General features: G+C 40.6%; 4 protein-coding genes and 1 long non-coding RNA gene across 5 annotated transcripts in view; 3 read left to right on the top strand and 2 right to left on the bottom strand.

Moving 5' to 3' along the window:
• celf6 (CUGBP Elav-like family member 6) overlaps window positions 1-32294 on the top strand; it is a 137807-nt gene extending 105513 nt beyond the window's left edge. The window contains exons 6-14 of the mRNA XM_063882009.1: window positions 4702-4845; window positions 5749-5893; window positions 7055-7204; window positions 8490-8552; window positions 9144-9221; window positions 13361-13504; window positions 19450-19599; window positions 22809-22878; window positions 25137-32294. Coding sequence (XP_063738079.1) covers window positions 4702-4845; window positions 5749-5893; window positions 7055-7204; window positions 8490-8552; window positions 9144-9221; window positions 13361-13504; window positions 19450-19577 — 852 coding nt within the window. The 3' untranslated portion in view covers window positions 19578-19599; window positions 22809-22878; window positions 25137-32294. The remainder of the gene's footprint in view (window positions 1-4701; window positions 4846-5748; window positions 5894-7054; window positions 7205-8489; window positions 8553-9143; window positions 9222-13360; window positions 13505-19449; window positions 19600-22808; window positions 22879-25136) is intronic.
• A 6578-nt stretch (window positions 32295-38872) lies between these two features.
• Window positions 38873-82688, bottom strand: LOC134863472 (uncharacterized). Its single transcript, XR_010165664.1, has 3 exons — window positions 82564-82688; window positions 82162-82252; window positions 38873-40622 (listed from the first exon to the last, which is right to left on the bottom strand). It is a non-coding gene; the product is annotated as an uncharacterized LOC134863472 (long non-coding RNA).
• Window positions 73066-75202, top strand: LOC134863508 (ribonuclease P protein subunit p25-like). The gene has a single exon (XM_063882064.1). The coding sequence runs from the start codon at window positions 73850-73852 to the stop codon at window positions 74684-74686; it is 837 nt and encodes a 278-aa protein (XP_063738134.1). The 5' UTR covers window positions 73066-73849; the 3' UTR covers window positions 74687-75202.
• Window positions 82689-83766: 1078 nt separating the features above from the next.
• dpep2 (dipeptidase 2) lies at window positions 83767-90555 on the top strand. Its single transcript, XM_063880912.1, has 11 exons — window positions 83767-83927; window positions 84371-84525; window positions 84626-84752; window positions 84910-85039; window positions 85287-85437; window positions 85776-85845; window positions 86432-86608; window positions 87767-87851; window positions 87940-88015; window positions 88544-88679; window positions 89436-90555. Exons 2-11 carry the CDS (start codon window positions 84374-84376, stop codon window positions 89640-89642), a joined length of 1311 nt encoding a protein of 436 aa, XP_063736982.1. The 5' UTR covers window positions 83767-83927; window positions 84371-84373; the 3' UTR covers window positions 89643-90555.
• slc12a4 (solute carrier family 12 member 4) lies at window positions 89983-110838 on the bottom strand. Its single transcript, XM_063880911.1, has 24 exons — window positions 110600-110838; window positions 101910-102004; window positions 101687-101818; window positions 101185-101331; window positions 100671-100725; window positions 100044-100174; window positions 99677-99918; window positions 99082-99296; window positions 98686-98850; window positions 98353-98451; window positions 98183-98240; window positions 97564-97738; window positions 97166-97284; window positions 96899-96997; window positions 96673-96792; window positions 96417-96521; window positions 94906-95074; window positions 93283-93478; window positions 92716-92885; window positions 92492-92623; window positions 92117-92224; window positions 91774-91961; window positions 91482-91615; window positions 89983-91355 (listed from the first exon to the last, which is right to left on the bottom strand). Exons 1-24 carry the CDS (start codon window positions 110733-110735, stop codon window positions 91264-91266), a joined length of 3282 nt encoding a protein of 1093 aa, XP_063736981.1. The 5' UTR covers window positions 110736-110838; the 3' UTR covers window positions 89983-91263.
• Window positions 110839-112041: the final 1203 nt, after the last annotated feature.

The following is a 112041-nucleotide window of genomic DNA, read 5'->3' as shown; positions in this document are numbered from 1 at the left end:
GCACCAAAACACGCTGGCCCAAATTGAAAGGCTTTAATGAAGCTTAAGGGCAAGGGATGCCACCGAAGGGCACGCGCTGATAGATCAGTTCATCGCTTTAATTGATGTTTATTTCCGATTGCAGGTGCTTCTAAAATTAACTTAAGGGGTGATTGGGCACAGAACAGGCACTCTCCATTGGTTTGTTGGATTACAGTATGGCTGCAGAGGCACAGGTGGCAAAACTTCAAATGGCAGAGCCGGGGGCAGGTAGACAGCACCCAGCAAATTGCAGACATTGTCATGTTCAGTGTCACAGCGTGGCTGACAGGGCCTGTGGAGCTTGCCGGTGTTGGCAGCAACAAGAATGTGCACGTGTGATACTATAGTTCTGGATTAATGAGAGATAAGACTTAGCCAGAGAGCATTGTCATTGTAACACACAATTCATCAAATGCCAAATAACACTACTGTAAAATCTCAGCAGGGTTGTAGCTGACAAACTACACAGAGTTTGTTTTTTCCCCACTCCTTACATTTTGTGGTGGAAACTGTTGCTGCATCGAAACCCAGAGTGACAGTATTGTCCTTCTGTGTCTTTTGGCTTGGATGCAGTTTGCTTGGCGGCAGCAGCTGTATGTGGTGGACAGCAAGTCCAGACTTAGACAGTATCATCCAGTGCTAATGAGAGACAGTCCTCCCATGAGGCTAGCAGAGATGTAGCAAGGTTCAGAGAGTTGAATATGAAGCCTGCAGGGGGTTCATCCAATTACCAAACAAACTTGCTATGCTGTTTTCAATTAATTTCTTACAGATTTTCAATTAGCACTTTTAGAGTCTATGAGTGTAGAAACACAAGTTTGGGAGTTGTCATTTAGTAGCTGTAACATGTGGAAGAAAGACTGTACTTATAACATTCTTTGTTAATCATTAGTATGCTGTGCGAAAAGACAGTTTTCTTTCCAATGAGTGTGGCGTGGTATTATTTCGCTGTAAGCCTCTGTAGAAATTGGAAAATGAGTGTCTGTTTACCTGTTAGTACACACTTAACACCGGTGCCTTTGTATCACAGTAATGCAGAGATAAAGGCAGAATGCCATTTCACTGGTGTTGTCAAGTTCTAATCCCTCAATTACCGTTGTGTATTTCTCCATCTACACATTTTCACAGGCCTATACAGAATCCAATATGGGAGATTTTCGCAAGTCAAGTGTGTTGTTCAAGAAATTAGATTAGTTTTTGAACCTGTGACGAATTCCTTAGTTGTACCTGTCAAAAGTGAAGGCTCCCTGTTGGCCCTTATCAAATTCAGCAAATTCATTTTCTCTCCAGGTAGGGAGTCACGCCGGTTGGAGGTTATTATTCTGTTTGTTTGTCAGCTTGTGATTTTATGCTACCAGCGAGGAGTGGCTGCTTTGCATCCATTGCCTGTTGTCTGCCGCCACCTGTTCCTTCATTATCTGGACACATATTACTCTATCTTTTTGTGGATAGAAACTTCTGATCCGTGGGGGAGTTCACACTGTAATCTGCTTTTTCCAATTAGACCTTGGATATATAGTCAGAGGGAAGTGAGGAGATTCAATTATCCTGTTCAGGGTGGAGGATGAGTGAATTTTCTTTTTTTAGAGGGGGTTATTTTTGCTTTTATGCTAAGAAACTCGAAAATACAAGGCTCTGACATGAGTGGCACTGCACACAACACCTGCAGAGGCTGTTGTAGTGCTTTAATGCTGCTGCCAAGTCTGTTCAGTGTACACATTGCAGACTGGGTCTCTTCCCATGCTGTTGTCTACAGCAGAGCGCTGTGCTGGGAGACGGCACACCAGGCCAGGCTCGCTTCATTTTGAGTCACGGTGCAGTGGGTACAGGCAGCCTCGGGCTTTCACAGTCCCGATGCTCATAATGCATTCTTCATGAGGAATTAAATGAATGTAAGAATACAAACACACAAGGCAGAAAATGAATGTGATCTAAATGCCAGGCCCCCATGCTGTGAGCAGGCTTAAGCAACAACGCTGGAGGAGGATGTTTGCTCAATGCCAGCCTCATTAAATCCAACAGCCCAGTCCCTTCGACTGGCCCGCAAAGTTGAGACAGAACGACACAAAAAGGTCAGGAGGTGGGATGAAATGAAATAAGAAAGGGAGAAATTGTGCCGTTAACACCGCCACGTCGGGGTATTGATTTAGCTAATTGAAATGGCATCGAGGGAGAAACACCAGATGGGTCTCCTCTGGCCTGAGGTGGGGGGCTGGCTGCCTCTGATAGAATCCCATCTGAGACACACTGTCCCTGGGGTCCATGCTGATGCCTCCCTTCATTTTCCAGGCTCTTCCCCACAGTTATCTTTTCCCAACACATTCTCTCGGTTGTGTTAATAGAATGTTTTAAAGTCACTTTCCACATGGCTTAATCGAATAGTTTACATGCAAAGCCTCTGAACAAAAACTTGTTTGTGTCTTGCATTTAGAAAAGGATTTTTATTGTCTTTGTTTATAAGGAAAACTACATAAAACAAAAAAATTAAGTGAGGGAAGGATCAGACTGATGTTAGAGTGGTGCAGGAAATAATGTTGGCAGGACCGATACTGTATATGACTAAATATTATGTAAGTTCTGCTGCGGCAGTCATGACTAACCAAACTATAAAGTGTGTGACAGGATTGGCACTGCCCTCTCAACGACACTATTGCTTAGCAGGTACTGTTTAACATTTCATGAAGGACTTTGAAAATAGGACACACTTACTTGAAGTAAGGCTGTGAGACTGTGTGTATTCAGTGGCTGAATACACACTCTCTTACTGCCATATTCAGCTTCACAGGGGCACAGCCTAAGTGTGTTTGTTTCTGCTCTGCTTTGGTAATGTGGCCCCTGCAAGTAGCAGTTGACCTGTAGCCTCCCCCTAGCTTTGTCAATTTCAATTTGTACAGAGAGTGCAATAACAGGTGTGTGCAGCATCACTCCTTAGCCTCGTCTTCTCACTGGGTCCCCTGCACTCACATTTCAAACTCCTACACCCACAGTAAATATGGAAATCTAAATCAAAGCCTGAATTTGTTCTGACCCTGTCAGGATGAGACATTTTGTGAAAGATGAATCCAAGTTGTGATTATGGAGTCCTTTTCTCCCCGTGCCTTTGCTTTTATGATCTTACTAATCATATCTTGACTGCCCCCTGGCTGCCTGTGTCCTTCTGTCCTGGTGGTGCTCATTGCTCTTTCCCAGCATGCATTGCCTGTAATTAAATAGGAGCCAGGTCCTCTTGACAGTCTCTGTAGCTGCTTTCTCTGCCTAGCAGCCTCCTCATCCTCTTCCTCCCTCTCTCTCTCCGTATCTATCTCTCTGTCTTTAACTCACACACACTCTTCCTCTCTCTCCTTGCCTGGATGTCATATGAGGAACTGACTCTGGTCTCTGTCTTTCAAATGATTTAATTGGATGCAAACTCAGGAGCACGGACATCAATACGGAACTATATCTGCCATAAGGCAGAGCCATTAGTCAATACTTCACCCTCCACATGCCGAAGGCTTTTGTCAGACCTAATTACCCAGTATTGTATTCAGTGGAGCTGCACCACTGGGGGACTGGGACTCCTGTGGGATCTGGTTAGGATCACAGTTCACTCCCTGAGTATACAGTGGAGTTAGAAAGTTCACAAAGCAAATATCACTCACTATTCTCTTCCATTTACCACTGACAGCTAAATGACTGCAGTCATGAGAGCTACACACATTCACTTCCACTGACTTCCTTGGCCCAGAGATAGGAGGTCATAAAGGCTCGACTATTGTGTACAATGGACATCAGATGACAGAAATGAATGACATGCACACCACTGTTTCTTCTTTGAGGCGATGAAAAGAGGCAACACTCACATGTTTTTATAAAATAAGGGTGATGCACGGAAGCACATAAGCTCTACATCTTTTGAAAATGGAGCCCGCATTTTGTTGTAGGTCATTTCCCGAGGGAAACACACGCATTGTATGGAAGCTATTTTCAAACCACAGAATAAAATATGCTAATGTACTGCATTCGGCAACCTTGTTTATACAGTAAATGACCCATATTTGGGTTATCGTCCGACTGATTTGTCTTCAATGTCTTAACATGTATGCACAATTGAAGCTCAAGCATCATATATTGTGGTAAGAATTGTCAGGCATATGGAACAATGTCATTGAGCGACCTTAGAATAGATGAAATTTGTATTTTGTCCTTTAGTTTTAGGTAAATCCACGTAATTTTCCCAAACTACTGGAGCAGAATATGTGTTTTTGCCTGGCTGTCTCCTTTTAGTTTTTCCGAGTGAATAATTATAATAAAAATAATGGAAATCATTTATTCAGTCTAAGAATATTCACAGACAGTTTGCGAACAAAACACAAACTCATTAGCTTGTTGGCCAGCGGAAGTGGCAGGTGCAATCTGTAAAACACTACTGACTTTAAGTAACTGAGGTAGTTGTAAATGTTTGTGTTATTAGTTGTCCTACTTGGTTGAAACTTGTATAACCCATTCGACCTATTTAATCTATATCAAGACTGTTTGTTTGATGTATATTTGCTTGCTTTAATCTCCATTAAGCCATTGAAAAGTGAAATGATAAACTGCCAAACATTTTATATAAGGATGCAAATCAAATAACGTTCCAATTTACAGATTGAAGTTAAGCTGCATTTTTCACAGACCTTTTTATCTGTGCCCCTCTAGGGTGCCTCGTCCAGTCTGGTGGTCAAATTCGCAGACACTGATAAAGAGCGGACCCTGCGCAGGATGCACCAGATGGCAGGCCAGCTCGGCATCTTCAGTCCCATGACCATCCAGTTTGGGGCCTATGGCGCCTACTCTCATGCTGTAAGTCTCAGCCCGGCGGGGGAGGAGACGGTGAGCTTTAAAACAAGAAAAATGTTGTGATTTGAATTCCCTGTTTTTATCCCACTAGGCATGTGACCCTCAAACAACTTTTTAATTATTTACACCAGTAAATGACTGTAAGAGTCCACTATTTCAGAGACTAACAGAAAAAGCTGTACTACTTCCTGTATTGTGTCTTTGTATCCCTTCATTTGTCCAGGGAAGCTGCTTATCATGTATGCTCAGCACTACACCGTTTTACTTTCCGTAGAGAGCATCCGTTTCAAATTCATTACCCATTCCCATATTTCCTGACTAGTTCCCTGAATTTTAACCGCCACTCCAAGCCTGCCTCTTTAACATTTCGTTCACATACACATGTGCCTTAACACTCAAACTGAGGTGCACTTCATTACCAGGCAACCAAAAGCCACTCACCCCTTACCCTTATTCCTGCCACTCCACCCCAGCCCCATTTCATATTCACACATGAAAGCCACAGCTTGGAGTCTGTGAGATCTCACTGTAGCCAACATCTCACCCTGACAGGTGTGGATCGCCCACTCATGTACAATCTCTCCATTAACTCTGCCACTGGGGTGGAGTTAAACATATACCTTACGTACAGATTCGCATAGTCTCCAGCTTGCTAAATTCATCCCACCACATAGCCTTTATCTTGTGTCAGTATAATGAGCACAAGGCCAGAGCGGTGTTACACGAGCTGGGGAGCAACGCTGCAGGGCAACACAGACCACTCAGTACAAGAACAAGGCATGGGCCAAGCAAACAAAGATGTGAGAGTAAACATGCTCTGGTCCTGCGGCTATTTCACCCTCCTTTCCCTTTCTGTCCTTCCCTCCATCCCTCCCTTCCACCCACTGCTCTTTAATCCTACAGCAGATGATGCAACAGCAAGCAGCCCTGATGGCAGCAACACAAGGGTCCTACCTGAACCCCATGGCTGCCATCGCCGCCGCGCAAATGCAGCAAATGGCAGCTTTCAATGTCAACGGCCTGGTGGCTACTCCCATGACACCGTCCTCAGGTATTTGCTCATAAGCACAGACAAGCGCACCAACTGACTCGGTTGCAAGAACACATGCAATAACACACACGTGCAGGGCTTCTCGCGCCATTTTTCACTGCTGACCTGGAACATTTTCATCATTAGCAAGAATTATAGAAGGAGTAGTAATGTATTCATTCAAGGCCTTTCTGGTTTTGCCCTTGTTACATGTTTTAAGATGTGGGCTCTCTTTTCTGGGCTGAGTTGCTAGTGCTGGATTAAAGGAAGAAGAGCCCTTACTGTATATTGAATGGGGCATGATGGGAGAAAATGCACAGCCACATCATGTCTCTTTGTCTGTCTGCCGCTCTCTCTCTCCGTGTCTCTGTGACAGTGTGTGTTTTCTGGGAATACTGCCAATCCGATGACTTTGGATGCAGAGTCCTTGGCTTATACAATATAAGAGCAAAGATTTGTGTGAGATAATCCTGGACCCCAGTCTGAACTATCTTTTTGGCCCTTGTCATGAGGAGCTTTGATGGCTCGACACTAAGTAGGCAGACTGCCTGAAGGCGGGGTCATTGCAAATGTATTAAATAAAGTGGCTTGATGCTGTACCTGGCATTTGTAATCCACAAAGCCTACATACACTAGGTAATACCTATCAAACATAATCCTACATGACTTAAATGCCCTTCACTTGGATTAGAAAAATAATAAAAAACCTTTCAGCATAAAAGGGCACTGACAAGGTGACTATGAGACATTATGCTACCTGTTATTGTGAGTCTAATTTGTACTACTACTTAAATAACTAAAGTATAATTTTGTTGCTCAAGTGACAATAATAAACCTTTAAACAGGGCTATGATGATTGAATAATAAATGTCGGATGAGTAAGAGTCAGGGTTAGCTTTTGTCCCCCACACCTTCACATTTGAACCAGTGTTCTACTCTGTCGGGTTTTAGCAATTGTTCAGGCTTAATTGGTACCAATTTTACCAAACAGTACCATGATGGTGGTTCAAAAGGTGCACATTTTTGCTTATGATGGCCCATGATGTGGGTGTAATTAAACATTACATTAGTGTGAAAATGTACATTTGAGTAGAAAAGTCTCTCACACCTCTATTAACGAGCTTTTAGCATGTGTAGCGAGCTCCCTGCAGTTTCCCGTAATGACTCTGTATCTATTTGCAGGCACCAGCACACCCCCAGGCATCTCTGCCACAGCCGTGCCCAGCCTAGCCACCACGATCGGGGTTAACGGATTCAGTACTCTCCCCCCTCAAAGCAACGGGCAGCCCACCTCCGAGCCCATCTACACCAACGGTATTCACCCTTACCCAGGTGAGCCAATTAAGATCTACGATAAAAGAAACGTCCCATTTTTTAACATCTTAAGTCCTCTGACCCTGACACTCACAATTAGCAGCTTGTAGTGATGGTGAGGACAGTATTATTCTGGTGTTGAACTTGATATAAATAAAAACATCACCTATAAAAGAGGCACAGGAATGAACTCAGGAATTAGACAGCACTTTAACACGGTCTCCCTGTCTTGAAGTCACCTGATTTTGAAGGTTGTTTTGGTTAAAAGCGTTAATGTCTGGGGTTAACACAAGTTTAAAAGATTCTCAAGTTTTGTTCTACCACATAAGAAACATCAGTAAATACCCCTTCTGTAAATGCGTGAAGCTTTTATGTATTACAAAAACAGACGAGTAAATGTCATCACGCCAGAAAAGTAGCCGCCTTTAGCTTAGCGGTGATGATTTACAGTCATGCGACCGTGATGAAGTTGGTTTAAAGACTAACGTTACCTTTTACTTCTCTCCATTGCATTTGTGCTTCAAAAATCATAAACGTGTTGTTAGTAAGTGGAGATTATCCTAAAGTAGGTATCATAAATGTGCAATCCTCCCAAATCCAATTAGTTGAGGGAACCCTATGCAATGCAAACTTCCAGGTCAGGTCAGCACTGTACTCTCCACTATGCAAGTTCAACATTTCAGTGGTGACACATTGATTTATATGTCAGGGCACTGTTAAAAAGTTGACAAGAGTGCTTTTTTACTTCACACTCTCATTACATCTCCTTCTGATTTGAACTGAAGTGTTTAAGGCTTGAGGGTCAATCAACAGTGTCTCTGGCAGATTTCTGAGCAGCCAGCCCTAGCATCATGATGAATCCATCACTTCATCCATCAGTCCATTATGGTTAATTTGATGTGTCTCAGCCCGTCCTCGGCTTCTTAATGTTGTCTGGGACTGATTCCTGAAGAATTGACAGACACGCACTCCCTGTTTCTACATTATGCAGAGGCAGCTGCAATTGTAATGAACTACAAAGTGGTTTGTTTGGCATGTTGTTAATATTTGATGCAAACATCTGGGGCAAACAGGCATTTTGAAGAACTGAGATATGACAACCCAAATGTCTCCCGCTCCCTGTGTGATCTCACCCCCTGACGGTTCTCTGCAGCTAAACCAATTTCTGTCTTGCACTTTAACAATATCTCCTTGTATTTTTTTTTTTGTCTCTGCGTCTGTCTTGACCATTTCCCATCCCCTCTTTGTCGCTTTCCTCTTTGTCACCCCCCTTTCTCTGTCTCTTGTTTCGTCTCTCTTGCAGCACAGAGTCCAACGGTGAACGACCCTCTCCAACAGGCTTATGCTGGCGTCCAACACTACGCAGGTGATCTGTCTCTCCTACCTCCTCTTCTCTCTCACTCCCTCCATCTGTCCTCTCCCCTTTCCCCTCTCCCCACTCTCTTTTTTCTGTTTGCCACATCAGTGGACACTATGACAGATAGAGATAGCTTGACGACCAGCCAATTTTCTCCAGGATTAAACTACTTTACATTAGGATTGCGAAAGGATTTAGAGTTGACTTTATTATACACCCACAAAGAAAAAACTTAATTCTAAAAGTACACAGAGAGCTGAGGTTATGAACCTGACATTGCCTCCTACATGAGAGATGACATAAACCTCTCATAACCACAGCTCTCGGCCTGACATCGGCTCTCATTAATAAGGTGCAAGTCTCCCTTTCTTTCTTTTGTGTCTGCTTAGTTGAACTGCACTCCACTCTCACTTTTTCCACACTCTTTGTGTAGTGATCCACCATCCAAATGAGCCCTGGCTCCCAGTCATAATGCAATTTATTTATGCAATGTCTAGAGAACGCAAATGAACAATGGAATAATGATTTGAGTTTTGTTGTGTCAAATATGAAAATGGAGATGTGAAAAATTCCACTGTGGTTCTCCCTTTGCAACAGCAGCCTACCCTGCCGCCTATGCGCCAATCAGCCAAGCGTTCCCCCAGCAACCAACCATCATTCCCCAGCAACAGAGGGAAGGTAAGAGCGAGCAAGCGCGCCCACCCAAGATAAAAGGTGATAATTGCCATGTTCCATTCTAATGTAGCTGCGCTGCTTTGAATTAGCGAGGGAGGGGAAAAAGCTGGCTGGGGAAAATGTGAGAAAAAGGCTCCCCATTTAAAGAGAAGAACATTAGCAGTGAGATGGAAAGTTACTCTGTCATTATTCAAAAACTGCACTAATTCAAACTTGCAGCGTTGGACTGCTTAATCAGTCCATTACAATGTGTTTAAGTGGTTATAAATATTCATCAGATTAATTAGCTGCATGCATAATCATTTATTACCATTCCTGGTGTAGTGTTCGCTCTTATGCCACAGCATCAGATGTAATAAAGCATAGGATATACTGTGATGGTAAATCACTCTCATTCGTCAGTCTCAATTATTCATCTATATGATTGTATGAGACAGCATAGAGTGGGATGAATATTCAATATAGGAACAAATTGAGACGAGAAAAAGTTAGAAAATGTTTGCACTTTGTTTTGTTGATGTGAGTGCATGCCATGGTCACAGTGCAAGTGTTCAAGGTTCAAGGGGTTTTATTGTCATGTACACAATAGCTGCAGTATAGTTCTGGCAATGAAAATCTTAGGTCCTGAACTTCTCCAACAATGCAACATAATATGGCATAAGACAAAATAAGAAAATTGAAATTAAAATAAAACTAATAACAGTGCAAAATGAAACACAGTAGGATACATCTGAATTAAATAGTGCAGGTTATTTTGCTAAACTAGTCTAATAAGTAGTGCAGATGGAGTATACGCTAGCAGAAAAATGTATGAATGAAGTAAAGACTTATCCTCAACGTCAGCATTCGCTTAACATGCAGGCATAGTTTTCAGTAGGACATCTCACCGCTACCTTGAAACGCTTTCATCATTAGAAAGAATTATTGAAGTCATGGTCCCTGATACACACTCAGACACAGCGACACACACACACTGTCTCTGTTTCTTTTTCTCTTACACACACGTAGAGCTATTCTTGGTGTAGTCGGTGGCCTGTGAGTTCTGGGTTTTGGCTGCACTCCCAGCTTGTCTGAGTCCACTGCCACAGTCTGCAGCCCTGTCATTAAAAGACACCTAAACCTAAATATACAGGCGCTGTCGAGCCTCAGCTTCAACCTCCTTGTGAAAGCTAACAATTGCAACAATACAATCTATCAGTCTGTGTCTGTGTGTCAAGGAAAAATCCCCCTTCCAAATCCCAAAATGTTATCTTACACAGACAATTCTTTCACTGTGCCCTTTGAAAATATTTGTCCTTTTCACTTCAGAAGAGCATCTTAGACAGCACGGCGAGAACAATACCACTGACTCAGCAAATATAAGGAATGCTGTCCTGCCAAAAAACGTGTGGATGAACCTAAAATGCCCACATTTTTTGGCAGGGTTGCTTAAGTTCCTTGCCAACTTCACCAAATGTGTTCAACATTGCAATTGCAAGTTTTTAGTCACTTGACTGGCCCGGAGACCTGGAGGGTAAAACACCATGCTAACTTTAAACTCCAAAGAGCTACAAGCGTGTCAAATCCTCAAATTTTACAAGCCAAGATTGTTAAGATCTCATCCCAAAAAGAAGAAAAACAAAGATGTATGAACATACAGCGAGTCTGAGGCACGTGTGACCCATATACAGCTTCCACGGCGGTATTTCAATCATTAAAAGTACTTCTGCAGAAGCTGTACTTTGGCGATGTTTACAGATATCTAGTGGAGAATCCATCTACACTGCTGTCAAGATTAAAGCGTATAAAAGTACAGACAGTTATCTGTACTTTACATCTAATGGGTCAAAAATGAGGTCCTTTGGGAGGTGAAGGACAAGAAATGCATCATCATTAAATAGTATTTGAGTGCTTTCAAAGGCAATATAGTTCAGACAACACAGCATCTTGTGATATAGATTAAATATACCTTTTTTTCCCCCTCCATTGTCAGGTTAACCACACATTTTTTAATAACCCACAGCCTGGGATGCTGTGGAGAAGGAGGGATTGATGGGATTTGGCCCCTGCATTTGTACTGCAGGTTTAGGAGAAGTGTGCTCCCCTGGGACAGCAGCACATCTAATTGCACAAATCCACAATGTCCTCCTTTCTCTGGTTTCTTTCTGAGAGGGGATTGTGTAGAAACACAGCCCAGACTTGTCTCCTTTTCGGTTTGTTTATCCAATTGTACAACAACTATCTGGCATTTTGGCCAACAGTGTGGTAAAAGTTGAGCTGTCTTTGGCAGGAAGTGGAAAGACGCTGTGTTTCTCCCTCCAGGCGTGAGTTTCCATAGTACAGGGAAAATTGGTACAAACTATTGATAATAAAACCCCCTTTAAGAGCATTGGATTATATCACATTACGGTTAATGACTTAATCAGAACCATTTTAGAGAAAATAATCAATGCATGGAGGGATAGAGATACATGCTGCCTACCTTACCCACAATGCAACTTAAAGTTCAGTCAAATATTTGGCTGTGTTGTGCGTTAATGGAGCCTCTAGCATAGCTTGCCTCAAGCAGGGATTAGGAGCAGGCTACAGAGGTCTTGTAAACTCAAACATTTCTTACTCCATATATTTTAAAAGCTGTATCTTAACTCTCAACTGAAGCTATTTCAAGTGACATCACTTGAGGCAGTTTATCAGACTTTGTGCAACTCCCTCTGGAGCCACAAAAGGCTTTATACAACTTTTTTTCCCGATATGCAGTCACACTTCACAGGACCTGTAAACAGACTTTGATATGTAAAGTTATTGGAGTTGGCCTCTCAAAATAAATATTGATAAATTATGCATGTGAATCGAACCAATTTATTTATCATCCTAAACTGTGCATACAAGTCATATAACAAATGCAGTTCAACATATGAACACGCACTCAAAAGGTAATTATCTCACTGTGGACAAAATAAAAGATACAGCAAAGCTAATATTTCCTCTACATAGCTTAGTTTACAGACTTGCACGCATGGAAAAGGAAGTATTATGTTCTTGCAATCATCAATCATTTTTAAACTTCTCGACCGTCCTCTCACTCTTTTTGGGAAATGCCTTCCCCTCAAACAAACCACTTCTTGTTTAAAGTATGAGTTCTCTAAGTCACCTAAAGCTAAACAGACAGAACCGAGATTCAGACTTTAAATGTTGAAAAAAAAAGAAGAAATTCCACACTCCGTCAACCAGTGTGTGTGTGTCCTCTATCTCGCAGCGGCAGAGCATCAGTACAGCCAGCCACCAGTGCAGCTCTCTTATCAGCCTTCTCACCAGCCCCAGTCTCATCTCGTCATGCTATCACCCTGAGCAATGAGACAGGAGAGAATGCTAGCCAGGCAGCCAGCAGCTGCAAGCCCACTGTCCCCGAGTCCATCACATCTCTCTCCCTCTCTCTATCGCTTTTTCTCGGGCCATGGTTCGCTCTCTTTCCTTCCAGTTCATTCCTCCCTTTATCCAGATTGGCCTGTACAATATGTGGCAGCTGGGTGGAGGAGTGTGGAGGGATGGAGAGAGAGAGAGAGATTGGAAGACAGTCCTACTGTCACACAGTAATTGGGACAAAAACTTGGCTTATGCTCTACCTCCTCCTCCTCTCTTTCTCTGTGACTCAGTGTTTCTATTTCTCAATATAACCATCTTAATATTTCTCTTCCAATCAAACTCTGCGTTTTTTTATTCACCCTGTTTTGTATTTATCTTATGTCTTTCTCTGCGGCTGTGCATTGCAGTTGCCGGCCCATTTCCTGATTCAATAGTCAAACTTAATTGTATAAAATTATCCATTTAAGGGCCTCCTACACTCCATACAGTGGTTCGGGAATAGGAGTACTCGGATTTAAATGAGCTGACCAAACCTGAGTGTGACCTTATAATATTTAGAAAAGGTTTTAAGAGTGTGTGTACTCCACAATAACTAGCTTTCCCACAACTAATGCTTGTGCCACAGCTAACATAATAACAATTTGGTGTTTACATGGCTCCTGCGTTCCTTAGATTACTCTCTTGATTGCTTTATCGAGTCATTCTTCCACCTGTGTTATTATTATTATGGTCAGCCTCTCTCTCTCTCACTCTGTTTATGCCCCCATATAACCTTCTTGTTGTTTTCCTCTCATCACCAGGGCCAGAAGGTTGCAACCTGTTTATTTATCACCTGCCCCAGGAGTTCGGAGACGCGGAGCTCATGCAAATGTTCCTGCCTTTTGGCAACGTCATCTCCGCCAAAGTGTTTGTGGACCGAGCGACCAATCAGAGCAAATGTTTTGGTAAGACAGACACACACACACACACACAATTTGGTTTAGCTTCATAATGAAAAAACAAGAGTGTGTTGGGATGGTGGTGTAGGCTCTAATTGCATAAAATCAGTGATGGAAAAAGTACTTTTACTAAAGTTGTACATTAACCACATAAAAAAATACTCTGATTCAAGCACAAGTCCAAAATCTTACTTGAGTAAAATACAAAGTTAAAAGCATTGAAATATAATTCAAATGTAAATAATAAAAGTCCTTGTAATACAAAAGGGCCCATCATATTTCACATAAACTAAATCATTGCAATAGGATTTTTGATGCATTAATGTTGACTGCTGGTAAGACAGCTCATTCTATGGACTTTCTATACTTCTGCTGGATATTTTAACTTACATTTGTTTGGAAATGTTTATTTATTTGTGGATTATATTTGGTTTTTACCAATGATCTGTATCTGTAAAGTAACTACATGGCTAAAATGTAGTGGAGTAAAAGTATAAAATTGCATAAATTGAAGGTATACTGTACCTACCTCAAAGGTGTACTTAAATTCAGTTGTTGAATAATTGTACTTCACTACATTCAACCTCTGCCTGAAATAACACATGCCACACCCACCATGACTCCTTGATAAAGTCACTGACCCAAACACCTTTCCAGATTTTGGCATTTGCTCGAAACATAAATTCTCAGCGTCTCCATCTCACCATTCCTAACACAATGAGGATCCATCTCCACTTCTCTGCCATTCCCAGACTCTTTACCAAGGAGAAAAAAACAGACCCCCCCTATAGGCCTCCAGCGGGCAACCTAGCCACATCCTGCCATCCCTCCCCTCTTTTTTTCTCACCTCCCACACAGCAAACCAGTTCATCAGGGTGGAGGCGGTGCAGGTGGAATCCATGGGTTTAAAGAGATAATAATAGACTGGTGTGGGCCTTACTGTTGATTCAGTTGGACAGCAGCACCCAGGAGACAGGCAGAGAGAGAGAAAGACTCCCAGCATTGGCTTTCTTTCACTTTCCCTTCAACATGGCATGTCTATGAGGCTTTCTCTTCCTCTCTTTTCCACCCGTCTGTCTCCTTCTGTCCATCTCAGGGCTCTCTCTGCCTAACATTGTGTGCTCTCCTCTAAACATATGCCTCCCGCTATCACTATCCGTCAGTCAACAAGGGGGAAGGACAAAGGGGCGTTGACCTCATCAGTCTCACCGGCTTATTTTCAACGGCTTGTAATTAAGATCTTGGCTGAAAAACAGCAATTTAACCCATGATTCTTTTGTGAGTTTTTTTTTTCACTCATTTCTCCCTCCTTTTTATAGCAGAAACCCCGGGGCTCCTTTCGTAAGACATTAACAAATTAGGCAGCCGAAGATGCTGTGCATTAAGGGGGATAAGTTATTAGGCCAGTAAGAACTTGGAACACTTGATCTTAAAAATGTGTGTTTAGCCTTGAAGATGTGGTTAACGGGCACTATAGACCTACCGTACACGTGCAGATGAACGGAAGCGAAACTATTTATAGATGTAGAAATAAAAGACTGATTAATTGACAATGGTTCACATGTACACGTTGGGCCTTGTGCACATGGGTGAATAAAACATACTCAGTTTTCACAGCAAAAACTGACATTTTATACACACTAATTGAAAGTAAATTACCTTCCTGTTAGTCGAGGAAATCATTTCCAAAGCATTGTTTAAATAGGATGACATGAAAAGATAATTAAGACAAGTTATTTATTTGTCCCTATATTTATTCACATCTATAACATACAAACAATCCGGTCTGTGTGTCAGTATTAAGTCTACCCAATACCTTTCTTTATCGTAATATAAATCTTAAAAAATCCTGACCTCAAATTCAACCCCTTAATGCTGATTACTGTCTGAAAATATGGCAAGTTTGCTAATGTAAAATCCAGAGTTTTCCTGGAAAGATAAAGTATGAGGGCGCTAACGTCACTTCCGGTCAAAATTACGGAGAGATGCTGAGTCATATATTGCACCTCAAACAACAAATAAATCCCGGGGTGTGTTTTTTTTAAAATTTGTATATAGAAGCAAGGAGAGTAAAAGAAAGGATGTAATTCAGAAATCACAGTTTCAGTGTAAGCCTGCTGCCTGCCACTCAACCACGGGCAGACCCACCGGACATCCATTCCCTAATTATTCAGAGTTGCGTAAAAACCAAGCTGTCTATACCGTCTGACACTCTATTCAACACCATTTTCATATTTCTGGAGTAATTATTCTGTGTTTGCAGAAATATTGTTTTTCTTGCATCACATTAAAATATTACAGGGAAAATTGGTTATTTAGTTTTTAGTTACCCAGTTTAGACAAAACCCTGAAATCTAGATTAGAATAAGCAGCATATTTAAAATGAAATAACTTTCAAGTAATCGCTTCCACTGCAGAATGACTCTTGTGAGTTTCAACAGAAAATCTACTGTATGCACACAGCCTGGTTCCTCTGCAGTAATCCACATTGTGGGATTTAGACAGAAGATAAGCAGAAATCACTCTTTTAGATGGAGTGTTTACAGAGAAGCTCTGAAATTTGCATATGATAAAAAGGTCACTGAAGGAGCTCTCGAAACATGTTCTTATAAAAAGGATTTATTTCTGAAGTAGGATTAGGAATTTACTCTTAAGGGATGCATCACTGTCAGTTCAGACAGATGTCTGTTTAGAGCAATATCTTTATTTGCTTTGTGATTAAATGGATAGGTGCAGGTGAGATGAAGAAAAGTCTTGGGAATTATAAGAATATTCCTTTAGGCAATGAAAGAAAAAGAACGACAGAAAAGCACGAGTGGGGCGGGTATTAAGATACTCTGTTTTAAGTTAGTGGTGCTTTATGAGTCACACACACGTATAGACCATCCAGGAGGCAAATGTGTGCACCCCATAGATATTCACTGTAGGAGCTCTGGTGTTTTATCTAACCTGGGTCTCTGTGGATGTAACATTAGTCTTAATCCTCTGCGTTCAGTCACTCAATATTGACTTTTAAAAGTGATCAAAGCATACCTTGTTAGGTGGAATTAGCTGGATTTAACTTGAAAATGAATTTCAAAAGGTCTTCTGAGAATGGAATAACACACTCTCACACACACAGCCTTTACATCATATACACACTGCTTTTTAGAAGAAAAAAGGAGTTGCAATTTACCTAAAGCTATATCTCGTTTAAGTTGTAAAGCTCTTTTGTTTTCTCTTACTTTGAACGTTGAAGTTGCATGTGTGTGTTTCATGTTTCACCAACACTCATCCGTGCATAGATACATGTACTGATCACAGAAAATTGGTTATTTAGTTTTTAGTTACCCAGTTTAGACAAAACCCGGAAATCTAGATTAGAATAAGCAGCATATTTAAAATGAAATAACTTTCAAGTAATCGCTTCCACTGCAGAATGACTCTTGTGAGTTTCAACAGAAAATCTACTGTATGCACACAGCCTGGTTCCTCTGCAGTAATCCACATTGTGGGATTTAGACAGAAGATAACCACAAATCACTCTTTTAGATGAGTGTTTACAGAGAAGCTCTGAAATGTGCATATGATAAAAAGGTCACTGAAGGAGCTCTCGAAACATGTTCTTATAAAAAGGATTTATTTCTGGAGTAGGATTAGGAATTTACTCTTAAGGGATGCATCACTGTCAGTTCAGACAGATGTCTGTTTAGAGCAATATCTTTATTTGCTTTGTGATTAAATGGATAGGTGCAGGTGAGATGAAGAAAAGTCTTAGGAATTATAAGAATATTCCCTTTAGGCAATGAAAGAAAAAAAACGACAGAAAAGCACGAGTGGGGCGGGTATTAAGATACTCTGTTTTAAGTTAGTGGTGCTTTATGAGTCACACACACGTATAGACCATCCAGGAGGCAAATGTGTGCACCCCATAGATATTCACTGTAGGAGCTCTGGTGTTTTATCTAACCTGGGTCTCTGTGGATGTAACATTAGTCTTAATCCTCTGCGTTCAGTCACTCAATATTGACTTTTAAAAGTGATCAAAGCATACCTTGTTAGGTGGAATTAGCTGGATTTAACTTGAAAATGAATTTCAAAAGGTCTTCTGAGAATGGAATAACACACTCTCACACACACAGCCTTTACATCATATACACACTGCTTTTTAGAAGAAAAAAGGAGTTGCAATTTACCTAAAGCTATATCTCGTTTAAGTTGTAAAGCTCTTTTTGCTCTTTTGTCTTTTGATACATGTACTGATCACAGATTTGCATTTCTAACACCTTTAAAAAGTCTTTAAAATAAATGTGAAAGAACAAGCAAATCTCCACTCATACAATAAATGCATGTATGAAAATGTAGTCGATTAAAACTGTAGGAGGTGCAATCTTTTGATCAATAATCAGCAAATTCACCAACGTGTTTACAGGACGTTCAGTGATACGGACGTTTTTACAAGCCTGTGACAGTGTTTGAACCTGTCCCTCACGTGTAGACTATAGCCCCCCCTGCAATGGTAGAATACTGGAGTATCAAACACCATCACTGCACAGAATCTGCACGCATTAACTCTTTTTTCTGTGGGAATGTGAGATGTAAGTACTGCATCATTCTCTTCCTGGTCCTCGACTTGTATTTCCCTATAGTCACCCTTTTTTGCTGCATTCTTATGTGTGTTTTTATTAAAAATGCATCACATTACAACACGTACAGACATTCTGCTAATATGGATGGCTGCCGTGAGAGCTGTACATCAAACAGTAGTACCATTCGGGGCTTTGAGCTGCACAAAACCACACACGCTCAGTGTTGCATCAAAGATATGAAACATCAGCCAGTCTCGAGAAAAAGCAGCCAAACCTCTGAACATGTTCAAATATTTTATTCTAATTTTAGATTATTTGAATGTGCGTGGATTTCAAACACATCCTCGTTCTCTCCGTCCGTACTTTGACCCCCAGCATCCTATCGCATTGTTTGGCATGTGGATGTAAATGTGAGGTATTGAGATCCGTTAAAGCCAGGGATAGTGTGTGTGTGTGTGTGTGTGTGTGTGTGTGTGTGTGTGTGTGTGTGTGTGTGTGTGTGTGTGTGTGTGTGTGTGTGTGTGTGTGTGTGTGTTTGCGGGATTGGGATGGGGATCACTGCCAACTGACAGGCCCTTCCCTGCTCAGTTTGTTTAAAGGGTTTGTAAAAGCAGCAGCCTTATCTCACCCGCACTGACAAAAGCCTGCCCTCTCCCCCCAAATTAAATTGGACCCATAGCGGTGTGATCAAATCAGCTGGCAGGCGGAAAATTCGGGCCGTCAATCACAGAGGTGTCTGATAAGAGCAGGCAAGGAGTCCCGATGTGGAAAGCTGTGGGCTCATTCCGCCTCGACACCCAGGTGATAACTCAGAGCAGCAGGCGCCTCCGTCCTACACACCTTGCTCCTAGCATCTCGTCACGACCCCCGTGCCCTTTACTCTTTACTCAGATACATGTTCAGTCACACACACATACAGGAGAACACACACACACACACACACACACACACACACACACACCTCAGGTAACATTCACACACTTTGTTCTAAAAAAACATCCACACGACTCTTTATTCCGAGTCTAATCTCTTAACACCTTTTCATGTTTTTTTTGTTCTCTGTTCAAGTTTCTAATAGCTCTTCTTCGTTTGATTTTTAATATCTGTGTTATTAGCCTTTGTGGTATTTTATGTAATCTTTTTAATTCGAAGATTTTCAATTAATCCGCTGAAAAGAGAAAACAAAGAGCTATTGTTGTGTCATTGTTGAGAGTTAAAAAGGGTCTTTTTTTCTCCCCTCTTTCTCTTTCATCTCGCCTATCTCTTTCCCGGCTCCCTTTCTCCTGTTCCTGTCTCATCTCTCACCCATTCTTCTCCCCCTCATGTGTTGTTTCCTTTTTTTCCCCAATTTTTCCCTCTGACCACTCTTTCGCGCTCTCTCAGGCTTTGTGAGTTTTGATAACCCGTCCAGTGCTCAAGCCGCTATCCAGGCCATGAACGGCTTTCAGATAGGCATGAAGAGGCTGAAGGTGCAGCTAAAGCGGCCAAAGGATGCCAACAGACCTTACTGACTCGTCTGCTATCCATACCCAGGTACAGTAACACCCATACAATAATACTATGCCATGCCATGCCTGTTCTCAAACTGTTCACTTTACTTTAATGGTTTAGTTCGTATTGCTGCACAATATGATTTTCCGAGCAATGGTTGAAATCTCGATCAAATTGTTACGCAATAATTATTTAGAATTCAAATCTATTTTATGTATGATCTTAACTTTAACATATGTGTATCTAACAATTAAATAACAACATAAAATACAATTTTTAGCATGAAATATACTTTATATAGTTATAGGCCACTTTTTTTGGTTGTGTGGACTGCTACTGTAGGGAAAAGAGAAACATAATAAACCTACAAGAATCCTCCAGTCTTACCAACAGTAGAAACCCCCATTACAACCCATTAGCAAAAAGAATACTCATTCTGGAAATGTACATAAACTAATTTGACAGACTAATAAAACAACAAGATGCATGAATTACCCACTTAAATATTAAATGTGGTCCAATAGGGAAGCAGTTAAAGTCCAAATGTGGTAGTCATAATCTGACTTGTCACAACGACCCCTAATGTGACGGGACATTTTTAGTTACTTTTAGGTCAAAGTTCTCTTTAACATATTAGCCGGGAAAGCTTGAGAGTCTGAAGGAAACACAGGGCCTCTTCACTTTAGCTCCACTTAATTGTATTTGTCTCTTCTGCTGTTTGAAATTTAACCTGCAGGCGAAATGTTGTAAATTGATGACATCATCAATACCCAGCTCTGCATCAGCTTTCGTTCGTGTGCTTTCAGTTAAACCTTTACTTATGGGACTACTCATCAGGGAGCTGAACAATGATATCATATTTGTAGAAAAAAGCAGCATGATGATTGGTTGCACTAAAAAAGGACACACAATATGTTTAATGTAAACACCCTACAAACTGCAGTGGCTTGAATAATGGTGGAAAACATCACAAACCCCAGTTAGCACTGTTTGTTTAGTTCAAGTAAAACTTCATTAAACTCTCCTTTAGCTGAAAGTGTTAAAGTGCACTTATAAATCCTGTTATCAATTTTAAATGTATGGGATCATGGTAAGGTTATTTGAACTTAGTTATCCAATTAAGAGTGTTGTCTCATATGTCATTTTAATTGCATTGTTGTAGAAGAAGAACTGATTATGATTATACCATGGTTACAAATAAATAAATACAAATAACTAGACAAATTGTATTTCTAATTTCTAATTATATGCTAATGTGTTGTTTTGCTAAGGACAGAGTGTTCAAAACGATTGTAAAAGTTCAAACTCTTTGTCAGCATTCAGAGCAACATTGTTATTTTAATACAACTCAACAATTACTTTTGTGTTTATTATAATAATCTTAAATCCAGTTTATCGTGACAAAACAGTGGTGAACTATGCCATCCATGTATCTGCTGTTTCTAACTTTTTAATGATCCTGTTTTTCACAAATAGCTCTTGAAAAGGTATATCTAATCTCTCACAATTCCTTGGTTGGAACCTAACAAAGTCAAAGCTTTCCTACAAAATAATAAAAAGAAAGGTTCACTTTAAAGTGGCACCATCCTTCAGTAAAGACTAATTTCACAGTGTCAGGCTTGATTCAAAAGAATCATCACCCATCTGTTACAAAGTGCAGCTGCCAGAGCCAAATAATATAGATGCATCCTCTCTTCGCTCAATTGGCCAGACAACTTTTCATTACAATAACATACGCCTGGATTATATTCCCCATAAATAAAAGCATGGTAATACCATTTGTTTGTTTTAGATTTGACTCCTTAAAAGCCACAAGATGGCATTAATGGAAGGTGGTGTGCAATACAAATGATAGATGCTCCCTTTATCTCTTGCTTGATAGCGTTTGAATGGAGTCGTGTCCTGCTAATTGAAGAGAGGCTTTCAAAGCACCCTGAGACGAGAGGAGGGCGGGAAGGGTGGGGGGGTGGATTTGAATTTAGCACATCAATGGGGAACAAATGGAAAATATCCTGCCACAGCGCTGAATGACAGGGCAGTCATTGAGATGTACTCTGAATGTCGCCAAGTACAGACATTTCCAACAATAATGTTCTGTCACTTTATCAGGAAGTGTGTGTGTGTGTGTGTGTGTGTGTGTGTGTGTGTGTGTGTGTGTGTGTGTGTGTGTGTGTGTGTGTGTGTGTGTGTGTGTGTGTGTGTGTGTGTGTGTGTGTGTTTTCATGTCCTCCTCTATCTCTGGTCTGGTACAATTCATCCCTGTGTTTTTCTTTTGTTATTACACCACTTCTGTTGTTGAGTTAAGGAAAAGCAATAGACCAAATCCAAGAGCAATCACACAAAAAACATTAAAGAAGAAACACCCCAGTGGGGCTCCTGAAGCCGGCTCCTGGTTTATAGATTCTTAAAAGAAAACCATGAGGGATCGAACATAAAGAAGTTGGATATGAAAAATTTAACCAATCTACTTTAAAGAATATTTTCCTCTTCTCATTAATTGCCTTGTATTGTGGAAGACGGTAGTTTTTGAGCACAAGACTGAAATAAGTTCTACTGTAATTTTCTAAAATGAACTGCATTATGATGATGAAAAACTTTGATGAAACTCGAATGATGATTTTTTTTTTGTAGGTACAAAACTTCAATATGTAGATAAGTTCAGAAGCCCCCATTTATTTCCTCTAATACTGACGATTCGCTTTGAAGTTGAATTAAAAACACGATCAGAAAGCATTCTCTCCTACTGGTCTCAGGAGCCCTGCTACTCTGAAATTGTGTTCTGTGTCTTAAAGATAAACTTAATGCAAAAAAAAAGCTGAAGCACTCACTGTACGGCCACCCTCATGGCAAACAATGCAAGGCAAATCCAATTACTGTAGACAGGACAAGTTCCTGAAATATGCATTTCTGCCTTAAGGGTTATCTTTGTGAATATAAAAACATCAATTCAACCTTCTAACCTGCAAATGTTGTCAGCCTGAGAAACTTCACAACCACATCGAGGCACAAGAAAAGACCCTTTTTTGTGTTGAAGATTATGTGTTCTGTCATTTCTGTTTTACTTGTTCATTTCAGTTCTTATGGTAATGACCATAATAACCTCATTTGATTTATCAGGCAGAATAAGTGAGAGTGTGGAATACGTGTGGAAAGGGTGCTTTGAATTCTGACTTTAAGGAAGAGAAAATCCCACTGTTTCTTTCCTTCTTTTGCACCCCCACCAACCTGGCAACCTGACCAACCAATCACAGTGTGAGGTGGCCTTTCTCCGCTATAGCCACCTCCCACCCACACCTGTCATGGGGCCAAGTTCCCACAGCTGTAAGTTGAACCCATGGTGTCATTTTCTTTTGGATGACGTCATGTGGTGGGACTGTGACTGCGTTGCATGACGTGGCGTTGATTGATATCTCTAAACTCTATCTCTTCTGCCCTCCGTTTTAAATATATATAAATATATATATACTGTATTTTGTATATTGGCAGTTTGTGGAGTGCAGTAAAACGATGCCTTTCTTGGCTGTTGTACTTAATGTAACTGACGTGGTTGGTTGATTATAACTGGAAGTGGCCTTTAACCCTTTGTGCTATTGTACCGTGTGCCCTTGTGATGTTTTACTTTCTCTTGTGGGGTCCATGTGTATGGATGTACTGTATTTTCTATTTCTTCACATTCACGTCAACAGTGTTATTTTTTTTATTTCTTATTTATAAAAATCTGAATCTTTGCAAAAAAAGGACCATTTTCTCCCCCCCGATCGACAGCTGTTTAGTTGAGAGATGGCCAGGATGACCCTATGTTTGTGTAGCCAATTAAATCTCCACCGTTCATGCAGCGAGCAATGGCAAATGTTGACACTCCACTTCTTCGTGGATTCCATCTGCACAGGGAGTACTTCTGCAAGATTGTTTTGTTTGCCTAACATGAGAATCGCTTCCCATTTATTTATTTATGAGGGTGCAAACCAATTACGCCGTGATAGCAGAGCTGCAGGCAGCACAGCAGACCCACATGGCCAGAATATGTCCACCGTACTGTACACACAGGCGTATAAGTAAAAGCCAAATACCTTGGATGAGTATTTGCTGTTGCTTTTAGAAGGATTATGCCATAAGATAAATTAGCGCTTCTGTTTTAGTGGCTTTTATCTGAGATAATTGTCTGTAAAAAGACAAGGCAGCAAACAACTTCACAGTGAAAAGTTCCTTTCTTAGCAAATGAGTTTGTTTCCATCCCTCCAGGCCCAACCCTGATAAGAGTTTTTCATCGAACTCATACTGCCCTATTCTTTCAGAAGCCCTGCAGGCGACTCTCCCTCCCGTAGTCTATCCAATGAACTCAGGGGGGTGTCGAGCTACAGAAAATGGGAGGGATAAGGTCTTTCTGGCATCAACTATGCCTCTTAACTGCAAGGTGCCTTTTATGGAGCCATCTAAGTAGCTGGCTGTTTGGCAGGATGGCATGCTTTGACAAAAAGCTTGAGAAAAAAAAATGAACTGAATTCTTTATTATCTGACGAAGTTGAAGGGTGAAATACTTGGGAGGTTTTCTAAGAAGCTGTTTACTTGGGGGAGAAAAAAAAAATCTATTTTAAAGCCACTATGTGTTTCTTCTTCTCTGTGGTAGATGAATATAGCGCCAGTGGCTTTTAAAAGAGGGCATCTGTAATTGTGACGGTTAGTGCTTTATGCCGCTAATGGCCGGGGCTCGCTTTGGCACACATAAGAAATAAGCTAGAATCTCCACTCTCACATCTAAAAAGCAGATCTATTATGAAACTGTAACAAGCTCATTTACAGGAATGGAACAGTAGAACAAAGAGCGTCTGGGCGCGCGTGTTCCCGTCACAAAGTCAGTCCCTTTCATGTTCGCTCCCGGAGAGTGATTTGCTGTGATTTCAGAGCCTTTCTTCACCTGCATCATAGCTAACAACATATTAAGGATGATGGGCTGCAAACCAGATCTTTTATATCCAAAGCTCTGCAGCACGGACACTGTTAGTGACTGTCGACACAAAGGCTGGGGATGCTAGGTTGGCTTTTCATGGTATCCTCATTACAGGCAATTTCTTCAAACATGTACTTTTATTTATTTATATATATTGTTCAACCATCAGTTTTTCTGTCATAATCATTACACTCGCACTGTCTTGTTTTCTTTATGTTTCCTTCTCGTTCTTTTGGTAGTTTGTTTGTAATGAATTAACAACAAGATGAATGACAGCAACATCTCGGGCAACACTCGGCTGTGTTTCTTTTCATGCAGGGAGATGTAGTCGGTTTAAATTAGGCCTCCCTTGGATTAGTGCTGTCACAGTGTAGATGTCTGTTCCATATGGTTAAAACACAAATCTCCCACCCCACCTCTAGCCCACTTATTTCTGGTTTTGATTGACACACTCCTCTTTTTTTTTTTTTCTCCTCCCCGTCTGTTTCTCATGCTGTTGGCTGTGCCTGTCAGTCTGTGTGATAACCAGGAGCCAGCAACCCCGAGCATGTTTGCCACAGCCTCTCTAAATCCACTCTCCTTATTCTCCCCTCTCTTTCTCCCTACCTCTCGCTCTGTCTCTGTGTCACAGGATGAAGGGCCACAACACCTTATTTCCACAAGTGCAGTAAAAGTACAAAGACTTCTTGCTCTGCTACATATCATGAAGGAAGGGTGGTCCCTTGATCCTGCTGAAAACCCGCTGAAAGATTGGGTGACTGAGAAAAAGGATCCCAGAGTTGTTGTTATTTGGTTTTCTTCTTTTTTTTTTTTTCTTTCTTCGCAAATGCCTATTTTCTCCCTGTTTTGCTTTGGCGTCTGTGGAAGAAGATTTTTTGCAGAGACCAACTTTTTGCTGCTGTTTTTTAGACATGATGGGGGAAAAAAACCTTTATAGACTCATTATGCTCAAAGCATGCATACTGACACAGGATATAGTAAACACACATACCAGACATACACATTTAAAGATACTACACTTAAAAAAACCATGAAAAATGAAAAAAAAAAAGACTTTGTACATGTATAAATACGTGCAAATGCCAACTCAAGTACTGACGCAAACACATGCGTGCACGCGCACACAGACACACACAAACACACACACCAGCCTGCTGCCATTTTGGTTTTTGTGCCTACACAGGTGTTGTGCTCTGTGACAGGGCAAGCTCTGGATCAAAGAAGAAAAAGAAGAAGATAAAGAAAAAGAAGAGGAAGAAGATGAGGAGGGAAGAGGAGAATCCAGGATAATTTACATGCATCATTCCTTAGGAAATAGGGACCAAAGGACTAAACGCTTTTTAAAAGAATATAAATATATAAATATATAAATATATATTTAAAAACTCATACCTTGTAGCTGCAAGTATTACAATTTACTCGTAGTCAAAAAAATCATTAAATCAATATCCAGTGGCCTACTGTAAGTATGAATAAAAGAAAATGGAAATAATGTATAAAAAAAGAAATGGCATCGTAGTATAGGGGCTGATCTTTTGCTCTGGATGCTGATTTAGCACCAGGTTGTAGTATAGTAAAGTAGATTAGAAAAAAAATGTAGATTTGCTAACTTTTGCTGTTGTTTAAAAAAAAATACTTGAAGTCGTAATGAAATGTGGGCAAAAGTGAAGGAAAATGGAAAACATTCATCCGCCCCTGTACGCAACGAGTCTCTTTCTCTTGGATGTTAAGGTATCAGCCACTGGATATCTCGCTCATCATGATGTTTAAGTCACCGCACTCTCTGACAGCTACGAACAGACTGTTCTGGAAGAAAAAAAAGAATGCAGAGAGAGTGTAAAAAAAAAACAAAAAAAGGACAGAACTTACTAATGTCTGTGCTGGACAGGGTGCAGACGTCTGAGGCTTCTCACTAGCCTTGGTGTTCAAGCGACAATCCACTGTAAAGACCAAGCAAAATGGACATGGGGTGTGTTTTTCTTTTTTTCTTGACCTTTTGTATTGCAACAAGGAGTGTGAATTATGAAGCCACAAGTTGTTAAGGGGTAATGGTTCTACTTAGAGAGATGGACAAATGGATGGTCACGAGGGCAACAGAAAGGGAGTAAGGTGACAGCTACTGAAACTGCCAGCAGAATGAACTCAGTATACAAATGAAACGGCCCTTAGGAATCTGTCAGAAAAAACAAAGTATGCCTGGTGTAAACAAGCAGGACTATAACTGACAGGCCAAGGATATACACTATGTGTCCACTCGATCAGCTGCAAAATCCGGATACAATGTCCCTGAAGACAAACTATTTACGGTATTAATGGCAAGGAAGTGCAGGCTTTTAGAGCTCATTTTTGCTCTGTCAAATCTAATGTAAATTCCTCTATTAACATATTCCCGACCTGCTTTCTTCATGTATTATACATAGAGCCAACGCTTAAACAGACAATATGTAAACTCCATAATTCAGCTCGACTGTAGCCTCTCTGACACCGATGCCAGGCAGGACAGAGAAAAGCACTCCACTTCTGTCTGATTTAGAGCCTTTATTTTGACTGTTTTAGAGCCCTGGATGCAGGCTCTTCTCCAAAAAGCAGATCAATATGTTTGGCATGAGTCTGGAGGGAGGAGCGATGCTGCTTCAGTCACTCTCAACACTTCCCAATTTTCTCACCAGCTCACATCCGTACACTAGCCCTTTGAGCAGTGGCAGCTGGCGGTAAGAGGCATGGCTAAGCAAGGAGGGAGGGAGGTGAAGAGAGGAAGTCAACAACCAAACATGACATTGGGATCTTTTAGACGGATGCTTCTAGGATAAAAACCAATGACTTCATCTGGAAATGTAGAAGCTGTAAACAAGCTCCTGGTGGCAAACAGTATATCTCTGCTATGTGCTTTTTAACAACAGGGTTTAAGGACTCCTATTTACTACTGAGACTCTCCTCTTTGCCATTCCTTCCTTCTTTCACTAGCTTTACTCAGACAGAGATCAGAAATATTACAAATCACTGAAAAAGGGACTGATAAAATGTGCCAGCCAATAGCTAAATGCACTGCTATTCTTTGTCATCTACATAAGCAGAAGGTTTTAATTTGATATCAACGTGCCATATAACCCCCTCTCTTTCCCCTGTCCTAAGTGCAGCCATGCCTTTCTAAACCTTGGCGCAACCGTTCAGCAGCTCTCCCCTCAGAACAGCATTTTCAAACCTGGCTAATGTCTGCGCTCACTACCCTTCAATTATCTCCTGCACCGTATTAGACATGCTATTTCACCTTTCCCTCTAATCACACTGTAATCACCAGCCTCTATACATTAGCAGCAACCAAGTGAAAAATCACCGGGATAATCACTTGGACCAAATGACGGGAGAGCTGGTCCCCTGCATGCACGTGGATGACAGAAGGAAGATTAGAGAGAATGATGTTTGTGCCTACTCCCTGGCAAGGCTGTTGACAGCTGACCTGGCACCAATAACGCTGTCGAAATTTACTCAAAGAGGCAAGGAGGATGTGGGATAAAACCTTCTATATAATAGCAAGGTGTTTGCAAAGTAGGTTGACACTACCAAAAACTAAAAGAGAAAGCTGGACGATAAAACCATATTTTTTTTCCTATGGCACAAACATTAAAATTGGGTCAAAACCACTTTAGAAGAAAATCTCTAATTCTTAAGAAGTATCTTTATTGGGATTTCTTGTAGCGTTTCATTGCTTCTCAGCTTTCTCTTTTTAATTCACAAAATTAAATTATTTAATAAATACAGGTAAATACAGTTCTTTCTTTCTCTTGCGTGTATCCCTGCTGGGACACCTGCAAAGCACAGTAACACGGCCAATTCAAGGCCATAAAAACACAGCTTTTAAAAAAAATGTCTTCAAAACAAGTAGGGTAGCTCTCCTATTCAGCCCTTGATCAGATTTGAGGTGAAATTGCAGCAAGCTACATGATTTGTCGTGGAGTGGGGTCAAAACAAAGCCATGTTCTGCAAAGTGTTTGTGCTCATTATTCATGTGAAGCTGAACTAATCGATGGGAAATCTAATGTCCCATGAGCGATGAAATTTCCTGTGCTTGTCTCTGCCATCTTTAGAATACATTCTGCGAGTCAGGCTGAACATGAACCTTGCATGCCTGCTCCGCTGATCTTCTCTGTCTTATATCTGATGCTGTGTGAGTTCCCACTACTAATGGCAGGTTGAGTCTCCAGTGAGCCAAAACCCAGCCTAGCCCGGTATCCCGCTGTCTGCTTGGCTAACAGTGCAGTGTTCATGTAGCATCGCTGCTATGCCAGGGCTAAATTAGGCATTGCGAAATCAGAACTTCAACACTTTTGAGAAGGGTACTGTTATAACTTATACACTCAGGGGAGGGTGTTACTGAGGTGACGTGCATTAAAAACAGAAATAGCTGTAAAATCTGCTCGGAAACTACCAAAACATGAAAAGAAAATAGTCTCTGCCTGCCCCGTTCCCTGTCTGTTTACTCTTGTTTTAAATCCAGGCCATGGTTCACCTCTAAGAGAAATGATAAACCCAGAAGGCAACCACTACGCTGTTGCCAAAAGTGGTATTTTATGTGTCCTCTAATTTAAAAAGATAAAAAGAACATGGCATTTTAACCTAAAGGAATCAGTATGAATCTAATTATAGTGAGAGTAAAACATGCAAAGCAAATCCTACACGGTAATGTCAAGTATTATGTCCATACCCCCGAAGCATCCGGCTTTTCTTCTCCTCTCATACTGCCTTTATTCAGCAAATCAGTGTTTCAGTGAGTATATATCCAGCGCTCTTAGTATGAGCTCACTGCCACTGATGCATGCCCCCACTCTGACCCTGTATTATTAAATGAGAATTTGGGGGGTTTATACATAATATAACCTTTTCCTCAGTTGCCACTACAGCATTGCTCATAAGGTCAGTCCTCTAGAGGAGCATGTATCCTTAGAAGGCCCCAGCCAATGGCAGGCAGAGCAGAGAACTGCTGGAGCATATCCACAACCCCCTGGGTGCATAACACTCACCCTAAAATAGCAGTGATTGTCAAGGAAAGGAAGTGAAATGTAATTGACTGAAAGTGGAGAGATAATTAAAGGAACCTGTTGGACAGGGAAGAAATTAATGCCTCTCATTTAATAGCTGCTTTGGGAGAGAGCTTTTCCGTCATCTCACTCAGAGGGTTTTGCTGTGGAAATGGGATTTTGTATGGAAAAAGGGTGGAGGTTGAAACAGGCACTGACTGGGTGGTGGGGGTGCTTTGTGCTAAACTGACACTCCACAAAATCACTCCCAATACTCAGGGCATCAGGCGCTATGATGTCATGATTAGTGGAGAGGTTCAGAGCCTTGCCTTACCCATGATACTGAGGGAGCTCGGGCAGAATTACATATAAGAAGGCTAATGAACTACATTTGGATTTATAGTATTGCCATCCAATTCCAACTGACTAACTAACTAAGTAACAATGAAAAACCTTTTCACCAAACAACACACAGCTGAAGGTGTCTGATTACGTTCAACAACATGGCTGACAGAAATGAAGCCTTTTTTTTATTCCTTAATGTAAATAGCCTATTAAATACAAAAAAACAGAGGACGGTTGTATAGCAGCTGGTGTTGAGACTCCCAACTCTGTGGGACAATGATGTCACTATAAAATGTATCCACAGCAGTGCAGGGATCTAGGAGAGTTTGAGTTCCTTTAAGCCCCTTAAGTTTGGGCTCTGAACATGCATCCTACAACCCTAAGCGTCGGACCAAGGCTTAAGGAAGTGTTTGACTTAGTGTCAAAGCTGAGCCACAGCCCCGAAGTGATCCGTTAATTAAGATTCTGTGTACGCCGACATGTCATGATTTTTCTGACGGAAGAAAGATCGCCTGTGCGGTAATTGGATTAGTCCAATTGGGGCTGATGAACAGATATGACAGTGACAGTAGAGATCATCCATCTGCATGCTCACCGCAAAAAATAAAGAAAAAAGCATCAGCCATCACGACAACACTTTTCTAAAACTCATTAGAAGTGACAGTTTGGGCTTTTTAAGGAGGTTAGTTTTGCAAAAATTGAAACTCCAGGTGACTCGTTTGTTCAACATGTACATAAGTCATTTTCGAATCACACAGTGGATCCCACATGAACGTGGTTAGGTCAAGGGGAGAAACAAGAGAGCAATTGTTGTAGAACCCAGCAGAACCCCCTGCCAGCTTGACCCAATCTGCCACAGCTCTCCTGACCACACAGCTGCATTTCTCCTGTACATACAATATAGCTTATTTTTCAATTATGTTGAACCTTCTTTATAAGCCGTACAATAGAACATGTTCAAACGTTTAAAAAAAATTAAAAAGAATAGTTAATATATTTCAGTGAAACTAAGAAAAAGGAACCTATGAAATAATTTATCCAAAACTGAAGATGAAATGATGTTATTTCTTGTATAGTGAAGCACTGATGTTCAAAAATGGGATTTTATACTCATGTTGGTTCTTTATTTTCTCTTCCGCTTTGTTATTATCTGCTGAAGCTGGGATAGACCCTTTGTCATGAGGTTTATTCGGATTTACTTTGATCATTTTTTTATTTTTTCTGTATTTTTTTGTTGGCTGCACAATCCCTGTATGAAATCCCTCGTGGATGGGCAAGTTCAAAGAGGGTTTTTTTGCTCACAGGAAGCTCTTAAATCAACACAAGAATTAACAAACTGCACTGTAAAAGGGATAATTGATGGTACCTGTCATGTGGATTCAGAACAATGAGTCCAATGCACAACTGAGTTAAAATGAATCAGCATTGCATGTTCAAAAAGAATCTCATTTGAGGCCTTTTGTTGTTTTGAGAGAAAAAAGACAAAAAAAAGACAAAAAATAGCAAACTTCAGTCAGATTGGTTTGAGATCGACGCCGTCATATCTCATTGTCTTTGGGCCATTTCTGTAATGTTTTTATCTTGTCTATCTCTGTCACAATGTAATTGTTATTTCCTTTTTTTGAAGGGTTGATAAGAATCATTGACATATCTGTTAATTTAATCTTCTCTTTTCTTACATAAGGAAACTTTTTTTTTCCCACAGTTTATCTGATGTGATTCCATCCACTGAAGACATTGTACCAACAGTAGATAGCGCCACATTGCTTTATTCCAGTCAGGTTGACTTGTTAACATGAGGAGGGAATTCTGCCTTAAACCCAGCCTGTTCTTTCCGACAGTACTACCTGTGAGCCGTGGTCAGACACACTGTATTCTGGGGATGCCAAATGTACTATCTTTTAAAAAAATATCTGTTGTGAAGACATACACTCCACCACAATCCCTCAAGCCCATTCTGACACAAATAAGGATGTGGTCATCCACCTCCATTTCCATTGGTTACAAGGACCAAAATGTAAACAGCTAACTGAGCAGTTTGCTCCAATCAAGCATTCAATGAGAGCCTTTAAAGAATTTACATTGAGTCGTAGGTGATTTTGCACCATGTAGATTTGTATCATGAATCATTGCATTCCCAGCTTCACTATCTAGTTTCATCTGTTCATTTGTTCTCATGCTATTAAATTATTCATGATATATTTGGGTATTTATATTCACAATGAATTGAATAAGCATTTATTTTATTATTTGACTTGAACAAACTGTTTTCTTTTTCGTTTAAAAACAGAGATGTAATTTGAAATAGCGTTGGCTCGGGTCTGTTTCCCTGATTCGGGGTGATAACTCCCATAGTGCTCCTGAACTCTGTAGTTCTCTAGTTCATTATATTCTGCTTAGACTAAAATAAAGCACAGTCCTGTAGAAGATTGAGTCTGCTTTGTCCTTCCTTTTTGTCTATTCACATGGCTTTGTTTAATAAATCCTGAAGGTTTGGATCAATCCCGGTGTGCATGCATGACCCGGTTTGCAAAGATGTGAAGTGTTCCCTGTCCTCTTCTCACTTGGATTGTGGAGAGAATGCATTTAGGACATGTCATTGTTTTAATTGAGCTAACAGCGCTAACCATATCCGAATACCAAATTAGATGAGACGGTTAGTAGAAAATCGTTTAAAAAGGGCGAATAATGCATAATAAATGGAAGGGAGATTGGAAGAGGGAGGGGAATAAATTGTGAATTGATTAAAGGGAAATGGATATTCAGCTCTTGTCTCGAGGAGGTGTTACAGTGGAAACAAAATCAGGTGCAATGCCCGTTATCATCTGTGAATAAGAAACAGGAGGTCAATCGATTAATCAGAGGTTTTCCTCATGCTGCGTTTTATCGACAGAGACGTTACGATAAGGAGAGTGGGGTCACATTGAAGCCCCATGGTCAGTGTCCTTTTTACGGCCCAGTCTCCTCCTCCTCCTTCCTCATTAACCCTCAGAGACCACCAGCAGTCACCAGGCGCCTGAAAACCCATTACAGCGGAAGGAAAAGTCCATACCATATTGTGTCTCGCCACTAACCAGAGCCCGCTGTGCACAGCGAGCGAAATCATGTAAATTGTTTCCTTGAAAATCAACATGGTCCAACAATTTCCCGCAGCTTCAACTGTCCATCACGACAAAAGGAAAACATCAAAAGTCCCTGACAGTAATTGTTCCCTGAGCAGAGTATGACACCCCAGGGAGCATCAATGACCAAACCATCCCAAGACACCAAACATCATTTCTTGTTTATGGGCCTCTCCGGTGTGTCCGTGTAGTAGCATTCGTGTGGAAACAGATTTATGGTTGCTAAATTTGCAGGTGATAAAAAGGCCAAGAGTGCCCAGTCGGGGCACTAACTCTTGGCTATTCACATGTTGACTCCCGTGCCGAGTCCCCGGGGACCCTTTCTCATTGTGCGGCAGACACTCCATGATTCCACATGACAAACTGGATTGTTCCTGGAGTGAGTCCTGCTGAATTATTTTGGTCCTTTCGATTGCATCTCCTACCCCAGAGATTTTCCTCTACTGTTGCCTTTGAGCCATAAGCCTCGACAGCCAGCATTGTCGATACTCAATCTGTTCTGTAACCCCTAAAGCTAATGAAAAGTGCTAACAGGGGTTTGTTTGTTTGTCTCCAGGAGGGGGGCCAGGGGAAAGAAAATGGAACAACAAGACTCTTTTGACAGTTCCATTTTTTCCAATGTTTTAGAGTGAGGGATAATCATGAAGTATGGATTGGATAGGGGAAAGTTATTACGTTTTGTTGTCTTTATCCTTGTTTGAGTTGTACAAAAAAAAAAAGTCAGATTGTTCCAAACATGGTTCTTTGCAGTTCTGGGATTTATTCTCAATTCTAACTCCCCTACTCTTAGTCTGGGAAAGGAAAAATCGTTTTTCTCACTTCTCTCAGTCTTGTATCCCTCTAAATCTTCAGTGTAGATTTGACAAACACACAAACTCCTGTCTGGCTCGAGTGTTTCTTCTGTGTATTTACTTTATTGGTGTGGGTGATTGGGACTGGGTGTTCTTCTAAATCCCAAATATTCCAGCTGACAACACAGACACACAGCCGGTGTTAAAAATAGACGTCTCAATCCTTCTAGCGTCCTCAAACTTTTTGTGTTTTTAGAATTACTTCATTCAGATTAGGAAATGTACTTTGACTACATTAAAAAATAAGCAATGATAGGGATTTTTCTTAAGCATGCTTTGCACAAATAACTGAAGTACTATCAATTAGAGTCAACTAAATACATGTGTAATGTATGTGTTACAGGTTAAACTCTACCTTAAATCACCACCATTATGCATGCATACTTATCAATACATTATTATCTGGATCATTTAGTTTCAGAAACACTCATTTATAATGAAAGCCAATATCACCATGTCTACCTAACTCTTCTGCAGCTGACACTATTGTGATATCATATATAATATTGAAGGATATGGGCAGTATACCATTACTTTCACACAATTAAAATCATGCCATGTGCTTTATTATACCAAGGAATTGCATTTTAAGTCGTGAATAATGATCTTTCAACTCCATAACTATGTCCTACACAAATATTTACCATATTGACTTATCACCTGTCACTTGCCATGCGTTTAGCATTTTACTTTCATAGTCCATTAATCTATCAGGGCATCCATTATGGACACTCAAGCATTCGGGAGGCTGTGCACACTCCAACGGGCCTATTAGCATGTTCCTTAATGGGAAACATGTTGCAAACACTAAGAATAAGCTGCGGCACTTAGAAATGAAGGTGCTCTCAACACCGTCTTCAAATTGCAGATTTGCATAGAAGAGTATTTATGTCACCTCTTCTCCAATTCTGTTTTTTCAACTACTAATAAAGAACGGGTCCCTGAAGGAGGCTTGGAATGGCTCGACAAAAGGGTGGCAAATTTCAATCCCATCCCTCTTAACATGCAGATTCCAAAATAACAAAAGATTATAACTAAATGAAAAGTGTGAAGACGACCAGGGTAAGCAAAGCTACACAATCCCTTTGATCCTATTATGTATTACAAAAGCTTAATCAATATCTAATCAAGGGGAATACAGCATGCCGTGTCTTACAGAGCTCTTTGCTGTCAGAGGTGAGGTTGCCATGGTGACTGGACAGGTGTGGGAGAGCTTAGGCTGCAGTGGTATTGATGGAAATTAAGAAGCATTGATGAGACTTGAAGATGCTGGGATTGAAAAGGGAGATAATTAAAGAGAGGGATGCGGCGGGGGAGAGGGAGAAAAGAGATTTAGGTGGGAGATACAGGAGGTGATGCAGACAGGTGTAACTCAAAGGCTTAGCTCTGTTTTCCACAGGAGGTGCCGTTGCTACGATCAACAGCAAGACTATTATAGAAAAAAACAATGTCTTACAAGACCCGTTTAATTCTGTGTGAAATTAAAGTTGCATATTACTGTCAAGGGTTTCCAATTAACAGGATTTCTTTTTTGCTATAACATTGCAACAACAATTGCAACTCAATTTATTTTTCAAGAACCTGACAAGGAAACCACACGCAGCACCGATTCCATGTGCAGATGTACCATCTAATATACTGTATGTCAATCTCTCACATGACAAAACAAACAAAGCACAGAGAGGTTCCTTTGAAACATGCCTCTAAATGCCACATCATTAAAAAGAAATTCAATATTGTTATGAAGCCAGGTTACAGAATTGTATGAAATCAATGATAGGACTGATAGAAAAGTACATAATGCACATTTGGAAAGTGGTTTATTTGCAAACTGCAATCAGAAACTCAAAATGTGTGGTCCCTATTCCTATTACTGGCCTTTCCAATGACTAATAATCCACAAGGTTGACACAGTTCCTATTCATTTACCTAACGTTTCCAACTACATATGTTCCATAATTAGAAAATAAAATGAGAACACCTCGAGAGCACGCACATGCCCCTATTTTTATATCGCTTCCTTTCCTTCTTTATCTTTGGTAATTCACAGGGTGTTAAAACTGTAAGAAGAGAAGATTAAGTGAGTGAGACTGAGCGCGTTAGAACAAGGCATCTGAGTCATAGCCGACCTGGGCCAACTCCAGATGATGTCACCGCGGCGCACAGACTGAGCTCCAGAGGGATACTTGTCGAGTCGAGCGTCTGCACTGCGAGAAGCTCAACCTCTTGACTCGTCTGAGCGGCAGGAGTCCAGCAAGTTCTGTCCATCCTGGCCCTGAGCCCTGCCCAGTCCCACAGAGAGCGGTCTGTCGACACCTGATTAACACTTGAGATAATAGGTCATTAAAGTCCCACTTCAATCAATGAGTCCAATCGAGTAATCAAGGCTGAGATTGAATGAACCCAAACCAGCCTGGAGCCCGCTGGGAGCCTCTAATCGGTATTGGGAAGAGAGCTGCTTTCAACTGTAGATGTACGCAGAATAATACTGTTGTGGTTAAAGCCTTTCAACCGCAAAAGTGGTGATTTTATTTTTCCTAGTGCAGCGATTGAGTTTTATGAGTTTCCTTGAGTCGTCAAAATCAAATCAAGGGCATCATTTAAATAAATCAATGCAACAGCATTTTCTTCCTTCATGCAAAAGTTCTATTTGTTTGTTTTCACCCATCAGAAGTACACTTTCTTATACTTATATATGACCTTATGCTGTCCAACGCTCTGTCACACACACATCGCAGTCTTTCCCCCCCCAGCTTTAGCTGATGAATGAGCTCTGGCCTTTGTTCAAATCTCTCTTGGTATTTGGTGGGTCAATGTTGTTTAACCTGCCACCTTTCAGCTGTGAAATCCCGTCCATTCTCATAAATCACCCTGAAGTGTCATTACTTTCTGATTACTGTCTTAATCACACAAATACACAATTATTGCTCCTCATAAGCATCCAAATTACCACACATGGATAGTTACTCATTTCTGAAACAGGATAAACACACACACACACCCATGTTTTATTGGACTATTATATCATATGTTCCATCACAGTTTGTAATTACGGTGTACAAGAGTGCACACAGTCCTGCCGCCAGGGATATTGTGTGTGAGCTCATACGGGTGCACGGGCAATTGAGTGAGGGTTGTTTGTGTGCTGACAGCTGAGCCGAGCTGAAGTGAAAGCACAATGCCCAGTGACAGGGAGAACAGAGGGATCAAGCATTATCATCAAAAACGACTCCAGTGCTCCCTACTGCGGCCTCACAGCTTCCTCCAGTCAAGCTGTCCGTTTGTTTGTTCGTTTGTTGTGTCAGTGTGGATGGTCCGTCTTTTAGAATCAATGCACTTTGCAGCTTCTATTACTCGATGGGGAAGGAGACGAGCAGAGGACGACAACAAAGTTAAGATGATAAAAACACAGAAAGTGAGGACGCCATCTACTTTTAGAATCGGTATTCACGTCGTCAATCCTGACTCGCTTCATCATGTTTTCTTTAAGAAATTCATCGAGCCAGGAGCACATTACAAGTTCAACATGCTGCTTTGCTATTACGCCAAAACAGATATCCAGACATGTGTTTCTGCCCATAATTCAACTGCGGTTGTCTCCTGGAGGAACTGGCACACATGATGCCAGTGTGGTTCATAAAAAGACATATCACTGCAGGGAAGTGTGCCTAATTCTGCTCTGAGTGTCTCTCGTAAAGAGGCATTGTGGCTAGCCTACTAATAGAGCTGTGAGGGGAGAATGATGCAACTCGGAGGCAATGCTTTAATTTGCCCTTGGTTTCGCACACGCGTCTAGGAACAGCCACTCTGGTCCGAAGCTGATTGGCCCGTTTACCTTTACACACGGGCCAACCACTGGCCTCCGAGGTATGAGGTAGCTGGATTTGTTCAGTTTTGTTTTGCTGGGTTACTTTTTCCTCGGCCCGGATAGGTCAAATGTGGTAGATGCAATCGCTGCGGTTGTAGGTGTAATGCTGGAGTTTCTCTCTTTACATTCCTCGGTGCACACAGAGCCTTCCACATTACTTTTAAATGCTTAAAGTTCATTCTTATCAAAATATGTTTGCAGTTCAGTCCACCGGGTCCTCAATGCCATTTGTATCTTAGCAACCTGTGCAGCAACAGAGGAAGATCAGAGAAGCTACTTATTAACCTGTTGCTATGACTACAGCGGCAGGCAATAACTCAGAAGATGCTTTAACCCTTTCTCTCTGGGCTGCCACCCCCAATCAACAGACAGACGGGTAATGTTCAGAACATTTGGCGGAGGGGGAAGAATCAAAGCTTTCATAGTTCCTTTGTGTGTGTGTGTGTGTGTCTGATTTCATTTCAACTGTGTGTATCTGTGGTATGTCCCCAGCAGAATATGTTTGCACTATAAACCAAAGAAATTCATAACCCGTGCACCATCTGACTGAAACCAGAGGCAAAGAACAAAGACATTTCTCCTTTTGTTTCCCTCCTCCAACTGTTGAGAATGCTTTATTGCATATGCATGGATGTAGAAGTCTCGTACAAGCACAATCATTTTTGACGTGCCCATGTGACAGGGTGCAGATGTTTCCATTTTTTTTTTTTTTCCTTCCAGTATACCTCCAAACGGGGACACTGAGTGGTGACAAATGCTTTCCACATGCAGGTTGAAGCGTGAGTGTGAACTGATTTGAATTGATGTTATTCCAGGAGAAATCAATGCAGTTTTTTTTTTACAGCTGCAATTACGCCCCTCACGTCAATTCATCAGGAGATTTGCATGAGGTAATTGTTGGCACCACGTCTACTGATGCATTTTTATTACGTTTCAATTAGGAATTGAATCCAATTAGCGGAGTCATTCCAATCAACCAACAGGGGTCTCTCCTGAAAGCAAGGTCTACAGTATAAAGAGGCTGCAGAGCTGAAGGACAGAGACTGAGCCTGCGGTCCATCTTTAATCCAACGCTATTTGCATTAGCTCTCACAATGCATATTAAACACATTACAAGAATAAGCAGTTTACAGAAAATTGGTAAAAACAGTCCTTTGCCACCCTTGTATTGCATATTTTCATGTCTTAATTGGATTTTTTTTTCAGTGAGGAAGTGCAAATCACAAACGAAAAAGCTTTTAATTAATTTTGCTATTTCTTTCCCTTTGTTTGGGTACATTAAGACATCAAAGCAATCACACTTAGGCAGCCAACAATTGAGATTTCAAATTCATTAACTTTCATTAATACAAAAAAAAAAGAAATTCTCTCACAATTTAGGTACTTCTTACAAGCCATATGATTGTTAAATTACTAAAGTCCAGAGAGAATTAGGTACAAAAACAGAGACCGTAAATAAGTTATTCATTGTTGACGAATGTGATACTACACTTTCAGCTATAACTGATGTACTGTAGGTGTCATTTCAAATGAATATAGAGTTACTCTCGGTTGCACTCTCAAAGGAGATCAGAAGCCTAACCTCTAACTAACCCTGATATTTGCTCCCTCACCAGATGACACAATATCAGTGAAATACACAAACAATAACCCAACCAGAAAGGAAAATTCACAGGGGTGTTACACACTGTTTATTTGCTTGCGAGAATTATCTTCTTAATAACATTGTCAAAAGCGATGGACACGGCAGAGCTTCACTGCCGACTCAAAGCAAGCTCACAACTTTGCTTCCTGAGGTCGACATCTCATTCTATGACATCATGTTAATATCTTTTTTTTTTTATAAACTGCTGAAAACTTGTCCTAGAGGTAGACAGACGAGAGAGCGGGCGATGGTGGCTTTGATCTTGGGGCAGAGTTAAGCGGTGTCGGTGTGCACGCTGCTACTGCCCCCTGGGGGAAAAGCCGGGGATAATCGTAGCTGGGAGCGGCAGATGGCTCCTGCAGCTTCAGCACCAAAGAACACTCTTTCTATCTACCAACAAGAAAGCTCGTGAGGAGTAAGCACTCCCATGGGTTTCTATCATCACCATACTAAACGGATCAGGATTAGGAAAAATAAATTGACAGCTTGCGTAACTCAGGTGGTTATATGGCCATGAGCGCTAATAAAAAGAGAGCTGTTAGTGTGAGCAACATCTGGGGGAACATGTGAAAAGAGGTCGAAGTTGTCCAAAAACTACCTTCTTTTATGAATCGGTTTCAAAATAAGTAAGCTACATTTTGGTTATTTGTATCCAGTTCAAATGGCGGACATTTTAACCATTATTCGTGCGCACCGCAAGACACCTAACATGCCCTTTCTCAAAGTTTCTTATGGTGTTTTATTTCTCCTATTTGTCTCACTCCCAAGGTAAAAAAAAAGCCTACCCAAAAACGATCCACTGATTGAAGCCATTAGGGCCCTTTTATTTATATAATAGCAGGCTTTTCAAAGAGTCAAAGGAGATTCCCATCTTTCTGTCTTTTCCTCTGTCGGATGCACAAAAAACACACATGTACACAAACACAGGCAGAAAACGGACACGCTAAAATGCAGCCGTGGCAAATGGAGGTGTTCAGATTGCCCACTTAGACTGTTACATTATCCTTTTTGCGTTTACTTTTCATTCCCCGCTCTCATTTTCAGCCTTTTTTCTGCGCTATCTTTGTGCCTGTGCTCACTCAGCCTCCGTCAGGTGTGTGTGCTTCTATTTTCTATCCTCATTGTCCCGTCTCTTGTCATCCTTTCACCCGTCCCTCATCTCTCTGCCATCATCAAGGACCCGATGGCCTCCTACGTAGCGCCAGCGGAGAGAAGGGTCTGTATCTCGGCAACGCACCTAGCAACCGCTCCTCGTAACTATGGATTATAACCTGTTGCCAAGGGAGACAGAGATGGAGGATTGATTTTTTTTTTTAAGGATACAATTCAAAGTGAATTAGACGCATGAATAAACAACGCATCGAAACAGGCAACTTACATTTATTAATACTGACTTTATTGATGTACACTTTTATCCTTGAGGTTTTTACTTATCTTGATATAGATTAGTAAAGATTAGCCGACAGATTAGCATTGAAACCTGAACTGAACTGCTTTATGTGGAATACTGTCAGAGGATAAACAGGACTTTATAACCCATTCAAATCATTTTATGTAAAAATAAATGCAATACAGAGTTTTGCTTGCCTTGCTATTTAATCAAAAATATCCTGATATATTTCAAAATAAACTAGATATCATTTAAGAGCAAAATACAAAAACAGTTCCCTTTAAAAATATGTGAATTTTAATACTACATAACAGTCACAGTTGTTTATTATGGATGCAATGCTTTAGATTTAGATTAAGTGAATGTACGAAATAACGAGTAGAATATTGCATTATTTATTATAGTATTAACACTGTTTTGATTCTTTTTTCTGGCTTGTGCTTTGAATTCCTTCTATTAAATGATCTAAGGTTCAGCTTTTATCCTTGACACATCATTGATTTATTTTCTGTTAAAATGAACACTCAAGCAGCTGGAAATCGGCTTGAAATCTAGCACATTGGTAGAAAAGTAAACAGAGCACTAATAAGAAAAGGGGAGACAGATACACACTCAAAAACACTCTTACACCATCCCTTCTCTCTCTTTATTTCTGTGCTTCTCACCCATTCTCTCGATCGCCCACTCTCTGATGAGTGCTTTTACATGGCCACACAAACTTGTCATTAAACTAACCCACTATTTTCCATCACCTCTGAGCTAATTTACCACACTCTGCCTGGCATCCTCGACCGGCTTGTGGATATGAAAGCCCACAATTCCCCTGCTATCACCTCTCTGGGCTCTCGCAAGCGCACTAATGATAGCCTGCCACCGGAGAGCGGGGGGAATGGAGCCGTAATGTCCTTGGAAAGTGCAGGCGGGTGAGCTCGCTGTGGGAGAGTCCTGCTCCATGTCAGGCTCGCTCTGCTGCTGTGGATCGCCTGCGTCCTTATGGCCTCCGTGTTAATGGGCAGATGTAGCTTGAACCCTGATGACTTCATGCTTGTGATGGGGGGCCTGCATCTGACAGAGGTTACCACCATTATCATGCCAGGGGGCCACAAGAGTACTGACGCACACATGCATGAGTGTAAACACACACACATTCCTGCAGTGCTGCTTCGACTCCATGCTGAACAGGTCAAGTTGTGTGGTCTTGTCTTAGTCATTATTGTAACTCTGCATCTACCTACTAGAGGAAATGCTATGAACTATGGCTAGGACCATACAGCATGCACACACAGTACTTTTAATTTCAATAATTTGACTGTCCTAAATATTGCACTGAGCAGCTATGAACACCACACTATTTCATGAACTTGACTTCACATACTGCAATATGCTATTTAAATCTCTATTTCAATGATATGTTATGCTCAAATAAATAGCTAGATTTAGATTGAACTTCTTTTTTTCAGCATATCATCCGAAATGCATGCTGTAACAATACTTTTTAAGTATTATCAACATTAATATATGTACTGACATTTATTTAGGATTACAATTTGTGATTTGTGTTATTCGAATAACACTATACTACAATAATGTCTTTATTCATATGAGGTGTTTTTCAGTATTAGGATATTTCATTAACCAGGATCCATAATAAATGACATTATAGTAGGCTAGGCCATACTATACTTAAAGGTATGGACCACAAAAGGTGTATATAATGGACTAAAACGTTTCATATCATGATGATGTCAATACGATGTTTGAATTTAGATTCAATACATACAGTAAGTATGCAGGTTTAGATGAGGAAAACGTCAAGCAATAGTTTCTTTTTTACTCTTTACTCAACCACAATCCGAGGATAAAAACTGATTATTATGCGGTTGATTTAATAATTTTTTTTAAAAAGAAGTGAATTCACTATTCATTGCCTGTGAACCACAATATTTCACATACAGATCACAGAGTCACACCACTAACCGCCAGCTCTCAATATATCACTTGATCATATGTGTTTGTATGCTATTTCAGTCAGCCAATATGTGATGCTATATGTTCTGGTTTAACACTCCCCCCCCTCTTCCCCACACTTTCAATAACAGGACAAAAACTCCTCTACAGTGTTTGGCTAATAAGGAACAAACCAATCTTATTGTTTTCTGACTCTAGTTCTTTTTAGTCGCTACTGGCCATTTTTCTAAAGATAAAACTGTTTGTCAATTGTTCATTTCACAAAAGCACACTGTGAGAACTGGAGAAGAGTTTGTCTTTATTTCCAGCTGAGAAAATAATCAAACAAAACAAATTAGCTTTTTGAAATTAAAACAATCTGGTTGATAAAAGGCTTTTGTAAAGAGTCCAGAAATAAACATTATTTAATCTGTTTATTTTTAATTCAGGGACAAAGGGAACGTTCACTCTCCAATATGTTGAACTAGCAGAGAGGATGACGCAAATGAGTTTAAACTGCAACACAATGCAAATTAGGATGTAAAACTGCCAGAATAAATGTCATGTTTGTACAGAAAAATTAACATACACAGTATTTGTTGTTGTTTTGGGTGAATAAAGACAAAAAAAAACATGTGTTTCAGAAGCTACAGGTCTGTTTTGTGCAGAAGAAAAATCCAGTCTCTTTTGTCCAGGGATTTACCACCACCTTGTGGTTGTTTGAGAGTAGGTTAAATAACATCCACTATCATTCAAATGAAATCAACTTGTACTGTGCTGTAGATATAAACAACAAATGATGTGGTTTGCCTGAAATATTTTACAGTATTTACATGGAGGTGAAAAACTCCAGAGCTCATTATAAGAACAATATCTTAACTTTAAATACAAACTACACAACAAGGTGTGATGGTTTTTCCCAATGTACTGTATACAGTGAGATGTAACTGAGTGTAATCTACTGTGCAATGACTGTGGATTCCTGACCACACATTCAACTATATTAGTTTTTTTTGAAATAATCTGAATGCTTTAAAATCCCTCTAATAATTGGGTGCATTCATTGCCAACAGATGCAAAGGACTGTTTTCTAACGCGTGTGAATCAGTATTAACAAATGCCATCTAATGAGCACACCGTTCCTATACCAGGATGTAATATGGCCGTCCCCCACTCGAGGGCAGTAAGAGTCTGCAACAGAGAGAGGGTAAAGGACAGCCGAAGCCTCCTGGGAACAAAGGATTAGTTGGTGGTCCAGCACAATCAAAAGACTGTTGTATGTAAATTGTGTAAATCCACTTTGTGGGAGAAGGGTTATGCTAGTCTGATTTCATGGCCAGTCCACCCGCTGGAAAAGGACCTCAGGCCAGCAGACCCATGGCTGAATAGTTATGGGAAAAAAGGCCATTGTAAAAAGTCAGCCACTGACACAAAAATCATTTTCCTCTGCAATGTTTTGTTTCTGCAGTTCTCATTTGGGGACGTTTTTTTGGCTTTGGTTCAATGCCTGTCCACGCTCAAGACTCACTTTATTCCAGTACCGTTGTGAAACAGAAGGACACAGTGACATTTGCTCAAATATTGTAGAACAAAACAACAATTGGTTAGGAGAAAGTTCGCAACTGAATCTAAGAGAGCGTGTCGTGTCGGTTAAAACTGTGGTGATTACAGGTTATATGTCTTGGCTCGGAGATCATTTGCCTGTAAATGTCAAATAATGATCATATTACGATTCAAGTCAGACCGTAAGTCCCCTGGGGACAATGGAGCTGTACGGCGTGGGTGAGTGAGTAGGTAAATAATTTGGGAGAGGAGATAGGGACACAATTAAAGTGACACATGTAACTGTTGGCTAAATGGGACATGTGGAGGAGAGGGTGCCTTCTCAAGCAGCTAATTGATCAATTAAGTAAACAGAGGCCGCTCCTGGAGGGGTGTCGTGGTGGGGCTGGAAAATGGGTGGTAGATAAGGCAAGGTGCTAATGACTCATCTGTGGCTAAAATATGAGTCTGACAATAATAATCCAGCAGGACTGGCTGTGGTGAAACAGAAGCACTGGGTGTGTAATATGCTGAAAACATTGCCAACATGGGATGCATGTATGTGTGTACTCAGTTTTTACACTTACTGCAATGTTGTGCAGATATGAGAAGCTTAACATGTCTTACTTTATATTGGTGTATTTGGATCTTATAGTAACTCTTTTACTCAAAAGGTGCAAAGTAAAGAAACTTTTTTTCCTAATCGAGCTGCCAGTGCTGCAGAAACATAATTTAGCTCATCACAGGGATATGTTTGTGGAGATACAGATGCCTTTGCAGAGGCTTGCTTTCTGAATGAGGAAGGTCTTTCACACGCTACATACAAGTGCATGAAAGTCGATAATTGGTCTAAAATATCACAATTTGCTTTTGCTGCCTTGTACAGAAAACATTTCAGATTCAGCTAGCTTCATATTGCTGCCATGGAGTTTTAAGTAAACCAACAACACAAAGCCTCAGTGAGAAATAACTTAACAGGAGAGAAGAAAAACAAAAAGGGAGCTGCTTGTGAAATACGGTTATCCAGCAGACCACACACACTATAGGCTCTTTGAGTACCACAAAAAAATGAGCCTCACATAAGTAGAATTTATTGCAGAGCTTTAATGTCAGTTTGTTATTGGATGACACAAGTGTTCATGTCCTGTTATTTGTATGCAGTACAGGTTGATTTCAGGAATGCGTGGGCTCTTTATACCGCCACCTTAAGATAGGACCTCAGTGTCATCTCAAATAAAGCTCCGTATGTCAGACGGCTAGTGTTTCTGTTTTAATGTGAATTACTTTCTACTTATGCCCTTGCTGCTGTGTGAAGTACTTTGTACAACACTTTCAGTCAATAAAACCGACCTGATCTGACTCAAACATAAATGTGGATGACAGGCATTTCTGTTCAAACCTGAAGATTAAATGTCTTTGACTTTGGCTTACCACGATCATATCTTGCCTCATAATGGGGCCCTTTAAAAGTGTATTATCTACAAATGCTTGGGAGGAGGGTAATACATTGACAAGAGACACGCTCTCATGTTCCCAATGTGCGGAGTAAGTGGCGCTGAGCGAGACGGGCTCCCGTGCTGACAACCAGGTGGACAGGTCCCCACCCTCATTCCCTCTGTCTGCTATTTGAATAATGCATGCTAATTACCTACTTGCCGAGAGCGGAACTGTCACCCAACAGGCCCAAAAAGACATTTCCATGCACATACAAGCACAAATAGCACACCTACCAGCATGCGCACTTGCTGACACACACACACCCACACCCACCCCCACACACACACACACACACAAACACACACACACACACAGGCTGTCACTGCAGCAGTTCAATGCTCTTCCTAAACACTGCCACATTTACAATAGAAACTTCACAGGACCTCGCTGATAAACTTGAGGGAATTCCTTTAACAAAGAGGACCTGTCAAGACATTATGTAGGCTAATGATAGACTACATCTACCACTCTGCTGGAAGAGCTGAGCAAGGCACTTTCCAAGCTTTAACTGACAGAGAATGACAGCAAGGGTAATAAAATAGTTCGCTGAAGTAAAGCGACTCGGAGTTACTTTAAGGAATCTTCTATTGTAACACTAATTGGATAATGCAACAAAAGAAAACTGTAAGTATGTATGAAGGGACGTTAAAATGAAAAAGTACAAGCATTAACCGACTTTAAGAATGTAAAAGATGCATCAGTTAAAGAGGGTCTATTAGGCTTTCTGGGTGTTTCCCCTTCCTGTAGTTTGTGATTTAGGTTTGTATGCATGTAAATGGTTTGCAAAATCTTGAATCCCAAAGTTACTTCCAGAGGGAGTTTCTCTCCCACACACAAAATGTGACTCCTTTGTTTACTTCCGTAACATAGTGACATCACTAACACGCTATTGGCCAATGCTCCAAAATGTTGTACTTGATAACCTAACGGGCGAGACAATTCTAAACAGATGACCAATCACAACAATACCAGCCAGCTAACCAAACAGAGTAGACTGGGCTCCCATTCAGACAGAAAGGTGCTGCAGCACAGGCAGTATGAGAAAAATAAAGCACTTTTTGAACATTAAAGCATGTAAACGTGTCACAGTAGAAGCACTTAATACAAATATGAAAGAGAGAATGAGTATAATATGTCCTATAAGCAGTTCAAGTAAATAGCAGTGTGTCAATTAAAAGAGAATAGCATGTCCTCCTTAAAGGTCATCCCACCTTAAGTGGGCCTGAGCCAGAGGTGTTGCTCACATTTTCACACACAGGCTCCGTCTCAACCTGACACTCGCTAATCTTTAGCATTACTCCTTGTGGCAATACACTCTCTAAAACCTCTCAGCTAAACTAACTGATGAGGTGGAGAATTAAATGGAAAGTGAATGCATGTGTCCACCACCTAGCTGCTTCTAAATCTCTGGATGTTCAGCTGGCGATGAAAGAGGAGTGTTGAACTGTTTTTGCATCAGTTAATTCTGCAGCTGGCCGCCAGTTAGGTACTTGAACCAGAGCAACCCCATGTTCAAGGTGTGCAAGGCAATAATCTGTGCGTGTATGGCTCTTTGCGTAAATTAAAATAATAAAAAAATAGCATTGCTAAGGTGGAAAATAACTCATTTCTAACCTCTATGTATATATATATATATATAGATATGTTAAAAAAATGAGCTCTTTTCTTTTAAACCAATAATAAAGGTATGATTACAGTGACAGGCTTCCTGTGCCAGCATTATTACAGTGCAGAAGTGGTGCCTTATTTACTTCATTTTGCTTCTAATGACTTATATTATAACCCCAAAAACACCCAATTGCAAAGGATTGTTAAAAGAATATATATTAACTACAGTGGCAGCAGATTTTCAGACCTTTTTTCTGAAGTATAGATGTACACATCCTACACATGCAAATAAGTATGCACTTATACACATCCAGAAATCCTTTTTGACATGTACTATAGAAACACAATCGCCATATACATATATGCACACTCTGGCTCTCTCCCACACATGGACTTAAATACATACACTTCTTTGTAATATAATGCATGGAACTAATGTGCATACCGTTGCTGAGTTGCACATCAATTACAGTATATCGTGGGAGCTCAGAGGTTTTCCCAACCCATTTATTTGAGGCTTGGTTCCACAGAAAAATCCTCAGTTGGCTAAACCTGCAATTCCACTGATGAGCTTCCTGGCTGCAAACCCAATACAGAGGTGAATCTGGCATGGGTGCATTTTTATGAATTCATGTGTATGTGTGCCTATGCTGGACGACCAATCGCCAAACAAAGCTGCCAGGGTTTGCTTTCTCCAACTTCCGTTCCCCCAGCAAAAACTGTGGCAACCCGGGGCTAATCTGACCCTCCAGTCTGCCTGCCTGTGAGAGCCCCTCCATTGGTATGCAAGGCATGGTATGTCCTCAACAATAATTCGGGGATAAAATCAATGATGCTGCCACTGAACGGTCCGTGGTTTTTACTGTCTCCATCAGTGACTTTTGGGAGGGTGTGTGTGGCTCCTGGACACGCTGGTTTGACAGAGCTTCAACAGCTGTGTTGGTGGAGGGCCATGTGCGAGTGGGGGTGAGGGTGTTGACAAGGCTGTCCATTAAAAGCTGCGCGTGACACATGACCAGCAGTAGAGCGGGTCTGTCCCATCGCCGTTATCGCTGACACCAGTTTGCCGCGGTGGAGACTTCAGCCGCTGCACTAATGGATTCCAACTTGACGGATTCCACTTGATCACATCTCAGTTGAATCTCCATTAAGATGTCAACGCAGTGGTTAATGCATTTGAGATTTTTCCCCTCGTCCTGCTAAACCGTTATTTATGACACTTATTAGGAAGCGTAACCCGGCCATCAATTAATGTCCTGCAGGCATGCTAAGCAATTGGGTCCATTGGCGTCAGACCAAATGTACTGGAACGGCCATTAATACTGCAATCCGCATGCAAGTGCTCACATTCAAATGAGCACATTCCAAGACACACACACACACACACACACACACACACACACACACACACACACTTCTTAAGGCAAAGCTTTGTGCACATTTGCAGTTTTCTTAAGTTGCACTTTGAGAAGAGATCTAATGTATCATGAAAAGCAAACACATTACTTGTTTACACCTCATCACTACGGTGAGACACCCTTTTAATGTATTTTCCCGACATAGGTTGATGCTTTTTACTCAGTAATGAAAGGAAACGTTATACCCTGTAATTTAATGAAGCACGTTATGTTAATTGGAATTGGCCTACACTTTGAAATATTGTTCCACACTGTGTTGCTCCAACAAAACTGTTGATTTCAAGATTACTGTTAATATATTCATCTATAGATCTAGCCATTTGTAAAAGATACAAGGAGTCACACACTGTGAGAAGAGCAAAACGTCTTAAAGGGTAGAGTCAGCGTGTGACAAAAATCTGTGACGTTTATTCTACAGGGTTAAACCGGGTCCAGGTAACAGGGCTGAATTTCCCTGTAACATTTGGAAGTGATGCCAGAAAACAATATTTCAGTTTGTCAAAAACTGTATAAATACTCCAAAAATATGAAAATCGTGTCAAAAAGAAAGCTTTGTTTGTACGGAGCTCCAAATAAATAGGGGATGGATGTCCGGTGGGTCTCCCGGTGGACGAGTGGCAGGCAGCAGGCGTACACTGAAACTGTGATTTCTGAATTAGATCCTTTCTTTACTCTCCTTTTATTCTGTAGCGGAAGTAAAGAAACCCTAACCTAGGATTTATTTGTTGATTGATGTGCAATATATCACACAGCAGCTTTAAGACATGAAGAAACTACCTTTCTGGCTTCGTGCATTATTTTTAGTGGAAAGTGGGCGGGCCGGCATTTTGGCCGTAATTTTGACCGGAAGTGCCCTGATACTAGATTTGTGGAGAAAAACCCTGGTATGGTTTGCACTGACACTTAGGTACATAATATTGTTAATTCACTTACAACTAAATGGCCAGTATTCCCAGTGAACTATTAAATACTGTATACTTACTTGAAGACCTTTCTATCTTTCTTTCCGGTATCTGCGTGATTCAGGGAATTCCAAAAAGACTAAAACCACATGACTTGCATAAACAAAACAACGGATGCATTTTGTGCAGCAATGTAAAATTAAGAAGTGGCTGAAGTTGATCTGTTAAGATGGCAGCTGTACATAACCGAGGGGCCAGTTGAAACAAAAGGAGGACGGATTATTCTATTATTATTATTAATGGTAGCTTTAATCAAAAGATAAAATTGAAAAAAACTGCAGACAAAATGAGGTTTGGCTGTGGAACACATGGATCAGAGCTGATTTGCAAATACAGCATCTTCAATTAGTAAAATAAAACAGCAGAATATCTTCACTTGCCTTGTACTCAAGTGGTTTTTGCTTCCAAACGACACAAAAAACAAACCTTGTAACAAAGGACGGGGGAGGATTTGAGTAATGATTCCCTCTAAATCCACTTTGTTACTGTAAATGGAGTCAGTAAACATTGTGTGTTCTAGAAACCCGGTTACCTGTTGATGTTTGAATTTGTTCTCAGGCGGACAGCTGATAGGATCAACTTATGAAGGTAACACCGCCTTAGCTCAGGCAAGACAGACCATTACTCGTGTGATGTTAGCTTGTGTTATTAACTAAATACAACTGCCTCTAAGAGGAAGGACAGGAGTAAACACACGGTGTGTGCTGAGCAAAATGTGTTTTGTGACACCGTGTGTGCGTGTGTGCGTGTGTGTGTGTGTGTGTGAGAGAGAGAGAGAGAGGAATAGGCTGCTTTAATAAACCTGTTAACCACCAGAGGTTTTGAACATTAATGTATTTTCACATCCAGAATGAATGCTTCAATGTTCAGCAATAAACTGAGTGTACATTATTGAATTACCTTAAAGGTAATGAGCGATAAATGTTTGGAATAATTGTGTATGTAAATGTACACCGTCAGTATATTGTGTATTCACTAGGTCTGTCAAAGTTAAAAGAAAATAACGTAAATGAGTCACATTCCATGTTTGACCTCATCTTCCTCTCGTATTTCCAGCGTGGATTTCTATTGCATGGCAGTGGAAAGGCATTAAGAAAACGATTGGAGACTACTGACTGGAGACTATTGGACATCAGTTGGAAACATAACTACCTCAGTATAACGGCACACCTTATCAATGACAAATGGCGACTACCCTTGTTCGCTTGTGTGTGGTGAAAGTGAAGACACTATTTTACCAAGGCATGCGCTAACCATTTTCTTGAAGTTGCACGGGAAAGGGAGATAGCGTACAAGGTCACCAATGTAGGAAAAGAAAGTGCTGACAGTATGATAGTAGCAGAAGAATACTAAAATACTAGTTTATACAAGTTTAAGTACCGTAATTTCCGGACTATAAGCCGCTACTTTTTGCACAAGCTTTGAACCCTGCGGCTTATAGTCCGGTGCGGCTTTTCTATGGATTTTTCATGATTTTTGTGATATCGTAACAGGTTTTGTTTTGGTTTGTTCCGCTGTTGTACGGCACTACTTTGCCTGGCGGAAGGGCATGTGATCAGACACACAGTCACGGGGGAAAAGAGTGGTATGTTGGTCACATGTCCGTCCGCCAGGCAAAGTAGTGCCGTATGAATTAGCGCGAAAAAGAGACTAGAATAGCAAGAGCAAGACGAGTACCGTAATTTCCGGACTATAAGCCGCTACTTTATGCACAAGCTTTGAACCCTGCGGCTTATAGTCCGGTGCGGCTAATGTATGAACAAAACAGGATTTCCCCCTAATTTTAGCTTGTGTGGCTAATATTCAGGTGCGCCTTGTAGTCCGGAAAATACATGTATTATAAATGTCTGATTACATTTTCCAATCGATTGACACCACTAGTATTCATTAATGGTAGTAATGTTCATTCTCATCATACACTGGACAAAAGGCCTTGACATGTTCTGTTTGTATGATGGTATAAGCTGCAGAGCTCGAAGATATTGAAGATGTGTTGACAGTCCATTCCTCAGAGTAATAACAGTGTGTCTTTTCTCTCATGACTCCTATGAGTGTCCACAGCCACTTTCACACAAACACCATTTGTTTGGAGGAGAGTGATGAACACATTCAACCTGCTGTCTTAGCTCATCCCTGGTCTCTGCTGTTCACAGGTGACCTTGGGCCTACTACTTTAATTTCACTTGCAACCCTTGGATGATTTTTCATTGCTGTTGAACATTGAGGTGCAGACAAACCGACACAGCTTCAATGTCTACTATCCATTTTAGTAATAATGAAAAAAAAAACTGATTCTATGGAAGAACATCATTATTTATTGTTGACATTTGGAAAAAGGACTCCAAAATATATTGTTGCAGGATATTTGTTCAATAAGAAAAGCATCTGGAGCGCAGGAATGGACCAAATACGATCAAAGGGTTCCCAAATAGGATAAGTGACTCAAAGCTTATAGAACTACCATTTTTTACCAAGACCTGGCATAGTGTGTTAGTAATTCATCTGTTCAGTTAGTTTCTGGCTCTGGCACAGACATGTTACTTGCTTTAATAATGTCACAGATTTCAGAACATTTAATTTAAGGTTAGATAACCAATGGTGGCCCACAAAGACTAGAGCAAAGGTCCCATGGTCACTATGGTAGTTTGGCACACATTTCTCTCCCAAGCTATGTTTCCCAGCTCCCCGAGGGGAATCTCAAGAGTTCCAGTCGAGATATATAATCTGTCCAGTGTTTTCTGGGTCTACCCTTGGGTTTTATAGCAGAAAAAAACGTCCAAATGAAAAACCTCCAAATCAAAACGCCCAGGGGGCAGCGTGATCAAATGCCCGAACCATTTCAACTGACTTGTTTTGAATGTTTGCCTTTGATTCCAATCAATTTAAAATGACAACTTCCCATTACATATTAAAAAAAACACTCTCCTGTTAAGCCATTTGTTAAGTTAGGAAAATAAAAGAGCGCCCAAATGCTTACTTTTATCTTAAGGATATATTAGTAGACCGTACTGTGTGCTGCACTTTCAGGAGACTTTAACCTTTTAAATTCTGTCGAGATGACTTCACAATGTTAAATGAATCACCATAAAGGGTAACAATGCCATATCTTATGTGAACCAATAGCTCCCCCACCCCTAAATATCAAATGAAACTCTCAAATTCAACAGAAACTGCTTTGTAGAGTCAACTTTATAGAAGCTTGTAGCCGGTTTTGTCTCCTTTAGACTGAGACAGGCTAACTGTGTCCCATCTGCTTCCACTCAGCTAAGCTAGCTAGCTTTACCATTATACTTTACAAATAAATATGAGCGCAATATCAATCTTTGGCTCTAACCCTCTACGCATTTTCCCCTTAAAAGAGTTCATATTAGTATTCCATACCTACCAGTAGGTGATTAATCTAAAAGTTCTCAGGCATCTGGGAAAATGTTTTATTGACAGCCTGGAACATCATAAGTGTGTTTATGTGCAGCTCACAGGCCTGTGGGCAGCTTTGTTGCTTGATGGTACTGCTGATGTCTTCTACTTCTATCGTCTGTGTGTTAGTGTGTGTGTGTGAAAATGTAACAGTGTGTGTAGTTGGTGTGTGTGTGGAACCATGGCCTGTGGGGCAGAGGGTTCTGTCAGGCCCACGACTGAGTGATGAATGTGTGTGCAGAGAGGGGAACCAGGTGCCAACTGCATTGACTCCTCTTCTCCACTGGCTGTGTGCGTGCGTGCGTGCGTGCGTGCGTGCGTGCGTGCGTGCGTGCGTGCGTGCGTGCGTGCGTGCGTGCGTGCGTGCGTGCGTGCGTGCGTGGTAAAGAGAAAGTAATAGAAAGTGTGAACAATATCTGCATATGTGTGTGTGCACGTGGGCATGACCATGCACAATGTGATGTAAGTGCGTTTGTATGTATCTACACGTATAAATGTGTGCCCGTGCACGTGCATGTGTAGGATTGTGAAAGCACAGCAAGATAATACTTCTCTCTTTCTCATCTCCCTCATCCTCGCTCATCCTGACACCCCCCATGCCCTCTCCGTCACACTGCTGCCTCTCATCACAAACCTAATCGTCTCACCCCCTCGGCAAGTACGTGCTGCGCGAATTAAAGCGCCCTTGCCCTCTTTTTTTTCCTCTTCTTATTCCTCTTTGTCTTCTTCCTCCTCCTCTTACCTCCTCCTCATCCTTTCCTAATAATTTTCGGCTTTTGTATGTAATGGGTGTCCAACTTTAAGTGGCCACAGCGTTTCCATAATGTGTTTACTTATCTCCATTTAGCTATTGAGCTTCTGACATTTTCAATTTATGTTTACAAATAGCAAACATTAACATGTAAATGTGGCGGATGCCTCACAGGGCTTCCGTATTCATTGAAAAGGGGTCATGAAATAGGACAACAAACCCGTAATGGCACAGCTTGTTCCAGGGCATTTGTGTGCATTGAGGGTGGCACTTTGCTGCTGCTAATGGCTCTAGATAAGCACACAGAAATTTGCTCTCACAGTGGGAACAAAGGTGTTAGTTTATGTTCTAACTCAATTATAGGGAAAGGTTTTTAGAGAAGCTGGATTATATACACAATATTATCATATGTTAATATGTTATCATCGTTTGAAATATTTTAAATACCACAGTTAAACATCATGGGTGTCATTTAAACACTATATATTTAAAACGTTTGTTTAATAATGATTGATGCATTAAAGTGTTCATCTTCTCATTGTTCCACTTAGTAAAAGTGGGATTTATTTGAATTACTTTATATACTAGCTTAGCCTATAATAAGATATGATCAGTAGGTTAACTTGAGGAATTCGTCTTTGTGTACTGTACCTGATGCATGCGTAAACACAGTTAAAGAGGATAAAAAGTAAGAAAAGATAACCCTAAAATAAAACTAAATAATTGAAGCTATTTTACGTTAAGATATAGACACATGAAATCTGGAAATACCCAAAAACTTTGCGCAGTATACTGTTGCAAAGTACTTATACTTGAATAACACAATAAAATCAAATAGGTGCAGTTGGTTAATATCTGTATTAAAAATGTAAATCAGCTAGGAACCAAATCTGTCAAATTAATGTAATGGAGTACAACACCTTTCAAAATGTAGCAGAGCAGAAGTATGAAGTAATATAGGGCGAAAATACTCAAATAAAGTACAAGTCTTACTTATAATAATAATAATAATAATAACAACATTTTAGATATATTTTTGCCCACTTTTGGATCACTTTACGGTAGCATCTAAGCTTTTATTAATGGAGTGCAAAATAAGGACAACTTTTCACGCTTGTGTTCAATCACATTCACCAAGTTTGTGGGATCCAAACAGCTACAACTGAAAAATTGCTGCAAACTGAGAACTTTCTTTTGTGTTTTTCTTTTTGCATTTATTGAAACTAAAAGTCTTACACTCAATTGCAATGCATGAAGTTTGAAACTGGAGAAGCACTACTTCATCCAGCTGAGCAGGGAGCCCATTATAATGCCAAGAGAAAGAGTGTATCATGAAGCAGCTACCAGCTCCTCTCTGAAGCCTTTTCAATCAAGCAAGAAACCCTAATTCATTTTCTCCTCCAAGCCACAGTTGGTTTCAGTTGAAACAACGATTACATGCACAGACAGAGTGAGTTAATGCTCATGAAAGGGAAAGAAAAAGGCAAAGTCTATATTCAGGGGTTCAAACTGTGTTTGGTGCAAGCGTAGCTCTGTAGACTGTAACAGAGACTGCCTGTGGCTGGGGAGAGGAGTAAGGCAGGAGTAATCTATAACTGAGAGGGTAGTAATGAGAAAGATGTGCCAGCCGTCTGCTCACTGTGATAAGATGAGGAAGTTCCCTCAGGGCTTAAAGCATCTCTGACCCAAACAACAACAAAGACAACAAACGGGTTACTGCCCAAACCTTCCCACCCCCCCCCCCCCATTTCCATCCATCGTTTCCCTTCTTTTCAGCCTCCGTCTTTCTCTCCGTCTCCTCCCTTCCTCTCTCCATCTCTCACAACTCCTTTGTCTGCAGCTTTTTTTTAATGTCGCTACTCCCCTACAGTCTCCCTCCTTTTATCTCTTCTTTCAATGTCCCCCTCTTCCTCTATTCTTCTCTCACTCCCCATCCGTGCCTAAATCCAACTCCACACAAAGCCCTGCTGCCATGTAATCGGTTTCATCAGCGTTTTTTATTAGCTTAAGAAGAATACATGGTAATTAAGGGGAGTGCGGCCAAGCATGACGGGGAGAGGCTTCACCCAGCCGCTGATGTGGAACAAGAAGGGAAGAAAGAAAGAGAGGGAGATGGAGGGGAGAGAACGGGGTGTGCGGTGGGCAAGGATGGAGAGAAAGAACAAAAAGACAGACAGAAGAGGAAAAAGGGCAAGGAGGAAAATGGGAGAACAGAGAGAGAGATAAGGAAGGTTTGAATGGCGACAGGAAATGAAAGGCTGGAGCGTGAGGGTCACAATGATTTCAGTCGCTCTCCAGTGTGGGGAAGTGCACGCCGTCAGAATGAAAATGGGACTAATGTCGTGTTAATGTGGTCCGAGTCACACTGCACCAATATGAGGACCTCAGCAGCCATCATCTGCCTAATCCCCTGTGTCCACTTTAATGGCCCATTCAGGACAAGTGCAGCAGCATGAGGGTGCTATCGGAACGAGAACTCCGGCGCCGTTTCATGCTAGGTCGAGTTTTATGTTCTTCAGACTGCTGCATTATACATGTGTTAATGAAGTAGACAAGAGATGCTCCTCATTGTTGAGCAACTTGATATTACTAAGGAGCACTGGGAGTGATAAAATCCTACTTAGACTGGAGTTGTATTCCTCTTTGAAGTGTTCTTGACACCTTTAATTGTATCGCAACATCTTGGCATATATCTGTACATTGGGGGCGCACACACACACACACACACACACACACACACACACACACACACACACACACACACACACACACACACACACACACACACACACACACACACACACACACACACACACACACACACACACACACACACACACACACACACACACACACACACACACACACACACACACACACACACACACACACACACACACACACACACACACACACACACACACACACACACACACACACACACACACACACACACACACACACACACACACACACACACACACACACACACACACACACACACACACACACACACACACACACACACACCAAGAGTATGCATTTCCCTGACACAAGATGTTCATTTCACACACAGAGAGTTGCAGCAGAAACTACTGGACCAGAGAGACCCAACTCAAAGTATATTTCCTGAAACATGCCGAGCGTTCTGCCGCCAAGCTGTGCTAACATTAATTTTCTGCTGAAACAGCCACTGGCCTGCGAAAGGCAAGTTTGCCCAGAGCTGAAATATCAATTATACTGTTCTCCCTGGCAGTGAGTGCAAAGCTTTAATCTTCACACAACCAATCAAAATGTCGTCTGGACTGGACTGAAAGACGGAATTGTTGGCCACGCTAAGAAAGGGCAGCAGTTTCCACCCGTCTAGTTAATGCTGACACAAGGGAGGTCTGATGACGGACTGCTTTGTTGCCATGTTCTGATGTCCTGTGTTGATTTCTCACATATAAATACATGCACACCCACTCATGTACATACAAAACAACCATATATTTTCTATATCCACTAGTGTGGGAATGGAGGTCGGCACCCCTGGACATGTCCTCTATTTCACGGCTAACAAAAAAGCAGTACATTCAAACTCAGTTACAACACATATCAAAGAGGCACAAGGAAACAAACCCCGATGTGCACACACTCAAGCATGTGCAGCTTCACTTATTTGTATACAACTTTTTGATTGGAGATGAATCCCTAAACCCAAGCCTGAGTTGAAACTAACTGCAGTGAAGAATCCTGATTTGAACCCGAACGCCTGATCTCCAATGAGCTTCTTAAAGAAGAACAAAGAGTGGGAAGACGGGCTAAACACACACATACATACACTGGCCACATTCATCGTTTGTTGATTTCTTATTTTGTTTAAAAGTAACCTTAAACTAAAGCCTGAATACAGTCACAAAGGGTTAGGAACAGAATCCTGATTCAAACTCTGAAGCCTGATCTCAAAGTGGCCTCTTCAAAAAAAAAGTGAAAGAATACACATACTCAAATAATCACACACAAACACTGACTACATTCATTTTAAATAAATATCTTAATTGTTAAAGTAACCTTAAACCCAAGGCTGAATATAAACTGAATTTGGATTCAAATCCCAAAGCCTGATCTCAAAGAAGCCTCTTCAAAAAGAGAAGCCGAAAGTTAAAGGACACGAGAAAAACAAGACACACAACCTCAAACACACACACACACACCACTCTGCCTCCACACTTGATACACTCAGACGTCCTCCCAATTCCTCTGTCTTCTTCACACAGCACTGGCCCCCACCGAGCAGCACCAGCAGCAGCAGCCTTCCTGGCTGGCATGTGAAGACTGTAATTTTCCGCCACACTTCCCCTGCTGTTTGCTGGCTCTTTGCTGGGTGCCGTGGAGATAGGGAGCGAGCGAGCGGTGAACAAGGTGCGGGCCTCGCCAGCTCTCCTGCCTCCCCGCGATTATTAATGCAGCGGCAGCCAGCGTGGCCGCCAGGTTAAAGCAGCAATCAGCACACACTAAATAAGATCATTCACAGCCTCTTTAAAAAGGCAGGCAGACACACAGAGCTGCAGTGATACACACACAAACACACACACACAAGCATTCACATGGATGAAAGAAGGTGCAGGTGAATGGAAAAAGGCACACACACACACACACACACGTCGGATAATAGAAGCTTTTCTTAAAGAAAATATAATATATATGCATGAAAAAGTACACCAAAAAGACCATGCATCAAGTTATAGCATCAATCTATAATAGAAGTATGGCATCATCATTTGATTTTAATTGATTTTAGTATAATAAGCACTGTGCTGTTTAGACCAACAGTGACAAGTATTTTTCTTCATAAATTATCTTAATTGCCCCCCAATCATTTCAGACAGCTTGTATAGCTTAGCAGTCGTTACTGACAGAGAGTTTGTGAAAAGAGTTTACGAGATCACCCGTTCCACTTCCTTTTTTTAAGTACATCATATTATTGTTGTAAGCCTAGCACATTAAAAGCTATAAATCATAGCGTTGGTAGCTCAGGCTGTGAAGTAGTAGTTGCTCCTGTCAGTCTGTAGGGCTTTCTTTAGCGTTAGCACTGTGGTTACAGCGCAGAGCTGTCAGCTGTATCAAACATCAGCCGTCATTATGCTGCTAATGTACTTACATCTCGCCATTTCAAAAAGTCACACGCACATTCCAAGGAATTTAATTCTGAGCATGCCACTTATGGAATATCATAAGATAAGAGCTAAATTAGTCTCTATAATGGAAAAGTGTGTACTGTCATTTTCGTTCCATTTTTAAGTTTTACTTTTTGAAAGAGAACCCTGGAGAGACGATCAGTAAACAGGAACTACAGGTACAGGTATGTGAAAGTCACATAAAAATAGTAAAAAATGTAAGTACAATTTGAATATCAGTAAGAAAAACACAATTGGACATTTTAATTTAGGGCTATGATAAAGTCAAATAATTGATTTAAGCAACACATACACAACTGAATGCATATTCTCAAAGAACTGCCTACAGTGTGAACCTCCATCTGCTGAATTATGTTTAATAAATGACTCTGTGTTTGAAAGGTTATGTGTGTTTGTTTAATATGCTATATATTACATTTCACAAATAAGCTAACTGGAATAAACGGCTCCACTGAAAACACAACGAGATACTCTATAGATGTATGCATTGTGTTAATCTTATTTCATATGCAGTGCGGTGTTCACATGCCTTAAAACTATTTAAGTTGAAATCTATAAGTATAAATATTTCTAGTTTTATCAAAATGCTCTGCAGATAATCGAGGACAGGTTGCTTTTCAATATGAATTTTACTCAATAGTGATAACAGCTCAACATAAAAAACAGTATGAACTACTTAAATAACAAGGGTATAATGAGTTGTGTTTCATTTAGAATGTCTGTGCTCTTTTTCTAAACTATCTGAAGTCCTTCGGGGGAGGTGGCACATGTCAGGTGGTGCATGAAGAAAATGGAAATCAATGGAAAGGGGATTGAAGTGTAAACAGATTATTAACACTGTGTTCTGCAGCCATTTTACTGTATTACATACCTCTATGATTTCCAATAGATGACCAGAAGCACAATGGATTTTCAGGCGTAAGCTCTGCAGAAATCCATGTGTAATTTCAGCGTGATCAATTATCTACTCAGGCTCATCACACTCCCAGTTTAGCTGGTTTTGATGTGCCGCTCTGTGCAACACTGATAAACTAGTTACTGTAGCCGGGCAGATTTTGAGAGAAACAACACTGCACTTTGAGAAGCGTTTATACAATAGGTTGTTAAAAGAAATTGCTACTTACAAAGAAGTTGACCTGATGTTGAAATTGTGTTCAAACCAGCAAGATTTATTTTTTCATCCATTAAGCCGTTTCAGGAAAACCAAATTTGTCCGTTAACCTATCTGTGTGCAAAATATAATAATAGGAGAATGAGTCATTTTTGGAGAGGTTTTTTCTGCCTAACCATTAAAACTATTACAACTCCTACTAATGCTTTTACTTATCAGGGACTGTATATCCACACTAAGGCTGCACATTTAATCCAAATCACAATATCTACCTATTAAAATTGCAGTAAGCCCGAGATTGGGTAAAGTTAAAATGTGTAAAAATGTCAGAATAAAGTAGAGTGATGAGAGAGAGAAGTCCCAGTTTATTACAGCCTTGATAAAAAAAATGTCAGCATGATATTTTTCAAATATTTATAAAGATTATGTGAATTATTTAAGTTTCAAAAGGATAATTTGGTCTCATTTCGCAACTCCTACTGCAATATCAGTCAGCTAAATTGAGACTTCTCCAGATAGTCCAGCCCTAAACCAAACAAGTCCTCCAACATCTTTCCCTGTCCGGCTCCCCATCACATCTTCCTGCTCTCTCCGAATCCTGACCCGTCTTTTACTTTGACCTCGTCGCTCTTATGATGACAGGCAGATTCATTCTTCTCTGATCTTTCTTAGAGCTCAGCTATTTCAGTCTTCAGAAGACACAAAGGGCAGCCCTCTGTGATCCACGGATTACTGGTTTATTTCATCTTTATGTCTGAACAAGCATCTGTGTCGGCTGTGCAGCATGATGGTGTGAATGTACAGATAACACCGCTGCTGTGTATACTCTATTCCCACTGGGAGGCTTTTTATTCACCTTGCCAAAACACATCTCTGACTTTGCACAGGAAGCTCCTATGGTCATAGAGTCAAAGTAAATTGTAATGGAATAATAAATCAAGTAAGGACTTGTGAAAATGTATTTAAGCACACTTGGTGACTAATGTTTGAGTGTTTTCTTTGCTAGAAGACCGAAGGAAATGAGAACCAGGGTGAATACGTTAACGAGCTGCATGCTGAAATTTAGAAATATGGTAAATGATAAGTATGACCTAATTCCAAGTTCTCAGTTGTAATGATTTGCTAATTATAAAATAGTAAGCCGTCATTTATTGACATCATCATGGGCTTAAGAAATTGTGATGAGCATTTGACACATTGTTCTGCAATGTAATAGACATACATGCATACAAAATCCATAGAGCATCTTCAGAATGTGAAGTCTAACAGACATCAGCCTCAACTGAACAGCCTCATCATCATCATCATCCTCCTCATCATTATAACAGGAATGTTAATTCAACCCATTCATATTGATTACTGGATGTCTGAATGGGTGTACTGAATGCTTCTTAAGGATTGTTGAGAGAGATGTGATTGCAGTTACATAACGCACTGCAGTTAAAACACTTTTCAGATATATACATTCCATGTTGTGGTCCCGCTGAAAATCTTTATGCGTCTCTGTATATTTTGCACCTAAAATTAAATACGGCGCACTTTACCTTTCAGATTCAATTGTCAAAAAATGTTTGTTCACTGAGAGCATTTCTTAACATTTTGTAATAATTCATACGTTTTTTTATATTTGTATTCTACATTCCCTTATTTCAACTTGTGTTCCTTTTACTGTGTCTATATATGCATTTATTTTGCTGTTTAAACCTTCTTAGCTTGATATATTTGAATGTCATGGAAAATGTTGGCTTCTGTAACTACAGTATTACATACAATGTTTTCTTGATTGCTTCCCAGTCCCAAAGACAAACAGTTTGCTAAGGCATAGAAGCTTTTAAGTGACATTAAGGTGTGCACATACATGTGTTAAAGTCACTAAAAACAGCTATTGATGAAATAATCAACATTTCATTTCTGAAGAATATGTATCAACACTGCGTGAGAAAGAGAGAGGAGGAACAGGAGGCAACGCTGCAAGAAAAACCACAAAGATGTAAAATCAACTATTGAGGGGTTTTTTCTTTTAAAGTGATCTGATTTAAAATACATAATGCTCCTTTTATATTTTGAGTATGCTTTTTTTTTCACCCTGCATTGCAATGAGCAGCATTGCCCTTCAAGTTGGTGTTCATGAAAGGCTCGCTGACTTAAGTGCTCATTAATTAAAGGCTGAAATAATTAGTCAATTAGAGCACTAATAGTGAGAATGTATCATGCGGTGGATAGATGGCTTGATATTGCCTTGTTAGTTTGCAATTACATCAGGTAAAGACTGCATCATAGGAAATATTAAACGCGTCGCCTGCTGGACAGTATTCATCCCAAACCAAACCCTAAGTTTAAGGCAGAGTGAATAGTCACCCTGAGAGTAATATTATCTGAAACTTAAGTGAAAAAAGGGTTGATTATCATGAATGACCAATGTGTAGATACATTAAAGTTGAAAAGTTCCTGATGAATATTAAAGAAACTTTAAATTGTTGAACTTGAGAATGGGATTTTGTGTGGTGCTAGAATGAGTGTTTTATTAGCTGAAGCCAACTGACAATGGCAGCTTATTATTCCAACACTATTATGGGTACAAACTAAAAGACTAAAAAACCTGTCTAAGAAATCTTGCAGATAGCTAGACATGGTGTGTAATTTTAACGCAACCCTGATTCTAAGTGAACAGATAGAAATAGCAAGTGCAGAGGAGGTGAAGTGTGGCAATTCTTCAGTGCTCTGCAATTCCACAAATATGATTGGATTGAGCGATGGAAAAAACACACACACAAAGAATAGCATTTAGACAAAGCGCAATGTTGAGTGAAGAGATAGTGTGAGCAGGATAGGTGGTGGGGGGGATTGTGTTGAGCCATCCATGGTGAGAGAGCGAGTGTTTTCCTGCTCCGAGAGAGGGGAAGAATAGTCGCCGGGCAGATAGATGGAAGGAAAAGCGTTGCTGTGGCACTGATAAAGTGACTGAGGACCACTACTGCCACACTTGGACAATCCCAGACACAATCTTCCCCCCTTTTTTCCTTCTCTTTCCTCTGCTGCCAACCCCTGTTTCTGCAGGAATAATAATGACTGTTTCTGCCCTGTAAAACACACACACACACACACACACACACACACACACACACACACACACACACACACACACACACACACACACACACACACACACACACACACACACACACACACACACACACACACACACACACACACACACACACACACACACACACACACACACACACACACACACACACACACACACACACACACACACACACACACACACACACACACACACACACACACACACACACACACACACACACACACACACACACACACACACACACACACACACACACACACAGGAGGAGGAGAGCCACTTTGGAATAAAGTGAAGCCCTGACAACCTTTCATTAAACTAGCCAAATTAGAGGTTTGTAAACTCCTGCTCACCCCAGCCATCCGAGCTCAACCGCATCCACCTTATCCTCTGTACCCGTGCCTACAGATTCTGTATCTCAGGTCTGTCAGAGCAGCGTATCGCTTGAAGTTTGTGAGCGAGAAACAGTTTCTGATCTGCACTAGCACATTATCACTGGGGTGTAAAAATGCCTTCAGTCTGTACACCACAAGCTCAGCTAAAGGGGGGGGGGGGGGGGGGGGGGGGGGAAGACATTAGCACAAAAGGTTCACAGTTGACGGCATGCAGATTTGCTGACGCCTGTAATAAAATAAGGCCAGCCGGGTGTGCAGGAGTTGACATTGCATATAGGTGTACTGCCGGGCATCTGCATAAAGACGCTCTGACTCTGCCAGCAGCCATCATGGCCTCGACAGATTAGAAATTGTGTGTGTAAGGATTCACCGCAAATAATGAGAAATGAGTTTTAAATTGTAGCTCAGGCACTGCAAAAAAATGGGCCCTGTCAATATGTGGTGCATGTGATGCAAAGAGGGGAGGTGGAGGCGGGAGCGTGTTAGAGGATTTAGGGTAGAGAGAGATAGGGAGAAGGAGAGGGAGAGAATGAGGGATCAGGGGATGACTTTGTTTTGGTTTACTGCTTATTACCATCATAATCCTTTGTCCTGTTTTCCACTCTGCAGTCCGGGCACACCTCTCGCCTCGTCTCTGCGTTAGACACTGTGATTGCCTTGTATTTAAGAAGCCTTCTGTGAGCCTCTGTTCCGACAAATGCTTTTCCAATACCAATCACAGCTGAGTGCACCTCATTTGAATCTGTGAAAGGGGTTTTGATTCCATCAGCAGAATGCTCCTCCAAGCGCGGAACAGGCCATTCAATACTGTGGCAACGTGTGAAAGCCTGAATATTCTCACCTAGTGTATGCATGCACTGTAAAGAGTTCGGGCGACGGCTGCCGAGCTTCTCCAAACCGTGTTGTTCATTAATCCCCCTTTTATTCTCCACATAGGGCATCATTAGCTCTTCTCCTTTGTGGTTTTGGAAACTGTAAGCTGTGCTTCATGCGACATTCAAACGAGTGATGAAACAGAAGTGTTTTTACCGGTCGTAAACCTCGATGAGGAGTGAAAAAGGACTCATTGTACACACAGTTTGATGGTGTTTATGCCACCTGGACAACCTCTAATGTGTTAACATACATTAAGTGTATTTGTATTTAACTGCAACTGACTGCGTGTGGTACAGACCAGCTGCTCATATCTCCACTGCAGCAGCTTGTTGACCTTCAAACTTATCAGTGCATATCTTTTGTCAGAGCAATTGCCTGCCTTTTGGTCTGTGAGGAGTTTGGATAATGCATCCAAATTAAAATCTTTTGTAAATCCCATTGCTTGATTGCTTTTGAGCCACTGAGAGTTGTTCAACATTAATGGTGAAGGACTTCCTGATTCCCAAAGTCATTTTCTCTTCATTATTCAGGCATGTATTAGCACCTCTTGTTTTTCCTCAGAGATAACACCCTCCTGCTAAACTGCCTGATACAACACAGTTAGCTCAGGAGACAAACAGGTCATGCGCATCCTCTTATGTGCGTCACGGTGTCCCCAGTGCAGGGATCAAATCTAAGTTGGGCACTTTATGAGTGCGGCTCGAACTAAAGGTAGCTCCCAAGATAACAAAACATCTTTTTAATATCGTAACCAAATGTGTTGGTTATTTGTAGATGTTAGGGTAGGGTTAGGTAAATAAGTAGATGGAGAGCTAAAACAGGCCAAACTAGAGTTAGTAGTTGTAAGCCTGAGCCTATTAGACAAGTTACAGTTTACATTAATGTTACATCCATGACCAATTATAGAATATTCAACATTTGAGTGTCAATGTCATCATTTGCACATATATTCTTGAGTTATGGTCAAAGTAGGGGTTGTTACTTGCACTGCTTTACTTCTATTTCCTCTTGCATGATTTCTCATTATGTAAATTTATGTTTGGAGGAGCCTGGGACTTAATATTTTCATTGCCAAAACTACGCTTTAGCTATTGTGCACATGCAAAGATAAAGCCTTTAAATCAAATCCTACTCAGTTCATCATTCTGTCCAAGTGGAGGCCTTTTGTAAGTTTGAAAACACTCCTGTAAAGGTTTCCCATAGATTATATATCCTTAAGAATGAGACGAATGAACAGACGGGAGGACAAAGCCAAAAATATGACGGCCTCAGCTACTGAAGGCATAATAATGAAAGTTATAATCCAGCACAAGCTATTACCATACGTTGAGGAGTTTTTAGCCACCTGCTGTGCATGGATGTAGCATGTCGTCCACATATAGCAACAATAGGTTGCCTGCCGTCATTATATATCTGTGTGAAGACGCTGAAAGAAAGAAAAAGGAAAATACAGTACGCAAAAGAGAGTATGCACATGATGTCGCTGTATGTGTGGATACCAGGGTCGCTTCCCCCATGTGTGGCAAACACAGCAGTCAGCATTTGCTCTCATGCATTCACATGAAGAAAATAGCTAAAATGTTTGGTTTTTTTAAACGCAATTTGCAATGGACTGAACAAACAGATTGTGAGGAAGTCATGCAGAAGTTTCTACCAACTGCCTAAGGCTATGGAAAAGAAGCCGTGTGAAGTGATCATCTCTGAAAGGCTGTGTAACACAAACTAACCCAGCATTGTTCTCTAAATGGAGCATAATGAAATCAAATTATCTTTTTTAAATTGTCCCACAGACAACCAGATGTTCTTTGAACTCCATGTTGTTTTGATTAGGCAGAAAGATCCTGCAATTGTGTCTATGCTTTCAGGATCTGTGCAAGTGTTCAGACATGCCAGAGTTCTTCAAAATAAAAGCGTAACAAATATTAATAGCGAACAACAAAATAAATACTGTTTCAGTGGGAAAGTCTTCACGCCTGGCTGTTTTTTTATTATCGTTTCTCATACAAAGAAAATAAGCAAAGTGACTAAAGAAAAAATAATTGCCCAGTGCCTAGGTGGTATTTAAGTGTTTGTATTCAAAAGGCAAGCATGTTTAACAAAGTAACTCTACATTTCATTGCCCACAGACCACTCTGGAGTACCTGATCAGAAATGTGTTGTATCTTCCTTGTATTGCAGCTCTATCATTCATAGCAGCGGTACAGAGTTTGAGACATGTGATATATAAGGATAATACCCTTTGAATCAAAGTGTTCATAAATGTAACAACATGTTGTACAAAACAATAGCAAACCAAGTAAAGAGTGATGGACGAAGCGAGGAATTAAGGAATGTGAAAAACATTCTCAAAGCTACTGGCAATACAAGTCGACAAAACCATGGAAGTGATTACGCTGAATGACTTTAAGCATCCTTCTCCCACCACTTTGTTTTCATTTTGGAGGCAATCTGCAGTTTGATGCTTAAATACATCTGAAGCATTGATAAACATGGCTGTAGCCCCTCAGTAGATGTAGTTAGAGAAATCCAGTTGTATTGAAAACATGGTTTATTACCACCTGACCAGATATTAAGGAGCGAAAATGAGTATTGAATTGAAATACTGTATTATAGAAATTAAGTGTGTAAGGGTGTTTGTTAATCTGGGTATTCAGAAAAGGTCCTTCATATTAGATCATATTTAAGGTCTAGCTTAAATGTTGCCATCCAAACATACATTGAACATACAGTACCACACATCTTAGTTACACTCTCCAGCAGATAAAGTTTGCCTGTTATATTTACTCGTCAATATGCTGAAAAAACACATCAAAAACAGGAACCCATCCAACTAGGGAGTCGAAACAATGAAAATCCAACGAACCAAAATGAAATGTCAGTGTGGTACAAATACAATATCTGTCAACTGCATTAATTTTTCTGTTATATCAAACACAATTTCATGGTTGACATGGTGGAAGAGGATTAACAGCTCATTTATATACCTTTAAAGGAAACACAGACTGCTAATGCTGGAGCTTCTAATCCTCCCAACTCTCGGGGCATGGATGTGTTCAGTCTGCTAGTTTGACTCAGAGTGTGCTGCTGGCCTGGATAGCTGATGACTAAAGCAGTGAGTGAGGAAGTGCAAAGGCTACAGGGAAATCAGGAGTCGCTGTACCCAGCAGCTAAGAGAGGGACTTGACGGTGTCAAAGGAGTGTGTACTGTGGGGGTAACAATACTAATGGCACTTCTTTTGCATTATGATAATTGCCAAGACAAAATTGCCACCTAATTTCTGCCTGTTTCTAATTATTGAGCTCTTCAATGCAAGCAGGCAGTGGGAGCAGAGCATTGGCAGGCAATTAAACTCCTGCAATTATGGCTCTATTGTAAAGCACAGCTTTACCAAGGATTTGTAGGGCAGAGAGTGATTGCTCTCTGATGCAATTAAATACAGAATAAATCCGGCGTGGACCTGTGAACGGATATTTTAAAAGTTCACTGCTATGTTTTCTAACAACCATTCACCATCCAAAAAAAAACCTGAAACAACTCTGTTAAGGAGGTCATTTGCCAAAAGAGCCACACCTACTGAGCCATAGCCACACGTCTGTTACAACATCCCTACTGGATGCACATGCATGCCATCAAACCACTCTCACTGTGGATCCCAAATGAAAAAAAGACAACCATTTGCATAGAGAGCATTTCCAGGGAGGCATGCTGGTTAGGATTAGTGCTCCTCTTCCTCTAGCGTGTCGGAGTGAGCAGTGACCCGATGCAAATGTGTGCGCTAGGAAGTTTAGAGCTATGAACTGTGGGATACAGAGGAGCGTGGCCATCTGGAAACTCAGTGACAGGAAGGTGTTTATGAGAGACTGGGGGGAACAGAGAGCCACAACCTATTTTGTATCATTTTGTTGTACAGAAGCCACTGATCCAGTGCAGTGTTGTTAAAAGGCAGGTTTTGGACCCAAAGGAGGCAGATTTAAATTAGTCAATAAATTGGTTTCAGGGAAAATAATATCCAAAGCTCAAATAGAAGACAAGAAAATAAGCATAGATTATAAAGTGGATATTTAAAAATACAAAATGTTCTGCCGGATCCGGCTACAGAAAATACATTAGCAGTAGAGGGGAATGAAATACGTTGGTTTAAAATACAAAACTCAAGGCCAATGTCGCAACATCATCACCCACTAAATGACCAGTCAGTCATTGACGAATTTGGCGTTCATAGAGCTTGTCTTGCCTTGCAAAAATGAGCAGTAGCACTGCTGACAAAGAACCGCTAACCTTGGAGACATATGGTAATCCAGCAGCATTAGAAAGTGTTCACTTTGCATTACGGGTAACAAATATAACTCTGATAAGGCTGGAGGAGAATAATCTGTAAACAGGGAGACTTCCATCCAAGGAGATACAATTATAAAGAGCAATATTTGAGAATATGCATGCATTGTTTACTTTGAATCCCTTGAGGGCATGTAGGCAATTTGAATATGACACAGGGAAAAGCTGACTCTGCTAGAAAGATTGGAAACTACTACATAAAAAGATGGATTCACATTGAATGGATATTACTGTAAAACGGGGGAAAAGGCACCTGCAAAAAAGAATTTCTGATTATGTAAAGCTCATGTTCAGGGTCACAGAAGATTTTTTTTTTTACAGACTGAAATACCTTTACAGAGAAGACAGACAAAGATTGAAGAAAATAGCTGTTTGGACAAGATAGGAAGTAGACCAGGTACTTACTTACAGGTACGTTATTGGTTTAATGCATGCATACTTTACATCCATCGGATTCCATAAACACATGGAACCAACATCAGCTGTGTTTTATGGTTGTCTTTGATGTTGATACTTACTATTTTGATATCCTGTTCTCCTCGTTATGACGAACAGCATTATGTTCCCAAAATTGAAAGCTACAAATACTTGCTCGAAGGCATTCATTTTTTATTTTTTTCATTTGTTTCATTAAGTCTTGACATAATTGATCAAAAATGTTCTTTAAAGTCCATTAAGTTTTAGCCCGAGGCCAAGCAAAACAGGCACACTAAACATAAATGTGATTATCAACTGCTGCTGCTAATTTAAATAAGAGACAGTGCTGTTAATCAAACTGTGTAGAATAATAAAACTGAACGTGTGGATCAACAGGGTTCAGCTCCGCCCTATTCAATTACATGTTGAACAAAAAAAAAGGCAAACTTTAATATCATTGTGAGACTTCAGAAACATCAATATAGTTTGGTGTGAGAGCTTTGCAAAGCTGTAAAGGTGATGAAGCTAAAGACAGCCTTTTCATTGACAGGCCTCATAAATCAAGAGTTGCCACGTCGGATTTCTCCCCTAACGTATGCTCCCACCTTTCCACATTCTTGCTAAGCAATTCCAAGTGCAAACAACTTTTTCTCCTTATCATTTCTGATAGTGTTGCATATTTTACCCACCACTCCTCTTTTATGCCTTTCGCTCCTCTCTCATGTCCCTTTTTCACAAGCATCTTCAGTGAAAGTTTCCCGCCACTGTGTCTGACACATCTGCATTGCAGTGCCAAAGGGAAAGCTGCGACTGGAGGGAAGAGATGTGACGACTGGCTTGAGACAGAGATGCAGACCGCAAATATAGGGGAAAAGAATGAAGAGGTCTGACCTGTCATTTACAAAAGTAATGGATGCATGAGTGACGGGATAACATCACTTCACGCATCATTTGGTACATTACACCAACGTTGTATTTTTCTACATTTGACAGAAAAAACATACCCATTTAAACGTCCAAAAATCTAATACAAACAACCATTTGCACCTCAAAGTGCTGTCACAGGGAAATCACAGAGAGGGTCATCCACCCCCACCTCCCTCCGAGGCTCGAGCCTCCCTGTTATTAATGGCGTCATCATTTTTCCTCTGCTCACTCTATTTCCCTTCTGATAGCGGGGCCTGCTTCATCGTGTTCTGCCATGTTTCTGTAATTGCTCCAACAGCCTGCCTTATGCTGAGCATATAGTTTTTCTGTGAGTGTGTGTGTGTGTGCCCATCCAGTAGGCGTGTGCATCTTTGTGTGTGCATATGCATGCGTGTGTGTTGCTCTATCCCCCCACCAGGGCCAGCTGTGAGTTTGTGGGCCAGAACCGAGCCGCGGGCAAGCTCCACACGGAGCAAAATGACAGCCTCCAGGCCACCATTGGTTGATGACCGTGAAAACACTTGCGGTTAACGTAAAGTGAGCGACCGGCTGTCAGTGAGGCACGCCGCTTATGTGCAGCCCTGACAACAGCACAACGAGCCCCTCCACATCGAGACTCTGCAATGCTGCAACAAACAACAAAGACAGGACAGCCCTACAATTCATAACAACAACCAATTCAGACATCTAAAGTACATAGCAAAGAGCGGGAGCAGCAAGACACAACCTCTACTATGTATTTGTCACAGTCTTTCCGAATAAATGGGTTTTCTTTACTTTAATTCTGGTGGGCAGAAGTGAAAGCTGGAGGGGGTTATCGAGGGAAGAAAGGGAAGCTAGTGTACGGGAGAGAATGCCAAGATTGTCACAGATGCCAGCCAAGGTCGGATAAAGTGAGGAGTAAGTGCTTAGAGAGCTACAGGAGCAGAGGCCATCTCTGTGGAGGAGGTGTGAAGGAGTGAGTGACCAGGCATGAGCGCCGCTGCCTCTACCCATCATTAAATGAAGCCACTTAAAGGAAAAAGGCTCTGTTCTAAAAAGGTCAATACACCGCACTTCTGCAAAGCACTGATGGTTTTATTTAGCCATCTGGAGAATAGTTTTGTCTTTGATGGAGACACAAAAACTTTGGTAGACATTTCACTCAATCCCGCCAGCATTCACTCATTCCTGAAGATAAACCGAGAAGCAATAAATGATGTGACAACGTCGCAGCGTAAGGAGGGATGATTACAGAGCAGCTATTATCATCAATTTAAACCTCTCTGTGGTTAAATCAGACTTTTTTAACCCCCTGTATTTTCTGCTCGTTCACTCTCGCTGTAACCCTGAACACACACATGCGTGCACACACACAAACACACTTTATTATGCAGTAACATTACCAGATCCCCTTAGGCAGCTGTGCATCTCTGTATGACTGATGAGGGTAATTTCTCCCAAACAACAGAATGATCACTTTGGTGGTGTGCGCTACAGACCCCCCTGTCCTCCCCCCCATCTTCCTTCTCTCCCGTTTTTCTTTTTAGCTAACAAAAAACACAAGAAAAAGACAGATATTTGTCACTATGTCTCCTGCAGTGTCTTGAATGACTCGGGAGATAAATGGCTTCCCCATCCCATACATACAAATTAAAGAAGAGAGTTAATCATTCCTTGGATCAGATCAATCTATTGATTCTGCCGAGCCGATACCCAGTCAAACTCTGTTAATAAAATACTTTCAAATCCAGTTTACCATTTTACCAGTTGGATTTAGGACATGTGGGGGCTTTTTACTTGTTTTTTCCTTGATTACCATAGGGATCCAATATAATACACATGCCATTGTGAATTAGCCTCACAGTAAGGCAGAGCCACAGTGAGTTTATACAGGCTGTGTACTACTGTGCAGCGTGAGATATACTGAGCAGAGAGTAGTTAGGACTGTCTGCCTCTCTGTCTCGGCCTCATAGGTTCAGCCTCAGTGGGCTGTCTTTACCTATTCTCCCATCTGTCAGTCACACACAAAAACAAATCCACCTGTCGGCCGGGAGACTGGGCTGAACGGGGCGAAGCCACAGCTGTCTGGGCCCGACTCGGTGCAGAATGGAGCGGGCCAGCGCCCTCCACTGGTGATGGAAAGCCCATTAAGATGCTTATTACCCCACCTGTCAGCCCCATCTCCTCACCTGCAAAGATACAGCAGTCTAATGAAGACAGTCACTTTTAATACAGCACCTTAAACATGGAAGTCACACCTCTGTGCGTTTTGTGGTCCTGGTGTCCTTGATCACAAGGGCTCTCCAGCCCTTGAAACAATATAACAATTCAAGCGTTGAGAGACAGGCATTCTTACCGTGCCACTTGATTGCCTCAACAATGAAGCTATTAATGCTGCATTATGTAAATTGTAATAGTCACAAACATCTAATAGGATAAAGGCTAAGTACAGTGCAATTTAATGCTGGTGACTTTCAGTGGCTCTTTGAAGGATGTTTTCAATTATAACAGAGCTAATTTAATTCATTGTTTCGTAGCTGAAAATGCATTTTTAAAGCTTGACTGAATCTCTATTTCAGAACTCAGGTTTAATCAGTCATGTACATTGAACACTGGAACGTCCTCTAAAGAGATTGACAAAGTTGCCGGGGATCTGCGTTCTAGGTTTTAAAGGGACAAAGTAAGCCTGCACTTCTCGTTTTCCTCAGACGGCAGGCTTCAGTCGTGGAGGGGAGGGTGTTCATCTAAAAGATGAAAAGACCTGCGCCTTTAAGAGGGCTGTCTCCCCTTTCCCTCATGCTCCCCCTCAACCACACAGACACTCCTCCTGTGAGCATTTGTGAGGCAGCTCCTGTCCCTTATGTCTCTTTGTGGGGAACAGAACAGACTTCCCACAGCATCACTGGAAACAAGACAGAGCTCTAGGGAGGACACCCCAGGTGCAGACCTCCGTGCAGCCCTGGCCTCTACTGTGGATGCCAAGATGAGCACAAGGAGAGGAGACGCAGACCAACTCAAGCTGGAGTAAAAACAACCTGAGGTCCAAAACAGGAGAAGGACTTTAACAGCTGGAAAAGAAGTCAATTTTGAGTTAAAGGCGACATGATCAGCTGGTAAAAATCAACAGCGCTGGACTGGATCACTGAGAGAAAGGTGGAGTCTTAATTTGAGCTTTTAGTTTTCCTTTAGAAAAGTTTTGTTTCAGAAGAATCAACAAAGTACTCCATATGACGATTAAGGATAAAAGCACCATAGGAAATATATGCAATCGACGGAAAGAGAATAATTTATCTATTTTATTTTTGATCCATCTCCAGGGCAATTTTAAATTGATGGTATGAAATTGAGATACTCTTTAAAGAACATCTTCAATGGTCCCGACTGTGCTCTTAATTCAGCAGCCGGGCGTTTATCTTATTTCTCCAGCTCTTTCTGAGAGGGAGCTTTAAAGACTTCATTGATAGTGCTCGTGGGGAGCGGTTAATAATTCTTATGTGAAGTCTTGAAACTTTACAGCTATTGACTGGAGGTAGAGGAAAGTGCTACATGCATGAGAAAATTATGATGAGCTGTTTTCCATGTGGGGAGAGCGTGATTCGGGACTAACATTGCGTCGGAGCATTGAAGACAGAAGACATGTTCACCGGGTGCGGAATGATCGCTGGCCAGAACCCGTACCTGATCAGAGACGCTGTCAGGCCCCTTCCCGGACTAGAGGTGAGCCGCCCGATCCAAATTGAGAATGGGGTACCTTCAGGGAGCTGCCCCGTATACCATAACCAGATTTATAGCAATGCCGTCCAGCCGGCAGTGATCAACAATGTTTCTAGCCCGCTGAAGCCCATGCCAGTGCCAGTCCCTCCCGCTGCACTCAAACTAGGACAGGAAGGGTTTAAGAAAGTCTGCCGAACTGAGGAGGATAGCCCCTGCCCGTTTCCAGGACTGGCCTCTGGGGTGCTGGAGATGCGCGTGAAGGAGGGAAGTAAGATCCGCAACTTAATGGGATTTGCCATGACACGGATGCAGGGAGAGAAGGGCATAAGTGGGGGATGTGTGAGCGATGGTGGGCTCAGGCAGGTGGTCTTCACCGGGTCAGGCCGCGCCGTCACCAAGACCATCACTTGTGCTGAGATCATGAAACGAAAAGTGGGCTCTCTGCACCAGCTGACCAAGCTGCAGTACAAGGTGGTGAAAGAAGTGTGGGAGAGCAGCGAGGGGGGGGCATCGGAAATGACGGTGCACAGGACCGTGCCCTCCATTAGCATCCTTCTTTCCAAAGACCCGCTGGATCCCCAGGAACCGGGCTATCAGCCTCCAGAGACTCTCGGTGCATTGTGGGAGGAGAGAGAGGCTGTTGAATCCGCCCCGCAGACACCATGCAAGAGAACTCTTGGACCTTTGCCATACAGCAGTTTCCCTCACTGTAAGAGAGTGTGTTTGGGGGAAGGAGTCTCAGTCCACGCTCCTCACTGACTGGCTGAACTGGTGTCAAACAGTGGAGAGGATTGTATCAGAGGAGTTCATTTGGCGCTGCCCTCCACTCAAGCACAATGCTGAGACAATCAGAACACTCACTCAGACAGAACAGTGCTTTCTCAGAAGAACTGAGTACCTATTCCAGCCTCCAGAGGTCAGTTTGACTGGGACTCGAAAGCTTGCCTCTGTACACACAGCATTTAAGGGAAGTGTTTCGAGGCACATCCAACATGGTCTCTCACATAATAGTGATGTGTGCTACCGTGCTATCAAATCTCTGACAGATCCACATCCCATTACACACCAACAAAAGAGAAAGCCATGAATTGCACAGGTTCTAGATTCCTGCTTGCAGTAAACTACACATTTTGTTAGCTTCATGTTGCAATCATTTTTATTCCTCCATGCTCTTAAGTGTGGCTTTTAAAAATACACAAGGTATATCAAAGTGTATAAAATACAAAAGTTTAAAGCCATTGATGGTATGACAAATGCAAAACATACCAAGTTTATTTGTGGGATATATTAACTCTTATGAAAACAGAATTAAATAAATTGTTTTTTTTCCAATGGAAATGTTGTTTTGTATTTAATCTTTCTTGCTCGCTCATCATGGAATTCGCAATGCTCTGATTGAACAGAAAATCACAGCGTGCTGATCATTTGATAAGAATAACAGCAGTGAAATTTGTCTGTAGAAAAAGCTGATTTAATGACAAAGCTGTTGATAAGGCACAGCTCCTAAACCAACCCGGCCTGACAGAAATGCCTCGGGAAGAAATACAGGCAAAGATTATCATTAAGATAACAACATAACATCACACAACACAGTGGAGAAAAGGATTAAAACTAGGCTTGACAGAGCTTCGCACTACACTGTTCCTGTAAAATATATGAAACCGAGGCAACACAATATCTCTTCCTTTCAGTGAATAGGCCTACCCACCCACCATATCTATTGTATAGTACAGTATATATCTTCCTCTATACTCTCCCTTTTATGAACAAAAATAAACAACAATGAGGTCTTGAGTTTTCACAGCAACATTATAAAGTTAGTTGACTGACATTATTAATTAGATGGTTGCAGAGTTTGACAGATTTCATGCATTGCCTGTGGATTTTCACACCATTTAGATACCCTTTTAGTTGCAAAAAAAAAAAAGGTACTGCTGAGTGATTGCTGAAGCTTAACTGAATGCTGCCGACATCTTTGGCAATTGGATCAAATTAAACTGCATGCAGTATGCACAGCGCGAGAAAGAAAAAACAAAACACAGCTTGCAGCACCCCTATTTCATTTTATGGGTTAAAGATTTCTACATATACTTCTTAAAAAGTTGTCGTAAACATTAAAGACTAAATAAACCTTCCAGAGAATTGTTTGATTCAAGTAGTTATAGGAGCTTTTTCCACTTAATCAACCATGTCTTCTGGGGATAATAACTTAGACAAGTGGAACCTTGTCTGAGGCTTTTACTGTTGATCTTAATGAAAATCTGCAAACGCAGATGTCTGCCTCCTGAAGTAAATTAATCAAAGTGACTATTAACTGCGGAGAATTCGGTTACAGCTTCAAAATGGGTGAGAAAAGGAGAGTTCACTTCTCTGGAATCAGCGTTCAAATTCGTCTTTCAAAAGAATACAAATCGTAATATTTCATATAATGGTCAGCCCAAATTTAACAGTCTAAGGCGGACACAGTGATTAACCTCCCTCTCGATCCCATTAAATGAATCAGAGCACAGCCGAGCACTCAAGGTTGAATAAGAAATGCTGCGACTGCAATACAGCACATATGTAGCAAACTGTGTGTCCTCGAGACTGCTGGAAGGTTATCACTCCAGGTCGTTGTTATCACAGAGTTAACAGCTTTCACCCAAGAGCCTTTGGGACAGTCAGTCTGCGATGCGGGTCAAACAGATAATACCTCTATAAGTAAATTTCAAATCGACCTGCATCTGTTATCAAGCATTAAGAATTCTGGGCCAAGTGTAAAATGCAGTAGGGGTAATTACGGATAACGGCAAAGCGTACCTGAGTGAAGGAATAGATAAAACATACTGACAAAAGCATTATCCCCAGCTAAATCCATTGTGGCTGGCACGAAATAGCATGCTGGAGGAGTCAACAAGGTGCATTATAGGAGTGTGGACAAGGTTATTCACAAGCTGGGAATCCATTTTGCCAATATTCTTTGTTTTCAAAGATGTAGTCAAGGTGGATATAAAGGATATAAAAAGGCACGGGCCTGAAATTCACCATTGGTTTACTTTGTATTTTATACCGCCAGTAGATTTAGAGTGTGTCAAATGTTTCAAACACCTCGGAGGAAAGCGGGTAAGGTCTTGATTGCCCTCACTTTCATCCATGAAGGAGATAAACATAAAGATTGTTTGGGTTGGAGCAACTCCAGAGACTAGGGATGCTTATTTCCCCCCACTGAGTATGACAAACAATTTCAGTAAAAGAATACATTATTATTGTGTGGTTGTTGTTAAGGCAGCGGCTGTATAAGCTATTTAACTGCAGACTGGGTGACATTGTTTTAAATGACAATGCAAAGCAATATTTTTACTTTATATCTGAAGTAGTTATTTAGTTTTTAACTCATTAATAAAGAACAGTTTTGTTGAGACTGAGCAATCACAGTTATCTATAGTGGTGGGGACAACAGAACCATTCTGTTTACCAAAGCCAATAACTACATGAAGTGAATGTGAATGAATTCATTCTGAAGTTAACATAATGAAAGTGTTGGCACTCTATTTTTCTCTTCTCCGCCGCTGCAGCAGATGAGAGTGAGGTCTCTGGGATGGTGTGGGAGTTCGCTATCTCCCAGCCTCCAGATGGCTCCGTCTTCTCTTATCTAGAAGAATGGGTGCTGCCTCAATTTTTCAACTCGCCTTATCTGGAAATTCTTTAAATTGAATATTTACTGGGCCTATGTTTTCTGCCTATGTTAGCCCTCTGAAGTTGACATTCCTCTTCTTGTCGCAACGGGCCGAAAGGTTTTTGTCACACATACACTCCCTTTGTCTGCCTTGTCAAGTAATGGGGCAGTGATTGATTATGTGATTGTCAGGAGAGAATGGAAGGTTAAGCAGTTAAGCAGAGAGCAGCGGAGACATATTAACGAATGGCCATAGAGGGAATATGTTTTACAATAGAGAGACGTACATTACCCAAACATGACATCAGGCAGACCTCCATTTTATGTCAGGAGTAAAATAGAGCGAATTAATCACTTCCCAACAGTCCATTGTTTCCTGCACTAAAGGTTAAGAGAACACTTAAGCAGCTATTGAAAACATCTTATTGCAATATGACTGGCTGTGGTCTATCTGCATAAACAAGCCGTGCCACAGCTACTCCCTGGTAAGTGTTTGGAAATGTCTTTTCAAAACCATTTTGAGAAATGCCTCCATGTTGGATTAATCAGCAGAGCCGAGGATGTAATTGCTGTGCTGGAGTCAAAGCTGTAAGAGCAGATAATGAACACGGACTAGAGGGCTGCCAGAAATGAGAAGTTCAGGGACCAAAATGTCTTCAGCAGCCTTTCAAAAGCCCTTATAGAAAATGAGGGCACACTGTATTTTCATTAAACACAGAAAATTAAAAAGAAATCACCTATGACTCAGTGGTTACTAACATGGAATTGTAATGACCTGTGCATTGTGGTGTTTGAACTCAAAAAGAAAATGGCAAAACATGAATGAGATGTTCTTTAGGGCTTTTCTCAAGCTATTTAAAAACCTTTGCATGGTCTGATGTATAGTTACATGTATACGTCTGTGATGACTGTTTTGAAATAAAAATAATTAAGGGATGGGTTTGCAAAATGTGAAGAAAGCCAAAAAGAGTTGTTCTTTTTTTTCTGAGTGTTGCTGCCCTCTGGTGGAGGGATAAGTTCAGAAACACCTCTTAGCTTAAGGATGCTTTTACACTTGACAGAAATGCATGGCACTGTAGAACAGAGGGAATAGATTAGTATCTGCATTTATTTATCATCCTATAACAGCATTTACAACAATAAAATGTGCTGGCTGTGGGCAGCATTATTTTCTTTCAAATAATAAATTACAATCTAAATGCTATCCCATTGAAATGTTGCGTTCTCTTTCTCCTAATTTAATTTCAGCAAGTGTAAATATTGCACCCTTTTATCATCATTACATCCCCCCTCACGTCAATAAGGGATTCAGATTCAATTAGCTTAACCCATTTGAAGCATAAATTAGGTCTTCTAAAAAGTACTAACGATAAACAGCACTGGTACTGGCTGAACTGTGCAGTCTGATATTCGTAAATAAAGATAGTTAAAACGGAGAGACAACCACGGGAGCACATACTGCTGCAACGGGAAAAAATAGCACGTGAAGAAAAAGCACATTAAAAAAAAAGAGTTGCTCTATGACCTCCAAGGTAAAAATCTGCACTTGTACAATGTGGGGGAAATTGATTTTGCTGTGATTAATATGGTGACCGAACGGCTTTAATATACTGGCTGTGTTCAGAGGTGAAAACCAACCAAGTATAAGGTGCAGTGCTCCAGGGATGCATATTAACATTCCTCAGTGTTCTCCTCAGCACTGATAGAGTGATGAACAGCCGCTGCCTCTCGTTGTTATCGCTGTAATTGGATGCCTCTTTCCACTGCGATCAATATATTGTGTTTTCCTTGAAAAGAAGGCACTGTGGTTTTCTTAAGCATATTACCTGAGGAACAGCAAGGGACTTAACATCTCTTTACAGACTACCCAAAAACTATGATGAATACACAAACTAACTGCAAGTATTAGAACTTTTGGGTTTACCAGTTATTAGGGCACAGACTGAATACTTTACCAATGGTAGATTTGAACGATCAATGAACCACGCCTAATATGACCAGAGTGTTTTAATTATTGACATTTTTTTGGTAGAAAATTGTGAAAATCTGACTTTCATTGTACAGCGTATAGTCAGGCCGTATTAGACTTGAGGTAAAAGTATTTTCTTTATTGTGTATTTTCAGTATATCAGAAATACTTTATCCCAAACTGGGAAATGTTTTGATTGCAGCAGCGAAATACAAAAAGAAGAAGCACAACAAATTACAAATAATTAGAACTAAAAATAAAAACAAAAATGAATACAAATGAGAAATATACAAATAATACAGTGACATGGAATATAGAATAACTATAATGTAAATGTACAATGTTAAGTTTCAGGGTGTGCATGTTATGTCCAGTTAACAGAGAGGCTATGTCTGCCAGCCAGAAGGGAGTTATTGCTATTTCAATATGTTTAGCCTATTTTAGTTTTTAATTCTTATGTATCAAGTGTACCGCTTACATACCTTATTGTTTGAGTGATTTGTATGTCATGATGAAGCTGGTGTAACACATACATCTATAAAATACTTTAGCTAGCTTTGTGCAGCTGTCAACACAGACAACATTTATGATTAATGATGATGTTGTTTTTTAAATAAAACAGTATGCAGTCGATAACGAATATGCAAGCCTAATTACATGGCAAGTTAAGTATTTTATAAAAACTGTAAGGTAATAGATTTACCTATTAGATTTAACTATTAAAGGCTCTTGTTGACATGCAGTGAAGCAGTCATTAATAATGTTGCTTTTATAAACTAATTTAAAGTAGCTAAGTTAAAGTTACACAATGGATATCAGTGGTTAAACACCATTGGTCATCCTTTCTTTCCCCAGGACCATTCTAAGTGCATCTCTGTGGTGCCATCTACACGTTCATTTGGGGTTTTAAAGGAAAACATCACTATTTAGAAAAAACATTTTCTAAAGTGGGGTCAGCTGACAGTGACTGTACTCAAATACTTTCCACCAAATTATGAAAAACAAAAACAGCAGCCAGCTACGCAACGTGAGGGATTTTTATCGTCCAATGTTGCCAGACAAATTCTGAACCAAGATCCACAGTACGACTTAATGATTTGGTTAATTTGAATTCAAACAGTGCCAGCTGGGGGTCCACTCCGCACAGTGGGAGGATTGGTAGAGTAATATCAACACAGTTGTGATTACTCCATTGAAGCAGTAGGGTGCTCCAATCAGAACCGAATCAGTACCCTCATTACCGACTACAAGGCCAGATCTCAGTAGGAGAACCACAGAATCAGGCTTAACATCTTCCAACTGAAATTCATTTGTGGCACCCTGATGCTCCCCATCAACTCAGACTAATTTACATTTGCACAATTCACCTCGGACTCATTAAGCACGAGCCCATTTCAGACTTGAAAGCGTGTAAGAGTTGAGTTTGTATTCTGTGGACTGGACCTTGGTATTCAGGGCAAGATGGTAAGATGCAGTGCACTGTATCCGATTTATCTTCCAGGAACGATTCTTGTTAAGGAAAAGCAAAGTAATCTGACCAGGTACATGTACCGCTCCAGTGGAGGGGCACCTGCATTTATTGACACTAAATCTTTAGGTTATCTCGTCTCTTGCAGCAAAAAGAGACAGGTCTGGGCAATATAGATATTATTTAGGCTATATTGTGAAAGACATAGCCTACTATAATATCTTCTTAAATGGTACCTTAGAATAAGTATGCTCTTTTTCTGATTTAAAAAAATCCATTACGGTAAAGAGATGTCATTTTAAGACCAAAACAAACAATTCTAGCTGTTCTGATGTTTTATTTTACAACCTAAGATGATAAACCCACACTACTGATGAGTATTTCAAGAACCTCATTGGATAACTATTTTGTGAAATCACCAATAGTCAATCTTACAATGAATGAAATGTAAAGTTACTACTAAAAATGTAGTGACAACTCATCACACATGATCAATGTTTATATCAGATGCATCTCATGTATTTGCACTTGTGGTTTTGTACAAGACAACAGATATCAGAGAGTAATTGGTCCAATGAGGATATCGGAGTACATTGACGTCATCAAGGATGCACTATGGCGCCACAGCGACCATACTGAGTCCAATGAATGGTAACTATGGTAGGAACTATCATTTCCAGACAGAAATACTGCATGCCACATTAACAGATGTAATGACAAGCATGCCTTTATTATACATGAGAAACTATCATACCACATGCCAAATAGTTGCCATCCTTGTTTTACAACACAAGCACTCCTAAAAGTCCACATGAGCTGTTTGCTATAATGTCACACAACACGCACCGTAACTCCACAGACAAATGCTCTCCTCTCTCCAAAGCAAATCAGAGTACTTCTCATGCAGAAAAAAACAATTATCACAAACACATTAAGAGCTAATGCATTCACCATTCCCAACACAACTCTTAGAAACGATTAAGACCTCCTCCACTGCTGCATGCTAAAGAACCAAACAATGCAATATGTGCCACCTTACAAATATGAGTCAGTATTTGCTGATGTGTAGATGTTAATCAAAGTCAATTGGGGCGATTTATAACCAGCTCACCGCATACCATAATAATCAAAAAGCACCTTACCTCATGATCTTGTTCCTGCCATGTTTGGTTGCAAGCTCCAAATGCCTCTCTGAAACGTGTATGGGTCAAATCCTTCAGGTTTTTGGGATTCCTAAAATTGGCAAACATTGACAATATCAGAAAAAAGGCCCAGCAGAGCATGCACCTCCTGCAGCACCTACACATCTAATGGACTTGGTTTAAAATGTAGAATCGTTTAGTTGTTCACATTGTTTCAACTTGAGTCTTTGCTTAATGTCGTCAGCCTTGTTGTGTATCGATTCATTTATTTACATGTGAAATTTGAGCAAAAAGACCTTTTTAGAGAAGGCGTTTTCCCCATAGGCCTACACCACAGGTGTCCACCATTCAGAGAGCCAATTCAGTAAACTAACTCACTGAACATTATTTAACAACACTCACCCCGGATTTCAGGACTTTGAGATTCCTCAAACTTCTTCAATTCAGCTGTGGAAAAATAAAACGAGTTGTTCTCAAACTTGCTACCATGCGGCAAGAACGACAGCAGGACGGATATGATGTCACCGGCTTGTGGGCATCAGCACAAACAGACGTGTTATTATCAGGTTGATTTATTCAACGCGTTATTGTTTCGTGTTGTTTCACATACGTTTTTATATTTGTGTTCATGTTTTAACTTACTTGTATCACTTACCAAGGTATTGGATTTGCTTCCTTTCCGCCTGCCATGTGTTCGTCCAATTTACCGTAGAAAGTAGAGAGGTCTGGAGATGGATTCTTTTGGACGCAATTTTCTTTTTTTGTACAGTTAATTTTTTTTGTAGGGACATTTCATATTCTTCATATGAAATTGGCTGACTCCAAGCCTAATTTTGAATTTTTTTAGCAAGAATTAACAATGTAGTGCTTACTTTAAAACGGTATGGATCAAAAGGCAATCATTACTAATCGTAAATTTAACAGATATTCATTCTGAAAAATTAAACTGTTTTTTTTCTTTATTTATTCTATGTATTTATGTATTGTATTACTTTATACGTCTACTCCTGATCTTTTTTGTAAACAGAATACATGATGTTCTTGAATAAATTATGGGCATTTGCCAAGACGATTTTGACGGATACAATTGACAACAAACAACTGTTTTTAAAATAATATACATGTGTTTAAACATGAAAAGTACAATAGTATAAATCTAAAACTCTGAAATACGAGGCAGTGCGTGGGCAAATGTCCTTTTATGGTAGCGATAACACTATTTGCCCAACAGATGGCAGAATCAAATCCACAAGTCTCTGTGGTGCTTTCAAAAGCTCCTCGTACATTCTTCGTTCGTGTAGCAACTCGTTGATATAAATAAGTACATGAATGAAACTGCCATTGAAAACTATAACAAATAAATATTTAATGATTGAAAAAGTATCATTGTAATTGCTTGTATAGTGCCACCTGTTATCCAATGTGTAATTCACGTTGGTTACAGTCACAGCAACACCATATTTAGGGTTTTTTTAAATAAAGAAAGGACGTTGATTAATATAAATTTAGAGATACAGCTATTTCTAATCTCAATAACATTTGTCTCTATTAGCTAAGCACTTTTTTTTTACAGGGAAACATGTCGGAATAACCCTCAGATATTATAATTCGTATTATTTTAGCTTGGACATGAATGCAGCACTGTGCACAGCTGTATACATTTGTTTAAAGGTTTTTATTGGGGCGGAGAGCTGGAAAGTTCGCACTGTTTTGAATGCAGTAGTTGCATATGGTGGCCAACAAGCTGCTCTGCAAGGACCTGGCAGGTACATTAAGTCTATTGTTTTTTAAATTAATTAGTTTCCCCCTTTTGTATAGATATGAACTGTTATTGAAAATGCATCTTGTTTTATAGTCCAGTAGGTATTGACAGGTATATAACAGTCTGTGTTTGTGTGGTATTACTGTGTGTTGTGCTAATAAATAGTGAGAACATACGTAAATTCATACTGTGGAAAGGGGGATTAAATCTCATCTGTAATTGTATAATGTAGGTGCTGTAACAAGTAAGACTTCAAACTGCATGATGTAAAGCAGTACTTCTTATACGATGCTGTAATGTTGTATTTCCAGGTGCTATTGTAGTATGTTATCTGTGCTTGGAAGTTAGTTTCCTTCCTTAATAAATCATAATGCTAAAATAGTCAGTGTTATCTGTACACAAGCTGTGATTCTGACTGTACTGTGCTGGTATGTTTCCCCTCCTCAGAATATGCCTTCTTGGGTAACAAGTGCTTCAAGCAGATCCTGGATGAAGTCCCTAAGGCATCTGGTGGTTCTCTCCTCTCTCTGTTGTTTTATCTCTGGGTACTCTGACAAAGATAGAGTACGTGAGTTGATGTCCAAATATCCTCTCATTGATGGGTAAAGGCTGTTTATAGTTTGTGTGTGTGAATAAATGGAATAAAAAAATGCCTTTCCATGCCTTTCATTTTTTCTGACACCATTTCGCTCCATTTTTCAGTCATAATGACCTTGCTCTCCAGCTGAGGAAACTTCACAACAACCGTCTGAGCAAAATGGACCTTCATAATGTTAGCAAACTGGCCACCGACATTAACCGTCTCCAAGCAGGCCAAGTACAGACGCAGGTATTTCAACTCAATCACTCCTGACAATGATCTGTTCTAAAGTGTGGATTGCTCCAGATAGTATTTTGAATAAATGCATCTACAAAGCTGTAAAAGGATCAAACCTACAACAGCACCTCAGTGACTCTCTTGTGTCCCATCCCCTTCCCTTTGTCAGATGTTTGCAGTCTATGTGATGTGTGGGGCCCAGGAGAAGGATGCCGTGAGGCTGGCTCTGGAACAAATAGATGTGGTCCGGCGCATGTGCACAGAGTACCAGGAGTTTGAGCTGGTCACATCTACCCAGGGTATAGTACACCTCAACATCCATCCATCCATCCATCCATACTGACAACTATTTACATGTGATGAATGTGTGTGTGTACATCAAGAAGAAAAATAACCACATTTATTATTCTGAGATCGTGCCTCCTAGCGTCAGTAACTATAACTAATTAAATAAATAGTAACTTTTTTATTTTTATTGGCTAGCGTTATTCATTTCTATAAAAGGTTTGGTATATGTTTGATACCTGTGTATTTCTGTCACTGCAGAGTTGAAGAATTATGAGTCGAGTCGTAAGATAGCCTGTCTGATTAGTCTTGAGGGGGGGCACGCCATTGACAGCAGCCTGCCAGCCCTGCGGATGTTTTACCAACTTGGGGTCCGCTCCATGGCACTCACACACACCTGCAATACACCCTGGTAATTAAGAGATTTATTTTCCATTGAGTTTTATGTTGCAGAAGTCAATGACCAGGCCACAGGACTCATGAAAGTATCAATACTAGGAATACAGAAAAACAGGATCAGTGACTTGATAAGATAAGATATTTGAATTTTAGATAGATAGATGAAGATGAGGATTGCATTTTACTGTGTTACATTTACATTTAAATTGTATTCCTTCCACGCAAATGAACCTATATTTGTACTCTTTTTGGAACTTGACATTGTACGTAGTGCCCAAAGGACGTCTAAATGAAGCAGTACTTGGATATATGATATGCAAGAATATATATTCATAGTCTGTTTCAATTCAGGGCTGAATCCTCTTCAAAACTGTACAATATCTATCAAAGACAGAACGACAGCCTGACAAACTTTGGAAAGGTAAGCTTATTCTTCATAGTATCATCACTGACTGTAGGCAATGACTAGGCTCGTTTAAAGTAACCAGTTACAACATTTTGAAGTTGTATAATGTAATAGAAAAACAGTAGAGTAAACTGTGTAACATACATAGGCCACCATACATGAGAAAACTGTTTTTTTTTACTGTTAAATACTTTACTATTTTAATTAGGGAAAATAGAAGTACTACAGTAAAATAGTTGTTATGTTGTCAGAGTGATAAAGCTCTCAAAACCAAAGTGAAAAAGGCAGCGGAAATGATCGTATTTTTAAGCCATGAGACAATGAAATGGTATTTAATTGTTCCAAAGAAAACAGACCCTGTAACCATTGAAGTGATTAATGCTCTGCATACTAAACACTCTGGCGACAAGAGGCTGTTTACAGAGAAACTGCTGTAACCCAAATGTGACTTCCTATTAATTTGGCCCTCTGAACAGAAGCACGGAGGACTTCCTCAATGGCTGTAGCACGATTGTCTTTACCATCTCCTGTTGTTGGCTTATTGCCTTTATTCCTTCCCATTTTTGATTCTGTAAACGAGCCCTGATTGTGTTTTTGCGAGGCCGTGGTGGAGGAGATGAACAGATTGGGAATGATAGTGGATCTTTCCCACACTTCTTGGGAGACGGCCTGGGCAGCGCTGAAGCATTCAAAGGCCCCAGTTATTTTCAGCCATTCGTCTTCCTTCTCCATCTGCAACCATGAACGCAACGTACCTGACTGGCTGCTGCAAGAGCTGGTGAGAAAACCAATTCACTGGATGATTAATCGCTTACTTAGTTGCTTGATTAAAACGTATGAAGTCACTGATTCATTTATTGTAATTATGATTCGTATTTATAACTCTGACGAAGAACATTCAATCTGTTTTCATTAGTTATTAGTCTATCAAGGGGAAAAAGGATTTCCACTATGAAACAATTATTCAATTCCAGCCTACTAACAGTCATTATAACTGATTGTGAATGAGCAGGGTGACACAAGACAACATGTCATTGCTGTCTTTTTTTTATCTAGTCAAATCTTACATGATTTCCTTTAATCATGTTTGCTTAAGAATCTCCTCTCTAGTGTCACCACACACTGCGCAAACATGAAATGCCTGTGTGGTTATGACGCACAAAGCTACTTCAGGATCTGCAGTAGATCAACTTTCACTTTGTTTATTTCACACTGTTATAATTGTCAGTTAGTTGAACGTAGTCAGAAAACCTAGAAGGCACTAACTTGGATGTTGTTGCTCTCACCTGGCACGAGTCTATGACCATATTCAGTGTCAGCTGTGTGCTTCAGTGCATTTCTAAATTCTTCATCCCTCCCACTCGAGTCTGCCACATATGTTTATATGAGCTGTACTTTGCTTTCAATTAAAGATTAATCTGTCACCTCTCGCATATTTTCTCATTTGTACAACATTATGAGTTGGTCCTACCCCAAGTTTCATTAATCTAATCAGTTTCTAATGAACACAACTCAAACAATAAGTGTTATAATATGTAATGACATCTCCTGTTGACTCTACTAAAAAATTATGTTATTTGGAGAAGCAGAAGTATTTACTATGCATGGGAACACCCATTTCAGAACAGCAAATCTTGAACCACCGCATTAAGTAATGTTTATGAAACTGAAATAAGTACTACACCTCGCTGAAGGCTGTTGCTCCATCTTAACATGTACAGTCATTGCCGTGGTTTGTCAGAACTTCATAAGTAAGAAGCCATCTAATGAAACGCTTTTAACCTTTATTGCTCGAAAACGCCCTGGGTCTTTTTCCTTATCTGAATTTGTATCTCCTGCAGTAAACATTCCCCTTGATTACCTTCGTTTAAACCTCAGAAAACTGACAAAATAAGGGCCACCGTCTTTTTATTCAGTGGAGTTTTGTGTGTTTCAGAAAAAGAAGCAGGGGCTGATCATGGTGAATCTTCACAGCAAATTCATATCCTGCAGGGAAGAAGCAAACGTCTCTCATGTGGCTGGTGAGGCGTCCATGTTGATTTTTAAATTTGTCACAAAGTAAATCTGCGCATTCCTTATTGATTTAATATTCCACTCTGGGTTTCACAGACCATTTTGACCACATTAAGAGGTTGATTGGAGCTGAGTCGATAGGAATTGGAGGGGACTATGAAGGTGCTGTGAGGTAAGAGATATTCACCTGTAAACACAACTTATAGAAAGCTAGGAGCACGAAGTTAAAGGACAGCATATCTTTTATCATATAACTAGAATGAGTGTTTTTTTTCAGACACATACACGCGTAGAAAACAAAATAAAGGACAGCTAATGCGAGTAGAGTACACACTTGTCCACAGATCAATATTGTGCTTTTGTTAGCCTGTAATGATATCAGCACTTTGGCTGTCTCTGCTGTCAACAGGCTGAAAATCAATAACGTTGCACTTCTAACAGGCATAGAGATAGAGATGCTGCAGCAGATTGGTTGCAGAACGTTGCATCGAATCTGCTTTTCCCCAGCACTCAGATACAATCTAGTCCAAACAGGAAAGTCTCAAAACCATTGACATTAAAGGAATACATTTACAAGTGTCTATTTCATTACTCTTGTGATTATTAGCCACTGTAATCTATTAAGCCAAAGCTGTCAGAATAAGTGGTTTCTTGGCAATGGAGCATCTGTGAATTCAAATGCGTTTTTGTTCCTCAACAGCTTTCCGAGAGGGTTAGAGGATGTGTCAAAGTATCCCGCCCTGATCCTGGAACTCCTGCGAAGGAACTGGACTGACAATGAGTTAGCTGATGTCCTTCGAAGGAATTTCCTGCGAGTGTTCGAGGGGGTCGAGATGGTGAGCTATACAAATAACAGATGTGTTTCTAAAAACATCCTGCTCTAATCAAGAAAAGGTATATTAGCCGTCCATATTTTAGCCACAGGAGTATTGAAGGATAATGGAAGGTACGCTTTGTAGGGTTGCAAAATTCCGGGAATTTTCAAAGATGGAAACGTTCCATTCCAAGTAAGGTTTGATGATATTATGGGGTAATATCTGTATTTAATGTTTAAATTGCAAATATCACATACAGATCATCTAGTAGATAGCTAGCTGATAATGTAAATGCTAAATAAGCCATAGCTAGCATCACTTCATTTACCATCTATGAGGCCCTCTTATGAAGATGCTAGCTACCTCAAATGTGATGCTGTTTTTATCTGCCTCCTGCAAGATGTTTTGAAGATCATTCCAGTTGTTTAGGTAGCCTAACTATTTATATATCTGTTCATGTCATTGCATCAATTCCCAGTTACTTCTAATAAATTCACATTAATTCCCGTTATTGCCATGGAAAGTTTCCATTATAGAATATTTCTAAAGTTCCCATGCATAACTTCCCATGGGAATTTACTGGGAATTTACCGGAAATGTTCTGCCCCTTTGCAACCCTAATGCTAGTTAGAAAATATGAAGGGTGTGTATTATTAGTCTATTCAAAATATGAAGTTTGAAAATGTAAATAGTCATAAAAACTAAAACCCCTCCAAGAGGAGTTCTAAAATACATGTTTTATATCCTCCCTATCCTGTGCCACTGTTTTTCCTAAAGGTCCGTGATCAGTTGAATAGGACCAGGCCCAGTGAGATCCAGATCTCCTTAGAGGAGGTGCAGAACCAGTGTCGGCTGGTCCTCAGACCTCCTGACAAGAGAGGCCAAGTGGACCGGAGCGGCACCTCCAGACCCCGACAGGAAACAAAACTTCTGCTAATCCTCTCCATAGTTCTGCTGCTCTCCAGCCTTCTTATGTTTGAGTGAATATTTAGAAGGTTCAGCTACACCTTGGTTTTTAAAGTGTATCTTTTTATAATAATACATTATGAAAAATAAACATTTAGTGTGTTTCCCCTTGTGGGTGAAAAATAACCTCTATATAAAGTATATATATATATATATATATATATATATATATATATATATATATCTATACATTCATCTTCAGTCCTCTGAAAGGCACTCAACCTTTCATTTTGGACTTTATTACATATTTAGGTTGTTGCTGTTGAATCTTGGCTGACACCATCTCTATGAGATATGAGATATGAGATAAAGGTGAATAATGAAGCTGATCAATAAAACTGCACAATTGCTACATTGGTAAGTTGTATGAAATCTTTATTTTTATATGAACTTTTTTTTGTGCAGCAATTAAAAAAAGCTGTGGGAACAGTTTATAAATGCTAATTGTATTTGATCTTAAAGCATAAGATGTTTTGGAGATGTACGGGGTTCTGTATTTAAAAGTGAGCTATACTACCCTGTGGCCAATCAGAAAGCTGTTAAAGAAATATATGAATGTGTTTTTCTATCTTATACATCATGTGGAAGATAATCAGTTTATGTAAGAGCTTGGTCAAAAAATAAACAATCATAGCTTTTCTAAAATACTGCCTTTCTCAATAAAATGAAGAAAGTTTATTGTGTCCACATTTGAATTGCTGAAAACATATTTGAATTGCTGGTGAGGGACAATGGTTTAAGTGGGAATAATCAACTCTATGGTTTTCTTGGAAAAAGAGATATTTATTGAAGTGAAGGGAAGAGAAATTCCTAGCATTTTGTGGTTTGTTTTTTTTACAACTGTATAATTGTCATGCTTGATCCGTAACATATAAAACACTCGCCTTGTACAGATTATTTATCCCACATAAAAATAAACAGTTGATTTCTACACTGCTGGCCTGTAATACTGCTTGTACGTAGCTCATTAGAAAATACTAAAAAATAAGACACATTAAACACAAAAGGGTGTGAAAGCCTCTTGATCTGAATTGCTTTTTAAGTTTGTAGAAAAACGTAACAGTTCAAAAGTAAACATCTCTCATATCAACACAAACATCTTTCCAACAAAAAGTCATAAATTATTACTCTTTAGAAACCTGTTTCATGATCTCTGCCTTACAGCACAACCAACGTCAAACGCCGTGTTCAATATCCACAGTAACATATGTAATACCTCAGTGGGGAAATGTTGCAAAAATAAATAAATAAATAGAGTTGTGCTTCCACGATAATCGAAGAGCTGTTTCAGAATGAGAAATCTGGCAAAGTATTAAACTGTTCTTCCAACTTGTGTTTTACTCAGGATAATAAGGATTATTATCATATATGAGGATGAATTTGTGACATAAATACGATTAAATTATCTAAAGTTTTGTATTTGACACAAGCATTGATTTCTGTTTGAGAAAAATAACAGCTTTCATGTGTAAAGAATGGCGATCGTGAACAACCGGTGGATATGTACACAAGTGTGTCCAAATACTCTATAAAAATGGAATAAAACCAATCATGTACAGAGAAATGTTTGGCAGAAAAGCAGCTGCTGCCTCCGGTCCAGAGGTGGAATGTATCCTGATGAGTAGCAGCTAATACTTGATCATGAATAGATGGTGATAACTTCTCGACCTCCGCCTCGGACCAGCAGCACTCTTTCCAAGCCTTCAGTCAGCACCTCCAGAAACTCCATATCTGAGGAACACGTTAAAGAAATAGACCAGACAGAAAACAGCCCAGCCACGTTGATCATAAAGCCGAAATAGCTCATATTAAATTAGGCATGAGCCCTTTTTGTTTGATTATATTGGCAAAGGATACAGTTTTCATCTCCATCTGTGTCCCGAGGTGGCCCCGGCATGTTGAGCAGCACTAATCGAGCATCGTGAGACCGGTTGACTATCACCTCGTTCAGCTTCACAGCTGTGTGCATTCTCCGCACATTGGACTGATCCCTGCAGAGCAGCAAAGGGGAGAAGAAAATGGATTTGTGCGATAAGAAACTTCTTGGACTATTATTAAGCACTATCTTACTGTGTCTTAAAAAAGAAACATGCAAAAAAGGTGAAGATAAGGGAAAAGGAGATGCAGTCGAGCTGCTAAAGCGACTCACGGTTTGAGGCTCATGAGTTCTCTGAAGTTCTCAGGTGCGTTTTTCCTGTTCCTCCTCTCAGCCTCACACTTCTCTCGTGTCCATGTCATCTGAACCTTCTCTGGAGGAGTCTCCACCACTTCCTCTTCCTCATCTGAGTATAGACTTCCCATACGCACCAAAGAGTGTCTGTCCTTCACCAGCTGGGCCTGCATGCCATGGGAATACATATGGAATAGTCAATCATTTCCGAATTCATTCAAAACATCAGAAGATGAAGGCACAGGAGTTTTCCTTTGACAAATCATGCATGAGTGAATTGGTGAAATATATTACAAATGAACATTAAACCAAAAAAACCTACCTCTCTTTCTCTTTCTGCACTGGACAGCCTCATTTGTCTCAACATCTGGGACCTCTGCTCCATCATTAACGTTCGCTCGTAGGTGTACGCTGAGATGTCGCTGTCATGCTACAGTGTAATTTGGAAAAATATACTTTAGGTATCTGTTGCACATGGATTGAGTGAGCATGGAAGTTACTGTTAGTACATCCATTTTCATGTCAAGCAGTGATTTTTCTTTTTAAGCCCCAACATGTTTGTGGAGAAAGGAATCTGGTTTCAGTTGCAATTGTATTATTGAGTTAAATGTGTGATGGGCTTGTTTTCCCCCATCCACAGCCATATGTGAGCCTTTACTTTGAGTCATAGAAGTGGATGTGTTAGAGGGATCCTCACCATCTCCACCACCTCCACCTCCGCCTCTATTCTCAGCTGGTAAAGGAACGTGGCCAGATCTTTCTTCATCTGGATGCTGTTGTCATCCATCTGGGCCACAGTGAAGATGCGCATCCTGCACTTCCTCCAAACCTGAAATGCAAACAGAATTACAGTTGCAAAGACTGTTTTGTTTTATTAACATGGCGTATTGGAACAAGACTCAAAGGTAGCTGTGGTCTCACTTTATGCAGTTTGAGCAGGAAAGGCAGTAGCATTAGCATCCCGCCATCATGGACGATCCACCAAACGTCAATGTTGCCATCGGTGAAGCGTTCATGGTTGCTGGGGTAGAAGGAGACATTTTTGGGCACCATCAAGGCGAGGTGAGCAGCTGTGGTGCAGCGGACTGTGTCTGAGGAGAGGAGGAAACATGGAGGCATGGATATTAACTGTAGTGCATGATCAGTTTAGCTACAACTTATATTGGGTACAAGCAAAATGGAAACACAAAATCTAATATAACATCCAAGAAAAACACGAAAGTGCAAATTAAAACAGCTAAAACAGAATAAATGTAGAATGCATAATACACGTTTTGTTCCAGTTTAAAATATAAATAGTTACTTGATTTAATAAAAGGCAGTGGCAAAAATAAATCAGTTTATAAGTTAACATTTATAGACTAGTTTAGTGTGTTAATTCACCAGCATGTAAGTGAGATAACTACATACTTGTGCTAGTAAATGTTTTGAAATCATTAGCATTCAAAGTGTCTCGTTGTGTGAGCAGCATTGCAGTGGGTCTCTTACTGATAAAAGTCTTCCAGGCACGAGGGTCCTCGCTCTGTCTCCAGCCGTAGGGCCAGCCCATCACCACAGTGTTGTGCTTCATCCCCCCCAGACCACAGGACTGGATCAGGTGCATTATGCCGTCCCGCACCTTAGAGGCCACCACGATCTGACAGAAGCCCTTCACTCGCTCTATCTCCATCATATGCTTAATGGCCTGGCAGAAAGAACATGGGGGAAATCATTTAAGTCCATGACAACAAATAAAGAATTAACAAGTAAACGTAAAACTGTTGATATAAAAAGGATGACATCATGCTTTAAAAGCAAAAAACAACATCAGAAAGCTAATATAGATTGGCTTTGTTTGACGGCTTTATGTCTTAAAACTTCTCTTGTAGGGATTTAAATTGAAATGAAAAAAAACGTATGAACACGTTCAATTAAATGGTGAGGTTTTAGATTAGATCAGAGAAATACTTTTGTTACAGCAGCATGTTAAGACATTGCACATGAGTTTGAAATATGAAACAATTAAAAATATACATCAACAGTAGGAAGATGTATATCTATAACCTGTACAGAACATTTCCAACTTACAATACATGTAATAGACACCTACTGCTAGAAAGGAATATATATATACTTAGATAACTATTACTATTCTTTATTACAGGGGTGTCCAAACTTTTTTCACCGAAGGCCACATACGGAAAAATATACGGAGAGCTGGGTCACTTATAGAGGTGAATATTGCCTCAAAAGTTAAGTTAAAAGCAAAACAGATCAAATGTAGGTGAATAATGCACGATAATGCTTTAAGGAAAAAACAGCCGACATCCCGTCTCTCTTTAGGGTTTCATTTATTTTGTTGGCAGCTCATTCCTTAAAACAGAAGCCTCAGATTGCTGATAATAACAGTACATATGAAGGTTACATTTCAAGCTTGTTATAGAAATAAGTTATTGGGCTTTTTTTTTTCAACTAAGATTTGTTAGAAAATGTTTTAAATTCTAAATGAATACATTTATTTGAAATTGGGCTCATTAATATATCTGAACATATATATTTGAGAAGTACAATATAAGACAAGCAGAAGTTTCAATTGTGGGCCGTATTCCATTATACTTTTAGAATTTGCTGAGGGCGATTCAAAATAGCCTGTAGCCCCGGGCCGTAGTTTGGACACCCCTTCTTCATTAGGATCCCAATTAGCAGCAGCATGCGCATTCTTTCCCTATCTCATACTCACTGTATAGCACTAACTCCTGTGATACCGTTGATACATGATGAATGAATATTGGCTATAAATTAATAGATTATGAGTGATTCATTTTTCCAGTTGTTCACTTGTATACACTTTTACCAAACACATTATGAAAAATATCCCTTATTTCAACTGAAATGCATCACTGGCACCATATTGTAGTCACAACAACAAGCTGATTCAACAAGCCGCCATTGATTAAAGTGACAAATGCTAGAAAAGTCACAAAAACTGAAAAGCCTGTTTTCGCTCCATTGTGCTTTCAAATTACAAAAGGTGGTCATTTGTAACAATTAGCTGCAACACAGTCAGCAGCACAGTACAATAGAGAATCGTGTAGAGCATGTGCAGCACACACACCCTCTTCTAGTATGTACCTGCTCAGCTGCCTGCATTTCCCCATAGCTGTCCAGGAAGTTGCCCTGGACCACCGAGCCCACGATGGTCAGACCCTTTCCCGCCTTCAGCTGCGAGGCAAAGGTGAGCAGACGAGGGTATTTCACGTGGAGGTCTTCATCCAGCTTCAGCAGCACAAGCAGCTGAGGTCTGAGGGGAAGAGAGTCAAAGGAGGTCACTATGAGTCAAAGGCCTGGATCAAAAGTGTCAATCAGATGTGATTTTGAATCTTTCTTATAAGATTATTGAAAAAACAATCTAATTATTGAGACAAAATCATATTATTTACCCAAAATGCAGTTGTGTTCATTCCATCAAAACATAGTGTTCTTAATTTTGGTTGCAATGGGGAAAGGGTGAGGGTTAATTCCAGTTTGATTTTTGATGAAATTGGACATTTCAAGCAGCTTTTCTTTTGAAAACACATAATGTATACGAATAGGTCGGATAAAGGTGAACATATTTGGTTGAAAGTTTGTTTATTTATCCAGGTTACATATAACTGTTAGAAGACGCTACTCACCTTTGTATGACATCTTAACTACATGTGAAATTAAGACATGCAATTGTGTATATTTCTCTTTAGCACCTAAAATAACTCTCTCCGTTTGGCCAAATTTCAGATATCTTGATTTCTGTAAGCCAGCCAGAAACGATTTACTGGGCTGCTCTGTTTGGATAAGATTGAGATTAAGATTTAATTGAGAACATGTACAAATATACAAAAAGACATTGTGAAAACAAGGAAACAAAACAAAGAAAACTTAAAATAAATAACATCACTGCGTCTGCAAAGAGGAGGAAGAACAGAGTCAAAGTCTAGCTACACAGTATGCCCTAGTGTTCAACCTACATGCTCTTATTTCCTCATTGCAGCTGTTCCATAGAAATGAAATAGAAAGAGGAAGTGCAGCATCACAGGGGTTATATAATTCAGCACAGTGACAGGGTAACTTACTGGAAAATTCCTGGTAAGCATGACAACTTTCCTCTGGTGACAACTTCCCTAAAACTGCTATCAATTCACATCTGACAGATGGCACATGCGTGTGTCAGTATGGACAACAGCTGGTGGTAAACATCCCACATGTTTATTTTGTGTGGCCTTATCATCATTCTGAAGAGCCATTGTTATGGGATGTGGTCGACCTACTGTTCATGAGCTTTGTCCATTTGGAGTCAACACATTTCTGAAATGCAATTAGCAGGATTTTGATAAAACTCAAAACAGCTTCTCTCTAATCCAGAAATGAAAAATAATAATTGACGGCATATGAGCTGTGGTTGAATCATCACGATGGGAACTATTTGCCAGTGGTCGGAGAGAGAGGCAGTGAAATTAGTGTGGCATGGTTCTGTTAAATTTATAGTCTGTAAGCTTTTTTCATAACCAAATACACACGACAACCGCTTGCATGTGGCTTCTCAGAAATGCAGTCCAAAAGGGGTTTTCTGTACACATTTAGAGTGCCTCGTAAAGGTTCAGCTGTACCTCCAGTTCTTGGTGTGTGGGGGTCCAACCTCCAGTCTCAGCAGGGCATATCGTGCAGCGCTGAGGGACAGTCCTCTTATACCATCTCCCCACTCCTTCTCTGCTCTGTAGTTGGAATAGAGAGTAAGCAGAAACACACATGAGGAACAAACGTTAATCCACTACACACACAAAGACAATCATCATGTCCCAACAACAATGTAATCTAATAGAGCACGAAACTACAGTGAAAATGAAAACAGGACTCCAGACATACCCTTGAAACTCTATGTACTTGTAGATCATCCCAGCGATGACCATGGCCACAATAGCATAGTACCAGGAGGAGATGAACATCAGAGCCAGACACATACTCATGCCAAGGAAGGACAGAGCCCTGCGGATGAGACACAGAGACTGAGGCGATGTTCTTGTATCCCAAAAACTATAACAAAATATGACCCCACTCCCAATGAATTATGGGGAAATACATCAGTACTCACCAGTGATAATATTTGAACCTTGGCCTCCAGTTGGGTGTGCGTAAAAGAGTCTGAACTGCACATGCTAAGTTCACAAAGAGGTAGCACATCAAGAAGAACCTGTTGAATGAAGACAGGAGCATTTACAGCACATTTGAAGTAAATCAGCTGTTGGCCTTAACCTCACAGGGAAATCAAGCAAGTCATGCACACAACACGTCTTGATTAAATAAATAAAGGGTGGGGTGTTGTTTATACTACGTCATATTGTTGGCATTGGGAGCTTACATGGAAAGGATAGGAGCCACCATGTCCAGTGAGGCAATAAGGATGCCCAACTCAGCGATGAGACCCGTCAGTAGTAAGGCCCATGTGGGCTCTCCATTGGTCTTTCCATGACCGAACACCTGAAACAAGAAATTCAAAACTTTAACATACAGCAATGCAAATCACTTTGATTTGACACAGCATCATATTCAAATAAGCATGCCTATCAAATTGCGAGTCACATTTCCCGACACAACATACTGATTAGCATTAAGAGGTTATCAGGAATATTCTAATCGTGGTATGTTTTGTATATAATATACAAGAGAAGTGACCATGGGAGCCATTTCTGTTGTGCTGCAACTTTATTTCCAGAGAATGTGACAGGGTTTCACAATGTATCAACAACAACGTCCTACCCGGAGGAAAGGAATGATGTTATCCTTGGCAATAGCCTGCAGGAGACGCGGGGCCCCGGTGAGGGACTGCAGACCGGCGCCAACCGTAGAGAAGAAGGAGCCAATCACAATAACCCACGGAGACGGCCAGGAGAGCGTACCCACCACCAGGGTTTTATGAACAGCATCCCCAAACCTGCAGGTACATACTGACTGAGTATGACCAAGAACATGACTGACTGAAGTCCCAGACTCCCCCAACATACTAAAAGAGGCATCAAATGCAGGAATAAATAAACTATGTACATAAAAAATGAAATACAATAACAGAAATGCGATTAAGTACTGATTAATGCAATAATATACAGCTTATTCTTTTCATAATATGTGGATTGTAAATACATCTATGTGCTATAACATGAGTAAGCAAATTCCATTCACAGAGCTCAGGGATTTAGCTGTGGCATAGGCTGCAGGATAAAACTGTCTGAGTCTTACGGTGATGTTTTCAAATTTTACTTTACAAAAAAAGTATTTTGAAAGCTGTTACGTTTCCCAGAACTCGAGGGGGAGTCTGGGGAACGTACGTGCCCAGAATTGTAACAGCATGTCACAATAGAGTAGGAAACAAACGCCTTACTTGTCCCTGAGGACCACTCCTTCGATACAGGAGCCAAACAGAACCACAGAACTGATATCTGAACGCAAGAGGTCAAGGAGCACAAGATGACAAAGATATATATATATTTAATCTACCTTAGTATCTTTCCTGAAAGAACACAAAGTGGGGAATCATCCAAAAAAGGATACAAACAAGAGAAGTAGTCGTAATGGCTAATATGGTTCCCACAGGGATGGACTTTTGAGCGTCCTTGAGATCACCAGATCTGTTGGACCCTGCCATGATACCTGCAAGACAAAATACACAATTAATAAAAACAGAGTAATGTAAGAGTTGTTGAACTTTGCCCCCTACTGGCTGGATCAGTGGGAGGTTTAAAGCTAGTTCACTCTGTGCTAGTTACCTCTGTCGGCAGGTCAACACAGACACTACTCAAAATGAACGTTAAACACATTTGGAAAGAGTCCATTTACAGTTTCATAGGGAACTTTGTGAAGGTTTTCTGTATGACGTTGTAATACCTGTGGCAGACGGGAAGAAGATCCCCACCAGAAGCGTGAACGATGTAGCGATGTCTGCTGACACGTACATGCCAAAGTTGTCCGTGGCAGCATGGGTCTCCACTGACTCTAGCCCCACTTTCTCTAGGATCTGCCCCTTCCTTTGGTAGTCGCCCCACATGTTTTCTAGAAACAGAGGACAGACATTACATCATTGGTAACATTAGACAACTGTGTAATCTATAGAAGTATGATTTTCAGAAAAAAATTAAACATCTTTACATCCTAAATGTAGTATTCATTCTTTCAATTATTTTAAAATGATGCCATGATTCGATAAATGCATCTTGATTTCGAATGTGTATACTGACAAAGTCTATAATAAGCATTAATATATTTGTGATGTGATTATTGTACCTTTAATAATCCCACTGCCCAGTCCGGGAATGCCCTGTATCTCAGTCAAATTGTTCTGGAGGAAGTAGTCGTCACACTGCGGGCTGCTCATGTTCCCCGGCAGACAGAACCTGTCCCAAAGCTGACTGGGCACCGTCATGTTGCCCTTTGTCACCGTTTTAGCACACACATCAAAGCGGTCTCTCACCAAGGTCCTGTTTCCCAGCATGCAGATCCTACAGCAACGACAGGGACAGAAATGCAGTGATTACGATCACTCATAGCCTAAAGGTTATTAAACCTTAGTGTTTGAATTATAGTCAAACTGAAAAACACAAATTGGTGTAAGATTTAAGCTATAATTAGAACAAATTAAAACCTATATAAATATTATTATTATTATTGTTATTATTACTATTATTAATATTAATAATACCATATAGTAGTTTTATACAAAAAAATAATAATATAAATGTATCCGTGTTGAGAAACAATTACAATAAATTCAACAAACTCTCTCCATGAAGACCACTTAGTCCATGTTAGGATCCTCATAATATACAGTCATTTCTTTAAGGCACAAGTTCATTTCAGAATACACTCCCTGCAGACTTACGTGAACTCTGGGGGATGACTCGTGGATTTTAATGCCCCAGCATAAATGGAGACAATTGAGATAATGACGCAGGCCAGGAAAAGAGAGGCCAGCTTGTTGACATATTTGACTCCGACAAAAACCACCACAGCCATCAGACTGAGGCAGATAGAGCCGTACACTCGCATGTTGTTCAGCATGGCACTGTCACTCCCAAGGGAGTCTGTGGCGTGAAATATGGCCGCCTGTGGGACCAGATATTTCTGAGGAGAAAATCAATTACAGTCCAGTTACTGCATGAATAAAAACGCATTCAGAATAGTGTTTAGAAATCATATTGAAGCATGAGCTGTACTGTAGCCACTCATTAATATTTAGGCAAACTAACCAAGAAGATTTCCACGGCCCCCAGTATGTACATGGCAGAGGCAAAGGTGGTTCCCAAGTAGAAGCACAGGCCCACAGCTCCTCCAAACTCAGGGCCAAGGGAGCGTGAGATCATGAAGTATGCCCCTCCAGCTACAACAGTAAAACAAAGTGTCATGCACAGGGAGTTACTGGAAAGACCAAATCTGTATTAGATTACAAGCAGTGGATTCAACAGTACATCTCTGCTGCCCCCAAGTGGAAGAATGTGCAATTGAAAATGTTACTTTACATCTATTCAGAACAGTACAGAGATACAGTAAGGTCCAGATAGCATTGTTTTGGAGAACAGTTCATGTCTATGTATTTGTTTAGAATAATATTTAAAGGACGTTTGCCTGATAAATGAATGTTAAGGCGCTGTTTTTACATGACATGACATTTCATTTAACTTTCCTTTAGCTTTAATCCAAAGCAACGTACAATTAGTGCATTCAACAATGAAGAAACTAACTCAAAGAAGAAAGAGTACTGTAAGTACATTAGCTTTCAATAAGTCAAACCATTGTACCTGCTAATGCATTGGCTTCAAATAAGCCAACCTGTAATGATGCTAAGTGCTATGAACAGAAGTGAGGTTTTTCATTACCTGGGACAACACCATTCGTAGCAATGGCACTCATTGATATGGCCGTGAGCATCGTCTACAGAGGAAAGAAAATATAATTAATACGGAAAAGGCATGGCAACTTGTCGGTATTCAGTTAATATCTAATGATGAAATTGATAGAGAGCCGAGCTTCCCTCCAAGAAATAATATTTCTTAACACTTAGCACGTGTAGCCTAAAGTTTAAAACCACAGACAGCTATCTGGTATGTAAGAAAGGTAATGGAAACGCTGAGTAAAAAAAAACATTCAAGTCAACGTGACGTTATTTGGCTTAAATAATTGCTGCTTCCTCTTTTAACCACGGGGATCCTATTGACTGGTTTAGCAATAAAGGGTGGCCCACATTGATGGGGGAAATCAAACCAGCGTAATTGTGTGTTTGTGTGTTGGTCTGTACAGTGTGTGTGTGTGTGTGTGTGTGTGTGTGTGTGTGTGTGTGTGTGTGTGTGTGTGTGTGTGTGTGTGTGTGTGTGTGTGTGTGTGCATACTAACACAAGAGCAGCACATGAGGACAATCAGGAGTGACTGCATGATGCCAGCCATCCCTACAATCCACGTCAGTCGGAGGAAGAGAATAACACCGAAGATGTTTTGGAGACACGGCAGGTAGACTCCCATCAGAGTGCCCATGTTGGGAGACTGAGACAGAGAAAGAGGGAGAGAAGGAGGGAGTTGCAGAGAGACAGAGAGGGAGAGGGGAGAATATTGACCACGACATTTCAGGAAACAAGTGTATGGATCGCTCGTATTGATTGATGTACTTTTTTAAAGGTCATTCAATCATGTTATCATCGGCTCTTTGCATGCATTCAGGTCTCACACAGCCACAGCGTGACTGCAGAGCGTGCAAAGGCATAAGCAATCAATCAACAACTCTTAATACAAATCTAAAACTTGGATAGCGAGGCAGTGACAGAGCAAGAGGTGGAGGATAATGTTTCTAAACCTCTGTAGAAAAACAGTGGGGCATAGTGTTCCTCGGCTATGTCCTGACCTTGGGGGTCTTCCTGCGGGAGGCCCCAGCGCTCTCCTCCTCTTCGTGCTCCTTCGCTCCCTGGGTGATGTTGGTGTAGCTGACCAAGCGGCTGAGCAAAGACGAGACTTTCGGCCGGATGTCCAGCTCTTCCTGGAGGCGGAAAAGAAGGGAGAAGTTGTGTTAATGAGTTTGGTGCAAGTGTATAATCAGGGAGAAATATTATGAAATAAAAGCAACAGACCTCAAACAAAGCCAGGTTCTTGTCATAGAAGTCATTCTTCTTGCTAGCATCAGCACTGTTGAGAAATGGACTGTCTTCCTTATGATTCCCATGTCCTGTTAGAGAGAGGAAAACAAGACACAAGCTTTACAATTGGCTAACCAACAATGTTGAGCAATATATACAACTTATGATACGCAGCTGAATATCAAACAAACAATGTTTATTTTGTTTGCTCGTTCAGATACTGTATATTGGAGGCATCCTGTTAAATCATACACTGTAATAGCAACATCAAATCAATGTGACCCACTGATGGCACGATGAGACATGATTCCCAATAGAGTTGGTAAAAAACTGCAAAAAGATCTCAGTTAAACTGGGAACATTGGTATTTACTATAACAACAAGACTTTAGTGTAAGTGAGTCAGTGCCTTCTCTAATGTAATAAGACAAAATAGCTTACTGACTGCTTGCTTGTTTTAAAGATAGAAAATGCATTGTACATCTGAAACTGAAAGATGTTACTGTTAGTTTACATATGGATGAATTCAATTAATATACAACTATGGAGTTACAATCCCTTGGCTTAATGTGCCACAATTAAATCCACAGTCCCTTTGGTTCTTTCCCATGTTGTACTTTGTCAAATACTGTTTTGTCCAAGATGGCTTGAAGTTATACGAATTACAAATTGTGCCAACAGGATGTCCATTTTTAGAGCGGAGCGGACCCAAATGCAGACGGACAACTGTTCAAAAGAAAAATACCTTTTTTTCAGACAGGGCAAAGCTAGGAGAAATAAAATCAACTCAACTCTACGTAATCCACTTCCGCATAAGGAATGCAAGGATCTGACAACTACCCACAGAAAACCAGAACTTAAAAAACGTACCACACAAAGACAAGACACAGCTTGGGAGGGAAGGAAAAACACAAAGGCCACAGGTGAACAGAATCAGGTAATCAAACAGGAGGGAAGAAACAGAGACAGGAAGTAAAAACAGATAAGACAGGGGGTCAAGAATTTTCAAAATAAGAGAGAAAACTGGTGTGACAGATCGCAATGCATATCCAGTAGTAAAAATCATCATAATCCCCATGTAGCCGTAAACTGCAGAAAAACACAACCCATGCTGAGAAGCTGCAGAGAAAGGCCAAAAGCAGCACAGATCCACTAAGCAGGGTCCGGAGATAAACAGCCATATAATTAGATTTTACTCATTAACTTCTGCTTTTGAAGAAAGAATCAAGCCGAGAAGAACAGAAGGCCTGGGGCCACACATGCACGCAAAGTAAGAGTGCAGACGTTATCACACACACAGGCACGCACCTCATTACCAAGAAATTACCTAAGCTGTGGGTATTAGAGCATGTAGACTTTAACAGTGGCATCTTTAAAACCCAGATTAATCCTCCAACAAAAAGTCTGCCAACTAACCAAGTGGGCATGACATAGAAAATAATCTGTGATAAAGATGTCTAAGCTTTGCTGTAAGTGAAAGCTGAGAGCTTCAATGCTGCTCTGCACTCACCTGTGTTCTGGGTCCCACTGCTGCTGTCACTGTGGGTGAGCATAGTTATGAGCTGTGTGCACACTGCAGCGGCACTCTGAGCTGTGGCTTGGGGAATTGTCGATTACTATCCGGGACACTCTGTCACCCAGGGTGATACTCCATCAGGGGCCTGATCTAACACATGGTGCATGGTGAGGGGGGTGAGAGGTGGGGGGAGTAGGATACTGTAGTAACTTCCTGACTAACAAACATGCAGAGCACATGTTGGCTTATGGGGATGTAAGAGCCTTAGGTTTGGTTAAAGGTATCTCCAAAAGAGATTCAGTTCATATTGATTCAAACGTCAAACATTTTTTCCATGCCATTATTCCGAAGAATATAGCAAAAAAAGAAAACAATATCAATGTAGAGCTGCAACTTTTATGTGTCTGATCAATTAGCTGATTGACAAACAGTAACAAGTTTGAAAATCATCAAATTGTTGAAGTAGTTTCTGTTTTAAAGGCAGAAAATCTTATTTTTAGCATCTTATTCATGGATATTTTCTCAGTTTAATACAGTTTAATATCTCTAGGTGATATAAGACATTTTACTTTAGGGATTGTTGTGGACATTTTTCACAATTTTAGGCTAAACAAATAGATTACATTGGACATAAAAACATCATTAGTTGCAGCCTTACTTGTGTGTCATTTTGAGAGACATGACATTATGTTTTAGTGCTCCATTCAAGCAAAGTGTGTATGAAATGTCTAAAGGATGCAAATACCAGAAGAAAATGATGTAATCATCTGAGGCATGAAGGCCAAATTCCCAATGGTCCATCTCCTCAAACCCTACAAACCACACAGCAGGATCAGAGTTATGGTGGAGACAAGATAAGAGAGGAACATTGCCAACACTGTCCTCTAGTGTCATCTTGGTGTCAGTGGCACGGGATAAACACACAGCAATGAGGGAAAACTACTGTGGAAAGGAGATAGAGGTTGTTTTTTAGAGCGATGCCGCTTGCTTTAGCCCTACAATTAGCCAAAGAATGCACTATGTTTTAAAAGTTTTCCACAGGACATTTTACTCAATCATTGCTAAACACCATCCTGATATTAAGCCCTAAATAGTTCAGCTTCCGGCTCAGTCTATTTCCAGAACGTGCAAAACAGGAGACAGCGGGGGTCTGTTGTTAATAACCTCACCTTAAATGTCTAATTAAAAAGATTAAAGATTAACTTTCTTGTTATGAAGGCAAATAAGAGTCATGCTGTGTGCCCTGAACAGAACAGAGGCTTAACAGCAACGTGCACTGACATGTCACCTGAGCCCCCCCCCCCACCCCCACCCACAGGTGCCAGAAGATCAAAGATGTCTGTGCTGCAGGACTGACACATTTACACAAGGGTGTAACAAGGCAGAGCAGTAAATCAGGGAGGGTCACAACTTCTACTTTTCTTTTTAGTTTCTGTACGTTTCTGTAAGATTGTTTTCTCTGGGTTTCTCACAACGTTTCGGAGATGGAATTACTTGAACGCACTTGAATTTACAGACATAATAACATAAAAACTGCTTTTATAAAGACGTACAGATGCTAGAAAAATGCAGTCAGGAATATTGACTTGAGATCTTTTACTGTTTAGTTCCCACATGTGTTTGAATTAAATGGTAGCATACTGCAAAACATTTTAAGCATACTTAACTATAACCACTGGAAGCAGCTCTTATTTGTAGGCTTCCATTGACCCTGCTTTCAATTATAGCTCCAGTCCAACATTAAAAGCAACAAAGGTAATGTCAAAACATTTTTGTGTCTGGGTTTAATTTGCTGTCGGTCTGAAACTAGATCAATTCTCAGAGAAGATTCTTAGTTGTCGAAGTCTTTTCAGAGTGCAAAGTACATGACATTTAAACAAACACAACATGTCAGGGCAAATCTACAAAGACAAAATCAATGTTGTTTATGATTTGTTATAGGTCCAACAACACGTTTCAGAAAATGGCTTTTTTTCAAACTTCTCTCTAGACTTTTAATGAATAAGGGCTTTGATTTTGCAGTGTCCTGGTGGGATCTATCATACAGTATGGACTTCAAAACCCTGCCTCACCCTAAAGCAGAAAGGAACTTCACAGTAATGTCTCTGAACTTGTTTCTTTAAAGCTGATAGTCATGGGAAACAATATCCCACCCTGTCCATAAGCTTATTCTGATTTTAAAAAGCCTCTTTATTATTCTTTAATAAACAGTTAAGTCTTAACACTGAGAGGCAGAGAAGTACTGTAGTAGAGCTCAGCTAACTCTACTTTGTGCAGATAGTTGGAAAGACTACTCAACGTGTGCGTGTTTGTGTGTCTAAAAGAGAGACTGTTATGTGCATATCCTTTGGTCCCTTGGCTGTAATACACTGCATGCCTTCAAAGCATGTGACTGTGCCACTGGGTATGGACAAACATAACACAACTGTTGCTTGGCAGCAGGTCAAATGGTTAAAGGGAATATACACTCTATTGTGCAGTGTATTTAGGGCATTGCTTATGTTTCTGGGCCTGTAAAATGATCCCGGAGCCACCCTTTTACAAATGTCTGCACTCATCAGATTTGCTATTTCAAACCAGCTGCAACCAGCAACCAATCTTAACTACACTACTAAAACTTTGATGTGCTATATATGGAGTATTGCTATGTAGCTGAGCTCTACCAACAGGATGTGAATGATATTGTCCCCAGCTCATAAACAGGAGGTGTCCAAAATCTCACAAAAACATGACACTTTTCAGTCATTCTGTGTTTTCGATTGCATACACTACAGAAATAACACTGCTAATATTATGTTATAGAATGCGGCACCACTGTGTATGCAGGATACAACAACATTAGATCATATATTTGCTCATAATTCTGAATAGAAACATTTATGTGATTGCACCTATGCGGTATCAGGTATATCTATTCCAAATCCATATTGCAAACTACGAATCATGTTCCAGTTCAGAAATTGCTGCATGTTTTATTCTGCATTGTACTTTTTCTCCTCCCTAGCCCGTGGCACTGAACAGAATGATGTCTGCTGTAGCAATGGGCCAATGTTAGCTGTCATGGCTGTGTTTCATGCAGAGCAGCATCTGAACGTTGGAATGCTAACCTGCTGAGCCGTACAGCAAAACATATTAGCTGTGATGTGTGCTAATGATGGGGGGGGGGCGGTAAAGGTGGGCGAGAAAAGGTGCGTCGTGCAATAGACTTTTGAAAAAGCACAAATTAACTAAATGGGCACGCCAATGACGACCAAACACACCCAAAGTGTGGTCTGTACAGGAGGATTGTGGATCCGCAGTAGCTTTGCAAAATTGTTTCATTCCCTTGATGCTTCAGTTTCACATTTGCAGCAGAGACAGCATACATGTTTACTTTCTTTATGTGATCATAAACTGTGCAGCTCTGATGAACAACCACTGCCTTGTTTATCTACACATAATGTCCTGATCATATCATATAATGCACCCTGCTTTGGAGGAAAACAACCAGATACTAATCCCCCAGCACATTCAGTACTTGATGTGATGTCCACAGAGGAGGTTGGAAGTATTAATGAATTTGATGACTGACAGCATTAAACTCGTGAGCAAATTATAGAAAGTGAACGAGAAAACCGCCTTCAGAAATACCTTGGGTGGTTAGTAAGTATAAGTGTTATCTTTGGTCAAAAAATCACACAAACACACTTTCTTAGACTAGGTTTTGGGTCGTATAGCTAATCAAAACAAAGTTACTACATATATCTATACGACGTCCAACCAAGACTGTCGCAAAAGTCATGTCTCATTTTACTCCTACGTTTATGTCTAAAATCAGAACTCAAGAAGGACAAAGTATTATACATTTTAGATGCAGGCTTTCAGAAATGCAATGAAATTAATGCACCCTGATGCTGCTTTGCTTGAAGTAACTTCTCCTTTAATGTTGTCAGATCTGCTAACAAACCTGTGAATTTGGAAATAGACACAAGCCTGCTTCATTTGAATAGCCAAAATGTGCCTGCAATCACGAAAGCAACATTCATATCATCTTATCTGAACTTTCACATCAACCAGGCACCACAAAAAAGCCACAGTATGAATCATTCAGACTCTAAACTAGCTATGCTTTCATGGATAGTACTGTATTTAGTTTCACTTTGATCTGTTTGGTGTCAAAGTGAGACAGTGAAGAGGACCTCTGTATAGGGTACAGGAAAAACGGAATGTTTGCTTGATACGAGATTCTTAGGAATGACTGGAGATACTCATTGGAAAACATTGTCTGTGCTGCTCTGCAGTCGTCACTTTGATGTGAATGAGCAGACGGAACAAAGATGGCAGATGATTGGATGGCGAGATAGTTGTATAATAGGAAATGAAGTGTGACAAATCGGATATTTAAAGTACAATCTTCTTTATCATCTCTGACAGTATTTCAAAGACTTATACTTAAAGTTGTGAAAGGCTGTGTAAAAAAAACCGTGTGGTTATCTGAATGTGTTCTTACTTTGTCAGCAGCTCCACATTTCTGCTCCACCAAAGTGTGTTTATCTCTCTTGGGTTATCTGAGTAGTTCGCCAGACAGTAGGACAGGAATAGTTGTCTTGTATTAGATAAGGGAGTATCCAAACAACAACCTCCAATTCATCCACTTATTACAGTATGTTTCTCAACACCTGTTTAGTTTGAGGCCAATAGAAGCCAGACATACTTGCACAACATGACAGTATAGTATTTAGACAGCTGCACATTTTTGTTTTTAAAATAACGGGAAAAGTGCACTTTTTAACTTATCAAAATAATGGCACTGACATTGAAATGACACTGTTACATTTATAGGAAAAATAAAAGATAACTGTAAGTATATAAATTGCATTTCAATGTAAGTCATGTGATATGTTAACAGTCATTTCACTAGCATATTAGCTATATTTAGTTCATGGGATAGTATTTCACATACTCTCATACTGGAATCTGTACAGTTTTTACAGGCAGTTCCGAGGAAGAGAAACTTGTGTCTATTGCTCACTTTCCAAGGAGAAAAGGCTATTCTTTGTTATTTTTACCATCTACAAATGAGTCAACCAAGATACCAACTTGGAAAAAGTCATGTTCTAAATAAATAACATGAGCCTCTAAAAAAACACAGAAGTCTCAGCAACAAACTTTCCTAGTTGCTCTTGGTCGGTTGGGGGGGGGGTACGGCACAGTTACAATGAGCACAGTGTCGCTACTGCCCTGGGCTGAACAGAGCTGATCTCACAGGCAAAGACAGACTCGCACTGTGTCACTTCCTCCGAGCTCCAGACGTCACACTGGAGACCCAATACCCAAGCCCACCACTCCCATTCCATGATGAAATCATCCAGAACACGCAGGCTCTTTAAGATGCGAATACAAGCCCACCCCACTTTTAACTGCCTGAATATTTCATAACGCTGCATGTTAAAGTCAAGTTGGAAAACTATTAAACACGTACAGTAAGTCGTACCATGTTCCAATATTACTTCTGCACTTGTCACTCTTTAAAAACATGTCTTTCTTATATTGTGTCGAGAAAAAAGTCTGAGATAATGCTCGTAATAAAAACAAAACAGTAGAGATGCCTCAAAAATTCCGTAAACAATATTGACTTGGCTGTTTTTGTTTTCCCACATGTTTCGAACTCAATGCTAACAAACAGTTTGACTTTTGCTCCATCTCATCATTCCTCACAGTCTCACTTCCTTCTTCTTCTCCTCCTGCTGCTGCTTTTGCTCAAACTGTCCACCATATACTCATCCTCTCAGCTACCCCCTAAGTTTAATGGTTGTTGTTGTTCTCGGGCTTCAGGAAGCTGTTTTCGCTTGGGTTAAAGAGAATTATGACAGCAGGAAGACGAGGGAGGCAGCGACAAGTTAGTGCAAAACACAACCATAAAAAATTCGGGTTATTTCAGGACATCTGCTTTTCTTTCTAGCTACAGAGTCCTGCTTAGACAACATTCAAGCCACTACTTTTTAAGACTTAAATCAGCAGGTTACTAACTTCCTGCTGTTTGCCCATTTGCCTCTGAAGGGTTACTTCCATGCATTCCAGCAATAAACACATGGACAACTAGGTCAACATGTGATTCAATTCCTTCTTGATACGCTTCAAATATCAGTCTATCTGATCCCGGTGGCTCACTTAACTTAGATCTCCCTCATCTGCATGGCTAGTTTCCTTGCAAATGCTTAGAAATGCACTCATTATTAAGCACAAAGACACAGAATGCATCCCATCCCTGTACACTCAACTTGTATGAGTCGTAATCCTGGTCTTTTCCTGTTGGAGGGGGCTCACAGTCAGCAGGATGTGTTAAGGTAATATAAGTGGGTGGCCAGTCAGTTTGTGGGTTTCAGCCCAGCATGGCCTTCTGGGCACTTAGCAAAGCGTGGGTGCTTCATTGACGGCCGCACCCATGTGTGTCTTTTATTAAAAAAAACGTTGTTCCTGCCGTTGATTCACTCCAAGCCCACACAAATCAGTGCTGCTCACTCTTAATCCTACCCAGCGGCTAGAAAGCCCTCACTCCTTGTCTTCCCTCTGTCCTCCCTTTCTCTTCTGTCTGGGATTGAACCCCCCCTCCCGTCCACATGCTTATACAGTGAAGAAACAAGTGAGTGACAGTGAGAGACAAGCTGCGACAGAGAAGCAAGGAGCGAGAAATCTGCTCCTGCGTTGTTGAGCAGCCGATCTCTGTGAAAGGAAATCCTCCCCTGGCACAAAGAGAGCTCCATCTTTTGTGCAAAGAAGCACTTGAGGCCTTTTCTTGTTGCGGCGGGGCTGGGGCCCCCCTCACACAGTCCCAGCCCAGTGTCTTTCCCCCCACTGTTCTCACCCCTTTTCATTGTTGTGGCTTTCTTACTCATATGTCCTGGAATTTATTTTAAAAAGACATCTACGGGCTGGAAAGAGTACTCCCAACATGACACAGGTAGTGTTTCTACTTTACTCAAAGTGAGCTGTCAAAAACTGCTGTAGGGAGAACTGCTTTCTGGCTCTGGAGAATTGCCATGGTAACCATACAAGCAGCTGTTCAGAGTGGACAAAACAGGGCTATACCATGCTTAAGCAAACTCATCAAGTACTATTTTAAGGGTACTTTTTAATCAATTAGTCATGTTGTGTTATAGGTAAGAACTGAGTAAAAGTGATTTACTCACCATCAGAGCTGACAGTGTCCTGATGGTCAGGGAAGTCCTGCCCAGTGTCCCTGTAATCCACCCAGTTGATCCCCTCTAGGCTGTCATATCTGTCCTGAGTTTGATCCTTCACCGGTACCACTGTGAAGTGAGGCATGTTTTCATCACTATCCTCTACGTCTCCAACTCAGCAGCTCAACATAGCAGGCTAGCTGTTAGCCAGCCTCAGTTCAACTCCCACTAATGGCAACTACATTCCACTACACTGCGCTCACTTCCTCTAGAGGCTATTATCATACTCCCCGCCCACAGGACAGCCCCTCCTGAGCTTTTGGTGTGAACAGAGAGAGTATGGAGGTCTCAGGATGCATTTTGAGAGACACTAACCCCGCCTCCCCATCCCTGAAAGGGAAGGAGGAACCCGTCGGGGCACATCTCTGATTGAAAAGTTTTGAGTTTTCATCCCTGAGTCATGACAAGTGAGAGGGTGAGAGGGTAGGGTGACCCCTTTCTGCTGTGTGTTACAATGACAGCTAACAGAGGGAACCTTGTCTGTTCAAGGTTCAGACAGACAGCCCTCTGTGGAAGCGGGCCATTCCCAAAACACACAGACAGCAACGTGGCAGTTTGGAAAATAATCAAACTAAGAGTGGAAAAAGAGAGGACATAATCCCAGCCTCCGTTCCAACACAGTTGCGTGTCATTCCAACCTTTGAGCCCAGAGTCAATCAGAATTCAAAACGTAGCTTTCCACCCCAATATTTGCCTAATCATTCATCATATGTCAATGAACACATGTTGAATATACTATATCATCAACTTCCAGCTGTTTAAGATGTGAGGGAAATCTCTGCAGTGAATTACGGTGACATCACTAACAGAGGGTAGAGTTGGCCCTCCTCTTTCCAGGAATAGTAGCTACTTAAACCATAAAAGCATCAGATCAAAGACTCTCAAGTAAGGCTGTAATTAGAAGTCTTGTTTAAGGCAGGTTTACATCTAGCTACTGCTCTGTTTCAAATGCAAAGACTTTATAGACTGCGGTGTGTCTTGAGTGTGTTTTTCAGCTTGATTTAGAAATCCATTTTACAAGTTTACAAGGCAAAATTTTAAAAAATCAGATCTTACAGACATGGAGAATGTAGTCCAAAGGGTGTAACTACAAAAAAGGCAAAAATACACATCAAATATTATTTTAAAAATTGACTGAAATACAGGATTTATCATCTGTTATGGGTTTTAGCTATTACGAGATAATTGTTCTATGGATTGCAGACTTTCCAATTTAGGAATGTGTTGACATGATAAATCTTGGTTGTAAGGAGACATATTTTATGCACTAATCACATTAACACATATCATTATCTCACAGTACATTTTATTCTTCAGTAATTGGTACCTTTGTACTTTTTACAGCTCTGTCCCACAATAAAACATATTGCCTTTCTCTCCTCTCCCCAGAG

The sequence above is a fragment of the Eleginops maclovinus genome, chromosome 4 (assembly GCF_036324505.1).
Source record: "Eleginops maclovinus isolate JMC-PN-2008 ecotype Puerto Natales chromosome 4, JC_Emac_rtc_rv5, whole genome shotgun sequence".
NCBI lineage: Eukaryota > Metazoa > Chordata > Actinopteri > Perciformes > Eleginopidae > Eleginops > Eleginops maclovinus.
This window is presented reverse-complemented; position numbering and strand designations above follow the sequence as displayed.

Excerpts from the sequence above, each read along its gene's own strand:
- LOC134863508 (XM_063882064.1), top strand. The coding sequence starts at position 73,850 with ATGTTCACCGGGTGCGGAATGATCGCTGGCCAGAACCCGTACCTGATC.
- dpep2 (XM_063880912.1), top strand. The coding sequence starts at position 84,374 with ATGCCTTCTTGGGTAACAAGTGCTTCAAGCAGATCCTGGATGAAGTCC. Across the intron at positions 85,846-86,431 it reads GCCTGACAAACTTTGGAAAG|GCCGTGGTGGAGGAGATGAA; the intron begins GTAAGCTTATTC and ends TGTTTTTGCGAG. Across the intron at positions 86,609-87,766 it reads ACTGGCTGCTGCAAGAGCTG|AAAAAGAAGCAGGGGCTGAT; the intron begins GTGAGAAAACCA and ends TGTGTGTTTCAG.
- slc12a4 (XM_063880911.1), bottom strand. The coding sequence starts at position 110,735 with ATGCCTCACTTCACAGTGGTACCGGTGAAGGATCAAACTCAGGACAGA. Across the intron at positions 92,886-93,282 it reads TGCCTGGAAGACTTTTATCA|ACACAGTCCGCTGCACCACA; the intron begins GTAAGAGACCCA and ends TCCTCTCCTCAG. Across the intron at positions 92,225-92,491 it reads AGGTGGAGGTGGTGGAGATG|CATGACAGCGACATCTCAGC; the intron begins GTGAGGATCCCT and ends ATTACACTGTAG.